The sequence below is a fragment of the Antechinus flavipes genome, chromosome 2, assembly GCF_016432865.1.
Source record: "Antechinus flavipes isolate AdamAnt ecotype Samford, QLD, Australia chromosome 2, AdamAnt_v2, whole genome shotgun sequence".
Taxonomy (NCBI): domain Eukaryota; kingdom Metazoa; phylum Chordata; class Mammalia; order Dasyuromorphia; family Dasyuridae; genus Antechinus; species Antechinus flavipes.
The window spans coordinates 120,597,020-120,741,198 of record NC_067399.1 but is presented as its reverse complement, the minus strand read 5'-3'; the positions used below and the strand labels follow the sequence as shown (position 1 = coordinate 120,741,198).

Below are 144,179 nucleotides of genomic sequence, written 5' to 3'. Positions count from 1 at the left end.
ATGCATACACACATATACACACTTTCTCTCATATACACACATATATACACAAATACACACATACACACATTCTCACAACACATATATACACAAATACATACATGCACACATAAACACACCCTCTCTCTTACACACACCTACACACACATATATTATACAAATACATACATACACACATATACACACTCTCTCATACATGCACATACACACACATATATACACAAATACATACACACATATACACATACTCTCTCACACATACATATATACACACATACACACATACACACACTCTCACACACACACATATACACAGATACATACATGCACACATATACACACTCTCTTAACCACACATACACACATATATATACACAAATACATACATGCACACATATACACATACTCTCTCACACATGCACATACACACATATATACACAAATATATAAATACACACATACACACACTCACACACATATATACACAAATACATACATGCACACATATACACACACTCTCTCTCACACATACACACACATATATACACAAATACACACATACACACACTCTCACACACACATACACATATATACACACATATATATACATACATACACACATATACACACACTCTCTCTTACACCACACATACACATACACATATATACACAAATACATACATACACACATATACACACTCTCTCACACATATATACATAAATACATGCATACATACACACATATAAACACTCTCTCACACACATACACACACTCTCTCTCACACATATACACACAAATACATACATACATACACATATATACACAAATACATACATACACACATACACACACTCTCTCTCATACATACACATATATACACAAATACATACACACACTCTCTCTTACACACACATATACACACATACACACACATATATACACATGCACACTCTCTTTTACACACATACACACACACACACACACACACACACACACACACACACACACACACACCCCTCCCCTCCTTCCTGCTCTGGGAACTGTAACCAGTTCCATACAATTATGATGTGCCTTCCAGTCTTTCCAATTAATATCTCATTTGATCCCCACAGCAACTCCGGGAGAGGTAGGTGTTACTTTTATCTCTATTTTACAGACCAGAAACAAAGACAGACTTCAGTTAAGTGACTTGCTCAGAGTCACCCAGCAAGTGAGTGCCTGAGACTGGATGTAATTCAGCTCTTCTCGATTCCAAGCCCAGTGCTCTGTGCACTATGGCGCCACCTACCTGCCACAAGTTTGAAGATCACAATAGCATCTATCTCAGAATTGTGAGATTAGATGCGATATTTGTTAAAAGGTGCTTAACATAGTGCCTGGTATATTGTAGACACGACACAAATGTTTATTTCCTTCCTTTTCTCTCACCTTCTCTCATCTTTCCTGATCTTCCTTAAATATAGAATAACCTTTGCTTTCTCAAACCACATTTTCTTCAAATTTCTCTAATGCAATGAAATATTGTGCATCCTCCATTCACAGGTCTTTTCTCTTGACTGTGCCATGGTCATAATTCTTTTAAACTTTGAATTCAAGCACATGGCAACCCATATCTATTCACAGGAAGGAAGCCAAAAAAAATTTTTATCAAGTGCCTACTACGTGCCAGGCATTGCACTAAGGTTTATTTTTTTACATATTTTATCTTATTTGATTCTCATGACCACCCTTTGAGATGGATGCTATTACTTTTCCCATTTTGTAGTTGAGGAAACAGAAGCAGGCGGAGATTAAATAATCACATTGTAAGTGATGAGGTTGGGGGAGCAATACTTAGTTCAACATAAACATGTGACAAATTCACAATGACCATTCTCTTTGCCAAAAGGAAGGTTTATTTAGGAGAAGTTTACAGAAAAATAAAAAAAAAAAAATAATAGGAGTGGCAAAGATGAAATAGAGTTGGGAGAGCATATAATTAGCAAGAAAAAAAGACAAGTTTCCCAGAAGAACTCACAATTAACCAGGAGAAAGGAAATATTCCATGAAGTGGGAGTAAACTATTGACTGGCAGTTTAGACTGGCCAGAGTTAGCTAGAATAAGGAGAAAGGCGCCATCAAAGAGAAAGCACTATAACAGAGAGTACCTCATAGAGGACTTAGTTCCTGAGAAGAATTTAGCAAAACTCTTCATCATAAGCAGATCTTTTTATAGGGGAACTATAGCCTTGTAGTTTCTCAGGGAGAGCAGAGAAATAAAGCTCAGAGGGAGGGTCAAAAAAAAAGGAAGAAAGGTGGAGGAATCAAGGAGCCAGATGGAATGCACTTGGCAGACCAGGTCCCAGATCTATCTAAAGATATGCTAATCAATATCTCAAAGGTTATTTAAAGATGCACAAAGGTTTGAGAGAGAGACGATAGACAAGAGTTCCAACTTCACAATCACTCCATACCAACAGGATAATCTGGGAACTGATTATATCTGATAATTGCCAGATGAGCAATTCCCCTGTCTTCCTGACAAGGGAAGGTGGTTCACCTCAGTAAGTGTCGTAGGCTGGATTTGAACTCAACACTTCCTGAATCCAAGTTCACTACTCTATTTGCTTCTATCCTCGTGTCTGGATGACTTCTTTCTGCTCTTCATTTCTCAGAATCTTTGACTTCTTTCAAAGCACAACTTAAAACCTCATATATTAGTTCTTTTCTGATCCCCATTTGTTAATATCTCCTTGAAAATTGTTGTTCTTCTTCATAACCCATTTGAGATTTTCTGGCAAAGGTACTGAAGTAGTTTGCCATTTCCTTCTCCAGCATATTTTACACATGAGGAAATTGAGGTAAACATGATAACATGTAACAGAGTCTCACAACTAGTGTCTGAAATCAGACTCTAGGCCTAAAGCTCTATCCATTGCATTGCTTAGCGATGAATTACATTGAATTTATTCTGTGTATTCTGTGTGTAAATTCTGTGAATTTATTCTTTTGTATATACTCATTTATATCCACATTGTTTCTTCAGATAGAACGTGAGCTTCTTAAGAGTAAGCTCCATTTCATTTTTGACTTTGTATTCCCAATATTTAGCATAGTCCTAGCATATAAAAAGTGCTCAATAAATGTTTTTTTGACTGTGATTGATCCTTAGAACTATGCACAATGTTCTGTGCACAGTAAGTAACTGACAAATTTCTTGCATTGAAAAGTTTTACTTAGACTAAAACCAAATCAATAAAGAACACCCACTTCTATTTTCTTTTATTTTAGAACCTGTTTAATATCTAGGAGGCTCTTAATAGTAATCATTATCTTATTCATATAATTCTTATTTCTCTCATTTCCTGCTGTCCAAAAGTTAGACTAGAGAAAGAGCTGTGTTATAGCTATCCATTTTATATAGGAAAATGGCTTCATTCTCTGTGGGATGCATATTTGATTAGTAAACAGAAAACCTGAATTTGAATGTAAGTTCTGCCACTGGCTTACTTCATATCTCAACTACAATTCTAACCTTTCTAGGAAACCTTTCCCAATCCTCCTTAATGCTAGTGCCTTCCTTCTCCAATTTATACTATTTATAATTTGATTCATATATAGTTATTTGCATGTTATCACTGCCATTAGTCAGAGCTCCTTGAGAGTGGGAATTGTCTTTTGCCTTTCTTTGTATTCCCAGAACTTAACAGAGTCCTTAACTCATAGGTACTTTAAAATGCTTATTGACAGACTATTAGCTGTTATGAATGATTTGGCTTCCTTTCTCTGAGTCCCAGTTTTCTGATCTGTAAAAAAAGGAGAAATTGATTCAAATAACTTATTCATTCCCTTCCAACTCTGAGGATCTAATATTCTATAAAATATCTTTAAATAGCTACAGTCCCTGCTAAATCTCTTTTTCATTCCAAATCTTTCCTGTATCTTTCTAGGGCACGGTCTCCAGTTTCTTTATTAATATCCTAAGGAGATCTGGCCTTCTTAAATCTCATTTAGAACTAACTGAACAAGACACTCCAGATGTGATCTAAGCAGGAAAGGACACAGTGGACTGATCATTTCCCTCAATCTGAATATCGTGCTTCTCGATGCAGTCTTAACACTATTGAGCTTTTTGGCTATATTGTATATACACCATTAATTTCTATCGAATTTGGAGTCCACTAAAATTCTCAGGTTGTTTTCACAGGAATTGCTATCTAAACAGAACTTCTGAATCTTATACTTGTGAAAGTGACATTTTTACTCCAAGGGTAGAGGTTTACATTTGTTCCAATCAAATTTCACTTTCTTTGATCAGGTCTATCATTCTTGCCTGTCAGGGTCTTTTTTGGGTTCTGATGCTTTCACCCATCATCTGAACTACCTTCTCCCAGTTCACTGTCATATACAAATTGACAAGAATACCACTTTTGCTTTCTTCCAAATAATTGATAAAAATGTTGCACAACACAGATCCAAAGTCAAACCCTCACAAGCCATCCATTTAATAACAAATTCTATAATTTTTGCCAAAAGTTGAAGTCAATCTCTTTGGCATATAATCTGCAGAATCCACCCTTTTCTCTGTTTTGAAAACATTTTCTCTTCTCCCATTCTGTGGCACCTTTCCAGTCCCCTAGAATTTCCAAATATCTCTGTCAGAGGCTCAGCAATCATATCTATTCATTCTTTCTATATCCTAGGATACAGATTCTTTGGGTCCAATGACTACTCTCACTAAGGTCAACTGGGAGCTTCCTTCTTATTGAAAATGCAAGAAGAAAACATGTCTGTCTATCATTATTTTAAAAGACAATGTTTTGTGCTAGAAAGTGAAAGGGAATTGGAGTCAGGAGACCAGGGGGTTTTCCTCCAGCTTCCTATACTTACAAGTTGTGTGACTAAAAACTAATCCACCATTTAATGTCTCTGAGTCTGAGTCTCAATTTCATCATTTCCTGCTAAAAATTTCCTAAGACCTCAGCTCTTTTCATATCAACTTTGATCTATTTAAATGACATGACCTGCTCTGTCCTCCTTTTCCATTGTTCCTTTTAGAAGTTTCTTTGTGTGTTTCTTTTATCATTATCAATTTTATCATTAACAAGTTTTGCTTTGTCTTAGAACTCTTAAACTACTTCAGTCTCAGATATGTACCTTGATTCTTTCTTACCCAAATGCAAAAATAGTCATAATTTTGATCATCTCTTCACAATACAGAATTCTGAAATTGTTTTGTTGGACCATCATACTTTAACCTTGTATCCTTTCCTCTTCATTTTTCATAAACATATTCTTCATCTTCCCTATGACTTTCAGGCTCTTCATCCCTCCCTCTACTCCTAATCTATGCTCTTTTTCTTTCCTCCAAAATATTGATCTACAATAAATCAGTAAAATTTTACCCTGTCAATTCACCTTAAATTTCCTTTCCCCTTTGTCTAGACTGTAGCCTTACCAAATTGAGTTACCTTCACCATTAAAAAGTAACAAAATTATCCTATTCTTAATTGCCACATTACAATCCTTTTCTGACCTATTATATTTCCCACATTACTTATTCTAAAACTTATCTCAACAAACCAGCTACATCACCTATTCCTTTCACCCAACAGTTCAACTTGCTCTATGATGTATACAATAAAAATCACCTGTCAGGTCCTGGCCCTTCTCTAGTTCTCCAGCTTAAAATCCCTCACCAGTCCCTCTCTCTCATTCTCTCTTCCTTTGTTCTAGTCTGATAAAGAAACATCTTTGCCATTTCACTTGTACCAACTTTCTTCTGAGTGTTAAATCCAATAGCTTATTCTCAATCATATCTTCAGTGTTTCACATGGCCAACCATCTCTCTCCCCTCCACCTTCTCTTCATCCTCCTGATCTTTTATAACACTACTGCTTTGTTGTCTGATTGTTTTCATTAGTGTCAGAACACTAGGAGATTTGCCATTTCTTTCCCCAACTCGTTTTACAGGGAGGAAACTGAGGCAAACAGGATTAAGTCAGTTGTCCAGGGTCACACAGCTAGGAAGTATCTGAGGCCAGATTTGAACTTGAGAAGATGAGTCTTCCTGACTCTAGGCCTGGGCTATCCACTGTACCACATAGCTGCCAAAAGACTATTAGTGTTTGTGACCTAACATTGCTAGTTCCTGGTTTTTCTCTTATCTGTCTGAACATTCTTTTGCAGAATCATTATCAGGGCACCATCTTCTATGCATTGTTGTAAATTAAGTCTCTGTCCTAGCCCTTGTACTCTTATTCATCTAGAGTCTATCTCAGTGATCCACTCAGCTTCTCTGAGGTCAATTATCATAATTATGCATATGAATAATAAATCTAGATATCTAACCTAATCTTTCTCTTACACTCCATCCTGCAACCAAACAAACAAAGCTTTATAAGTTTCTGTAATGGGAAGAGAATGGAAAAGAGTTTTCTGGTAAATATTTAATCACCAGATATTTATTTTGGGGGGGAAGGGGGTGGGTGTCCACAAAACAAACACACTTTTAAGCTTAATTTTCATTATTAATACTTTCTCTTTCATTTTCTTAAGGAAAGACAATCAACAAAATAATAACTCAAACCCTTATGTGTAGCAGTTGCCAATTTTCTGAAGTATAAATGTTCACAGTGAAAATTTAATAATTGGCTCTCAAGATGCAGTACAGACTGCTAGGTACTAGTGATATAAAGGGGGGAAATTAAATAGTCTTCAAGAAGCTTATATTCTATCAAGAAAAATGTATCTGTATGGGTAAGGACAATATATAGTAAGAATAAATATAATAAATACAATATCTGCATTTGGATTTCTCACAAGCATCTAAAATTTAACATGTCCTGATCAGAATATTAATTACTTTCAAAAGAAAGTGATACCTTTTCTTAATTCCCCATTCCTATTAAGGGTACTCCCATCTTCAGACACTCAGGTTCAAAATCTCAGAATCACCTTTGACTCTTTCCTTTTTCTCACAGTCACCACCTCAGCCTCCATCCCTATTTCTAATCAGTTGCCCAATCTATCAATTACCTTTTCACAGTCTACATGATATCTATCCCTTTCTCTTTACTCATACTATAACCTTCTGGGCAATGCAAGTCCTTTTTATCTTTACTTGGACAATTGTAATAGATTCCCAATGGGCCTCCTTGCTTCTAGTCACTCATCCACCATACAACTGACAAAATAGTCTTCATTATCACCTTGGTCTAGTTTTCATTGCTGCAGTATTCATATAGTCTGTGAATGTCTTCCACCAATCTTGAGTCGACTGAAAGATTTCTGTTGTGGCTTATCCCTAGTCCAAGAGGCTTCAGAACAATCAAACCTATTTCAGGGGCAATCTGAAAAAAAATAGAAGACTTAGAACAAGTTACCTTTTTCAAGTATCAAGGAGAGAGATTCACCATGTTCTGTTTGTCAATAGGGTAGCACTCAGAAAAATGGGTTGCACAGAGACAGATTTAACCTTAGAGGGGACTGGGTTACCATGGGTCATAGTGGATACTCCCTCATTGAGGTGACCACTGATCACAGCTGTTCTCAACTTCTTGTTTGTTTGTTTTTTTCTTCATAGCAGTAGTCAGCAACTAGTGATTCTGTAATTGGTATTCTCACTATTCTTCCAACTGTAAACTAAGCAATCAAAAACTACCCTTCCAGAAGTCAGGCTCAGCTGAAGGTCTCTGCTTATTTTCTGAGGATGAATTAAGCTGTTATACCACAAAAGCTTGTCAGCTCTTGGCATTGATCTTCATTTTCAACCATGCTCTCTTTTGTGCCTTTAGTATAAGTGATACTATTTCATCATGATTTTAAAAGATCCTTGAAACATTTGGCTTCACTACAGCAACAGCTACTGCAATATCTCAAACAATACTTGTATAGGGCTTTTTAAAGAGCTACAAATTTTGTATGTATTCATTCTTTAAATTTATTTTTTTAAATACATGGTACCAAATCCAGCTAATAGAAAAAAACCAGCTCAATTTGGTTTTATTGGAGCAAGATTAATTTTCAAAGTCAGTTGAATATTAGTATAAGCATTCACATTTAACCATTGCTGTCACAAAATTAAAGAAATTTCATAAAAAAAAATTTCTTGTCCCAAGTAATTTGTATGTAGGGAGCTACAGGATCTAGAACTAGAAGAGCTCTTAGATAAACTCTGGGAAGAGCAATCAAGATAGCAGAGTATAGGTAGCAACTTTGTTGAATCCCCCCAATATTCCTCTCCAAATAACTTTAAAATAACTCTTCAAATTAAATTTTGAGTGTTAGAGCCAACAAAAGGCCAAAGTGAGATTTTTTTTTCCAGCCTAAGATAACTTATGAGACTAGCAAGACAAAAAAAGAAAGAAATTCCAGTGTAGGAATCATACTGAAGCACTGAAGCAATACCAACAACAGGCTTTGGAGACAGTCAGGAGCAGCTTCATGAGCTCTCAACTCAGAGATGGTAAAGGGGTTGGACAAATGGTCACAAAGAGATTATGGGGAATATTTTGCTAACACTGACCGGCTTTGACCGGCTACTCTATTGTCCATAATCAGCACTGGATTTCATTTTCAGCATGAAGAAGAGCACTTGTGGTTAGTCACAAGGGAGCAGGAGTCATGATCACAGTTCCAGAGCAGAAGGGAACACTCCCAGAGTTCATGACTGAGGAGAGCAGGGGATTTGATCAAAATTCAAGAGCCAAGAAGAGGACTAGAACTTCCAGGTACAGAAGAGCAGAAGCCTTTAGGATCATCAAAAACTTGCAGATCCCAGAAGTAGCTCTAAAAATGGAAGTATGAAAATGTCTGAAGCTGGGGATTATAAATATATCAAATAATAATGCATAATTATATAACATTTATCATATACATTATAGTATATTTTATTACATATATATTCTTCCCTCTTTGAACCAATTACAATGTAAGTGAACTTCAAAAATTGCTTGCCACGTTACCACAATAAATCCATACATACTCTTTGACCCAGAAATACTACTACTAGCTCTGTATTCCAAAGAGATTAAGGAAAAAGGGAAAGGATAAAAATATTTATGGCAACTCCTTGTGTTGTCAAAGAATTGGAACTTGAGGTGATATTCATCATTTGGAGAATAGTGTTGTACATACAATCATAATAGGTATTATTATGCTATAAGAAATGATGAACAGAAGCAGCTACACCCAAAGAAAGAACACTGGGAGATGAATATAAACTGCTTGCATTTTTGTTTTTCTTCCCGGATTATTTATACCTTCTGAATTCAATTCTCCCTGTGCAACAAGAAAACTGTTCGGTTCTGCACACGTATATTGTATCCAGGATATACTGTAACCTATTCAACATGTAAAGGATTGCTTGCCATCTCGGGGAGGGGATGGAAGGAGGGAGGGGAAAAATCGGAACAGAAGTGAATGCAAGGGATAATGTTGTAAAAAATTACCCTGGCATGAATTCTATCAATAAAAAGTTATTTAAAAAAATAAAATAAATGTATGTGTATATTATACACATACATTTTTTATAAAACACACAAATATCTACACACATGTGTGTATGTTTACATATATACAAAAAAACACATATGTATATAAAAAAAGAAATGATGAAAGCTGTGGTTTTAGAAAAACGTGGTGGGATTTATATAAACTGATGCAAAATGAAGTGAGCAGAATTGTAATTATGATAATTAGCTGTGAAAGATTGGGCTGCTCTGATCAATACAATGATAATTGTATGATAATAAAAAAAATGATCTCCTCCAAAGAGAGAACTTATGAACTATGTACAAAATATAATTTTCTCCTTTTTTGCTTTATTTTTGAAAATATGGAAATATATTTTGTGTGATTTCACATGTCCAATTGCCATAGTTTTGCTTGCCTTCTCCATAGGTGAGGGAGAGAATTTGGAACTCAAAATATAAGATAAATAAGTTAATAAATAAAAAGAAATCCTATAGGTCAAATTCCTTTTTTAACAAATGAGGAAACTGAGACTGAGAGGGATAAAGTTGTTTGATCATATTTGAACCAGGGTCTTTTGGCTCAGGGCTTTTCCCACTAGACTGCATAGCTACTCTCCTCCTTTATACTCAGCTACTTATGGTTTTCCTCTGTTCCTCCTCTACCCATCCCCATCCGTACCCTCCACCCACTCCTCAGTATAGTCTCTAAGAAAGAGAGAAGAAAGCATTATCTGGTAACCAACGTTACAAGGTTACCTCGTCACAAAAGAATTTGGAATTGTTTTGAAGAACCAGACCCAGATTTCAAAATGAAACAAATATCTCATGAATCTTCTCTCTGGCTCTGGAAACATGACAAATCTATTCTGAAAAGCCCCTATTTCCAAGCCCTGAACAAGGAGATGGACAACTTATATCTTGTCTATGGAAGAAAAATATCTTGTCTATGGAAGAAAACTAGAATTTATGAAAAATCAAAGCTACTCTGATCCTGTACCACTGAACGCCTTTGTTTGCTTTCAATATGTTATTGACTGGACAATATCCCAGCTTCCCTGACCTCAGCTACATTTCTGGGCCAAAAAAGGGAGGGAGAGATGAAAATTTGAAGGAGCAAACTTGAATGGAAAGAAATGAGTTAGGGAAGCCACCACACCCAAACTATAGAAAGCAGGTTTTCCAATTGGGCTTGATATATCCAGGCGGCTCCAGGCTGGTGAACAACTGATGAATTGTAATTGCATAGGATCATAGGAGTTAGAATGGGAAAAGACCATGTAAATCATCTAGTGCATGTTGCATTCGGGTTATATAAGGAGGAAACTGAGGCCCAGGTATAAATGTCTTACCATAAGTAACTCAACTAGCAAGTAGTGAAGTCAGAATTGGAACCTACATTTCCAGACTCCTAATTAAATGTTCTTTCCATTACTCTGAGCTTACATTTAGTTCAGCATTCAGCATTTATATAGCATTTTAATATTTGCAAAACACTTTATATATATATATATATATATATAATCTTATTGTATATACATATATAATCTCATTTTATAAATATATATACATATACATGTATATATGTATAAAATCTCATTTTATCTTCACAATACTTCAGAGAAGTAGGTACTATTATTATTCCCATGTTACAGTTGAGGAAAATGAGAGTGATAGAAATTAGGTGGCTTGCTTGGGACAATACAGCTAGAAAGTGATTAAAGCTGGATTTTATTCAGGTCTTCTTCACTCCAGACCTAGTGCTCTATCTATGGTGGGCACTACCACCTTTGTTTTTAGTAAAGGACTAGCTAGATTATTCTTACTAGGAAATTACCATTTTCTAAGCAAAGTAGCCAGAAAAAAACAAACAGAAAAAACAATAACAAAAACAAAAACAAACAATAATGTTTAATAAACCCCAAGGAAGGGGGATACATTATTCTGAAGATGAAGGAGCCATTTAAAAATCAATAATGAATGCAATTCAACCTAATGAACATTTCTTAAGGATTTCATTTATTAAAATTCAGGAAACTCTTCTAGGTCGTTGAGACATAAAGACAATAAGCGGAACTTTCTCTCAAGAAGCTTACAATCTACTAGAAAGAAACGACAGTAGGCAAACTTAAAGTAATGCAAAATAAAAATGTCCTTGGATGAGAAACAGAAAGAAAGAAAAAAAGATTGAGAGAGAAAAAAGAGAGATGCAAAGGGAGGGAGATAAACAAAGAGAGAAGTGAGCAAGGGATCAAGAAGAGGAGGAGGAGGAGAGTCAAGAGAAAGAGAAAAAGTGGAGAGAGAAACTGATAATTGAAGGAAGAGGAGATCTTATATGTGAGATGATACCTGAACTGTACTTTGCAGGAATGTAGAAATTTCATGAAATGGTTATGAAAAGGGGGTACATGGCAACCAAAGCAGACTATTTCTGCAAAAACACAGAGGTCATAGGTGGAATAGCACACTTAGGGATAAGTTTAAGCAATATACAATATGCCAGGCATTTTGCTGGACTTGTCAATACAAAGACAAGAAAGGGCTCCTTCTCTCAAGGAGTCTGCAATCTGACAAAGAAAATGTAGCATGCACTGGTAATGTAATAATAGAGAAGGGTCATAGGACATAAAGGTTTTTTTTTTCAGAGAGTCAGTTATTAAACACTTGCTAGAACATCATTGGTTCCATACCCTCTATCCAATATCCCTAATAAAGAGACTAGAAAATGGCCCCATTGATTAATGAAAAGTAAAAACATTTTGTATAGAAAAGGCACTAAATCTTACAAAGTTAAATCTGCAGTTGAATCACTATAATTCTGTCAACTTTCAAACAAGAGTATCCTGGCATTATAGCTAAAGTACTGGACTTGAAAACAAAACCTGGATTCAAATCCTGCCTTTCACACTTATAAAGCTATGTGACCATGAATAAATTCCATCAGTCATCTGCAAAATTGGAGGTAATAAAAACTATAGAATTTACCTCACAGGATTGTGGTGATGGAGCTAATACACACAGAGTGATTTTCAACCTTCAAGCACAAGGTAAATGTTATTATTGTGTGTGTTGGGGATCCAGGAGGTTAGATAGGAGGTCTGTGAGAAGCTGAAAGTGGTGGTAAAGGTTGATGAAGCTCAAGGCTCTGAGAGAGAGGTTCAGAATGTGAAAAACTCTCAAAAGCCTTATCATCACCACAAGGAGCTTTTTATTTTGTCAAAGGGCACACAGGTAGATCAAGGTATCTACTGGTAGTTTTGAGTCAAGGAACATTACTTAGAGGTCAGAGGCAGGGGAAGAAAGAGGAAGGGAGAGTAGGTCTAGAGAGTCAGGAAAGAGTAAGGGAAGATCCTAGCCAAGAACAAACTCACAGGAGCATTATGTCTACATCTGCAGTTGTATGATGGGGATACAGAGAGAGATGCTAATACAGGACAATGAGGGTTTGACTGCTGTAATTCAAGAGTATGCTCGCAGGGGTCCTCAAGCTTTTTAAACAGGGGGCCGGTTCACTGTCCCTCAGACTGTTGGAGGGCCAGACTATAGTAAAAACAAAAACTTTGTTTTGTGGGCCTTTAAATAAAGAAACTTCATAGCCCTGGGTGAGGGGGATAATCGTCCTCAGCTGCCGCATCTGGCCCGCAGGCCATAGTTTGAGGGCCCTTGATCCAGTGCTTCTGCTCCAGAGAAGGAAGGATCCTCACTGATTTGGTGAGTGGGGGGAGCCTTGGTCACTCTGACCAAATAACTATACCAGGAATATAGTCTCCCTTTGTGTGGGATGAGGCTGACAATGGGGACAGGGTGGGAGCCTCAGACTTTACATCAAAGATGAGCAGAGAAGCGAGCTCACTCTGGTCCCTCCCTGTGGATACTAGGTTAGTTCTAGTACAAGTTCAGACCTGACGGGCAGGTGTAGACGGCACCGATTTGGAATGAGGGGGTGTCCATCCCCAGTCTAAGAAGCTTTTAGAATGCCTTCAATCTCAGGACATCTAAGGCACGCCACCTTAGACCACAAAGGAAAGAACTGAAAGCACATATAGGCAGGAACAGGTAAAGTTGCACAAAAACAGACCTAGCCTGACTTCAGGAACATTTCCAAACCATCAGAGTTGGCCCAAAATGGACTGACCTACTTTCCCTGAACCCTGTCTCACTGGAAAGCTCCAAGCAAAAACTGAGCTATTGTCTAGCAGATTGCTGCTGAGCCACAAGATAAGCCTGATAATCTCGGACATCCCTTTCACCTGAGCTCTGAGCTGCACATGGATGGCCTTCAAGGTCTGCATCCCAGCTCCCTTCCTTGCTGGACCTACCCTAACAGTTATCTCTGGTTAATCTGACCCAGGGCACGGATGCAATCTCTCCCTGGGCTGTGCTTTTTCAGATTTTTATTCCTGGCATTTCCAGCTCCCTAGAATTAAAGGATGCAGGTTAAATAGATTCATATCATGCTATGGTATCTCCCTGGCCTTCTGAACTGGTTCTTTTTCCAGAGATGGCTTAAATTTGCAAGAAAACAGAATGATGAAACGCTGCCCTCTTGTGGTCCTTGCTCATCCCTGTTAGACATTTTAGACCTGGTCTCTATTCATAGGACGATAATTCATTTAAAAATACCAATTCAGGCTAGAAGAGTGTGTTTAAGTTTACTAAGCATTGCCCCCATAAAACTCCATAAAGTAGTTAGCGTAAGCTCTCTCATTTCCTTTTTGCATTCAAAGTAACAGAACTGGTAAATTGTAGAGTTGGAATTCAGCTCTAGCTTCTGACTTTGAATCCATTGTTCTTTGCACAATACTACAGTGCTTCTCATTTGAAGAAGGAATTAAAAGACTGGTGGATTTGGAGTTAGACGACCTGAATTTAATCTGAGGTCTACAATTTAGTACCCTGAAGAAGTCATTTCCCTTCTGTGACCTCAATAAATAAGATTGGACTAAATATCTTTCCATTTCTCTTTTAGCTCTAAACAATGAGCTTTTGATTTCATCCTGCTTTCTAGAACTGTTATTTAGGAAGTAGGTAAATAAATAAAATGTATTTATTGAATAAATCAACAAATGGGGTTCACAACCCAACTTTGCTTTGGGACAAATTATTTGATTTTTGGATCACTAGGTTTCTCATATTTCAAAAAGAAGAGAATAATTGTTGTATGTTTGTGTTGTGGGCTTAAATATGTAACTCAATTATCTCTTTGTACCATTTTGTTTTCTTGTATGTGTATCCTCGGCACTTAGCATAGTAATCACTTAACAAATGTTTCATCTATTTATTCTTATTATAATTTTATAAGTGTATTAATAACCCCCCTTTATCTTAATTATTTAAGAAGTTAAAAGAACTTGAAAACTATCATTTTATGTTCTCTTATATAAATTTGTAATAAACTCATTTGAGATCACTTATTTTATTCAGTAAGTTTAACTAGGTGTCTGAGTAGAAAGATATAAAGGCAAAGCAACAACAAAATAGGCTTTTCCTGAAGGAGTTTGCATTCTAATGGATTAGATTGTTGATGTGGAAGATGAGTGGAAGGATGGTGAATTATGTATTGTGCTGTAGTTGATAAGGATCACAAAGAACTAGGTCAGATCTCAACTCTCTACCCCTCTTCTATTTCAGCTATAAATATAAGAATTAAATTCAAAGGCTTCTAAGGTTCCTGCCAGGCCTAAATCTATGATCCTGTGATTTCTGTAGTCGTAATCTTATTGCCACTTTAGGACTTAGAGACCCACAAAGCTAAGGAGAGTGGTGGCAGCTCAAAGTCTGGATAGAATCCCATGAATTAAAGACTTGGACTTCCTAGTGGAGAAAAAAAAATCAGATCTTCATGGTCTTTAGGAAGCCTGTAGCTTCCATGGCAGTTCAGAAGGTCTGGGTCTTAATTCCTCCTCTGTGAAATAAGAGGATTACATTGGATGATATTTAGGTTGACATCCCGCTCTATCATTCTGTGATTCTAAGATGATGGACACATGAAAAATACATAGCCCTCACTCCCAAGAAATACATAAATTAGTTGGAAAATGACAAATATGTAAATATGTTTTATTTAAATTTAAATTTGGCAAGATTTTAGATCCCTTGCAGTATTGAAATATTATAAATGAGAAAACTAAAGTTTATCAAAGTTAAATCACTTGCCTACAGTCTACCTAGGTTCCCATGACCTCAGTAATTTTTCTTTTATTCCAAACTACTCTTCATTTATTCCAAAGCTGCTTTCATAAATATTTATGAGAAATTAAGATTCATAACCTTGTTCTTATATGTATATGGATAGTTAGGATATTTTAGTTGTTTGAATGTTTATGGATAGTTAGGATATCTTAGTTTAAATTTAAATAACAAAGCAATAACAAATTCTTCGTAAAACAGTACTGAATCCTGTGAATTGCAATTGTCTCAAAAGAGGTGCATATTTGCCCCAAAAGAAATACATAGCATATGATCTTGTGAGCTTTCAAAGCTCTATGAATTGGAGTCATTCCAGAATGGAATGGAATTTGAGCTGAGCTTTGAAGGATGGCTAATATTAGAATTGGTGGAAAAAAAGAAAAAGAAAGGCATAGAAGACAGATTAGCAAAAATGGGTTGGAGGACTATTTCTTACCTTTTAGAAATAGATATCATTTAATTAGGGCTGACTGCTAATATATTTATTAAAAAGTGAGAAAGAAGTTACCCCAAACCCTTTCTATTCAATCTTTTCAAAATCCTCATCATTCTACAAAGTGAAATAAACAGAATGAGAAGAATATTGTATATTGTAACAGCAATTTTGTACAATGAACAACTATGCGTGACTTGGTCATTTTAAGCAATACAATGATCCAAGAAATTTCTGAAGAACTCATGATAAAAAACGATGTCTGCCTTCATAGGAAAAAAAAATGATTTTGTCTGAATACAAATGAAAGCATAGTATTTTTCACTTTTTCTTTTTTGTTCAAATTTTCTTGCACAAAATGACTAATATGGAAACATTTTACAAGTTTGCATACTTATACTCTATACCAAATCGTTTACCAACTCAGGGAGGGTGAAGAGGATGGAGGAAAGTATAGAATTTGGAACTCAAAACTTAAAAAGAATGTTAAAATTTGCTTTTATGTGTAATTGAAGGAAAATGAAATATTATTTCATTAAAAAATCTTTATCCAGGAAAAGATAATAATAAATATTGGAGAACATATGGGAAAACTGGGACACCAATTCATTGTTGATGTAGTGAAACCATCCAACCATTCTGGAGAGCAATTTGAGACTATGGGCTATATCAAACTGTGTATACGCTTTGATCCAGCAGTGTCTCTACTGAGTCTGTATCTTTCAAAGAGACCATAAAAGAGGGGAAAGGACCCACATGTGCAAAAATGTTTGTGGCAGCTCTTTTTGTAGTGGCAAGGAATTGGAAATGGAGTGGACACCCATTAAATGGAGAATGACTGAATAAGTTATGATATATGGATGTAATGGAATATTATTGTTCTATAAAAAATGATGAGCAGGTGAATTTCAGAAAGACCTGGAGAGACTTACATGAACTGATGCTGAATGAAATGAGAAGAACCAGGAAAACATTGTACTCAGTAACAGCAAAATTACGTGGTGTTTAATCAGTTTAATCAACTGTGATGGACTTGAATCTTATCAGCAATGCAGTGATTTAAGAAATTCCAATAAATTTGAGAAGGAAAATGCCATCCATATTCAGAGGGAGAACTATAAAGACTGAATGTGGATGGAAGCATAGTATTTTTACTGTTTTTGCTTGCTTTTTTGCTTGATTTTTCTTTCTCATTTTTTTTTCCCATTCTGGTCTGATTTTTCTTGTAGAACATGACAAATATGGAAATATGTTTAAAAGTATTGTACATGTATTGTCTTGGGGAAAGGGAAAGTAAGGGAGGAGAGAAAAGTTTGAAACAAAATCTTTAAAAAATGAATGATGAAAACTACCTTTACATGTATTTGGAAAAATAAGATACTATTAAGAAAAAAATAAAAAAACTCTCATCATCCTTTCTCAATCAATCAGTGAGACACAAGGAATTAACTGAATCCCATAAAACAAATACTTAAAACCCTTTAAACAACAGGAGTACTCAATAAGTCCCAGAAGCAAAAAGCCCTTGGATTGATGTAGGGAAATTACAGTTTAGTTAGAAGCAAATAAATCCATCCAAAAAGATCACATATAAAAATTGAGGATATAGCCTAACATACCCCTTAAGTATTCATACACAAATATCCAATGAAAGAACAAGGTTATAAATCTTAATTTCGCTTACATATATTTTAGAAGCAACTTTAGAATATGTAAAAATTAGTTTGCAATAAAAGAAAAAGTACAGAATCCAGGGAATCCTAGTGGTACAAAGGCAAGTGATATAACCTAGATAAACATGAGTTTTTCATCTGTAATATTTCAATATGCAAGGGATCTATGATGTCATCAATGTATTTCCTCTAACAGTGAAGATTATGACTCATCCATGCATTCTTAACCAATGTAATTTTTATGTCCTCTCCAATGTCTCCCATTTCATTGGAGACCCTCCTCTTTAACATTGCACATCAGTATGTCCTTATCCTATACCTCACTCTCAAAATATATCTGATCCACCTTTTTCCATTCACATATGTCTTTGATAATATCTTTTATTGCAAATCTTATTTACAAATCAACATTTATGATATGTTGTAGCCTACAGCAGAGATATCACATTGGTAGGTAACACATGGGATTGAGTGCTGTACTTAGAATAAGGAAGAAGAGTTCAAACTTTGTCTCAGTCATGTACCAACAACGTGATCCTGAATAAGTCAATGAATTTCTGACTGCCTCAGTTTTTTCATCTATAAAATGAGACTAATAATAGCATTTTTCTCCCAGGCTCATTCTGAGAATCAAATTAAATTGTATTTACAAATCACTTTGTCAATCTTAAAGTGCCAAATACATGCTAGTGAATATTATTGTTGCTTAGAGTTACCTAACTTTTCTTACTTTTATTGGATCAAATATGATGTTAATTGCAAACTTTAATGTTCTGGGATATATTTACATAGTATCGCAAAAAGAATATTGATGTTAAAGAGATGGATTTGTGTGTTAGGAGCAGCTTGGAATTGTTGAAAACATTGGGATATTTCACAAAGAAAATCTAGCCCATTTTTTCTCATATTTAATTCTGGGCCCAGCTCATATGTACTGATGGATTAAGTCAATGGACTTCCTATCCAAGTGCATGTCAGAGTTTGTATAAAAGATATTCTTCATATTCTTTGTCTTTCTTGTGTGGATGATTGGATTTATGATGGCCATGAATATCATTGAGAAAAAGCTCTGTAACATTCTGAAATTTATCAGCAAGAACAACTTCATTATCGTTATGAAATATGTATCCCACTTAGATTTTTCATAGGACATCTTCCTTAAACGTTTTATATTTAGGTCATATATCCATTTGGAATTTATCTTTATATATGGTGTGAGATGTTAACCTAAACCTAATTTCTATCAGATAACTCTCCAATTTTCCTAAAAGTTTTTGACAAATAGTGTTTCCCTACCCCAGTAATCGGGTCATTGTGTTTATCAAAAACTATATTGCTATTTTTGCAAAGTTTCTGTATGTTATGCACCTATTCTGTCCCAATGATTAACTTCTTTTTTTAAAAAAAACATTATCAAATAATTTTAATGATTACTACTTTGTAGTATAGTTTGAGATCTGGAAATGATAGACCACTCTTTTTCCTTCCCACTCTTTTTATTTATAATTTCCCTTGAGATTCTTGAACTTTTATTTCTACATATGAATCTAGTTATTTTTCTAGCTATATAAAATATTCTTCTGGAAATTTGGTACAACCTGAATAAGTAAGCTAATTTAAGTAATATTCTAATTATATCACATTACCTTGATATGCTTCCAATTATTTTATTTTATTTGTTTTTACAAAGAATGTTTTGTAGTTAGATTCATAAAGTCTAAATAAATTTTGGTAAATATAATTCCAAATATTTTTTAACTTCTGTAGTTATTTTGAATACAATTTCTCCTTCTAGATTTTCTTGTTGAGTTTGATTGGTTATAAAGAGGAGTACTGATGATCTATGTGCTTTTCTCATATCATTTAACTTTGCTGAACTTATTAGTTATGTTAATTAATTTTAATTAACACTATAAGACTCTTTAAGTATACCTTTATATTATCTGTAAAAGATTTGTTGTTGTTGCCTATGTTTATTCCCTCAATTTATTTTTATTATCTCTTTACTGTAGCTAGCTAGCATTTCTAGTATCAACACTAGAAAATGCTAGTTATTAGTGATTTGGAAATTAGTAGTCAAGATAATAAGCATCCCTGCATTACCCATGATTCAGTTTGAAAGATCTTTAACTTTTCTCCATTTGTTCTTAAATTTAGATAAATACTACTTACTATTTTAATAAAAGGCCTATATATTCCTATGTTTTCTAGAGTTTTTAATAAAAATACTAGATTTTACCAAAAAACATTTACAGTATTTTTTAAAATAATCATTTTTATTTATATAATTAATGTTTTATTATATATATTCCTCATGTTGAACTAATCTGATATAAATCCAATCTGTTCAGAGAGCATAACATATCTAATAAAAGTTATTATAATCTACTTGCTAATATTTTATTTAAATTTTTTGCATGCATTCATTATATTCATTCATAGTTCATTATAAAGATTGTTCTATCATTTTTTCTCTCTGCTTTGTCTTTCCTTGGGTTAAGTATGAAGACCATATTTTTACCATTAACAGTGATTAGATGGATAACTACTTTTCTCGTGTATTGAAAAGTTATAATGTAACATTAGAATTATTATTAGCATTAACATTAGAATGATTATATTAATTATTAGAATTAGCATTAGATTATGCAGTATTCATTTTCTTTGAATGTTTAATAGATTTTACTTGTGAATTCATCTGGTCCTGGAATAGCCATTATGGCTTATTCAGTTTTTTTTTTCTGACATTGAATTATTTAAATATTATATTTCTTCTTTTGTTAACCTAGGTATTTTATATTTTCTAAAGAACTAATCTCCTTTTCCTCAGTTATTGGTTTTGTTAGTACATAATTGGGAAAAAATAATGACTAATAATTCTCTTCACTTTTCCTTCAATTGTTGTAAATTCTCCTTTTTCAGTTTTGACATGGACAATTGGTTTTCCTCTCTGTTTTTATTTATTAACTTATGGATCTTTTGCTTTCAGTTGTACTAATCTCTTCTTTAATTTTCAAAATTTTTACTTATGAAAATTTTAAAAAAGATTAATACAACTGAAAGCAAAAGACCCATGAATAAATAAATAAAAATTGATGATATTTTCTTATTGAAAAAAAAAAAGATAAAGGTTAGCTAATATGATTAAAAACAAAGGAAGAGTTTTTTTTTATTTGTGGTTTAAGACTTCTTAACTGATGTCTAATTCAGTGATTTGTTCATTGTCTCTTTTGTTGATAAAAGTGTTTAGAAATATAAAATTTCTCCCTCAAAACTACTTATCCTGCATCTCAGAGATTTTAGTGTATTTTCTCTTTATTTTTATTTTTTTGATGGAATTTCTACTGTTTCTATAATTTGTTCTTTTAGCTACCAGTTTTTCAGAATTATGTTATTTTCCAATTACTCTTTCATTTTCTTTAAAGGTGCTTTCTTGAGTATGATTTTATTACATTATGATCAGTAAATAATGCATTTACTATTTTTACTTTTCTCATCTCTCGGTGAGATCTATATTATCCAAAGCATGATCATTTTTTTGGTAAAAGTGCCATGTATAACTGATAGGCATGTAAATACTTTTCCATTCTCATTCAGTAATTCAGTAATTGTCAGAAATCAATCATCTCTAAAATTTCTCAAGTTTTTTTTAGGTCTTTAACTTCTTTATTTGTCTTTTTGTCAGGTCTGAAAGGATTTTATAAAGGTCCCAAATTACTATAGTTTTACTATAGTTTTCTTCAATTATATTAACTGTTCTTTAACTATTCGGATATTATTAAGTGCATGTGTAGTAAGTGTGTATATTTGTTATCCATAGTACTTTTAAGTTTAATATAATCTCCTTATTTATCTATCTTTATTTTACCTATACATACTGTAATAGTACTAATAATGATAATAAGAGCTAGAATTTATATCGCATTTTAAGGTTTACAAAGAACTATACAAATATTATCTCTTTTTATCTTGATAACAACCCTGAGAAAAGGGATTATTTTTACGGATGAGGAAACTAAAGTGGAAAAAGTTCTGCATTTTTATATTTACATGATTTATATTTTACTGTTGCGGAAAATGAGGCAGAAAGAGGTCACATAAAGAGTAAATGTTTGAGACTGGACATGAACTCAGATTTTTCTCACTACCACATCCAGTGATTTATTTCACTGTGTCACTCAGCTGTCCTAATCTTACCTGAATCCAATGCCTTATTTGATTTTATGATTGCTACCACTATTTTATTAAGTTCAACTAAAGCATAACAGATTTTTTTCTTTAGCCCTTTATTTTAACTCTATATGAATTTTTGTGTTCCTTATAAATAAGAGATTCCTGAATTCTACTTACTAATACATTCTGCTATCCTACTTTGATTTTTTTATTTCTCTCCATCCTGTCCTTTTGTAGTTTTTCTTCTCTTTGCTCTCTCTATTTACACATAATAATCTGGTATAAGAGAGAAAGTTTGCTAGATACTTATAATCTTATAAGTAAAAGTGCCTGTTTTCTCTTTATTACAGTCTTCCTAAGTTTTTATTTTTCTTTTTAATCCTCCCTTCCTGGTCTCCCTCAAATATTTAAGTTAATTTTGCTTATGATTATTTCCTTGCTTATATTTTCTCTTAACTTAGACAACTTTTCTAAATTTTCCTTTGTCCTAGTTATGTTCCATTTTCTTATTGAGTTTCATGAATTTCTATACCAAGATCTCCTATATGTGTGAAGGCGTGAGGGTGAGGTGTGAATATGGCTGTGTGTCATTCTGATCAGTCTTCTTTCATCCAGTTTTCCTGAGATGCCAGTTCCCCACCCCATATCTTCCTTTATGGTTATATTATCTTCATTTTATGCACATCTGTTATACAATAGAATTTTTTGTTCTTCTTCCCCCTTTCTTGTCCAGAATAGTTCCTTCTTTTTTTTTTTTTGTCTTCACCAGAGATCATTAAAATAAATAGACAATTTAAACCACAAAAATCCTTTGTCATTTTCATTTTTCTCTGTGATATTAGAGTTCTAAGAAGATATTGGTTTTTTATCTCCCTAAGAATACAAAACATTTCATTCTCACATATTCCCTTTTAATTAAACAAATATATGTATCCCTTTTTGTTTTTCTTGGTGCCTGCATTTCCATTTCCAAATGTCTACTTCCAGATGTTCTAAGGTATTTATCAATATTATTTATAAAGCTTCTATTCCTTTAAAGATATATTTTTCCTTATAGAAATATACTTAGCTTTGCCAGATTAGCTATTATTGGTTGTAAACTCTCATCATTTGCTTTGTTGGAATATTATATTCCAAGTTCTCCTCTCTAAAACATAGAAGCTGCTAAGTCTTGTGTAATCCTTATTGTAACTCCTTAATAGTGAACTCATTTTTTTTTTTTTGCATTCTCATTCTAAGAGTTCTAGAGATTTTTTTTTTCATTTTTCATTTGTTATTTCCTGAAGTGGTATTCAGACTTCTTTCTGATCACATTTTTCAGATAATCCAACAATCCTTAGTTTCTCTTTGACCTATTTTCTAGGTCAGTTGTTTTTTGACATATTTCTTAGATTTTTTTTATTTATCTTTTTATTTTGTTTTGATGTTTCTACTGTCTTGTTAAATCATTGTGTTCTGCCTGATTTATCCTAATTTCCATACCATTCAGTTCTTGAGTTAGGTTTCCACTGTTTCTTCAAAGGTGTCAACTTTGCTTGCCATTTTTCATTCCTTATCTTATATTTCATTTCTTGTGGATACTCCTAAAAATCTTTGTGGTAGTCTCATTTGATATTTCTAATAAGATCACCTATCTCTCCATAGTTACATCTAGCTAGGAATCTTGCATGATTTTAATAGGGGACAATTTAACAAAAGAGAGCCTTTACGTTGGATTGTACTCTGTTTATTAATTTTTTAAAAAATAACAAATAGAGTAAAACCTCTTATTCTCTACATCACCCAAGTGATTTAAAAGATGGACAGGTTGTAGAAAATTATGAAAGTGTTTCTGCTTTCTTGATTTTTATTAAAGATTTATTAATGATCTCACAATTAATGATTAATTATTTTAATTACATATAATTAATACTTACCCAATTGAGGATTTCATTAAGAATATTTTGAAACATGTATATTAAAATTGAAGAAATATGTACAGAAGAATCACACATGTTTAACATATATTAGATTACTTGCCATTAAGGGGAGAAGGGAGGGTAAAAATTTGAAACCACAAGACTTTGCAAGAGTGAATGTTGAATGAGAGGATCCAAATCAGTTCCAATTGATCTGTAATGAACAGAACCAGCTACATCCAGAGAAAGAACACTGGGAAATGAGTATGGACCACAACATAACATTTCCACTTTTTCTGTTACTGTTTGCTTGCGTTTTTGTTTTTTTCTTCTCAGGTTATTTTTACCTTCTTTCTAAATCCGATCTTTCCTGTGCAACAAGATAACTGTATAAATATGTATACATATATTGTATTCAATGTATACTTTAACATATTTAACATTCCCTGCCGTCTAGGGAAGGGGGTAGGGGGAAGGTGGGGGAAAAATTACCCATGCATATGTTTTGTATTATATACAAAGCTATATAACATATAGCTTTATATATATATTATATTTATATAATATATTATATAAGATTATATTATATTATGCATTATATAATATAATATATGATAAAAAGCTATGATAAAAAATGAAATTAAAAACATAAAAAATATAATAAAAATAATAAAAAAGAATGAATGTTGAAAATTGTCCATTCATATGTTTTGAAAATAAAAAGCTTTAATAAAAAAGACCAAAAAAGAAATGTGTATCATTTTCTTCGCTTCGCATAGATATGGTAAAGAAGGCATGAGAATTAGCTATTGATTTTTTCTAATATCTGACATCAATGATAATTACTTATAAAGTAAATAGCAGAATATTTGCACTAACTGCCTAGAATTATAGAGTCTCAGGATTGAAAGGGACCTCAATAAACTATACCTGAATAGACACCTCTTATATGGTAACTTCAACAACTTTACAATATTTTTAAAGGGGAAATACTTTGTACATCTTATAGTTTTGCATCTTATATTATGCCTTATCTTTCTTTATCAGGCCACGTGTCTATGTTTATTTTTAGTCCCCTGAACTGTCCCTAGTGCAATGCTATCATTTACTAGCTGTGTGACTATGAGCAAGTCACTTACCTCTTTGGTCTGCTTTTCCCTCATCTGCTAATAGGAATAATTGATCGCTACCTTGCATCATTACTCTGAAAAGGGGCTATGTAAATTTGAAGCTCCAAGGAAGATAAGCTATAGGAAGGGCTCAAGAACTTTCCTTTGAAAGAATGACTGTAATGGATGAGCCATTTTGCTGCTGATGTCAAAGTCCAAAGTTTCTGTGCCTACTAGAACCATTCTTAGTTTCAAGTCAATGTGAGGCACAAGTTGGGCTTGGGCCCAGATTCAGCAGATTGGAAACTTAAGGAGAAGCTGGAAAGTTTCAAACGCACTGTTTGAAATTACTGAAATGGATTTATAAGTCCTTTAGCCCCGAGGAGCAATCAATGTTTCTGAAGCAGTTTTGATTTATGTATCCATGAGGGAAATATTCCTGTATAATTTCTTTTCCAGTTGTTCCCTTTTACAAATAGTACCAAGAAAATCTTAAAATGGGGAGTTTTGCAGAAGCTCCTGTCAGGGCCCTTTTCATGTTCTGTGGCTAACAAAGCTCAGAGGGTAGAATCAAGGACTCAGGTGTCACTGGTCTAGGTCTCACTGGTCTTGTTAGAGACACTGGAATCAGAGTCTTAGGTGTTCTCATTGGTACCACAGGCACAATCCACCAAGCGAAGGAGAAAATACCCAGGAACACAGAAAACATTCCCAGCTGCCCAGCTGGCTCCTCTTAAAGTTCTTCCTGCTGAGCAGCTGCAAGTCTGCCCCAGCCTACTAAACCCTAGAAGCTCCACTCCAAGCACAGCACTGATCTAGATCCAAGAGTTATAGGACATTTTTAAAATACAAATAAAGTTTTGTGGAAAAAAAAAAGATTTTTTATTTGAAGAATTAAATCCTGTACAGATAAAGTTACCTAATATCTAGTTGATTATTTGTTCTTAGGTTACTTTACAGGAAACTTTATTGTTACTTACCCTCCTTTCCTTTATTAATGGTAGAATGCTTAAAAATAGAGACAGCATGATATAGTACATAGGAAGCTGGTCACAGAGCCAGAAAGAACTGCATTCACATCCCATCTCTAATACACACTGGGTGTAATCCTTAGTAAGTGAGCCTGGGTTACTGATATAACACAGTCCAGAAAGCCATGTGTCCTGTCGGGGGGAAGCATAGTCTGAATCAGAAAGATTTGGATTCATGTAGGACATGTACCTTTGAGTTGGTCTGTAATTCCTCCCTACAGCTTCCATTCATGCAGGCAAAGAATAGCCCTTTGGAGTCTCCACTCACCACCTGAAAATGCAAACATTTTGGAGGCACTCTGAGACTCCGCAGCACAAGGAAAGGCTACAGGTGAACTGCCTTGGGCTCCTCTCTGCAATTCAGGAGGGTGACTGTTTTGGCACTCCACAGTCTAGTCGAATGGGAACCCACCACCTGTTTCTGGAGTGAGCCAGCCATCCCAGGGAAAGCATGAACTCAACCCTCGCAAGGAGTCAGACACCCTTTTTCTTCTCACCTTGATCCCCCAAACTCCTGAATCAATGACTCTCTCCTCACTTTCTGTCATAACTGCCAGCTAAATCCTTGTCACTCCTCACAAGATGAACAAGCAGCAGACAGTCCATAAGGAAAATCACAACAGCCTATACACAAGTAACCCTGAGTATGTTTCATTTCTCTGATTACAGGAATCTTTCATCAAATTAAGACATCCTGGTTTCTATATCTCCATGAAAATTTAAAGAGCCAATAAGCCATAAAGTCTGTGACTCGACATCATCCTCTCTCATCATTGTGATCCCTGAGAGTTCAAGGACTGAGTTTGGCAGGGAAAGAGTAACCTAAAGCTTTCACAAACCCAGGAGCATGAGAGTCATCACTAATTCCTGCGACCATTTCTCTAAACCACACTTTTCGTAATCCATTAGACGGTTGAGACAAAAAGCTCAGACAAAATGATTCAGACCACAAACCCTTTTTCCTGCTCAATTGGCACAGTTGGTTCAGGATATTGTAGGGTGAATAAATGGTTGACCTAGATCCCACAGCATATTAATGGATGATGGAGTGGATTAAAAGTAATGGGAAGGTTGATTGGGATGTGAGACCCCTGAATTTATTACTTTGATTAAGAGAATTGACTCTGTCCATGGCTCCTTCATTTTATATATATTTTATATATATTATTATATATTTTATATATAATGCTTATATATATACATATGTTGGTATATACATGTATATATGTATGTAAGTGAATGTATATGTGTGTTTATATACATATGTCTGCGTATATGTAAAGATATAGGTATATATCTGTATGTTTTTCTATGTGTGTGTATGAAATTTGGTTATTTTGAAGGTTGTCTAAAGATATTCTAGGTAGGGTCTCTTTTATGAATACTTGGCATTTTCACTCTTCAAGATGGCACCACTAGAACCTTCAGTTATACCACATTGTATTGTCCATCCAAGGTGAACTAAAGAAAAATGGAGGAAGGAAGGAGGGGTCTAACACATTGGCTCATTTAGGAGATAACTTTCTCAGGAAGTAAACAAATAGTTAATCCAGAAGTATTGAAGCAACAATCAAACCACAGGAAGGTAAGGTTGGCAATTCAAAGTCATGGGCCATGCTGGAGAAGGGGTCAGACTTCTAGCTATAAAATATCAAAGGGCAAAGTCAGAAGCCCATCACAAACAAAACCAATTTCTGTTAAGACAATGGGAAACCTTCTGAATCCAATTCTCCCTGTGCAACAAGAGAACTGTTCAGTTCTGCACACATATATTGTATCTAGGATATACTGTAACCTATTTAACATATAAAGGACTGCTTGCCATCTGGGGGAAGAGGTAGGGAAAGGGGGGGGAAAAATCGGAACAGAAGTGAGTGCAAGGGATAATGCTGTAAAAAATTACCCTGGCATGGATTCTGTCAATAAAAAGTTATTTTAAAAAATAAAATTAAAAAAAAAAAAGACAATGGGAAGCACAGTAGATCAAGGTGAAATAGGGGCAGAGCACAGGGCAGACAGACTTTCATAGTACTTAGATCTAGTGCCAGAAGATGGCTCCAGAGGCCATCTAGTCCAATCCTCCCATTTTACAGAGAAGAAAACTTAACCCTGGAGAAGTTATGATTTGCCTGGTGTTACGTACATAATAAGTGGTAAAGGCAGAATTTCACATTTTGTTTTCTGAATACAAATCCAGTATCCATTCCACTGATCAATGTGAGCCTGGAACCAGAACTCCTCATGGGTGAAGGTTTCCTAGGAGCCGTTGGGGATGGGTTCATCACATTGTCTTCCTTGAATAAATGGAAGCTTCCTGAGGACAGAAACTTTTATTTTTTGTCTCTGTATCCCCAGAACTTAGCACAGCATCTGATGCATAGAAGGTTTTTAAAAAATGCTTTGGGCAGCTAGGTGCCATAGTGGATAGAGTGCCAGGCCAAGAATCAGGAAGATGCATCTTTGCTGAATTCACATACATTCTCAGACACTTGCTAGCTGTGCAACCCTGGGCAAGTCATTTAACTCTGCCTCAGTTCCCTCATCTGTAAAATAAGATGGAGAAGAGCAAAACACTCCAGTATTTTTGCCGAGAAAACTCCAAATTAGGTCATGAAAAATGTTTGCTTTCATCCCTTCTGAGGTGCTAATGATTCTTTCCTCTCTTCCAAAAAAAGTTATTCTGAATTTACTTGGTAAATATTATATACAAATTCTCAAATGCATATATGTTTTTCCCAATAGAATATGTTCCCTGAGGGCAGGCATTTGTGTCTGTGTATTTCCAGTACTCAGAACGGTGCCTTAGCCCACAGTGGGCACATAATGAATATTTGCTCAGATGGAGTTGGATTAGAAGATTGTTTCCATTCTAAAAAGATATCCCCCTTTCCTTATGTTCCTATTTTCCCCTTTCCTTATGTTTCTAACTTTTTATTGGATTGTTTTGTTGGCATTTGGGGTTTGGAGGTTTTTTGTTTTGTTTTGTTTATTTGTTTGTTTTCAACATGGCTAATATGGACATCTATTTTGTATATTCAATTGATGTCACATTGCTTGTCTTCTCACTGTTGGGGGAAAGAAGAAATTTAAAACTCAAAAATCTTTTTTAAAAGAATGTCAAAAGGAAAAATAAATATTTGTGGCCTGAAAAAATAAAAATAAAAAGCTACAATCCAAGGATTTTGCATATTTCCTCTGTTCTAGGTTACTAAGGAGCATAGTAAATAGAATTCTCTATGTAGAGTCAGAAAGATTTGAGTTCAAATTTAGCCTTCGACATTTACAAGCTATGTAATCCTGAGTACTGTCTCATTTTGCAAAACAAGAAAATTGGATGTGGCTTCTAAGGTCCTTTCCCATTCTAATTCAATGAGGCTATCTATGATCCTTTTTAATTTCCCTTTTTGATTTGATTTTTCATGGGCAGCATGATAAATCTACCCATCCCATACCTCTCCTGGATAATTGAGATAATGGACTTGTTTATAGCCTCAGAGGCAGCTTATTCCATAGTTGGCCCACCCCAAGACCCAAACAAGCTACACAAGAATAGGGGCTAAAGTTGCCCAAGGATCACATTGCTAAAAATACTTTCTCAGCCTCTAGAACCCAAAGGAAGAAAACCTATTATTTGTTTCTTCAGGAAATCCACAAAGAAGACTGCTGTTGAATAGAGCATCCTTAGATAAAGGCCAGCCAGAAATTACTGATATTCTCCCTGCTCCCCACCTTTATCATTGACCTTTACAGAAGAATTTCAGGTTAATGATTATAGTTAACAGCTATTCAGAAAAATGTTTTAAAAAAAAACTTTGTTTTTTCTTGTCTGGTCATTCTCTATCCCAATAGATTGTCTCTTCCTTCATCAGGTCACTTTCTCCTATCTGGTACCTCTCCCTTCTGCCCTGCCCTGTCTCTATAAACTCCCCACCATCTAGAAATCAGTGTACTTAAAAAAATCACAAAACTGTGCATAAGCTTTGATCCAGCAGTATCTTTACTGAACCTGTGCCCCAAAGAGATCTTAAAGAAGAGGAAAGGGACCCACATGTGCAAAAATATTTGTGGCAGCCCTTGGTATAGTGGCTAGAAATGGAAACTGAGTAGATGCCCATCAATTGGAGAATAGTTAAAATAATGGCATTATGGTATATGAATGGTTTGAAATATTATTGTTCTATAAAAAATGATGAGCAGGCTGCCTGGAGAGACTTACAAGAACTGATGCTAAGTGAAATGAGTAGACCAAGAGAACATTGTATACAGTAAACACAAGGTTATGTGATGATCAATTCTTTTTTTTTTCTTTTTTTTTTATTACAGCTTTTTATTTACAAGTTATATGCATGGGTAATTTTACAGCATTGACAATTGCCAATCTTTTGTCCCAATTTTTCCCCTCCTTATCCCCCATCCCCTCCCCCAGATGGCAGATTGACCAATAATGTTAAATATGTTAAAGTATAAATTAAATACAATATTAGTATACATGTCCAAACAGATATTTTTCTGTACAAAAAGTGTGATGATTAATTCTGAGGGCCATGACTCTTTTCAACAACTAGGTGATTTCAATAGATGTGGGGGAGAGAGCCATTTGCATATAGAGAGAGGACTATGGGGACTAAATGTTGAGCACAAAATAGTATTTTCACCTTTTTTGTTGTTGTTTGCTTGCTTTTTTTCTGATTTTTCTCCCTTTTTGATTTGATTTTCCATGTGCAACATGATAAATGTGGAAACATGTTTAGAAGAACTGTACATGTTTAATTTATATTAGATTACTTGCTGTCTGGAGGAGAGGAGTAGGAAAGGAAGGAGAAAAATATGGAATACAAAGTTTTGCAAGGGTGAATGCTGAAAACTATCTTTGCATGTATTTTGAAAAATAAAAAGCTATTATTATTTTTTAAAATTTATGACCATAAAAAATGACAAGCTTAGAATTTCCACTTTCCAGATATTCTCCAGAAAGTTCTTCCTGCCTGTGATTTCAGGGGCCAGAAGCCAATCAGATGCTTTGGAATTTAACCCTTGCTTTCTCTATAACACACCTGAGAAGCTTTGATGCACGAACTACAACTAACTCCCATTCTGAACCTGATCTGTAACAACTTGCTCTACCCTGAACATCAATCCAGGAATCCTAGACTTGACTCTCTCCAGAATCTTTCTCCTTCCTTCTTGTCATCAGTGCTGTCCTGAGAAACCTCTGCCCTGGGCTCTCTGATTTTCATTGCTGATTTACTTCCCAATTTGCGATGAGATGTTAGTCATGTTTCATCTCCCTCAGGCCTAGACTTTCTCCAGGTTCCCCTTCCTTCTTCTCAACAGCTTTGCTACCTCCTAATTCCCCACTCACCTCCTTTCCAGCTCATCTTTAATTGACATTTTGTGCTTTTGGAATATAAACTCTTTGAGGTAGGGGGGTTGTCTTTCTTTTTTGTGTTTGGATCTCCAGTGCCTCATACAATTCATGGCACACAGTGACCACTTAATAAATGCCTTAGTTATCTAAAAAATGTTTTCTCTGACACACCTTCCTCTGCTTAGCCTGAGATAGGGATCACTGATGTGACATTCAGGCAGAATTGGAGTGTCCCTTGGATTTGTTTCAGTGTTTTCTAAAGTAGGGCAAGGGTTCTAAATTGTTGTGTTACTGTTCCCTTGGAAGTTTAAAGAAGGACACCTTTGCAAAATAATAGTTCCTTTCATGAGTTTCCTCAACCTCACAAGACTCGAACCTCAGGCTCAAGATTTCCTGATGACAGCCCCAGTTGTATTCCATCCTGGCCCCAATGTGACAAAAGTCAGTGGACTACCCTAATTTGGAGTATCAGTCCCAGCCCCAAGATGAAAGGGTTAAGGGAAAAGACTAATTTGGAGGCCTCAGTGTGAGGTTCATTGAGCTGCCTTTATTGTCCCTGATTCCTGCTATCTTGGGAAGACCAAAAATATTCTTTTTTTTTTTTTTTTTTTTTTTTTTTTTTTTTTTTTTTTTTGCTTTTCCTTTTAAATGCTAGCTTAAAGAGGCTATTGATTTCAACATTGGCTACCTACCTAGTCTAGTTCTTCTGAAAGACCTCTTTAGTCCCAGCAATGGACTCTTAACATTAATTCAAGACCTGGAATGAGAGCTGAGTTCAGATCCCAACTGTAAAAAAGGTTGTGAGACCTTGAGTAAAGTCTTTACCCATAGACCTTAGCATCTTTTTCTATAAAATAGGAATAACAAGAGTTGCCCTATTACAAGGAAAATCCTCTGTCCTCGGTAAGTATTAGACAAATACGAGACACCACTAAATTACTGGGCCACATTGCCTTTATCCAAACCTACTCCTTCCCTCCATTTTATCAGCACAGTTGAAATCCTCCCAATCAATCATCTGACAAACATTTTTTAAGCACATACTATGTGGCAGTTACGGTCCCCTGTACTGAGGAAACAGAGACAAAAAACAAATGATTTCCTCTGTCTCCATAGAACTTCAGAGTTTCCAAAGCATTTTCAAAATGTGTTCTTTGATACTCCCACCAGCCCTGAGAAGGAGGCAGGGCAGGGCAGGGTTGGGTGGGACAGGACATAGGGATCTCGTCCCTTTTGGCCCACTGCTCTTTTCACTACTCCCCACTATCTTTCCCAGTGACCCAAAGTCTCCTCCACAAACAACTAGTACTGTGTGCAGATGCACCTTTCTTCCCACAGATAAAGTATTATTTTTTACCTAATATAGACAGGCAATGCTCAGAATTCGGTACTTTGGGCTGGAGGGGGGTAAAAAAAAAAATAGAAGGAGAAATAAAAATCCATCCATCTTCATGAAACCAACTGGAATTTCTTGACATTCACATAATAATAATGATTCCAATTATGACTAATAATTATGTAGCAATATATGATTTGCAAACAATCTTACAAATATTATCTCATTTGATCCTCACAACAATTCTGAGAGATACTGTCCCGGCTTTACAGAAGGGGAAGCTGATTCTGAAAGCAGTTAAGTGATTTATTTACCCAGGCTCACAAAGCTAATGTCTGAAGAAGCATTTGAATTGAAGGTTTCTGCATCCAAGTACAGCCCTCTACTAAGCAACCCAGCTGCCTTCACCAAGCTGCTTCCCAAAGTCTCCAATAAGGACTGAGAGTCTCTATCATGATTTCACTCCAGCATTTACCTACTCTAATTAAAAATATCTGTTATGTATGTTATTATTTTTTCTTCTTTAAGATTATAACACCCTAATGTTATAGTGAAAGGAAAGGATATGGGAGAAGAGGGAATAGCAATGACCTTGCTTATATTTCAATATATAAAGCATCTGTGATGTTTTAGAATATACGTAATAGCAACATAGACAATGACATTTATGACAGCACAAAAACTATAATACTAAAAAACTGTATTGACTACAATTTTGATGAATTATAATGAATAATCTTGGGCAGTTAGGTGATACAATGACTAGCGCACTGGACTTAGAATCAGGAAGAGTCATCTTCATGAATTTAAATCTGACCTCAAACACTAAAGTTTAGTTGTATGAGCCTGGGCAAGTCACTTACCTCTGTTTGATCACTTTTCCCATCTGCAAAATGAGCTGGAGAAGGAAATAAATAAATAAAACTAATCTACTATCTATGCCATGAAATCTCTGTGAGGGGTCACTAAGAGGCAGATATAACTGAACAACAACAAATAAATAACCTTATCCCTTGGGGAACCAATAAGGAAACCCATCTTCTTCCTCTTAATCCTCAGGTAGAATGTGGGTACAAGTGGGAAATTCATTGGTTTTGCTTATGTGTTTTTCAGTATACGGAAGAGATTTTTAACCTTTGTTGTGTCTTGACTCCCTTTAGCACTTTGATGAAGACTATATATATACCTCAAATTAATATTTTAAGAACACAATAAAATGTAAAGGATTACAAAGGAAACCAATTATATAGAAATATAATTACAATCTTTCTTAAATCCAGAGACCTCAAATTAAGAATCCCTGGTGTAGGATGGGAATCTACAAGGTTGTATGGCTCAGAAAGCTCATTATTGGGAAAACCTTATCATCCTTCAAGATCCCATCAGCCTTCAGACTCTAGTCACTATCCTCTGTCTTCTGATAGAGTTGTAAACTCCAAAATCTCTGTTTACGGAGGAAGCTTAGCTCCGAACATTACTCCACCATACCTCTGCCTGCCCAACCCACCCCCAAATTTTCAGTTTTCTTTATTGTGCTATTTCCCCATATTAGATTGTAAGCTCCTTGAGGACAGGGACTAATTTTTATTAGTATTTATATCCCCAGTACTTTGCACAATGCCTAGCATTTAGTGGGCTTATTCTTGTGCTATGGCATAAACAATAAATGTGTACTGACCAAAGCAGAAGAGGTAGGGAAGATTTCCCATTTGAGTAATGGGAAATCACCTATGCAAAAACAGAGACGGGAAACAGGATATTGTGGACATGGTATGGCTGGCAAGCCAGAGAATGAGATAAGAAGAATAATATAAAATAATATTTTAAAAGGTAAGTAAAAGACTGGTTATGGAGAGCTTTCAATGCTAGCCTAAAGATTTTGTATATTGCCACCTGAAACAATATGAAATCACTGAAGACCGAGATCTATGACAGCTTTATAGGACTTTCATAAAGAGAACTCCTGAGCAAATTATTGTAATAGTCTTTTGGTTGAATTGCCCCTGATTCAAGCTTCTGTCCATTCTAATCCATCTTCCACTCAGTTATCAAAGTAATTTTCCTAAAATGAAGATGATCATGTCACATACATCTTCTCCCCACATCCAGTAAATGCCAGTGGCTCCCCATTGCCTCCAGGACCAAATACAAATGCCTCAGTTAGGTTTTTAAAGGGCTTCCTACTTTTCCAGTCTTACTCTTTACTGTCATTCATGGATTACAATCCAACTTCACTTCTCTACATTCTGTTCCTTCAATGGCAATGCTATCTCCCAAATTTCTGTCTTTTCCTTGTTTCTCCATACTTCCACCTCCTGGTCTCTCTGACTTTTTTTAAGACTCAGCTCAAATTCCACTATTTCCAGTAGACTCTCCCTCTGAGATTCCTTTCTATTTATATCTTGTGTGTACATAATTATTTCCATGTTATCTTCTCCTGTAGAATACACAGGGCAAAGTACTCTGTTTTTGCCTTTCTCTGTAACCCTAGTTCTTAGTATAGTGTCTGGCATAGATAAAGTTTGTTAACTTGATTGTGATTGACAGGTGTTATAATAAAGAACATTGATTTATGCTTGAGTTCTTCCACTATCTGTGCTACCTAAGGTAAGTCACATCATTTCTCTGAGCCTCATTTTTACTCTCTGTAAAATGGAGCTGCAGAGGGAAACAGACATTAGATTTGGAATCAAGGGGCAGCTAGATGGCACAGTGGATAGAGCATTAGCTCTGAAGTCAGGAGGGCCTAAGTTCTTTTTTTTTCATAATTATGACTTTTTATTGACAGAACCCATGGCTGGGTAATTTTTTACATTATCCCTTGCACTCACTTCTATTCCGACTTTTTCCCTCCCTCCCTCTACCCCTTCCCCCAGATGGCAAGCAGTCTTTACATGTTAAATAGGAGACAGTATATCCTAGATACAATATATGTGTGCAGAACCAAACAGATCTCTTGTTGCACAAGAAGAATTGGATTCAGAAGGTAGAAATAACCCGGGAAAAAAAACAAAAATGCAAACAGTACATTCATTTCCCAGTGTTCTTTCTTTGGGTGTAGCTGCTTCTGTCCATCATTGATCAATTGAAACTGAATTAGATCTCTGTTGAACAAATCCACTTCCATCAGAATACATAGGAGGGCCCAAGTTCAAATCTGGTCTCAAATACTTAACACTTCCTAGTTGTGTGACCCTGGGCAAGTCACTTAACCCCAAATGCCTCAGCAAAAAAGAAAAAAGGAAAAAAATATTTGGAATTAGAGAATTTCTGTTCAAATTCTGGTTCTCCTAGAGTGACCCTAAAGAAATAACTCTCTCTTTCTAAGCCTCATTATCATTATCTATAAAGTAAGTTAAACTACAAGAGTTCTAAGGTCTCTTACAGCTTTAACATTCTACAATTTGCAACATAATTTATTACTGCAAATTATTGTAAAGGCTGTGGTTATAGCTCTGATTTTAAAACATGTATTCTTTATCCTATCTCTGACTTATTTCAAACCAAATCATCTATCAGGAATGCAACCCCTAATTATAGCATAGCTCCTATAGGAAATTGTGATTCCATTTAAGACAATCTGCATTACAGTATGGTTTTCAGCAATGCCTTGTGGTGAAAAGTGGAGTCTGTGTGTATTTCAAATAAAAGAGAATTATTGCTCCCAATTCCCCCAATGAATCCAAGAGTTGCAAAAGCCAATGTTTTCATTTATTAAGGACTCTAATCAAGACAACAGATCTTTCATCAAACTAATAATCAGGTTCAAGAATAGCAAGCTAAACAAAAATAACTAATTGATCTTTTGGTGTTTTTCTTTCCTTGCATTCAATCTTAGCTAACATTCATTCAGTCTTTCTTCATGACAATTTTTTAAGGCATAGGCCCATGCACCTGCCTTCTCTACTCTAGACTGAAAACTTGATTGAGGACCTAAGAGGGTGTTCAGTTAAGTACACTGTCACTATTTGTTTTTTGTTTTTTTAAATCTAATGAAATCAATTAAGATGACGGCTATGAGCAAGAAGACTGGGAAAGAAAGGATGAATTAACACATCATGAATGAATTAAAACATACATGTACTGGTGTTGCCCCAGTTACTTTGATGCAACTGCCATTAAAACTTCTTCAATCCCAGAATATTTCTATTGTTTTTTATGCAGTTAGCAATTATGATTCTTCTGAGTGGTAAAGATAACTAGGTACCACAGTGTGTAGAATACAGGAAGTCATGAATTCACACTTAGTTTCAGACATTTAAAAAACCGAGTGACCCTGAGCAATCATTTAAACTCAGTTTGTCCCAGTTTTCTCAACTGTAAAATAGTATAACAGTACCTAACTGATAATGTTGTTGTAAGTCCAAATAAGATAATATTCATCAAAGCATTTAGCATTGTTCCTGGCACATTGACACTGTATAAATGCTTATTCCCTTTAACTCCCCTCTCCTTCCTTGATTCGTGACTCTAGAGCATTGCTGGAGGAATATGAATGCTAAATAAACGGGCTTTGGCAAGAAAAAGAAGCTTGAGATCATAAGATCATAGATTAAGAGATGAAAGAGACCTGAAGAGCTGTCAATTTTACAGATAAGGAACTCACTGATTTTACAGATGAGGAATTTCATAAAGCCAAGAGAAATTCAGTGTTTTGGCCAGAGTTAGTCAGGTAGTAAATGTCAGTTCCTTTCACTTCAAATCTAAACACTGCTACCTTCATTGATCACTCATCTCATCAAAAATATGGAGAGAGGCAATATAGAAAGAGCTCTGGCTTTAATGTTAGTCAGTTAAGTGGTTTTCAATGACATCTGACTCTTCATGACTCTAAAAAGAAGTTTTCTTGGCAAAGATACTGAAATGGTTTGCTATTTCCTTTTGCAACTCATTTTATGGATGAGGAAACTAAGGCAAACAGGATTAAGTGACTTGGCCAGGGTCACACAGCTAATAAGTGTTTGAGGCTGAATTTGTTTTGGTTTGGGGTTTAAGTGCTTTTTTTTCTCCATAAATTTATTTTATTTGAAGAAACAGAATAAGAAAAGAAGAAAAATAGAAAATCAATACAAAACACAATGAAACAAAACAAAAGAGAACATCAGGGAGGATTCAAAATATATAACAACAAATACCAATTTTAAAAGTATATATATATATATCCCTCCCTTGTCTTCTTCCCTCACCCTTTGCTTCCCCTTCCTCCTATCCGTCCCCCCTTATTTCTTTATAGATTTTGGCAGGTTCTGTATCCCTCATGGTATATATATAGTGTTGCCTACTTAACCCATCCCCGATGTGAGTTTCAGAACTATGAACCCTCCTGCCCCCTCTAATGCCTCTGTCTCTACTCTTCCTCTGCACCTCATTTGTATAACGCCACTACTATTTTTGCCTTTGCTTGATGATGAATTTGAACTCAGGAAGATAATCTGACTCCTGGCACTCTCTCCACCATGCCAGCTACCTGCCCCATAACAATAGAACACTGGAGTTCAAATTTTGTCTCAGTCACTTATTTACAATCATTATGATCTTGGGCAAACTACTCAATTTCTCTGAGCCTCATTTTCCTCACTGGTGAAATATAAATAAGAAGTTGGGTTAGATGACTTCTATGATGTCTTGAAGCAGGAAACTAAATCTAGTTTCCTATGACACAGATAGTCACAATATAATGAAGAATTAAATTATTTTTAGGAAAGAGATGCAAAATACCATGGGATGTTAGAAATTTCTCTTGGCAACATTGAATCAATGGATTCTTCCTGGTGGCAATGGTCTTTGAGTTGCCTTAAAAGTGCATAAACTGTAAACTCAATGAGTAGAAATGAGAATGTAGATGGACAAAGAAGGAAACTGAATCAAGAGTCAGAGCCCATAGGTTTAAATCCCAGCTGCATGTGTGACTTTGATTAAATCACATCCTTTTGGGAGCCTCAGTTTCCTCATTTATAAAAGCAGCATGGGTTTTGAACAAGATGAATTGTGAGATCTCTCCCAGATTGTGTTTCCAAAATCAATGAAGCTGTACTTATTCTTCATTTCAAGGAATTGGTAACCTGATTTTTATCGTTGGATTTTGGAGTGCTTTGGCTGAAAAGCATTCAGGAATAGAAAATTAGCTTTCTGCCATATGATGTGAATTACCAAGAAGCAAAGAGGGGGAGAAGAGGCCCCTGTGAGTTGATGATTATTAAATATGAAGCCCTTTTGTCAGAAAACCTCTGTTGTTGTAAACAGAAACGAAGACACCATGGAAACCCTTGCTCCATTTCCTTTTCCATAGCTGTCCAGCCAGAATATCACCTCCTGTTTCATTGCTGGTCTGAATTTTCTTTTTTCATTCTTCAGCCAAAATTCCACAATATGATAGTTCAGTTCTTAAGCTCAGGAGAATAAATGTCACAGAAAAGGAGGAGTGAGGAAAATGAGTGGAGAATACTGCTGCCAGACCTTCACACACTCATGTGCGCACACACACACACACACACACACAGAGCTCATATTTGGTTTTTGTCTAGCTACTGTATTCTTTAGTGAAGGCCTTTCTTTTTTCAGCAAGATTGATCATCCTGAGAAGAGCCTTCTGAAAGCAGCTTCCCTGTTGTCTCGCCCTCTGCAAACAGCCAAATAAGTTGGCTTCTTGGGCAGATTGCTCCGAGACAGCTGAGCTGGAGCACTTGGGGGAAACTGCTCCACTCCAAGAGAAAAATAAACTCACTTCGGGCTATTTTCCTAGAGCTGTTCCCACTGGTTAATACTTGCTGCACGCCATTCTAGAGTTTATTTTCAAAAGGGCTAGAATACCTACAACACTTTCTTCAGGCAGTTTGGTGAATGGACTTGGAGTCTCTGAGTTCAGACATTTGGTAACTGGCTAATTCGGGGCAATCACTTAACCTCTGTCAGCCTCAATTTCCTTTCCTTCATGGTCAGGTGAGAATAATAACAGCACCTACTTTCTAGGGTCTTGAGAATGAAATGAGAGATTTGTAAAGCACTCTACAAATACTAGCTGTTATTATTGTTTTTGTTGTTTTTACCATTTCAGCACCTCAAGAATCTAAGATTTCATTGACCCCAAAGACAGGAAGGTGTAACTCACATGGACCTTGGAATATCGTCCTCTGTAATGACAGTGGCCAGAGGATTTATCCTCTGTTGGCCATGTTCTTGTTGATGAGTCTTTCCACACTCCATTAGGCAAATTTCAGGTGAAAGAGATGTACCATCCATTGCAAAGTTCTCCTGCAGGGAGGAGGCTGATCCCATAGAGAGGGGATTCATGTTTTTTGGATCAGTCTCTGGTTCATTGTGTCCCCCACTTGAGTCCTGGAGAAAATATCTTAAGCATCATTCTTATCTAGAGTTAACCCAAAATAGATTCAGAGATGTCTCTTTAAGAATAGTTGCTCAATATACAAACCAGTATATGTCAAATATTGAACAATTAATTATTTCTTCAGTCACAAAAGAAATGTTTCAAACAAAAAAGTCTCACCATAATTTAATGGCAAATACCTAAAATATAATGAAATAACTCATAATTATTATTATACTTTTCCAATAGAAACGAGAGACACTCAGGAGTCTTGAAGATACAAAGAACTCATAAGAGTTTTAAAAAAAAAGAGCACTCTTGTCTTCTATTATACTATCCCAAAATGTCAAGATTTCTGCGAGTTTTATGGGACTGCTAAACAATCTAGCATCTATGTTTCCACTCATCCCTCAGGAACTCCCTTTTCAAACTCACAAGGTAGCCACCAATATTAGGAACATATATCTCAGGAGCACTGCTGAGACATCTATGATCAGAGGGAAAAAAACAGAAAACAGAAAAAAGAAATCATACTCAAGGTCTAGTCTGAGGTTCAAAGAGGTAAGCACATGGATTCTTTGCCATGTACATGTAGCCACCAGAGTTGCTACTGGGGAGTCCAAGAGAGAATTGCTAAAATCCCAAGCCATATATTTAAAGGAGAGGAAGAGAGAGAAATGTAAAGATGATTCCTTCTCTTTTTAACAGGCTATTGAGTGGATAGTTCTTCCTATTTCAGTTAACTTTGGATCCATTTTTATTGTTTGGAACTTTTTCCTTACATACAACTAAAATCTATCCCCTTGAAAATGTCTACCTTGGTCCTAGCTTTATCATTTTGAGTCAAACAAAAGAAAGTGAATCCCTGCCTTTATGTGCCTTTCAAATATCTGAAGTTAATGACCTAGCTCTCTTCCAGACCCTTACCCTAAAATATCTTCTTTTCTCAGCAATAAACATACCCAGATCCTTACACCAATCAAGCTTTCCAGGCACACATTTCTAATCCCTTTACCATCCTGCTGGTCCTTCTCTGCATATGTCAGCTTGTCAAGGTCCTTCTCTAAAAAATGTGAGATCTAAAATTGAAATTAATGTTCTAAATATGGTTTGAGAAAGGCAGAAAACTTCACTTTATTCATTGTAATGGTATGCCATTTTTAACTTTAAGGTTGCATCAGCTTTTTGAATCACAATGTTGCACTGGTTACTGTAAAGTTCTTGATTTGGTTTTCTTGGGGTCTCTGGATGCAGCCTTCATTTCAGTTCAGTAATCACAACCAGGACAGCCAGGTGTTAAAAGTCCAAAAGTTTTTATTGTCTCCTTGCCTGATGCTGGGCAGCTTTCTGGAGAGCCTTTCAGTCTGGCCTTGGTCTCAGTGAAGGAAGTGCAGGAGGCCAGGCTAGCCATCAGGAGCCTGACTGAAGGTAAAATAAATTTCTGCCTCCTTGGCTCTGAGAGCTTCTAGTGCATTTGTCTTCTGTGGCTCTCAGTCCCTGCTTATATGCTCCACACTGAGAATAAACCAATCATTATATCTCTAGGAAACCATTATTTGTTGTAAGATTAAATCAATCATACTGAACTTAGAGAACTAATAATCACCACACTAAACTAAATAACCATTGTCTCATCAATTCCACTTAGTATCTTGTAAGCATCCTTGTTTCAAGTTCAGAGTTCTGGCCCATAACATCTCCTGCTTTCTTTTGTTTTAGAACATAGTTGGTCATGCCCTCCCTGACTTCTCAAGGAGGTGAGAACCCCAAAAAAGGAGGTGATCATGCCTTCCCTGACTCCTCAAAAAAGGAGGTGATCACTCCCTCCCTGACATCTCATGAAGGGAGATGAAAACACCAAAGGAAATGAGGAATCAAATCAGATTAGTGGGTTTTTGAAGGGTCTCACTTGAAACAGGTACATATAAATCCATCAACATGGGAGGTATTACATATAATTACATAAATTACATAAGCACATAGCAATATAACAAGGCTAGTAATGATGTAACAAATAACATGAATCAACATGAGGAATTATACATGTCCATAAGTCCTAGAAATAGTCCAAAGCCAATCTGTTGTCCATTACGTCATGTGCCAGGAATCCAATGATTCCTGCAAATTTTGAAGTCCTGCATCAGTCTTATCAACAATTTTTTATCTCAGGAAATCCAGTGATTCCTGCTGGTTTTGAAGTTCTGTGACAGTTTCATTATCAGCCATGCTCTTTCAATGTCAGATGTTTCTTAGGTCTTTTCCTTTTTTTTCAAGGTTTTTTACTGTTTTCTGTCTCTCTCTGATGGACAAGGTGAATATGGCTTGTTGGCAGCCATCCGATTCCTTCTCCATCTGTAGATACAAGCAAATTCTTTCCCCCAAGCAGTTAACCTATCTAGTCCCTTCCATTTTACCACTTTCTTAATCTCTCCTCATTACCTGATAATTACATTGGAGTTGCTTGCACCCGAGCCTACCCTTCTGTTGGGTTAAAGAGTCTGTATTCTCCCCAGTTGTAATCCCTTTCTTGTAATGGGCTGAGGCTTGAGTTGATGCACTGAGGTCCCAAGCACGTGAGGCTGAATAGTAATTGGACTATACTCTATTAATATATATGCTTGAAGAAAGAATGGCCCCCGCCCACTCTTTGTGCAAGTCCTGATGTGTTGTATAGGAAATGACAATTTTGGTGGGTGGAGGCAGGGGAGTAGAGAGGGAAGCAGAAAGAGAGACTGCTGGCTGGCATCTTGACACAGCTGCTCGCATTGCTATCGAGATGCCCCTTCACCTCCGATCCCCTTTTCACCTGCAATCCCCCTTCACCTCTGCTAGCTGGCTTCCCGTCGCAGCTGCCCATATTGCTATTACAATCCTTCTTCACCTCTACTGAGAATAAAGATTGAAGATTTTTCCCTTAACCTGAATTCCTGGCTCCAGCTGATTTTAAATACTCGATCATCACACTCTCTGCTATCTGATTGCTTTTTGACTGATTGATCATATAAACCCTTTCTCCCATCTGATTGCTTTTTGGCTGATTGTTCTTGTAATCCCTTTCTTCTATCCTATTGGTTCTCTGCTGATTGATCATATCAGAGTCCTGAACTTCTAAAGACTGTCTGGATGTAACCTCGGCTGTCATCATGCCCTACCTTTTTTTGTTTGATGGTGGAGCTGGGCCCTGCCTCTCATTTCTCTGAGTCAATCTACATTCTAAGGCCCAGTGGAAGCCTTGGGTGCATTTTAGACGTAGGGTTTTAGGTCTTCTCTCACCTTGTCTTCTCACTCTATCTCTATACCTACATTGGGCACTTAGATGTCCTATTTTTCCACACTGAAAGCATCGATGAGTCTCTCTAGAAGTCCCTTGCCAAGAGGGACCCTGTCTTCCCCTGTTCATCATAGTCTGGGTATAATAAGCATTTGTGCCCACTGTGACACGACATCTTATGATCTCCTCTAAAGGAACATCTTTGTCTAGTCCCCATATAATTCTTTTGCAAACCTCATTGGCATTTTCCTTAGCCAAATGTCTAGTCATTATTTCTGTAGCTGCATTTTCTCCAATGGTTCTTGTGACAGCTGTTCGCAGACATCCCACAAAATCAGCAAAAGGTTCATTGGGACCTTGCTCTATTTTTGTGAAGGCTTCCCCTCGATCTTTTTGTGCTGGGAGGGAATCCCAAGCTTTTATAGCAGCAGTAGCAATTTGCTCATATGCTGCTATGGGGTAATTAATCTGTGCTGAAGTGTCTGCATACTGACCTTTATCTGATAGTTGGTCAAAGGTGATTTGTATATTAACTCCAGTTTGCCTATTGTGTTGGGCTTGTATCCTGCGTAGTTCACTATACTCCAAAAGCCACAACAAATTTTGTCCAGGTTCTAAATATGTCCTTGCTATGGATTTCCAATCACTAGGGATTAAGATTTCATAAGCCAAATTCTCTAGTAACATCTTAACATAAGACAATGTAGCCCCATAAAGAGTGCAACCCTTTTTCAAATCCTTGATTTTTTCCAGATCAAAAGGAGTATATCTTCTCCTTTGTTGACCTGAAGAGTCAAAAATCTTCAATAATAGGGTATGGTTTATTTTTTTAATTAGATATATCCTGTCCTTTTTTAGCTTTAACTAATGCCTTTTGTAATCTTGTCATAGGCTGCTTCATAGGAGGTGCTGATTGTGTCACTGCCCCTCCCCCTCCTTCTCCCTCCACCCATGAAGGGTTAATTGAGGGGGGGGTAGGTCAGTGGATGGGGAATGCCCTAATGGTTCCTGCTGTGAAGCACCACACTCCTTAATTTCATCAGAATTGTACTTAACTCCATTCTTGTCTGATTCTCCATCCTTTTCACCTAGTTTATCAATTTCCTCCCCTTCCTGCACTTTCTTCTTTTTCCTTATTCTATAAGTTATATAATTTCCTAAAGCCAGTTGTATTAAGTTATATATATAAAGTATTTCTTTAAAAATTGAGTCAGGTCCATTATCACTGTAGTATTCACATAGTTGCTCTCCTACTAATTTCCACTTGTCTGGATTCAATTCTTTTTCCTTAGAGAACCAAGGAGATGTATACTGTACTGTTTCTAAAAATTCAATGATCTGCTCCCAAGTTACAATCAAACCTTGGTTTTTAGTAAGTCTGACTGAAGTGCCCAGGCAAGAGAAAAACAGGGCAGTCAAAGTAATGAAGTTTTAAGAGTGTTTATTGCTAGCTAGCGACTGAATCCCAACACCAACACTGGTGGGGTCAGTAGAAAGAAGAGAGAGACATCAAAATGTTTCTTGATATATTTGTCATAATAAAGGAATTTCTATTCTAAACAGGAGGCAAAAAAAGTTATCACTCTAAGAGGGTCATTCTCAGGCAGCAGCAAGCAGCATTTCTTAGCAGGTTGTCAAGGTCTCAGGACTCTCAGGACAGTACATCTGGGTTGTTAAAAATACCATCTGCATTAGGGAGTGAAAAACTAGTAATAAACTTCTAACTACAAAAATTCAAGATTATGTTTCTCGTGGTCCCATTTGGGGTGCTTTTCCACTCCATGACAATGTTCTCTATACATTTTCCTTGAATTGGAAAAGGCTCCTTTCTAAACATTTGTCTCGTTTCAGCTGCAATACTAGCTTAGCCCTTAATAAAGTTTCCTTGTCTATTTTTGTACTCACCCTAATTTTCAGGTCACAGATGAAGGTCCTTCGTCCCATGTTCAGGCACCAAAATGTAGTGTTCTTTGTTTCAGTTTTCTTGGGGTCTCCTGGGCAGCCTTGGTTTCAGTTCAATAATCACCACAAGAACAACCAGGTGTTAAAAGCCAAATCCTTTATTATCTCTTTCAAAGTCCTATCTCTTTCGTTTGGGGCTCAGATAGTTTTCTTAAAGGTTTCAGTAGAAAAAATGAAGAAGAGCCTGCCACCAAAGTGGTGTTAGATGGAGTAAATGAATCTGTCTCTGAGTTCCCAGGCTTGTGCTTCAGCCTCCAGTTCTCTTGTCTTCTCTGCCTCTGAATCTCTTTCAACCTGGTTGAGGCTCCTAGCTTATATGCTCTACACTGAGTATAAACCAATCATTATATCACTAGGAAACCATTATTTGTTGTAAAATTAAGTCAATCTTACTGAACCATGCTAAACTAGATAACCATTGTCTCCTCAATTCCACTTAGTACCTTGTAAGCATCCTTGTTTCAAGTTCAGAGTTCTGGCCCATAACAGGTTATTAATATTGAGCTTGAAATCCAATAAGCACAAGCCCTTCTCATGTCATTTTTTTTATCTACATATTCTCCATCCTGAACTTAAACAACTGAAGTATTTATTTTATTTATGTTTGAAGTGCTTTAGATATATTATCTCATTTTATTCTCCCTACCATACTTTCAGGTAAATAACAAAAGTCCTATTATTATTCCCATTTTATATTTGGGCAAGCCAAATAGCAGTGGTGAAGTAACTCACCTTGCGATCATGGAACTAATAAGTATCTTATCTGGATTCAAATCAGTGTCTCTGACACCAAATCCAGCCCTCTTTCCATTATGTCATGCTTCTAGGAAGCAATGGGCCTATAGCTAGGAAGAACTGAATCCAAATCTGGTCTCAGATATTTATAAACTGTGTGATCCTGGGCAAGTCACTTCATCCTGTTTGTCTCAGTTTCCTCATCTGAAAAATAAACTGGAGAAGGAAATGGTAAAACATTCTAGCCTCTTTGCCAAGAAAATCCCAAGTAAGATCACAAAGAATTGGATGACTGAAATAACTGAATAAAATTTAAAAAAAAAAAGAAAGTAAAAGAAAATATATAGCAATATATATGGAGACCTCTCCTCACACATTTTTCATATGGCAGAGATTCAGGATGACTTTCATTCTCTAAAAAGAAGCTGAAGCTTCTTCACCTGAATAGTAGTAGAAAGGAGACAGGTCAAAAAATGTGGAGACCCAATAAAAGATTTAAGGAATGGAAGAAAGAGAACAAAATAACAGAGATCAAGAAAGAAAAGTTGAAAATACACCCAGCCCTCAAAAAAGATAAAACTGTTTGTATATAACACTAAGACTCAAAAGACTGAAGGAAAAATGAACAAGAAACCTAGAAAAGGTTGGCACACAATAAATATTATGCTATTAAAAAAAAAAAAGCCAAAATGCAGCCAATGCTAAAGGCAAGCATGACAATTTATTCTTCAGAAATCTGTGAAATAACATGAACAATGGTCAGAAATTCTAGAATATCTAAAAAGATAAATAAAGGGGGCAACTACATGGCACAGAAGGTAGAGCACCACCCCTGGAGTCAGGAGGACCTGAGTTGAAATCCAGCTTCAGACCCTTAACATTTACTAGCTGCATGACCCTGAACAAGTCAATTTCAATTGCCTTACAAACAAACAAACAAACAAACAAACAAATAAATAAATAAAGCAAAACTATCAAAAGTAGGAAAGAATTTAATCCTATTTTTAGAATTCACAGCAGAAAAATCAAAGTAATAAACAAGCAACTTGGAACATATGACAGAGAATCTTTCCAAAATAATAGAAGCTTTGAAAGAGAAAATTACACTCATATAAAAATAATATATGAATTAGTTTTACTTGATTATATTTGACATTAAAAAAATTTCTACTTGGATAGAAAGACAATTGGAAAAAAAGTTGATAAGTAGTAATAGTAATGTTAAAAAAAAAAAAAAAGAAGAAGAAGAAGAAATAAAAGAAGCAGGAAACCATAAAAGAAAATTAAAGTAAATTGAAAAAAGTAGAGGAGTTTTAAAGGGACAGAGACAAACAGAACATTTTGTTACTATCAGAATAAATTTTATATAATTTTAAAGTGAAACATAATTTCTAATTCTGTTACTACAAAAAAAATCTGCCATACATATTTTTATATAAATGGGCCCTTTCCTTCTTTTTAAAAAATTTTCTTTGGGATATAGACCTAATAGTGGTATGGCTACATCAAAAGGCATGCAGAATTTCAAAACCTTTTGAGTATAGATCCAAATTGCTGCCCAGAATGGTTGGATCAATTCACAACTCCACCAGCTGTGCAATTTTCCCATGTCCCCCACCCCCCAATAGTTACTATTTTCCTTTTTTGTCATATTAGCCAATTTGATAGGGGTGGGATGGTACCTTAGAGTTCTTTGAATTTACATTTCTCTAATTAATTGTGATTTAGAACTTTTTTTTTTCATATGAATATAGAAGGCTTTGATTTCTCCTTCTGAAAACTGCTTCTTTCTGTCCTCTGATCATTTATCAGTTTGGGGAGAACTTGTATTCTTATAAATTAGATTCAGTTCTCTATATATTTTAGACACAAGAACTTTATCACAGACACTTGTAAAAATTACTTTCCAGTTTTCTGCTTTTCTTCTAATCTTGGTTGCATTTGTGTAAAAACATTTTAATTTAATGTAATTAAAATTATCCATTTTTTTGTATGTAGGAATGTTCTCTAACTTATTTGGTAATAAATTTTTCCCTTCTCTATAGACCTAACCAGCAAACTATTCCTTCTTCTTCTAATATGTTTGTGGTATCACCTTGCATATGTAAATATGCATCCATTTTATCTTGTTGTATGATATTAGATGCTGGTCTGTATCTAATTTCTGTGATACTGTTTCCAGTTTTCCCAGCAGTTTTTATCAAATAGTGAGTTCTTATCCCAAAAGCTGGGGTCTTTGAATTTATCAACACTATATTTATTTTTGATAAACCCAAAGACCCTAGCTTTTTAAGTGTCATGTATACCTAATCTATTCCACTAATCCACCACTCTACTTCTTAACCAACACCAGATAGTTTTGATGATTACTATTTTACAATAATACAATTTGAGATCAGTTACTGCTAGGCCATCTTCAATTTTTTCTTGATTAATCCCTTTAATATTCTTGATCTTTTGTTCTTCCAGATAAATTGTATTATGAATTTTATCTGGCTTTATAAAATATGTTTGGTAGTTTGATCGGTATGCCACTGAATAAATAATTATTAAATTTTATTACATTTGTTCAGCCCACCCATGAGCATTTGATATTTTTCCAATTGTTTAGCTCTGACTAATTGTGTGAAAGGTGCTTTGTAATTGTATTCATATTGCTTCTGAGTTTGTCTTGGCAAGTAGAATCCTAAGTAATTTATATTGTCTAGAGTAATTTTTAAATAGAATTTCTCATTCTGTCTCTTGCTGCTGGGCTTTGTTGGTAATATATTAAAATATGCTAATAATTTATGTGAGTTTATTTTGTATCCTGAAAATTTGTCTAAATTTGTTATTATTTCAAATAGTTTTTTCAATTGATTTTCTAGGATTCTGTAAGAATACTATCATATCATCTGCAAAGAGTGATAGTTTTGTTTCCTCATTGCCTATTCTAACTCCTTCTATTTATTTTTCTTTTCAATTTCTATTTCTTTTTCTTCTTTTATTGTGAAAGCTAAGAATTCTAGTACTATTTTGAACAATCGTGATAATAATGGTCATTCTTGCTTTGCCCCAATCATACTGGGAAGGCCTCTAGCTTATGCCCATTACAGATAATTTAGATAAATGCTACTTATTATTTTAAAGAAAGCTCTATTTATTCCTATGTTTACTATGTGTTTTTAATAAAAATAGGTGTATTTTGTTTTTTAAAAAAAGCTTTTCTTCTGCATCTATTGATGATTTCTGTTGTTTTTATTATGGATATGATCAATTATTCTGATAGGCTAATTTGAACCAGCCCTGAATTTTTATATAAATCTCACCTGATCATACTGTATGAGCCTTGATATAAATACACACACACACACACACACACACACACACACACCCCTTCATCTTGGCATAATCTCCTGGCTAATGTTTTATTTAAAATTTTTGAATCAGGAGGTGGGACCAAGATGGCAGAGAGGAGACAGGTCTTTATCTAAGCTCTTCCTGATGTCCCTTACATCAGCACCATGTCAAACCTCTGAACTAGTTTTGGAGTGACAAACCCACAAATATTTGGAGCAGAAGATATTTTCAGCAGAAGATATTTTGGAGGAACTTCAGAAAAGTCTCTTTCAAATCAAGCATGGGTTAGGGGGAGGCAGAGATGGGCATGGTGGCCCAGCACAGACGCAGCATAGGAACCCAGAGTGGCATCTGAGCTCTGGGGAATCTACTGGGAGGTTCTTAGCCAAAATACAGCAGTCTTTGCTACTCTGCCCTAGTTACAAGCCAGATCAGCAGATTAGCTGTGAAATATCCAACATAAATACAAAAGTCAAATAGTGAGCCTCTGAATCCCAGAATAATATGAAAGTTGGCCATGCCCCTCAGCCCTGGAAATCAGCAGCACCAACCCAGAGCAGTCACTGTTGCCTGTAGAAGAAATTTGGACAATCTCCTCTTTGCCTTAAGAGCACACTTAAAAAAAAAAAAAAAAAAAAAAAAGCAAAAAGAACTTGGACCATAGATAGTTTTTGTGGAGAAAGAGAAGAACAGATTTCAAACCCTGAGGACACTAAAAGCAAATCATCATCTCCAATTGAAGCCCCAAAAGGTGATATGAGTTCATTCCCATCTCACAAGGCTCTCTTAAACGAATTCGGAAAGGATCTTAAGAGTTAGAAGAAAAATGGGGAAAGGAAATAAGAACATTGCAGGAGAGTTTGGAAAAAAGAAACACAGAAATTATCTGAAGAAAACTTACAAAATAGATTTAGTGAAATGGAAAAAGAATATAATTCCTTACAAAAGAGATTTGACAAAATAGAAAAAGAAAACAACTCATGGAAAAACAGAATTTGTGAAGTGGAAAAAAAAAATCCATTGAACAAATCAACTCATTTAAAAATTCAATTAGCCAAATGCAAAAGAAGCTAAAAAAAGCAAACTAAATAAAATAATTCACTAAAAATTAGAATGAATGACTCAATGAGACATCAAAACATCAAGAATCCATCAAACAAACAAAAAAAATGAAAAATAGAAGAAAATGTGAAATACCTCATTGGAAAAACAACTGACTTGGAAAATAGATTTAGGATAGACAATCTAAGAATTATTGAACTTCCTGAAAGCCATGATGAAAAAAAAAAAAAAAAGCCTAGACATCATCTTTCAGGAAATCATCTAGGAAAATTTCCCTGATGTCCTAGAATCATTGAATCATGAAATAATTCTCCAGTCCTTTACTGAAAGAGACCCCAAAATGAAAATGAAAACTCCAATAAATATCATAGCTAAATTTCAGAATTATCACATCAAGATGAAAATATTGCAAGCAGCCAGAAGGAAACAATTCAAATATCAAGGAATCACAATCAGGATTACCCAGGCCTGGAATCTGGTATTCCAAAAGGCAAAGGAATTTCGGTTGCAGCCAAGAATCAACTATTCAGCAAAGTTGAGCCTTATCTTTCAGGAAAGAAGATGGACATTCAATGATACAGGTGAATTTCATTTTTTTTTTTTATGAAAAGACCAGAGCTGAACAGAAATCTGATCTCCAAATACAGAGCTCAAAAGAAACATAAAAAGGTAAAAGGAAAGAACTCTTGAGAACAGTATCTCTGTAATGGGTATATTTAGAGGTGCAGATATAATTGTGATAATATAAAAGAGAAATTAGAGGTGGAAAGGGGATTGTATTGGAAGAAGAGGAAAATAGAGGTAAAATGGGGTAAATTACATCTCATGAAGAGGCAAAAAAGACCTATGGTAATTGAGGGAAAGAAAGAAAGAGGATGAACATTATGTGAATCTTAATCTCATTAGATTTGGCTCACAGAGAGACTTTCAGACATATTAAGCCTCCCATAGAAACTTGTCTGATCCTATAGGGAAGCAGGAGAAGAAAGAGCAAAAGAAAGGGGGAGACTAATAGAAGGGAAAACAAAAGTAGTAGGGGGAAGGTATAACAATAGGGAAGAGACTGTAAAAGGGGAGGGCTGTTTGAGGGAGATAGTGGTCAGAAGTAAAATACCGGGAAGGAGAGAAAGGGGGAAAGGAAAGAGAAAACTGTAACTTGGGGGAAACAAGATAGCAGGAAATAAAGAATTAATAATTTTAACTGGGAATGGGAATGGGAAGAATGAACTCTACCATACAACAGAAGTGTATAGCAGACTGAATTAAAAGTCAGAATCATAAAATATGTTGTCTTAAAGAAACATATTTAAAGCAAGTAATACATAAAGAGTGAAGGTAAAAGGCTGGAGCAGAATCTATTATGTATCAGCTGAAGGTAAATATAATTTTAGAAAAGTTAGGTATGATAGAACTTTGGAGAAAATTGAATGGAAGCAGAAAAGAGTATACTTTTTTCTTGGCAGTTCATGGAATCTACACAAAAACTGACCATATATTAGGACACAAAATCTCAAAATCAAATACAGAAAGGCAGAAATAGTAAATGCGTCTTTCATCATGATTCAATAAAAAAAATTATATGCAATAAAAGGACAAGGAAAAACAAATCAAAAATTAATTGGAAACTAAATAATCTGATCCTAAAAAATGAATGGATGAAACAAATAAGGAAACATTAGTATAGGAAGAGTGTAAATCAACATTTTTGGAGTATGGACCTGATTGCTTATATAGCTGACTTTACTAGGATGTGGTATAAAGGTAACAAATCATAGACAGAATAGATAATTTCATTCATGAGAATGACTATAATGAGACGACTTACTCCATACAAATGGAGTTTTACTTAAGATGATTAGTAACATCTATTTAAAGCCATCAATAAACATCATATATAGTGAGGATAAACTAGAACCATTCCAATAAGATCAGGGATGAAACAAGGTTGCCCACTAATACCATTACTATTCAATATTGCATTAAAAATATTAGCTTTGGCAATAAAAGAAGAAAAAGAAATTAAAGTAGATTAAAAAAGAAGATAAGTAAAGTGTAGGTAATGATAAAATCAAATTATCACTTTTTGCAGATGATATGATGGTATTCTTAAAGAATCCTAGAAAATAACCAAAAAACTATTAGAAATAATTCACAACTTTTGCGAAATTGCAGGACACAAAATAAATCTGCATAAATCATAAGCATGTTAATATATTTCCAAAAAATCCAGCAACAAGAGATACAAAGAGAAATTCCATTTAAAATAAATGTAGATAATATAAACTATTTTGGAGTCTACCTGCCAAGAAAAAGTAAGGAACTACATGAATACAATTACAAAACACTTTCCACACAAATAAAGTCAGATCTAGTCAACTGGAAAAATATCAAGTGCTCATGGTTGATCAGTGGAATAGGTTAGATTTACAGAACAAAATAGCTAATGACTATACTAATTTAGTGTTGACAAACCCAAAGATTTCAGCTTTTGGGATAAGAACTCATTATTTGACAAAAACTGCTGGGAAAAGTGGAAATTAGTATGGCAGAATCTAGGCATTGAGCTATACCTAACACCATGTACCAAGACATGGTTGAAATGGGTTCATGATTTAGACATAAAGAGTGATATTAATAAGCAAATTAGAACAAAGGATAGTTTACTTCTCAGATCTGTGGAGAAGAAAGGAATTTGAGCCCAAAGAATAGATTATTGAAAACAAAATAGATTATTTTGAGTATAGTAAGTTAAAAAGATTTTGTACAAACAAAACCAATACCGACAAGATTAGAAGGGAAGCAATAAACTGGGGGAAAAAATTAATATTCAAGGATTCTGATAAAGGTCTCATTTCTTTCTCTTTCTTTCCCACATTTTTGTATGTTTATTTATATATCTGCTTGGAAAAAATATTTTTTTACATTTTTTATTATAGCTTTTTATATACAAAACATATGTGTGGGTAATTTTTCAACATTGACCTTTGAAAAAACTTTTCCCCTCCTTCCCTCCACCCCCTCCCCTAGATGGCAGATAGTCCCATATATGTTAAATATGTTAAAGTATATGCTAAATACAAAATATGTATACATATTTATACAGTTATCTTGTTGTACAAGAAAGACTGGATTTAGAAAGAAGGTAAAAATAACCTGGGAAGAAAAACAAAACTGCACACAAATAATAACAGAAAGAGTGTAAATGCTATGTTGTGGTCCACACTCATTTCCCAGTGTTCTTTCTCTGGTTGTAGCTGGTTCTTTTCATTACAGATCAATTGGAACTGATTTGGATCCTCTCATTGTTGAAGAGAACCACGTCCATCAGAATTGATCATCATATAGTACTGTTGTTGAAGTATAATGATTTCCTGGTTCTGCTCATTTCACTTAGCATGAGTTCACATAAGTCTCTCCAGGCCTTTCTGAAATCATCCTCTTGGTCATTTCTTACAGAACAATAATATTTCATAACATTCATATACCATACTCAGCCATTTTCCAATCAATAGGCATCCATTCATTTTCCAGTTTCTAGCCATTCCAAAGAGGGCTGCCACAAACATTTTTGTACATACAGGTCCCTTTCCCTTCTTTAAGATCTCTTTGGGATATAAATCCAGGAACATTTGAAAGTGCCCTATTTCACTGAATGTCTATTTGTTCCCCTGAAGAATTACGTTCAGTTGCACTAGTGGGTGACTCTTGGTTGTAATCCTAGTTTCTTTTGCTTTGGTAAAGCCTGCTGTAAATCTGACTGGCTCTATGTGAAGTTTCTTTTTAGTTGCTTTTACAGTATTTTCTCCATGACCTGAGAGTGCCATGATTTTGCTGAAATATTCCTGAGAGTTTTCATTTTAGATCTCTTTCATGAGATGATCAGTAGATTCTTTCAATTATTTTACATACTGGTTCTAGGAAATTATAGGTTTTCCTTGATAATTTTTTCATGACTTTTAAGTAATCCAGTAATGTAATGTTCTGGTTAGCTCTCCAGAGGTCCTCTGAATAGGCCTTGATTTAGGCAGAATAATCACCACAAGAATAGTTAGGAATAAAGTCCAAAGTCTTTGTTATCTCCTTCACCTGAGGCCAGGCTGGCTTTCTGGAGGTCCTCTGGAATGGGTCTTGTTTCAGTGGAGGAATGCAGGAGGTAGGAGAGCCACCAGAGGCTGGTCAAAGATGGAATCTCTCTGGCTGACTTTGTCCTCAGTTTAAATACAAACACAAGTCCATCATAGGTGTCAATCTTGTAGAATAGATGTCAACTTGTAGAACTGTACTAAGTAAATGTAAAGTAAAGAATCATTATCTTAATTCCACTGAGTTAACACCTTGTTTTAGGATTAATTCAATCATACTGAACTAATCACCAACCAGATAATCATTGTCTTATCAATTCTACTGAGTTGTTTCAAGGTAGTTGAAACTACCTTGTTTCAAGTATACTTCTCTAGAGTTTGGCTCTCTACACAGTAATTTTAAAATTATCTCTCCTAGATCTATTTTCCAAGTCAGCCATTTTTTAAATAAGAGATTTCACATTTTTTTCTTTCCTTCTTTTGATTTTGTTGACTTATTCTTAGTGTCTCATGGAATCATTACCTTCCACTTACCTAATTTTTAAGAAATTATGTTCTTCATTTTTGCTTCCTTTTCAACTTGGCCAATTCTACATTTTTTCCTAATTAGTTTTTATTAAATAATTGCATTACATAAAATCCATTCATTGTTTATATTATATTCTCCCCATGCACACACCAAATATGATAGTCACTAGCTTTTATGCATGCCTTCTGAGAAAAGCATTACAGTTTCACTGGAGGTTAGATATAAAGGAAGTTGTGGTCTAGGCAACAACAAGAGCTCATAATGATGTAGGTGAATCAGGACAAGCATATTATATATATGTATGTATGTATGTATATATATATTTTAGTATTTTATTATTTTTTATTATAGCTTTTTATTGACAGAACATTCATGGGTAATTTTTCAACATTGTCCCCTGCAATCACTTTTGTTCCAACTTTTCCCTTCCTTCCCTCCACCTTCTCCCCTAGTTGGCAGGCAGTCTCATACAGATTAAACATGTTAAAGTATATCTTAAATACAATATGTGTACATATTTGTACAGTTCTCTTGTTGCACAAGAAAAATTGGATATAGAAAGGTAAAAATAACCTGGGAAGAAAAACAAAAATGCAAGTAGACCACATTCATTTCCCAGTGTTCTTTCTCTGGGAGTAGCTGGTTCTGTTCATCATTGATCAATTGGAACTGACAATTCTACTTTTTAAGGATGTTTTCTTCAGTGGATTTTTGTACTTTTTTCTTTCATTTTTCGTGCTTCTTATTGTCTTTCATCATTCTCATATCTTCTCCCAATTTTTATTCTCCCTCTTATATCAAAAGGGATTTTAAAAATAAAACTCTTTTGGGGGCCCCATACTAATTCACATTTTTCTCTGAGGCTTTCCTTGTAGGTGTTTTGACATTGTTGTTCTCTTCAATTTAGTGTTTTCGTTTTCTTTGTCACCATAGTACCTTTATGGTCAGCTTCTATTTTTTGTTATTTCCTCATTTTTCCTACCTATTTAATGAATTTGCTCCTGGGGTATAAAATGCAAAATGGATAATTTTGATTATATTAAATTAAAAAGGGTTTGCACAAATGAACCCACTGCAATAATATCAAAAGGAAAACAGAAAGATAGGCAACAGTTTTTTTACAGCTAGTGTTTCTGATAAAGGCCTCATTTCTCAAATATATAGAGAATGGAGTCAAATTTATAATAAAATTATATATAAAATACAATAAGAACAGGCAGTTCTCAGATGAATAAATTAAAGCTATCTATAGAGCATTTGACAAAATGCTCTAAATCACTATAGTTTAGAAAAATCTAAATTTAAAAAATTTTGAGCTAATACCTCACACCTATCTCATTGGCTATTATGACAGAAAAAGAAAATGCTAAATGTTGGAGGTGTGGGGAAATTGGGACACTAATGTGTTGGTCCCTAGTTGTTGGTGAAGTTGCAAATGGATTCAACCATTTGTAAAAAATTTGAAAGTATGCCCAAAGGATAATTAAACTATACAAACTTTCTGGTCTAGCTATAACACTAATAGGTCGATCTCAGAATTCATTAAAAAGGGGAAAAGAACTATATGTAAAAAATATTTATAGCTGATCTTTTTGTGGTGGCAAAAACTCAGAAATTGAGGGGATGCCTATAATTCCCATTGGGGAATGGCTGATCAAGTAATAGAACACTTTTGTGCTATAAGAAATGTTGAGAAGACTGATTTCAGAAAAAAACTGGAAAGACTTTATGAAGTTAATCAAATAATGTTTATTAAGCATTTACTTTACTATCCTTAGTGCTAGAAATACAAATACAAGCACAAAGAAAGATAGTTCCTGCTCATAAGCTTACATTCTTATAAGGTAAGATAACAATAAAAGGAAACCTGAGAGGGCATGGTGATTGGACAAATTAGCCAGGGCAGCAGTATAGTTCCCGACTAGTAAGAAGTAGGGAAGAGGGAACTAATGATCACCGTTTTTAGTATATGTATAATCTTTAATTACTATTATTAGACTAAATGTGAGTTCATTGTCCAGTGACTAGTGAGTGAACATTTTTTTTGTAAGTAGCATCTTATTTTTTTCCAGTTACATGTAAACATAATTTTCAACATTCATGTTTATAAAATTTTGAGTTCCAACTTTTTTCCCCCTCCTCTTCTTTTTTCCCAAGACAATAAGCAAACCGATATGTTATATATTGCAATTATGTCATATATTGCAATATGAAACAGTTTCATATTACTCATGTTGTGAAAGAAGAAATAGAACAAAAGGGGAAAATCACAAAAAAGTAAATATAGTATACTTAGATCTGCATTCAGACTCCATAATTCTTTCTCTGCATATAAGTAACATTTTCTATCATAAGTCTTTTGATCTTGTCTTGGATCATGGTATTGCTGACAAGAGCTTAGTATCATAGTTGATCATCATCACAGAATCTTGCTGTTACTGTGGACAGTGTTTTGGTTCTGCTCACTTCACTCAGCATTAGTTCATGTAAGTCCAGTTTTTTTCTGAAATCAGTCTTCTCAACATTTCTTATAGCACAAAAGTATTCTATTAAATTCATGTAACATAACTTGATCAGTTATTAATCTACTACCTATTCATCTCATTCTCTGACATTCCCTTTTTAACATTCTACCAATGTTGCTGCATGGCAAAGAACATGGAATACAAGTCACTAATTTTTTTAAAAATTATCAAATGGAAAGCAATGGAAAAGCATGTGGGGTGGACAGATGGATATGAGTAATCTACAACATATAACCAAGGAACTTCACCAAACAATATTTAAAATGTCATCAAGAAAATAAAACAATCATTTATTAAGTGCCATCTCCAGGAAGTATGTTAAGTTCTTTTACAATTTATATCTGATTTGTTGAATTCACTGTGTGGCAAACTTATGAGAGAACATGGATGAAATTAGACAGGATAGGCAGGTTGCAATCTGAAATGCTGGAATAACAAAAGCTTTTAAATCACAGTTTCATTTTAGTATCAGAGTATCTCTCATGCCTAACATAGCGTCTACTTGACGAATTGACAAGAGTTAGTGTGCTGGTCTCTACTCTCTCCCAGCTCTATTAGCAATTAGGAAGTACAATGGATTGATCACTGGGCCTGGAGTTAAACCTAAATTCAAATCCAACGTCAAACACTTACTACCCTGGAAAAGTCATTTAAATAGTTTGCTTCAGATTTCTCAATTGTAAAAAGGGAGTAATAACTTATCTTGTAGGATTATTGAGGATTAAATAGATGTTTTAAAAATGTTATTGTTATAGAACATTGATAATAATTTTGTTATAGTTTTATATAGTACTATAAGGTTCATTATAGGAGTTAGGTGAAGTGCTTGGAGTCAAAAAGACGTCAGATCTTGATATTTACTAGCTGGGGAACCTGCCTGGCACTTCAACCTCCCTTAGCCTCCATTTCTTCATTTGTAAAATGGAGGTAATGGTACCAACTTTCCGGGTTTATTGTGAGAATAAAATATTTATAAGGCACTTTGCAAAATTTAAATCACCATATAAATTTTAGTATGTTATCTCATTTGGCCTCCATAAACACCCTAGAAGATGAGGGCTATTATCATTGTTTTATAGATAAGGAAACTGAAGCTGAAGGTCAAAGTAGTTTACTCAAGTTATATACTCAACTAGTATCAGAAACAGTATTATTCAGGTCTTCGTGACTATAAATTCCAAAGTCTCTATTGTAAGATCTCTTTCAGAACAATACTATTCCATAACATTCTTGATCTAGAAGGAAAAAGCACTATAGTAAAAGTGAGATTTTTGTTTGTCTAAGAGACTAATGCATTTCTCAGAGGACTCTTTGCAATTCTCCTCTCAACCCTTGGCATCACTATTTTAGGGGGTCACAATCCAAGGGTGGGAATTATGCTGTCATGTATGTCATATTAAGCTAAAAACCTGGCTAAAACTGACATTAGCTCTCCAGTTTAGGAATGTAGAGAAGAGGAATTTCAGGACCTGAGAGCCAGCTTCAGCTGCCAAGCCACTGGATAATTTTCCAGCTGGTTTAGCTCTTGAGTGATGAGCTGGCCACCTAATCTGAAAGAGCAAATTAATAACTCACAAATTTAGCGATTAGGGGACATATATGCATGGGGTAGAGGAGAAGAGAGGAACAGAATGGTTCAAGTCCAATTACCTTTTTTATTTATTTATGTTGATATTCAGCTTGGCCTTCTTAAAACTTCTCATCCAGGCAGAAATAATTTTTACCAGGGAAAATGGTAGTAGGGATTCATTCTTTTTAATTTCACTACTCCATTTCAAAATGAAAATTTTATTTTTAATTCAACTTCTTATATTCTAATCATTGTACTAGACTCTCCTGGACAAAAGTAAGATATCAGTGCAATTTGGGAGGGACCAAAGACTACTGAGTAAGAAAGTTGGTGATCAGGAGAAAAGTGTGGGAAGAACAAGTAGTTGTCGAGGATGCTGAATGGATCAGAATCAGGGAAAACAGCATAGAGACAGAAAACGGATGTTAATTGGAGTAATGGAGAGGAATAAAGACCAGAGAAATTATAGAGGAAGGGGATGAGAACCCCAGAAAGTTTTATTTTCATGTTCCCCGCTCAATATAGGGACTAGGGACTCAGTGAATAGCATATAGGCATATAAATTTCTAATGTAATTACTAACTCAAAAATAGCTCAGGCCAGGAAAATAAATGTTACCATCTCAAGAGTAACTCGGTACTAGACTGGGGTATAAGAAAGCACTATCGCTCTGCATAAAAAGTTAAAAGGTCAATTGCTTCTCAAAAAATAAAAATCGGTACAAACTCTCATTATTGGTTTTCCAAAGAAAACTATTTTTTTCTTTTGTATCTGGCAAATTATAGTGAAAAGTATATTAGTGAGATTTTACGTTGGAGTTTTAATTCTGAATAAAGTTTCTTAACTGTTTCAACACTCTTCAGTTACCAAGCATCTGTGGACAGTTGGCTTTAGTTCTTAATGAAACCAAAGTTGTTAAAATGATATATCCTCATAAGTGCACTGGCTTTCTTCACTTCTGATCACAAACCGAAAACCACTTTTTAATCTGTGGCCTTCACAAGAAACTCAGAGTATGCACATAACATCACAGATACTCTGAGTTCATTACTCTGAGCAGCCCAAGATGAGAAACTTCAGAAACTGAGTGCAATTTGCATATGAACAGGAATATCCTAACATTCTTTAGGATATTCCTCAAAAGTGGTCATCCAGCTGCTACATATATCACACCCAGTGAAAAACTCACTACTAATTCACTACTTGAAACAGAATCTGATTCTCAGCAATTTCTACACATTTCTCTAACTCAGTCACACCTGCTCTTCCTAAGATGCTTCAACTCACCTTAAGTCTTTGGCTCTTGTCTGTTCTAAATGCAATGGTTTTTGCTTCCATCCCAACAGTTGGTCTAGGTCAAAGACCAAGGTTTCTGTGCAGCTCTATCCTGGGATGGGGCTGCTAACTATTAGCTCCTAGTCTCTCTCCGTTTAGGCCTCCAACAATGTTAAGGGATCAGCACCTTCTGTAAGCTCCCTTTCCATGGGAACCCTAACTTTTCATCAGTACACAGCTTCCCTTAAGGCCTTGAAGATTTGGGTATTCAACAGTTAAAGCTTTTTATAACCTGATTCCTTCCTAACTTTCTAGTCTTCTCAACTTTTACTCCCCTCCACACTCTGCAAGGCAGTTACACTTAACTATCTGCTGGTTTTGTGCAAGACACAAGACTTATCTACCATCTCTATGCCTTTGTATTGGTCATCTACCTCACCTGGAATGCTCTCCATCATTACCCCAGCACAACAGTCTGTCTTTTTCTAATGAGGATACCTTTCCTGTTACTCCCAGCTACTACTGCCTTCCCCTCTAAGGTTGCCCAGTACTTAATTTGTATGAACATTGTATATGTATTTATTTTCTCTCCCAGTAGAATATAAGCTTCCTAAGGCCAAGAGCTGTTGGTGTTTATTTTTTGAATCTCACAGTGAAGCTTAGCACAGTGTCTGACACAGCATCTTTATGATTTCCCACTGACACTCTTTATCTCTTGGCTTTTCTGAACTATTTTTGTTTTTTACTTCTCTCCTCTTTTTTTCCTTCCTTTTCTCAGTGACTTTTCTGCATCTCTATCATCATTTTCAAATCCCAGTTTACTAATGATAAATCAGCAAGGTCACTTTTTCTCAGGCCAGCATCACTGGATCAAAGAGCATTGCTAGGATGCTATTACTGGGTCTATAATCATTTAAAAAAAAAAAAAGGAAAAGCATCCATTTATGAAAAATATTGCAGTAGCTCTTTTTCTGATGGCAAAAAAATTGGAAAATTGAGGGGATGTCCATCAATTTGGAATGTCTGAATAAGTTATAGTATATAAATGTAATGCAATACTATAGTTTTCTAAGAAATGATGAGCAGGGATTTCAGAACAGCCTGGAAAGACCGATGCTGAATGAAGTAACCAGAATCAAGAGACCATTGTACATAGTAACAGTAAGGTTGTGTGATGATCAACAATGATAGATTTAACTCTTCTCAGCAGTACATTGATTTAAGACAATCCCAATAGACTTGAGATGGAAAATGTCACTTGCATCCAGGGAAACAACTATGGAAACTGAAAGCAGATCAAAGTACACCATTTTCACTTTTGTTTTTTTCTTTCTCATAGTTTTTCCCTTTTGATCCGATTTTTTCTTTCACAATACGATCAACATCAAAGTACATTTAAAATGATTGTACATGTAAAACCTTACAAAAATGAATGTTGAAAACTATCTTTCCATATAACTGGGGAGAAATACTATTAAGTGGTAAGGAAAGAAGTGCTTGTAAGTAAGGTATGAGAAAACTGGAAAATGGGAGTGGAGGGAAAAGTAGGACAAAGGAGATCTACGATGGATTTTGTATTTGATTTTGAAGGGAAGAGGGAGCCAATGGAGTTTATCAAATAGGAGAGGGAAGCTGTTACATGAATAGGTTTGTGCTTTAGTATAATCATTTTGGTGGCTGAATGATAAGAGACTTGAGGCAGACAAGCAAATCCACCAACAATCAGTCACAAATAGTCCAAGCATGAGGACTTGCAATAGAATGGTGGCAATATCAGAAAGAAGAGGGTGTATTGAAGAGATATTGCAAAGGGGAAATGGCAGGTCTTGGCAATAGATTGGATGGAGAATAGGGATGAGAGTGAAAAGTGACTACTAGGTTACAAGCTTGAGGGACTGAGAGGATAATGTTGCCCTCTATAGTAATAAAGGGAAGAAAATCTAAAAAAGATGAATTTCTTTTGGCGATAGGTTTAAGATGTCTACTGAACAGCCAGTTCAATGTCTATAAGGCAACTAAAGATATGAGACTGGAGATCAGCAGAAGTTAGGAAGAGTAAAGAGTATATTTGGAGAAGGCACAGGAAAGTAGTCTGTGCAACAGCTCTGTTTAGGGGACATAATCTAAATCAAGATCCAGCAGTCATAGGAGGAATGGTATGATAGAAAGGGGAAGCCAATGTCTCAAAAAACTAGAAAGATTATATCAAGAAGAGAGGTTGAACACCACTACCCAAGGCTGCAGAGAAGTCAAAGAAAACAGTTGGTAAAAGGCCATTGGATTGAGCAGTTACGAGACCACTTATGTATACAAAAACATCCATGCGAAACTATAGCCTGCTTGGGAGAAGTGGGAAGGAATGAAAGGGGAAAAAAATAAAGAAAAACGCATAGCAGAGAACAAAAGAACAACCTACAAGGAAGCAAAGATGGACATTTATGAAAATAATTCCTATTATTATATATCCTTTCTTGAACTGGTAATTTGTTGTTATATATTCTGAATTCTCCCTGATGTTCTGCTGGGCACATGACAATGTTCTGTTTGGTTTTGTTTTCCTTTTCTGCTTTTCTCTTTTTATTGTTTTAATAAACAAACTAAATTTAAATTTAATTTTTTTAAAAAAGAGACCATTAGTAACTTTGGAGAGAGTAGTTTCAGTGGAATGATGAAGACAGAAGCTGGGTTGTAAAGAGTTAAGAGAATAAAAAAGAATGTTCCAAGACCTATGTTCTTTTAAAGTTGAAGCTACTAGGTCTTGTGAAATTGTTTTCCACAGTATTTACTCCTTAACCTGGGAGTTTTGAAATTTGGCTGTTACATTCCTATAAGTTTTCCTCCTGGGATTTATTTCAGGTGGTGAATATTTTTTTTTCTGTTTATATTTTACCCTCTTGTTATAGAACCACAATAATTTTCCTTAATAATTTCTTGTAATATTGTATCCAAATTTTTTAATCATAACTTTCAAGGAGTCCAACAAATATTAGATTGTCTCTCCTCAATCTAAACTCCAGATTTTTCAGATGCTCTTTTATTTTTCCTAATTTTATTATTTCTTGGTATCTTATAATTTCTCTTGCTTATTTTTTTCCCTCAATCTCTATAGATTTTTTAAAATCTTTTTAAAATTCTTCCAAAAACTTTTTGCATTCATACCCTCCCTACCCCCCTCTACCCCCTCTTCTGCCCTTCCCCCTCCTCCCGCCCCCCCAGCCACAGCACATATACACATCTATCATTTCATATCTATTGGTAGCCATCTTTAGACTAGGAAGAAGGGAGGGAAAAAAGGGGGGGGATAAACTTACATAACCTTGTTATGTATGTGGAGGGAATGGCAAATTGTACATGATAAATTTATACTTTTATGTGCCATCATCTTTTAAATTATACCAAATTGTGGAAATATTTGGTTTCCTAAACTAAAAACAAAATAAATATGGGGGGGGGGGAGAGAAATAGCCTTTTCAAAAAGTCTAACCACACAGAGCAGAAAAGATATAAGTTGATAGCGAGAATAAAAGAACCAAGTAAGCGTTTTTGTTTTTTTTTCCCAGAATGGGGGAGTCATGGGGGAGAGAACACATCCATAGGCAATGGAGAATGAATCAGTAAAAGGGACAAAAAATGATAACCTTATGATTACCACCTAACAAATAATAGTGCAGTAGCTATAGTCCAATTTTGATTCTATTGAGTATTAAATTTTACAAAGTCCTTTCCTCACAATAGCCCTATGGGGTAATTAAGATATGAAATTTAAAGTTACTGTCAGATACAACTGTTACTTGAATTTGGTTCTTCTAAGAGAAATATGAGTCATATTCTAAATCATTCTTTCCCTATTTATAATTTAATGGTATTTAGGGCAAACACTGAATTCTTTTCTTTTGTTTTATAGTAAGTCAATTTTATAATGAAAAGTACATTTAAATACAGATAGCTATGACAACTTATTAACTCTCTATTTCTCACTTGCATATTCACATATATAACAATATTGAACACAGCTGCAAAGTCTATACAATACTCAGTTCTGCTTTTTTCATTTTGCAATATTGTATGGGAATTTTGTATTTCTTGATATTCTCTATATTTAAAATAGTATTAATCTTTAAAATGGCTAAAGCAACCTGTTAATTCAGTCATTATTGGGCATTTTTTATTGTATATTAGTATACATCCAATTGTCTATTGTTATATATTTCTTAGATTTCTATGGTCAAAGCTAAAATAGCTAATTCACACAGAAACTAATATTTCTTCTGAAGATTTTTCAATAAGGAAAAGATATCTCAATTTCATGGGATGCAAAGCTGAAGAACAAAGAGATATATTGCTCCTAGAGGTTGCAAAGGAGACAACAGAGCTATACTAGAAGAGTCAATGACAGGTTTCAGTTTACATTAACAATTCTCTCTAGATTAGATTCTTTTCCTCCTTAGACTCAAGTGGTCATACATCTGGAATGAGCAAAGTTGAAAGAACTAACTTTTAAATCAGAGATTTTAACCTTTTTTGTCAGGGCTCCCTTAAGTATTTGCCCATGAATCCCTTTTCAGAACAGTGGTTTTTTAAGTGCATAAAATAAAATACATAGGATTTAAAAAAATTATATTGAAATGGTTATCAAAATATCTTTTCAAAGTAACATATCTCAAGTTAAAATTTCCCTATTTTTAACTTTTCTAAAAATGTAGATGTCTATATCACATCCCATCACAAACTAGGTCCCCCATTTTTCCATAGCAATTAAGTGCACTAACCTTTCTCTTGCTTCCACCTTTCTGCGCTATCATTTTCCTCTTCTCTCACAAGTCTTTCAAAACATTTTTTTCAAATAAACAAGTTGTTGGCTACATAAAAATCATTATAAAACAATTATACCATTCATTTAAAGACTAGGATTTAACAAGGAAATTAAAGAAGTGACATTCTGTTGACCATATTTAGCTGTGACATGATCCTATACAGTATTACTGTTTCTATTATCTTTTCAATCTCTTTTAATTCAAGGTAAAGTAGCAGTATTATAGTTCAAAGAATATGCCTACAAAATCATATTACCCAATTCCTTTATCAATTAAAGCATTTCTGTCATCTAAGAACTAGGAAGAATTATAATTGTCATTTTAAAGAGAGAGAAATCCAATGCCTACTTCCCCACCTTCACCCCCTATTCTCTTCAAAGACAATTGCAAAAATAAAATTTCAAAATTTCCATTGTAATTATCCTTATTTTAAGGGACTTAGTTTTAAGCTTTAAAAAAAAAAAAAAAAAAAAACTACGCGAATGATCCTTTTTCAAGGAGCTGAAACAAAAGGATAATGCTTTAAAAATATCCAATGTGAGAAGAAATAGTTAATGGAATTATGGATAAAGTATGATGTTCTGAATGCTATAAACAGGAAATTGTTAAATTCAGGGGAGAAAAGTTTAACTACTTAGTAGCATATAGATAGGAAGATATAGTATTCTTCAATCAGATTAGAGTTAGTATTCTATTAAAACATGAGTCACTTAAATTTTTAAGCCTCAGCAAAAACCTACTTTTAAGATTATAGGATTTTAAAGCTGAAAAGGACTTAGAGAAGTGTTGGAATCCTTACTAACTGCTAAGTAATTAGAGTTGATCTAATCTTACAAGAAGTTGTTTTGGCCAGAACCTGAAACAAGGTACTAAGTAGAACTAATCAAGACAAGGCTTGTGTTCCCACCTTTACTCAAAGTCCACACCTTAAAGCTCTCTGAACCTTCTGAGAGAATGGGATTATGGGTTTTCTCCCATAGTGCTCTCTGGCCCAAAGAGCTTTAAGGGAGGTGTGAACTCATTGAACTTCAATGAGTAAAGGTGTGAACACAAGCCTTGTATTAATTAGTTCTACTTAGTACCTTGTTTCAGGTTCTGCCCAAAACATCTTCTTGTAAGATTAGATCAACTCTAATTAGTTAGCAGTTAGTAAGGATTCCAACATCTCCCCAGAGAACACTTTTGACGGACTTCAGTGGAGCTACGCCAGAAGCCCTCTCTCCGCGGCAAAAGTGTGGCTGGGCTCCCCAAAAGGAGATAAGAGAGATCTTCCATCTCTGTTGGAGGCAGAAGAAGGCAGAGGCAGAGGCTGAAGGCAGAACCTTTGGATTTGGAGACATCCGAAGGGCTCTAAGCCTCTAAACCGGCTGTCCTCTGAGAACAAACTCCAACATTTGAACTCTAACAATGCTAGATTTAGATAAGTGATCTGAAGGCCACTTTTGAGAACAGTGTCTTTGTGGCAGAGTCGTTTCTCTCGAGTCTAGCGCGATCAGCCAGCCAAGAGGAAAAAATGTGTATTCTGCCATAGATCCTTCATCGCTGGCTTTTTATCTGCCTCTTCTGAGAGAATGGGATTATGGGTTTTCTCCCATAGTGCTCTCTGGCCCAATGACTTTAAGGGAGGTGTGAACTCTCTTGAAGTTAGAAAGTGTACTTTGTGAAGCTAGCATACTTGTGGAGTCCAATGAGTAAAGGTGGGAACACAAGCCTTGTCTTGATTAGTTCTACTTAGTACCTTGTTTCAGGTTCTGGCCAAAACAACTTCTTGTAAGATTAGATCAACTCTAATTACTTAGCAGTTAGTAAGGATTCCAACAGAGAAGCTCTTCATTTCATAAATGAAACTTAAGATCTAGAGAAAGAAAATTATGTACCCAGTCACACTGATAGAACCAGTTTGCAAATCTGTCTTTTCAGATTCTAAATCCAGTGATCTTTCTGTTACACCATCTTGTTAATAAAAATGGTGTTTAAAAAAACAAGCAGCAATATTTTAATAGTAGCCCAAAAATTTTATTTTGTCAATTTTTAAAAATGTTTTATTACTAACAAATTTAATGCTCTGCTATAAGCAGATAATTGCCAAGAAAAGAATGCTGACCACACAGAATCCACAGATTAATCGTTCTGCTCATCTTTAAGCCATGCAAATAAATCAATTCAACAAACATGGCAAGAGCACTTTTCCATCACTGCTATAATAATCATTCACTATAGCAAATAATCAAGATGTTATTTAATGGGGCAAAAGGTATATTGTGGAAGAATTGTAGAACATTTACATGTTCTGTAAATGAACCTCTCTCCCCTTTGTTTTTCAGTTCCTCAAATGAAAGTTTCCAGTAAGTTTTGATTATGTTGTTTAGTCAAATATAAGTTCTTTTAAAACACCATCAGTAGAGTGCTTCGGATGAGCACTCAGAATTGGAGGTCTATACTGGAAGACAACACAAGCAACATTCTTAAAACACTATACAACTTGTAATACAATTGCAGAAGCATGCAGTCATTGACTACCAAATGCAATTATCAGTGAGTTTTGGGTTATCCCAACATATTCCTAACAATTTAACATAAAGAAGGCATAACCAAATGGTTCTAAAAGTGAAACATTCATGTCAAAGAACAGGAAACAAGGAGGTCATTAATAAATACACCAAGACAAGTCAGAAATTAAAATATCCATGAAGTACACAAGAGCCAAAAGAATAGTCTGGTTAAGCAACTATATGTCTCGTCATTGCAAGATAGAGACCCTAATAGAATCAGCCCTTGATATGACCCCGATACAACAAAATGGCAAGATCCTTCAGGAGTCAAAGATTTCCTAACTTGTTCTTTGAGACAAGATATTTTTTGCTATCAAGATCATGTTCATAAGAGTTAACACAATATCACTGATATCTTTATTATTTCATTGTAATTTTTTAACTACTGAACTATTGTGGTTTTAAGTTTATATAATTCTTATAATTACCTAGATGATGACCTAGAAAGTCATTCTATTCTCCTGCTCCCAACATTCTTTTTCCCCAAGCCACTTCCCTGGTAGGAAGAAAACCTAAAGCTAAAGAAGAAATCAATAAAGGTGGTATAAAGTTAAAATGCTAATTAAATATAAGAAAGGCTAGCAAGTATTTAAATATGCTTATTCCATAATTTATTTAAATCAAGGAGAATCTTTTAATTAAAACAAAGTAAATTAGTCTAGCATATTTATAAAACTTGTACACAAGAAAATGGATTAATTCCTAAATTTCTGGAAACCAAAGGAGTGGTTTTCTATCTCTTTTCCCTTATCCCAACCATTAAAGATACACACGAACCACTATCTTTTCCATAAAATTATATAATTTGTATATTTAAAATGGCTACCATCAAGGTAATTCTAATTTCTAGAACCAAATAAATACCTGAGCAAAATGAATGCAAATTCAGGATTTTCTACTATAAGAAAAAAGATTGTCTTTAAAAAAAACAGTACTTATGTTAGATGTACCACCAAAACGATTCCATTTCATATCAAAATTATATGAAGGCTTTTTTTTTTAGTAGGACTTCTACCTGAAACTATATTGAATTAGTGAATATTAGTAGATAGCTGATGTTCTGAGTTATCTTATAACATACATGAATTCATAATCTTTGACAATTTTCCAATCCCATTTTTTGGTGTGAATGTTCATTTCACCATAAATTCCACCCTACTTCCAAAAGCTGTAACAATATTTTAAATTAATAAATCTTTTTCTTAAAAAAATTTTTTTATAATTCTTTATAGCTTTTACTTTCACTCTATTAGGAATTCTTGTTGCGTTTGTGCCCAATCTATATTTTCTTTGAGGCTTTGATTGTAAATGTTTTCAAGTTGCTGTCTTCTAAGTTTATATCTTGACCTTCCCATCACCTTAAAAACTTTTTATGGTCAAGTTCCTTTTTTTTGTTTGCTCCTTTTTCCAATCTCTTCCTTGACTTTGAGCTTTAAGTTACTTGTTGAATTCTCCTCACTTTTTTGAGGAAATGACTGGTTTAAGCTAATTTAACAGCTCGATCTGGGGGCCTGTAGATTTTTAGTTTTTCCAGTGTCATGTGATCTAGAGTATTGTGGTCACTCCTCTTCCTGTCAAGGTCTTTACACTGACAAAAGCCCCTGTTCCCTCATTCTCTGTCCTTTTATTGCAACCCAGAATGGAGTAATGGGCAACAGAGATGGCAAATTGCCTCATCTTGTGCGAATAATAAATAGTACAAGAGTTTCCTGGAACCTTTTTCTGATCAGGAGTTCAGTCAATGTTGCTCTTTACCATCCCTGGATACTGTTGAAGCCCCATCTCATTGCTACTTCCATGCTCCTCTTCTGTCTATGTTGTATTTCTGTCCAACTTCCACCCCATTGTCCACAGACCTCTCAATGTCCTCCAGAGCTGTCCTAGAATGGAATAGACTCACTATGACAATGTCAGCTTTCCTACTCACAATTCTGCTTAGTGCTTTCAGTGGTCATTTTGGAAGTAATGTTTTGGGGAAAATTTAATCACTGTGATTTTTCTAACCCTAGAATAAATCTTTTTCACAATTAATTCTATTTTATTACCTCTCCTCTCTTATCTAAAAACTCCCAAGTGCTTGATTCTTATTCAAATAAGCTTATAAAATAACTACATGTATAAAGTCAAAAGTCATATTAGAGAGGATTTCCATATCAACTTATACTATCTTGGACGAATTGATTTGAACTATAGTATGTCCATAAGCCATGGTGATTTACTTGCTTTGATTATCTTAATACCCATAAAATGAATATAACATTTCTATGCTGGTGAGATTCACTTTGTAAACTTTAAAGTACTATATAAATATGTTATTATCATACATCATAGTGTAAGCCAATGAAACCAATTAATTTCTTAGTAAATAAAACTATAGTGAGTAGGAAGAATTCACTTTTCTAGCTTTAGAGTAGTTTCAAGAACAATCTTTTTTCCACTATCTTTTTTGCCATCTAACTTATAAGTAAGCCTATTTTGAATTGTGTGTGTGTGTGTGTGTGTGTGTGTGTGTATATATATATATATGTGTATATATATATACATATAATATGTATGTGTATATATATATATACACATATACACACACATGTATATATCTCATTTCTATAAATTGATGACTTTATGTTTATTAACTTATCAAGACTCTCTAGAAAAATTAAATATATTAGGAATGCTGCAAGCCCACATATGAAATCACTTATTCAAAACATCAAGCCATCAAAACAAATTACATGTAAAATTCTTAATGCAATTAAACATATTTATTGATTGGGATGAAGCCTGAACCCTCTTAATAAGAATTTCTCCAAATCTCAATCCATAATAGAATTACCTAGTTATTTCTATTCATATTAACCAATATCATAAACACTGGCTAAATTTCTTGCTCTTATTGAAGACACCAGAACTGCTAATAGTATCAATTTTTAGACCAATCCCTGATAACACAAAAGCCAACACACAATTTCAACTTTGTAAAACATGACATTCTTAAATTTCCTAATTTTTTCCACTATAAACATTAATAAAAGGGCAACAGATATTCTAGAAGTAGACTTAATTTCCTAAATTTTTCTGAATTTTTAAAAAAGTTAAACATTTTAACAGGTTAAATATGACAAAACACTGAGAGAAAAGGAATTAACCAAACAATATAAGAGATATTCTCCTTTTTTTTCCCACCCCTTAATCAAAAATTTACTCCTATAACAATCAATCAACAAGAATCCATTAAGCATATCCTTTGTTCTAAGCACTGTAGTAAACTTGGGTATACAATTGTGGAACACAGTTCCTGTTGTTAAGGAATTTACTTTCAAATCTACAACAAGTGCGATACTATGCTCAATTTATATATTAACATTAGATGTAAAAATGTATATACACATCTCATATTGTATACTCATTAGTTCAGGCTTTCCTTATCTCCCACATAGACTTTGTTGGCTTCAGTGTCAGATCCTTTCAAATATCTTCTTAGATACAGCTGCCAAAGTAAAATTCCTAATGTATAAGTCTAATCACATTTCTTCATGTCCCAAAGCCTTCAAGTCCTCATTGCCTACAAAATAAACCACAATCTCCTTAGCTTAGCCCTATACAATTTAGCTCCATTTTATTCTTGGCCAAACTTTATTCCATACATGTCCCCTTAAAACACTATATATTCCAGCCGACTTAAACTTTCTACTCAATTTCATTTTGCCTTCTTTCACCTATTTGCCATATATAATTCCTCGATACTTTGGCTGAAAGGATATTCCCAATTCCAAGTTTTCACTTCCACTTTGTATAAATTAGAATCCAACTTGAGAGTTTCCATTTTAAAAAGCACAGTCTCTACAGTGCAGAGAAAAGTGCCAATACAGATAGACAGGATGAGCATCCTCTTTGAGAGGTTTCAGATACCACTAGTCCATCCTTTAATCCTATCCAATTTTAAGGTATATACCTTTCACCCAACCTACTAGATTTTAAGTTCCCTTGAATAAAGGCTTTCGTTTTGATCTGTGCCCCTCATTATCTAGTACAATTTTTTTTTTCTTGTGAAAAATGGTTGCTAAAAATGTTTGCTAAAATTGAAATTAACTTCTCAACAATTTCCATTTCTGGCATTAAACCAGCTGAAGATATTGCAAAAGTATTTATATTTTCCTTCATTACAAATTTATCTACCAGGAAACAAATACAGAAAACACAAAAAATCCAAAAAACATTGAATATGATGCAATGTAAACAAATCCTTTACATATATAAATATAAATGTGTATAGCTTTGTTCAGTCAAGCTTCTTAGTGAACTTCCAGATAAAGTCAAATTATAACTAAAAAGGAACTGCAGTCTCTCCAAATTCTCTTCATCGACAAGTTGCCAAACTGGCACCAAGGAACTCTAAGTTTGATATATAACTAAGCATTCAAATGTAGTTACTTCATTGCATGAAACTTTTCAAGGAGTTAAGAGAAGACATTAGTATTGGTAGTAGTTTCATGCTTCTGTGGTTAAAAGGTTTCCAGTTATACACACCAATACTGGTAAAATTTTGTAAGCATTTGATTACATCCCTGGTCTGTGTTTTAAAAAGCAAGTTAAATAAGTAATTCAGTTAGCATGAATACAGAACATCGGTATCATAAAAATTTTAAACTATATTTAACCAGAGACACAAAGGAAGAATATCCTTAATATGTGTGTATTGAATTTCAACAAAAAAAAACCACTGTATTCTGGATTTTCATTAAGCTAACCAAAAGCAGGTAAGATATTAGAGCTGCACTATGAAAAACTTACAAGTTATCTGACATTACTGAAATGTGTTCAGTTTAGATTAGAAAAAACCTGATGTCTCAATATATAATTCTCTCCTATATTCTTACAATCTGTAGATTCCAACAGGCAACATCTTTGGGAAGTTAACATGTTAAATACTAATAAAATTTAGTCAACAAAATTTTCAATTTACAAGTTTTACAAACTGAAAACAAAATAAGTTTAAAATAAATCAAAGCTACACATTTTTTTGTATCTCATTTAGTAAAGTCTGAATGCAGTTTCCAGATATTGGCACATATCAACATTGGCTTTGGATAATTCAATAAAATGCACTCTCTCATTGGTTTAAATGAATAAAGCATGGCACAGGAAACACTTACTATTTAATAAAATAAAACCCTCTTCATAGGCCCAAAATTTAAGCTTTAACAATCTTTTAAAGAAAATGGTAGTTTAAGACCTCTTTCTGACAGATTTCATTATTCAAAACAACAACAAAAAGTCAACAACACATGTTGGAAAAATGTAAGAAATCATTTTTGCCAAAGAAACCCCACTAATTTAAGTGGAAAAATAATAATAGTTGATAAATCTGGATTTAATGAAATAAGGCCAGAAGGGGATGATTTTTAAAATCAAGTTATTTGATACAAAAAAGCTTCTTTCACTGTTATCTTCTCCAGTATCTCAGATATATTTTATTCCACAGTAACAGATTTGGCCAGATTTCTTGGGAAGTCAACCTATAAAGAAAAGTTAAAAATAAAACAAAAAATTAAAAATATTTTCCAAAACAGAAGTTATACATTGGATTTTTTCCTTGTTATCAAAAATCCACCCAAAAAATCTTTTCAGTGAAGGCCTAGAAACTGTTCTATTTTTATAAATAAGCTTCCCCTTACATTAAAAGAAAAATTCTATCTATATACAATCAGAAAATATGAATTTAATTTAAATCTCACATGTCCAATCAAGGCAAGACAAATTTAAACATTAATATAATTCATGTGGGGAAAAAAGAAAAAAGTAGCTTCTAAAGTATTTTGATAATTAGCAATAACATATCTATTTTCTTCTCATGAAAAGAGACCATTTCTGTATCTGTTAAATAAATGTGATAACACAACACCATTATGAATACATCAGTAAACACCTAAGAAATAACAGATGATCAACTTTAAAAATCCATGTCAAAAATCAAATGTGTTATTTGATGTTTTTCTACCAAAATATGTTTTGAGGAAATAGATTTGTGATCTTATCTATCTAGGTGAACCTTTCAGGGATGCTGTTTATAATCCATCCATTCTCACTAAATCCTATGCTAATCAAATCCAAATCACATGGGGCATTCTGGTAATAGCCTGGCTGCCTCCCCTGCTTTCTTTCAACATTATCTTGAAAATACCAATTTTAAACAAAGCATTCTACTCCACTGATTTTGTGGCAACCTGCTTATATCCACTAGATACTCTCTCCATTGTCCTCTTTGAGATATTTACTTTCAGTCCTTCAGAAGTGGCTATGTTCCATATTTCCCAGCTATCTAACAGTATTAGTAGAATAATGCTATTTTTAAAAAATGGGCTGCTTTTGTTTCTGGGAAAAACTTTGAGTCATTAAATGAATTCTACAATTTCCTGAAGACAATCGGCCTATTTTTCCCCAATTTAATTTTGGACAATCTGTCCCTTAGTTCCATCTGTCCCAGATACACATACTGATAAACTTCACAAGCTGTTTATCTCAATTACTGTTATAATCTGGGCATCATCCACTTGGTCTTTGTTCCATGGATGGTCAGGACAGACTCTTTAAGTAGTTACAGATCTCCTCTAGGAAATACTATGAGGTTTTGAAATTTGATGCTCATCAGACACAAGGAATCTTTCTTCAACTCAGATTATGCGCTAGATCTCCTATGTCACCTTTGGCAAGCAAACATCTCCCTGTTTTATAAAGACTCAACTAATATTTGTGATCAAAGAGCTGATTCAGGGATGATTTCAACATTGGTTACCAGTTTTCATGTTTATAAGCTTTTCTCTATCTATTCAAATTTAAACATTTGTATTTTTTGCAATGATACTTAAGTATGCAAAATCCAGTAACTCCAAAATTTTTCTCAGAAAAAAAAAAAAATTCAAGATGCAGTAAGAGTAAAGATTGACGACGATTGAATTCCTCCAATACTGTGTCTACTGCAAAGGTCACTGGGAAGGATCTCACATTTAAAATAAGTTACAAAAACCAAGGTAAAGCTTACAAATAGTCTAAAAATTGTGTGATTCTTTGAATCTTCTACCCTCTTTTCTGCCACTCTTGTCACCATCACTGCAGAAGTGACAAAAGATAGCAGAGGACTAAAGTCTAGTTTGTTTTTTCTTTGCTTCATGAGTTGCCATGGGTAAAAAAACTAATCATCAGCTACAGTCTCCTGAGGATAGGAAGAGTAGAATATCAATTGATAAATGCTTTTACTAAATTTTAGGTTTTTGAAAAGCTTATAAACATTTATAAAGAAAACCTGGTGTCATCTCTGAAACAAACTGGCTCCATGTGGCCTTAGGTAGGACCCCAGTCCTCTCAGTATCCCAAACAACTCTCTAAGTCTATAAGTGGATGAAAAAAGAGGTACAATTGAAAATTTAAAACACAATCAAATAAACAAAGAAATAAAATCTACAAATATCTTATAGTACTTACATCATATCCCCTCAGAACAGCAAGATGGAAAGCCAATAATTGCAAAGGGATAACACTGAGGATGCCCTGCAGGCAGTCCACTGAATGGGGAACCTTGATTGTCCTTTTAGTGTTCTTGATGGTCTCAGTATCTTCTTTGTCACAAATAACTACAGGTCTTCCCTAAAAAATTAAAAAAAAAAAAAGATTTAACCAAAAAGATAATAATAATGACATTGGAAAACAGGACTTCTCTCTTCTATCCCCATTCTCCTTATTTAACATGAGATTCTTTTAACTAGTAATTTTATTATTGTGTCTAACTCTTTGTAACCATGTGGACCGTATTGTCCATGAGGTGTTCTGATACCAAAGTGTTTTGTCATTTCTTTAGTCTCCAGTGGACTAAGGAAAACAGAGATTAAATGACTTGCCCAGGGTCACACAGCTAGTAAGTGTCTGAGGCTGGCTTTGAACTCAAGTTTTTCTGGCTCCACTCCATCACTCTGCCCACTGAACCATCCTGCTGCCCAATTAGTAGCCAATAATGAATTTTTATATTATTTTATCATAATATATTTGGGTAAATATACTGACTTTCAAAAACTAAAATAAAATTAAATGAAATCTCTGAAAAAATATATTTATACATATATCTTCTTGTACATATAAACATTATATAGATATAGATATTTAAAACACATACAATGGAAGATAAATTACAAAAAATTAAGTATTTAAAAAACTGTCCTATTTGGAAGAAACTGCCTCTTGACAAGTCCATCCTTGGCATATTCAAGAATGGATGGTTTTACCAGTTCTTCCTTTCCTTAGATGGCAATGCCTTGCCCTCTGACTTTCACCTATCTCTTATTGTACCGCAGCATTCTCCCCACCATCTCCAACAAAAAATTGACAGGCATCTTTGAACTATGAACAAAGGCAAAACTTCCTTTCTCCTTGCCCCCCAATTCCCTTACTGTTTCTCCAAACCTACATGCCTCTTCCATCTGAGGCCAGGATTCAGGCTTTCTGAGGACTTGAAGTTAAGAGTGCCAAGTATTCTCTAAGAAGAAAGCTCTCCATCACTATGAAGTTTTGTAGGCAGGGAGTACTTGGTCTACAGAACTTCAACAGACTCTTTGTGGCCAAGCTAGCCAAGAAGGCTTTTTAACAAAGACAGAATACTTTCAATTTTCTTCTTTCCTTCCTCAAACCTTTTTTCTCATATCACTGATATAGCATCCCTATATTCAGTTGAAAAGCATGGAAATTATCCATAAGAACTAACATCTTTGCCTCCCTTTTCATTTGTGACATATCCACACCAAGCCGCCTCTGCAATTCTAAATAAGAATATCAACAATACAAGCTTCAGTACAAGATATAAACTCTTTAAAAGGGGGAAAGAAGTTCAGAATAGCTTCTAGGAAAATGCAATTATATAATGCAAAAAGTTTTATACAAACTAGATTCATGAGGAAAGTGCAGCTTATATTTAGACCAATGTAGTATTATCTGAGTACTTACATGGAACAGTAACTGATCCAAAAAAAAAAATTGTTATTTATTCCTTTAGGAAAACAAGTCAAATAGATTAAGCCATGTACACTACCCTGATGATATTTTTAAAGTTTAAACGGCTTTCTTTCATCATAAGGAACAACTGAAAAATTAGGCATTAAATCCTTCTACTTAAACCCTCCTTCAAAGATTTATCACAGTGTGATAACTTGCTTTTTAAAAATTATGCCTATTAGCATAGTACCCCCAAAAGACCTTAATAAAGCCCAGCAAGAGAAGAACAAGTTAGCCCAAATCTAGAGAAATCATTCATAACAACAGCACAAAGAATTTTTACTTCAGCCATTCAAAGGATTTGGGACGATCAACACAGGTGAAAGTCCATACACAAACCAAAAATCATAAATCAGTAAATTCTAACAAGATTTTATTACCCAAAACCTTCTATCTCCAAAATGAATGAAAAAAAATATATCCATGCAGGACAAGAGCATCTTACCTGTCGAGCAACAACTTGTTGTAGAGCATTCTGACACTTAGCGTACGTATTATCTCTCATGATGATCATGATGACAGGCATCAATTTATCTACCAAAGCCAATGGGCCATGCTTCAGTTCACCAGCTAAGATACCTTCTGAATGCATATATGTGATTTCTTTGATTTTCTAAGGAAAAATAACCAGATACATTGGTCTCTCATTCAATCTTTCCTCTTTCTAATTCTAAATAAAAAGAAATCTCACAGCATCTGCTAATTAATAGATACTCATCCTGGTATGGAGGTGACTTTAAGTAGCCAAAGGCAATATGCTAATAGGATTTGAATTGGGGGTAAGTAAAACAAATTTGGAAACATTTCAAGTACAGGCTCAATCAACTGAGGTACACACTCCTGGGGTCAGAGGATAATGTGTGTTAAGGTCCAAAAAGTTTCATAAGCAAAAAGACACTATCTAAAACACCTAAGTACTAGGAATACAAAATAAGGCAATTAATAGTCTCTGCTCTCGAGGAACTCAGGTAATGAAGAAAAAAACATGCAAATAACGAATTATAGAAATATGTTGAAGATAACCTCAATGAAAGGCATAAGATTAATGGTAATGGGAAAGAATTCTTGGAAAATGGTACTTGAGCTTGAAAGAAGCTAAGGAGGCAAGGAAGTGGAAGTGAGGAGGGAGAGTTCTAAATACAGAAGATAACAAGTGAAAATGAGTTGAGCAATAAGAGGAACAGCACAAGAAATTTCATCTACCTCAACAAATCCTACCTAATTTTAATTTCACTATTACTCCACATTTTCAAGGCTTGATACATCCATTTATTCCATAAAAGTATATTCCCATTCATTTTTAAACTTGGATAACTTAGATTACAGATATGATAAAAATAATCCAGAAACTGCATTCAAAACAAAACACATTCAAGTCCAAGACAAATAAATTACATAATTGTATGCAATATGTAATGTCAAATCAAATATAGTTTACTAAGAGATGCCACACCCCAGAGGAATCTTTTTTTGTTGAAAAAAATAAGAGGGGTAGGTGGGAGGGTAGATGTTTCCAGACTTAAAAATCATATAGATTATAAGCTCAAGATCATACAAGTGAGCTTTTGGAGGGGAGAAGAAAGTGCAATACATATGAACAAATAGATTCTATTATTCTATATTATTCTAGATGCTATGGGAAAAAAAGCTTGTATAGATGAGTAATTGGGTTCCAAGACAAAAAGAATGAAGTCTACATTAGCAATAAGAATACAATTCAACACTCATAAAAATTATTCATTATTTCTAAGACTACATCTTCAATTACTGAAAAGTTATAAAGTTTTTAAAACTTTTAAACCACAAGATTGAAAAACACCCTGTTTTGGCTTGTAATTTTCCTTTAATTGTTTCATTTTGTATTTTTCCAACTGGATTTTAAATTGTTTGGGCCCACAGTGAAACAATGAGAACTAAAAGACAAACTTCAAATCTCTCATTTACTAGTTAGAGATGCTTTTTTTTCTGTAAATGGGAATTACATAAATGACTGAATCCTGATTCAAAACAAAGTACTTTGCAAACTAGAAGATGCCATAAAATGAATTATCTTCAGGTCTTCTAATTCAATATATTTTAGAGAAAAAGTACACTATATGCAAGTTCACATTTTCCTTTTTTTAAAAGTCCAATCTAATGACAATGTATTCTTGTTCAAAATATATTTCTGGATTAAACACTTGTTAATGTACTTGAGAGAAACCAAGAGATATATAAGAACTGACAAATTTTCAACATCAATATTTATTGTCATATTGACTTCAAAATAAATAAGCAGACTACTTACTAGGGCTCCTTCAAGGCATGTAGCATAATGATATCCACGTCCCATTATCAATACTGATTTTTGATGATAAAGTTCTATGGCGAGTTTCTGAATTTCATCATCCATGCTCAGCACTTCCTTTATCAAATCTATTAAAGAAAGAAAAAAACATCCAATTATAAGAAAAAAAGAACAACACACAAATGCATGGGAAATTCACAAGGAAGAATTAGAAAGTCACATAAAATATCAGTTCTTGTTCATTTAATTAATGGTTGGGCTGGGGAGGAAGTGATTTTTTTCACTATGCAGCAAAATTTTATGTATTGTTTTAAAAGTTAACTCTCCAAATTGTATAAGAGCATTTCTCAGAAACAAACTACATTTCACTGTACTCACATCCTAGAAAACAAAATATGGAAGGATTAAAAAAAAATTATTTTACATTAACCTACCAGGCAATCCCTTTAAACCAAGCACTATTTCTTTACGTCTTTCTTGCATTGAAATTCTATCATCACACATCATGAGGGCAAACATCACCAAAGATACAAATTGGCTTGTGTAAGCCTAAAATAGAGGAAAAAAATTAAAAGGTTATTTGCTATCACATTTTAACAATTTGGAAAAGATTTTTTTTTTTTTCAGTTGGGAGGAAGGAGAAATAGCTATTTAACCTGATCATAAGATCATTCATGTTTTAGTAAATAATGAACTCAGAAATGGAAAGGAGTTTGGTTGTTACTTCCTACTCAAGATATTTATCTTTCTATATTTCAATTTCCCCACCTTAACAGCATTATATTCATATGCATTTGATGCATGCTTTTTCTTTGCTGAGCCCTACCTTCTAACACTCCCTCCAATCCTACATCTAAAACCTGTTTTAAAAAATAAAAAAGCTAATTTCATCACTTTACCCAATAAAGTATTCCTTCTTCACTAAATTTAATAGCCTTCTCTACCTTCATAATAAGTCATGTTTACAACATTCACAAAAAATAGTTTTGTTATTATATTATGATTTGTTTAAAAAAGAAAAAGGGCTAGGTAGACAAGGAGCCTAGAGTCAAGGCTCAAGTTCAAATCTGATCTCAGTTACTTACTAGCTGTGTAACCCTGGAAAGGTAGTCACTCAAACTCTATATGCCACAGTTTAGTCATTTGTAAAATGGGGATAATAACAGCATCTATATCCCAGAGTTGTTAAGATCAAATGAGATAATATTTGTAAAAGCAATTGGGCACAGTGACTGTCATATAGTAAGCACTATATAAATTTTAATTATTATCATCATTATTATTAAGTACTTAATGTTTTTCATTCATTTCTTTATCTTCCACCAAAAAAAAAAAATATCATGATTCTCTTCTCAGATAAGTGTATTTCCACAAAAGAATCTTTATTGTCACACAGTTGTATTCTATTCTAATTTATTAATCATCTACTGCATGCAAGACTCTATGCTGTAGTTTGGAAATATAAAGATAAAATCATAATTTAAACTTAAAACATGATAGAAACTATTAGGAAAGATAGATAAATTAGGATAAGGAACTGCAAAAAAAAAAGTTTTCAAAGTTTCAAATATCTCAAAAAGAGAAATTCAAGAAGAAATCGCTCACAGCTGAAATAATCTGAACATGGTCTTCAATGACAGAAAAAATTTCAAGAGAGAGAGGCAGTTTCTAATCCAGACATGAAATATACCATTTTTTTTAAGTGATGGAAATCAGCAGGGCAGAATTATGATTCAATGAATGTAGGATTAGATAAAAGTTTGAAAAAGTTATCTATGAATCAAGTACATCAGGCTCAAGACTCTGCACTTTATTTGGGTAACTATGAGGAGTCACTTTTTGATCAAAATACATGATTCAGTTGCTATATATTTCAGTCATGTGTCCATTCCACTTAGCCTGGTAATAATCTTGAGTATGTATTTATGTCTTTGTGTTTACTATACTCTACACACTGTTGTATAGACTCCTACAATCCTAAGTATCAATTATGTTTTGTTCCTTGGTTATCTTCTCCTGAAAATGAATGGAAACATCCCAAATATTATTCTTTTTTTGTCACACTCCATGGCATCTGATTCAACAGTTCCGTGTCTAGATACCATTATCCTTATAATATTTTCTATTTTAAACTGCCTTTATCATAGAAGTAGGACTCTGGAAAGATATATTCTATAGAATTCATCAGATGTTATTCATAATGGACTAAAAGTCCATGATCCCTCTATCTTAAATTATGATCATCAGGAGAAAAAAAAGCCAATTGTTTTTTCTTTGACATCATCTTTATAAATCATTTTTTTCACTTTCTATAATCTCTTTTTTCTAATAACTCAACCTTCAACTGGAAATTATAAAGCACTTAACATATAGTATATGGCACATAATATATATTAATAAATTTTTTAAGTGATAAAAGTACCACTTATGCCCACAAGGTATTTGGTTTCTAGCCTAGGACTTCATTACCTTGCCAGAGAGATTCTTTTCCAGGATTTTTGTGGTATTATCATTCAACCTCTTATGAATAACAATAAGTAGATGCAGTTGGTAAGTTTAATAAAGCTCAGTCAATGCTTAACTCTATCACAGAGAGATACATACTACAAGATGAATAATAGAATTCCTTTTATATCAATACATATATTATCTGTATTCTCATTCTGTGGAATATGGAATATCATCTGTCTCAGAAACCTAAATTTATCAAGGAAAAAGTCTCATATCTACTAGAAAAATTGTCCTTGTCTTTTTATTTTTATTTGGCACAGTACTGAAAGTACAATGTCCAGAGTGCTAAGATTCAGAAGAAGCAGAGGCTAGTGAGAAAAACGTAGCTATGCTGGGGAAAAGAGGAGAATAAAAGAAGGGAAAAACTGCTCCTTGTGGTGGCTAAAATGATAATAATTGGGGAGAAATGAGACAAGAGATGCTCAATATTTATTTTGTTTCTGTTTTGTCTGACAAGGTGAATAACTTCAGATTGGAAAGGAACATACATAAAGAAGGGAAAGGGACCTGTATATGCAAAAATGTTTGTGGCAGTCCTTTTCATAGTGGCTAGAAACTGGAAATTGAATGGATGCCCATTAATTGGAGAATGGCTGAATAAATTGTGGTATATGAATGTTATGGAATATTACTATTCTATAAGAAATGGCAAGCAGGATGAATACAGAAAGGTTTGGAGAGACATACATGAACTGATGCTGAGTGAAATGAGCAGAAACAGGAGATCATTATACCCTTCAACAATATTACATGATGATCAATTCTGATGGACGTGGCTCTCTTCAACAATGAGAGGATCAATAAGAGGAACATCAGTTCCAACTGATTTATAATGAACAGAACCAGCTACACCCAGAGAAAGAACACTGGGAAATAACTATCAACCACAACATAACATTTCTACTATTTGATATTGTTTGCTTGCATTTTTGTTTTTTCTTCTTATGCTATTTTTACCTTCTTTCTAAATCCCCAATCTTCCTTGTGCAACAAGATAACTGTATAAATATGTATACATATACTATATTTAACATATACTTTAACATATTTAACATGAAGGGACTACCTGCCATCTAGGGGAGGAGGTGGAGGGAAGGAAGGGAAAAGTTGAAACAGAAGTTTTTCCAAGAGTCAATGGTGAAAAATTACCCATGCATATGCTTTGTATATAAAAAGCTATAATAAAAAAAAATGTTACCATGGAAAAAAAAAGGACAATACAAATAAATGTGCCTTGTAGGAAATTGATACACAGGAAAAGAACATAGACAGTAAAGAAAATCTCTAACAGTTCTTATTGACTTCAAAACTATCTTTTTGTTAAAACTTTAAGGATGTGTCCTTGTGGTCTCTCTGAATCTTATTACACATTCCTAACATTCTAATATTGCTTATTTATTGTTACCAAATATACTATACTTTGTTTTGTAAAATCTGAGAGATTAGATATGGTTTTATAACTAAGATCATGAATCCCTAATTACATATACCACAACCCCATCAAAAACATTAATTAATGCCAAGTATATCAAAGGAATAGATTCTTCTAAGAGTGCTATTCATTTTTCTCATCCTTAATTCCCTAGTGTCAAAAAAGAAAACCTATTCATCTTTTTAAAAAATAAGACTATGATCCATGCATTGACTGCACTGACAAAGGAAGGGAAAATGTTCAAGGCCAACAAGTAATGGTCACTAGAATGGGTAAAAAAAATTGAACAGCATTAATGAAGAGAGATTGTTGATTGATGGTAACAAAGGAAAAGCCTGAAAATAGCAATTTGAAGTAACAAATACTATAACTTCCTTTTTGGAACCAGTGAATTGGAGTGTGTGAGAGAAAATACTAAAAAGAATATGGAGAACATGAGAGAAAGTACCAGTACTGCAAAAATAGACTAGTGAGGGATGCAATGTCATCCAGGAAGAACCTACTCTCCAAGTAGCAAAGATAAGACCATGAGATCAATCTGACAACTTAAAAAAGCACAGTATGGGTCACCAATTCTGAAATTAAATAAGAAAAGGTAACAACATACATTATTTTTAAACTACACTTAGTCTAGGAATTTATATTCCAGAATGAAAAAAATAAATGTAAAGGCAATAAAGAGGCATGTGAAGAACCACTTTAAGAAATGCTTCTAAATGTAATCAAGAGTGAAAAGAGTAGGAAGAAGAATTAGAAAGAAGTACAAAATTTGAATTCTGAGTTTCTTTATTCAAATTTAATTTAGATGCTTACTACTTATGTTGTTAGGACAAGGAAGAAATCTCACAAAAATTCAGTGATCTCATCTATAAAATATGGAGCTTACACTAAAAGACTTCTGAAAGTTCCTTTTAGCTTTAAATATTATGACCCAGATTGTGCCTCAAAGTTCCAAAGCCCATGAGTAAAATATTATTCTAAGTAAACTATCCACTACTTGATGAACAGTGGTATTTCTACTTAACACTGGATCTTAATTATAAATACATGGTGAACTCAGTAACTTTATCTAACAACATTCCATTCTAATCAGGGCCTGAATTCTGTATCTTCTCATTAATTAAAAATGTATGACGGGGATCAACTATTGAATTTTATTGTCAGCTCAAAGTTCAGGAGGGTTTTATGAGATAAGAATTCTACTCTGGTGCCACTTTATCAATCTAGATTTGATAGAGCTCCCTAGATTTTATGATTAGGCAGCTGGGGCACAATGGAAAGAGCACTGGGCCTGGGGTCATGTAGACAAATTCAGATCTGGCCTCAGACACTCATTAACTCAGCAACTGCATATCATCTATTTAATTCACTTTCCTCATTTGTAAAATGAAAGCACCAACCTTACAGAATTATTGTGAGGATCAAATGAGAAAACATTATATTAGTGATTAGCACAGGGCTTGGCACTTAAAAATGTTTGCTCCTTTATATTATGAATCAAGATAAATATGAGATCTAATCCCTTAAACAAAGTTTTCTTTGCAACAGTTTTCCAAGTCTTAAGGTTAGGACATGAAAGTCATAACTTACTGACACCCCACACACTAACAACTTTTAATTATCACTAAGAAAATATACGAGGGATTGGGGGGGGTTGTCATCAGTAGAAAGTTCAACTCAATCTTTTTTTCCTCATCTATAAAATGGGGATAATAATGATTACACTACCCAGTTCATAGAATGTTAATAAGGCAAGTACTTTTGTAAACAATCAAGATCCATATAACCAACATAAGTTAATATTAGCAAAATGCATTGCATATTTCTCTCTTCTTGGCTATTATTGACAAGGTTAGGTAGAAGTCAGGGTTTTGGATCAGAGGGTTGAATGTTTGTTTTCAGGACACCAAAATGCCACAGTAGCAGTTCCCTTAATTTCTCCTTGACAATATAAGCAAAAATTTATTAGACACTGTATTTTTAACTAATGAAGAATCTTAAATATTAATCTGCTAAGCCCCTATCTATACTATATCTGGCAGTGGTTTCCATGCCAGATTTGCAACTTGTGTCAAAAACTCATCATCCATTTCTTTGATCTGGCTAGACATTTGTGACATATATCATTGCTTCTATTTCTCTTTCCCTTAATCCTTACTTATGTTCCCCATCATGCCTCCTCAGTTATATTCATCAATTTTGGTTCAAGTGAATGAATCTTTTCTTGATATTTCATTACTCTGCCATTCTTCCTTTCTGATCAGTTCCCTCTGAACAACATCTACCCATTCATTACAATGTTTCAGTATTAAATCTATACTGCCAAATTTTAAAGATAAAATAACATCATACATTCCTAACATAGTTTCTTTTGTAACTCATAATCTTTCCACTTGTGTTTGGCCTGAGAACCTTAAGTACCATTTTCTCTCCTTTATGCAAGCTATTTTTTCCAACAAATTACTAGATCTTATTTTTGCTCTTCCTGGATTATAATTTTTCTTCGTATCTCACTCAGCTTGATTTATCTAGGAACTATTCTCCTGAACCCTTTCCCCCCCCAATTTATAACTTTCTTGATCAGATTATCTTCAAAAAAAGTCATGTTCCAGAATCCAAAATCTGCATCTTGAACAAAACAATTAGTTAATTAAAAAAAATTATTAAGTGACATATACAAAGTAGTCTACTAAGTAATGGAAATACAAACAGAAAAGTCAATCTTTGCTCTCAAGAAGCTCACATTGTAATGGGGGAGGAGAGCTGATATAGCAGGCTTCAGCTGGTCGTAAGGGGTAAAATGGCAAAAAAAAGATTATAATACTTCTTCTTTAATGTTAATCCTAGTGATAAAACCCGATTAGCTTATGATACTGAACTATTTGACAGTACCAAGGACTTCAATGGCAAGAATGTTCTTTGCAAAGTTTTCAGTAACTGGGCTTACTATACCCACAGAGAAGTGGCCAGACCACATCTCCACAGAGGTGACTTGTCTGGAATTTAAAGGGCCCAGCTTGAAAGCCGTAGTCTGAAAAGGCTCTTGAGTTTTGGGTTCTTAATCACCTTCTATTCCCTCTACAGATCCCTTGTTGCCTGAGGTCTGCTGGTCCCCTGTTCTACAGGCAGCAGCTGGTCAGCAATCTGTGGGGATGATGAGAACCTCCTGTAAAGGTTGCTTCTCTGGACCACAGCTTTGGCAACAGACTGAACATAGAATCAGGGGTCTGACAGGTGGTCCCAGAACTCTTTTTCTTAATTAATTGTTTTTAACATCTTCTCTCACACCCACACACACACACATATCCCTCCCATATTCTCCTTAATATTTCTATCACCAAATATTAAGTAGCAATGCTCCTAAAGGCCTTCCATTATCTTTTAATTCTAGAACTCCATAATCCCTAGATCAATATTGTTCATTCCATAAATCACCAGACTCAGGGAGTTATAATTAAGTTTAACAATTCTCTCCCTCCTTAAATAATCAATGCCACTCTATATGACCACTCCTCTATTTATTTTTCATATACTAACCTTGCAATACAGGAACTTATGTACCCCTAATCTATATGCTCCTACACACATAATTAAATTAAGAAGCTCTTTTACTATATGGACTATGCTATTTTTTCAGTTTTATTCATAGTCCAAAAAATAGTGTATATATAGAGTAGCTGTTCAATAAATGTGGTAGGTATGTGAATTATTCTTTGAAACAGACATTAATTATTGTTTTTAACATAACTTTCTATACACAATTTTTCAACATTCCATTGATAAAACATTTATCCTATAGTTTACCTCTCAGATCTGTGGAAGAGAAAGGAATTTATGACCAAAGAAGAACTAGAGATCATTACTGATCACAAAATAGAAAATTTTGATTATATCAAATTGAAAAGTTTTTGTACAAACAAAAGTAATGCAGACAAGATTAGAAGGGAAGCAATAAACTGGGAAAACATTTTTACAGTCAAAGGTTCTGATAAAGGCCTCATTTCCAAAATATATAGAAAAATGACTCTAATTTATAAGAAATCAAACCATTCTCCAATTGATAAATGGTCAAAGGATACAAACAGACAATTCTCAGACGAAGAAATTGAAACTATTTCTAGCCATATGAAAAGATGCTCCAAGTCATTATTGATCAGAGAAATGCAAATGAAGACAACTCTGAGATACCACTACATACATGTCAGACAGACAGGGAATGTCTGGGAAATGACAGGGAAAGATAATGCAGAATGTTAGAAGGGATGTGGGAAAACAGGGACACTAATACATTGTTGGTGGAATTGTGAATACATCCAACCATTCTGGAGAGCAATTTGGAACTATGCTCAAAAAGTTATCAAACTGTGCATATCTTTTGATCCAGCAGTGTTACTACTGGGCTTATATCCCAAAGAGATTTTAAAGGAGGGAAAGGAACCTGTATGTGCAAGAATGTTTGTAGCAGCCCTTCTTGTAGTGGCCAGAAACTGAAAACTGAGTGGATGCCCATCAATTGGAGAATGGCTGAATAAACTGTGGTATATGAATATTATGGAATATTATTGTTCGGTAAGAATGACCAACAGGATGATTTCAGAAAGACCTGGAGACACTTACACGAACTGATGCTGAGTGAAATGATCAGGACCAGGAGATCATTATATACTTCAACAATAATATTATATGATGATCAATTCTGATGGACCTGGCCATCTTCAGCAATGAGATGAACCAAATCAATTCCAATGGAGCAGTAATGAACTGAACCAGCTACACCCAGCGAAAGAACTCTGGGAGATGACTAAGAACCATTAAACTGAATTCCCAATCTCTATATTTTTGCCTGCCTGCATTTTTTATTTCCTTTACAGGCTAATTGTAGAATATTTCAGAGTCCAATTCTTTTTTGTACAGCAAAATTAACGGTTTCATCATATATACTTATTTTGTATTTAATTTGTACTTTAATATATTAAAAAAAAACTTTAAAATTTTTTTTTAAAAACCCTTATCCTACACATTCTTTTCTATCATGACACTTCTCTCTCTTGCTTTTCCTATTTATCTAAGCAATTTCTTCTAAGTCTCTTTTTTTCCATTCATTTTCTGATCACTAAACTATCTTGGTCCTTCTTCTCCTCTCCCAAAACTTTGATCTATCTATTCCAATAGAGTCATCTCTATACAAATGACTAAAACACACACATATACACACACACAAACACACACACACATACAAATATATATGTACATATATACACATGTGTATGTATATATTATGTATTTATTTATGGGTGTGTTGTGCATATGTACATACACACACATAGACACACACACACACCTCCATAAATACATAATATAATCCAGAAGTAAAATCTTTCAAACTCTGGTCCTACTTCTCCCATTGCCAACTGTATATCTCCATGTACCACTAGCACTTCAAAGTCAAAAAGTACAAAATATAATTTATCCTTTGTTCCCTATAAACCAATCACTCTTTCCTTTATCTATTTCTGTTGATAAGAACATCACCATTACAGTAACCTAATTTTTCCCTCACTCCTTAATACTGATTAACTGCCATGTCCTGTTAATTCTAATCTTGAAACAAATTTCCCATTCACTCCCTTCTCTCAACTTCTAAGGCCACTGCTCTAGTTCAGTTCATTATTATACTGTAAAAACTTAATTGGCTTCAACACCTATAGTCTCTTTCCCAACCAATTCAACCTTCACAAAGCTGCAAAAGCAATCTTAGTAAGACACAGATCTAGCCATATAATTTTCCAACTGCAAAACCTCCAGAGGCTCTCTACTGCAACTAAAATACAAATTCCTAGATCTGACATTTATGGCCTTCCATAATCTAGCTTCAATCTACATTATTAGCCTTGTTTCCTGTTACCTTTCTTCCTACCTTCAGCACTTTTAAATTCCAGTTCAATAGGCCTGCTAATGGTTTCACGAATTCAGTATGTCATCTCCTACATCTCTGTACATTTGCAGATTAGTCCCTTCTGAAACAGATTGTAAGAATCCTCATTTTTCTTCAAGATTCAACTCAGTTAGAATTGTACATGTTTAACTTATATTGGATTACTTGCTGTCTAAGAAAAAGGGAGGTAGGGAGAAAGGAAGGGAGAAAAATGTGGAACACAGGGTTTTGTAAAGGTGAATGTTGAAAACTATCTTTATATGTACTTTGAAAAAAAAAAAGCTACTAAAAAAATTTCAACCTCAGTTGCCACCTCTCCTGTTCTGCCTTCTCTTATCCACTCAACTGAAAACATTTTCTCTTTTAAATATTCCTAAAGCAATTTGTCTGGATCTCTCCTTTAATCTTCTATATTAGCTCTATGTCCATATCTTACCTCCTCCTTGATTCCTAAATGAATGTAAACTACTTCAGGACAAGTATTATATTGTATCTCCAGGACAAAGAACAGTACAAACAATATTTACTAAAATGAATTCGAAAATTAAATTTATGTTCTGTAAGAAATGATCAGTAGGATGAATACAGAAAGGCTTGGAGAGATTTACATGAACTGAAGCTAAGTGAAATGAACAGAACCAGGAGATCATTATATACCTCAACAACGATACTGTATGAGGATGTATTGTGATGGAAATGGATATATACGAGGATCAATTCTGACGGAAGTGGCTATCTTTGACAATGAGAGGATCCAATTCAGTTCCAATTGATCAGTGATGAACAGAACCAGCTACACCCAACGAAAGAACACTGGGAAATGAGTGTGGACTATTTGCATTTTTTGCGTTTCTTCCTAGTGTATTTTTACCTTTCTAAATCTGATTTTTCTTGTTCAACAAGAGAACTATATAAATATGTACATATATATTATATTTAAGATATACTTTAACATGTTTAACATGTATGAGACTGCCTGCCATCTAGGGGAGAGGGTGGAGAGAAAGTTGGAACAGAAGTGATTGCAAGGGTCAATGATTAAAAATTACTTATGCATATGTTCTGTCAATAAAAAACTAGAATAATAATAATAATAATAATAATAAAAGAAACTTACTAGTTATGAGCAAAAAAAAGAAAGAAAATTAGATTTAAACTCTGTACATGTTTGAGTTCCAAACATTTAAATTGTTCTTTCTTGTTCTTGTCTATTTTCTTAAGATTATATTACATGCCATGACATATATGCTGCCCAAATATTATGTACTAATTACATTACAAGTCTAAAAAAAAAATCAAAATCCTAAATGTGGTGTAATGGGCTGAAACTGAGTTAATGCACTGAGGTCCAAGCATTTAAGGCTAATTACCAATTGGACAATAGTCTATTAGCATATGCTTGGAGAAAGAATGGCCCTGCCCACTACTCTGTGCAGGCTTTATCTGTTGGCATATAGAGAGATTGGGTGGAGGATTTAGAGGGTGAGTAAGAAAACCGGAGTTACTCCCGGCTAACTCCTGTAGCAATTCCTCTCACGTCATGTGGCCATTCTGTTCACATCCACAAAGAATAAAGATCAAGGACTTTTGCTGATCCTGACTCTGGCTGATTCTAAAGTATCCAGGGTGCTAACCCGGTCATCACAATGTGGTATTCCTAAAATATTCTGATCATATGAGAAAGAGTCAATTCAATTTACCTTTGTGCTGGCCACACCAATCTCTGGACCGGCATTAATATGAACTCCACAATCTGTCTCTCTTGAGATGGAGCTGCCAACAGTATTTGTAATTCCAACTGTTAAGGCTCCTCTCTCTTTACAATATCTAAGACCCATTAATGTATCTGCTGTCTCTCCTGTTTAAAAAGGAAAGTGCAATAAATATACCTTTATATATTATTTTGTGATATTGAAAAATAATTACAGAAGGTTTACATGCATTAATTCATAAGTTTTAACTAAATTCCTTAAATTCATAGTTTAAAATAAATTGTTCCTATAGAGTAAATAATATTCATATAAATCATGTTTTCATTTTCCTTCCGTCATCTTAAATTTATATTTCCATCTGAATCATCTTAAATTTAGCTCTTTTTTTATGCTATTTCCTTTTGTAATTTTTAAAAATCAATCAGGTGTTATACAAAATATCATTAGAAATAACCATTGTACTTTTTACTATCTTCTGCCATCTAAATATGCTAGAATCATTATAAATGACACTAAGATATTAAAGTATTCCAATATGTGTAAAATAAAAATTCAAATATATAATTAAAACTCTAAATGAACATACCTGACTGACTGATAAAAAAGCAAACATCATCTCGAAAAACTGGAGTATTTCTATCCAGAAAATCACTGGCAAGTTCCACCATAACAGGCAATTCTGTCAACTCCTCAAGAACTTGACGAGTCTATAAGAGAGATATCATATAGCCTTCAATGTTTTAAATATCTTTCTTTCCACTTAAATATTTAGAATTTATTAATTTATGAATCTTCTCTTTACTCTTCAAAGTCCAAACTTATACCTTTCCCACTAAATCTCAGCAGATTTATTATTTTCTAATTTATTGACAATAGGTCTAAAGCTGATAGAAAATCTCTTAACTCCTGTCCTCCTTCTTCCTTGTCTTCTGTCCTTGACTTCTGCCTATAAAAATGGTTATCTCGCTATCCTTAAAAAACAATTCTCTTAATTCTGCTACTCTCTCAAAAGATCACCCTTTTTTTTTGTAATTTACCACCAAACGTTTCAAAAGTACTATTTTCTTTGCATTCCCTTACTCCTCAGTCCCGTGCAATTCAGATTCCACACTCCAATGAAAATCTATTAAAAATCTTATTAATAATCAGGCTTTTTCTTGAGTCTTCACCTTCCTTGATCTTTTTCTTCCTTTAGTTTCTGTGATCACTCATTTATCAAACAGTTATTTGTTACTGCATACAAAGGAAGCAAGATAAAATGTTCATAAATTATATAGTAATGCAGTAGTGTGTATACATATATACACTACATGCAGAAATTTTTAATGAGCTTTTCATTTTATCAGTATTACAAAAAAACTTCTCTGTTCACTAAAAATTAATATCAGTATTATTTTTCACAGAATGATATGTTTGAATAGTTCTCATAAGTGATTCAAAAACTGAATTAATTATAATGAAATTTCAAAGGCTGCAAAATCTGGGGGGAAAAAACACCTAACAATGATAAGTAAATCCAAACAGAACTGCATAATTAACTGCACTTATTAAATCATGATGTTCATTTTCTAATACCATCCACCAATTGTAAAAAGGCTTTTACTGAAATTCATTTAGTAAATTTTAATCTATGGTGGTGTCAGTTATTCTTGAAAAACTAAGTGGAAAGTATTACATTTTTTATCTTTATAACAAATAGGTTCTAATCTGACTAAAATTCTTCATTTGGAAAAAAATAAAACGGATTAGAACAATGTACCTCCAAATTGTGTCTTTTTAAGTGTAAAATTATAAGTGATATATGTATATTGTTTTTCCATTTGAAAATTCATATTATCATTACCTAATATTTTAAGGCACAATATATACACTTTAGAGTGAGGTTTATTAACAAGCAATGAATCACAATTTCATATCATAATTTCACATTTCAAATAATTATCTTTGAAATTTTGAAATATTTTAACTAACTTCTTGTCTGATCTAATAAATCCCTGTTTTATTAGAAGTGTCAATTCAGCTACATTCTTGCTTCTTCTGCTCCATAACTATTAGTGTTATATACTCAATCTAAAGATCTTTTGCAGGAATTTTTTAAAGCTTCTTGTCAATTTCATAAGGATCTGTTATATTATAACCAGATAATATAATCTATAAATCTATCAAATTTCTTCTATGGAAAAATATTTTATAGTTCTGATATGTAAATCAGGTGCCACATAGTGCAAACAAAAATTAAAATATGCCAAAATAGAATGAAAGCAAACAAGTGAGTTTTCCACTTCCTGCAAATCCCTTACACTTGTAGAACACTCACTTCTTCCCTCAGGCATAGCATTTGTGATATGTTATTATAATACATAGAGGATTCTAATGTCCATCCATAGAATAATTAGAAGAGGAAAAGAAAACGGGATCTGGGACTGTGATTTGACATAGTGATATGCCAGTGAGGGAAATTGAATTCAGCATCTTCACTTTCTTTAATGGATTAACATTATTACAATTAATCCTATTATAATAGGATAAGATTATTATAATTTTTTTTAAAAACCCTTCATTATCCTACAATTAAAAATAGAAATTCTATATTCTGGCATTCAAGATTCTCCACAATCTAAAATTTAGAAAAGAAAGCTAGTTTAGCTTCATCATATTTTTATCCCATTTTTCAATGTTCTGTTTTATTACAAAAAAGCTATGCATATTCAAAATACATAAAACAAACCTCCCCTTCTATGCCTCATCATTCACATCTAAGGTTTTGCTGCCTTCTTGAAATACTTGTATGATTTTATACTACCTGTGTATAAAATAAGAATTTTCTAATAAGGCAGAAAACCTTAATAAAAATAATACAGGATTTTCCTTCTGAGAAAATTACCATAAAGTTCTTAAATATTTCATCTAAAAATAATGCTCTGATCATTCCTATTTTTAACATGCATCAATGTTATTTTGTGATTTATAAATAAGGTATCCATATGCAAAATATAGCAAAAGTAATGCTTTCCTTTCAAATATCTAAAGCTTAATAACTGATGCTAATTCTTTGGAATACATACTAATCTAGAGACATTTTTCAGATAAGAGGAAAAAATCCATGATTGGTTAATTAATTTTAACATTTTTAAAAAATAGCTTTACCAAAACAAAAATCTATATTAATGGATGAGTTGTTCTTTTAACAGAAAACTATTATGTTACAAATGGAATATTATGTTTTTTCCCCCCCAAAGCAATAAAATCATAGGCAGCATTAGAGCAGCTGCTCCTTCTGGAATGGTCTGAATACAATCTTATCTCCAGCCAGAAGGAAAAACTAGATCACACCTTCTCAGACTTTTTTTTTTTGTTTGTTTTCTTTTTTTTAGTTTTCATATCATTTTGATAGGGGAGAAAAAAAAATCTATGAACCATCTACTTGATCAACTCTTATCAAAACAATCTTTTAAAAAATTCACAAGAATGAACAGGATTACTTTTGAAAAAACACTAATGAGCTCATATACGATTTTCATCAACTACCATAAGCCAATCATTTAATAGAAACATTAATAAAAATATTAACACTGTAAGACACTAGTTAAAATCTAATTTCTACTTTTGGACCAAAAATATCCTTTTAATTTAGTGACTCCACGATAAAAATAAACTCACATTGTTGTGAGACTAGTATTAATATAAACATGGCAAAAAAAGGTCTTAGTAAAATCAGGATATTTTTTAGACATAAAAAGCTTTTTCATGAAGCAAATTGGCTGGAGTTTCTTTGATTCTCAAAAGAAAGCAAGGGATAAAGAAAAAATTAAGGATTTTTTTCCTACAGCAACAGGGATTTTACTTTTCTGCACTTAATGAAACCAACATTACAGATTCTACTACTCTGTAAGTGCTTTTAAAGTTAGTTTTTTTCTGGACTAAATTATTTATCTATACCATTGCAATATCTTGAAGCAGCTTTTAAATTTTTGAGTCAAATTTTATTTTTGTAACAAAAATGAGGAAAACATTTTTTAAAAGTTTTAATTTTTTTAAAAAAATGAGAAAAATAACATTACTTTTTGCAAAGTTAAATTAATGGTTAATATCAGAGAAATTCAGAATATATAATAAAGTTAAATGCAACTGAAATTCTAAGAAACCACTTACTGCAACTCCAGCATGATAACTTGTTCCACATGCAATAAGAATCAAACGTCGACATCTCTGGATTTCTTTTATGTGATCTTTCAAACCTCCCAAATTCACTGAAATAAAGATTGAGTTACATTTTTTAAAGTGTCACATTTGATAGCATTTCAAGAATTTATATTGCCAATAACAATGAAGACTTTTTTAAAAGTCTTTTTCTAAAGCACTTTTCTAAATCAAAATGATTTTTCTATCAAGATTTTTCATATAAATATAAAATACTCTTTCTGCTGAAATAAAAATTTTAATTATATAACATATCAAGGAAACATTTTCAGAATTCCTGAGAATTACAAACCAAATTTTAGGAAGTATCAAAAACATGCAGTTCATTATCCTCAAGAGAAACCAGCTCATAGGCACTTTACTTCTTCAGGTCATGACACAGCTATTTTCCCAATTATGCTCAAACAGTATTACTAGTATTAAATATTATTAATTTCACTTCTACAAAATCTATCATTCCATTCTCATTCCTACCTTTCCTTCACCCCCAGTATTACAGGGCTTACTAACTAAACTAACTAAAAGGATCAAATCCTAATCCAAATCTCTCCTTCATCCAATATACCCTCAATACTGCTGCCATATAAACTGCATAAATCTGATCATGTTATACCAACATCCAAAAACCTTTAAATACAGGCCTGTGATCAAACCCAATGATGTTCCTTTGTCTTTAGCCTACAAAAAATAGGTTCAAAAATCTAAATAATTTGACTACAGCATAACTTTTCAGATTTACTCTATACTGTTCCCCTTCATGCTAAATCACAGTCAGACAAAACCAGTAACCATTCTATCAGCCCAATCCCTGCCCCATGCCTTTGCATATGTCTTTATCTCTATAGTGCCATCTTTTAAGGTTATGATCAGATTCTCCTACTCCAAAGTATCACTGATTCCCTTTCCACCTCAAGAATAATAGCACTTAGTTGAACCAGGACAAGAACTGATATAACAACATTTTAAAGAAAAATATTCTGAAAAATGTAAGAACTCTGATCAGTTCAATGATAAACCACAATTCCAGAGCACTGATGAAATCTGCTAGATACCTCATGACAGAGTAATAATAAAAGACTCAAGATGAAAGGAATCAAATTTTCTAACACAACAAAATAGGGATTTGTTATGTTACATTTTCCTTTTGCAGAGGAGGGTAAAAGAGAAAGGAATATAGCATTTAAAGTTGCCCTAATATATGAAAGGTCACTGAAGCATTTTTTAAATGCAGAGAATACAACTGGAAGCAAGAAACACAGACAAGCAAGAAGGGAATAACTGAAAGTTACATGCTAAATCTATGAAATATGCACACAGAGAAATTCAGTTTCAGCTATAAGATATAAAATCCTAATTTTTCATATGATCCTTAAAAATTTTTAAATTTAAGAATATCCCAACTCTTTTTTTTTTCCCCTGAGGCAATTAGGATTAAATGCCTTCCCCAGAGTCACAACTAGGAAGTGTTAAGTCCCTGAGACCAGATTTGAACTTGGGTCCTCCTGACTTCAGAGCTGGTGCTTTGTCCACTGTGCCATCTAGCTGCCCTATATCCCAACTCTTAATAATCATTTATGGTGCTATCAAATTTCCCAAAATCTTTTTTATATGTATTCATATCATGCGATGATTCAAAGCAGTTCCAATTGTTCAGTAATTAAGAGAATCAGATACACCCAGAGAGAGAATTATGGGAAATGAGGGTAGACCACAACATAGCATTTCCACTCTTTCTGTTATTGATTGTGTCCATTTTTTGTTTTCCTTTTCAGATTTTTTTTCTTTCTTTCTAGATCCGATTTTCTTATATAGCAAGATAACTGTATACATATATTGGATTTAACATATAACATATATTGGACTACCTGGACGGGGTGGAGGGAAGGAGGGGAAAAGTTGGAACAGAAGGTTTTGCAAGGGTCAATGTTGAAAAATTACCCATGCATATGTTTTGTAAATAAAAAGCTATAATAATAATAAAAAATATATATTTATTTGTATCTCCTACTATATCCGTCCACTCCTTTAAGGAACTTCATGAGCTAGATACATATTCTGGAATTATATTTCTTTTTATTTGCCTTAAAATTGCCTTAATCAAGTTTCAAAAAGTTCTACCCTAATAGTTCAAGAAGTGAATAAAGACATGTTTAAATTCTGATCATAAGTTCCTTGTGAGTAGAGGAGTTTTTTAACAATTTTTTCCAAAAAATATGTTTGTACTTCATTGTATACCTATTATAAAAATAAACAAAGTCCACTGGAGTTTATAATACCTATTTGCAACTTCACAATAACTAAGGTCCCTTTAAATTAATAAAGAAATATATACTTAATTACCAGTAAAATCATCAAAGTTGACTCTTCCTCTCATTGTGTTAACAACAGATTCAGGCTGCTCAAATATTTCCTTCTGCATAAATGAACTGAAGTTGCCTGTAAGCAAAGCAAATTATAACATCATAGGACGATCTGGAAATCAATACATTAAGTAAAGAAAAAATTAGAAAGTTTCAAACAATATTTCATTATTACATTAAAGGAACTAGATTTTGGTTGCATTTTTGAAAATCATTTCCAAAATTTAAAGTCTCTAAGTATAGGAAGTAAGCAAGAGAGTAACAATGGAGCAAAATATTCAATTGTAAGGATCTAAAGAATTAGCACAATTTTCATGTAAAAATTCTGGAAGAAAAAAGAACAAATGAGGCACAGGATAAATTATTTTTATTAAAAGATATAATAAAGAGTAAAGTTATTTGTCATTTCAAAAAAATGCATGTCTCTGCAAATAAGCAATATGAAAATCCAATTATTTTCACATGTATTAAAGAGGGGAAGTATAACTATATAGAGTTGTTATGGTGAGGATCTGAAGATTATAATGGACTGTAATTTCAAAGCAAATCAGCAGTGTAATGCAACAGTGAAAAAAAGAAATGATCTTGGACTTCTTTAAAAACAGCATAATTCTTTTAAGCAGCAAAGCAATAGTCCCACTGTATTTTTTGCCCTTTTCAGACCTATTTCTGGAGTACTGTGTTCATTTCTGGGTACCATAGTTTAAGTGACTTGACAAACTAGATATTCCAAGAATAAGGAACCAAGATGGTGAAGGGACTTCAGACCATGATATATCAAACTGAAGAAGCTGGGTATTTTTAGACTGGAGGAAAAAATATTCTCTTCAAGAATCTGAAAAGTTATCATCATTGTGGAAAAGGAAATAGAATTATTCTGCTCATCTGCAGAGAACCAAAGTAGAGTAATGGGAGGAAGTTGCACATTTGCAAATAAGTTTCATGTCAAGAAAAACTTATTAACAAAGGAACTATCCAAAAGTGGAAAAGATCTAAAAGTACTTCAAGAGGTGGCAGATGGAGGTCCTCAAATATAAGTGGAGTTTTTTTGTGTATGGCCTAAACTAGATAACTGCTGAAATCTCTTCCAACACACACAAAAAATGTAATTCTGTGATTTCTGTCATCAAAACAGGAACACACTTTCCCACAGAAAGAACACTATAAATAGTTGTTGGTTTCTAATGCAATGAAGCACAAATATGAAGATAAAATTAATCCTAAATAAACATATATGACATAATACATCAAGTTAAATAAATATTTCAATTCCCAGTAAGTCTTTGAAATCTAACTATAATGTAAAACATTGTTTCAATGCCAAAATGAATTTCCACCCATATCAAATGATTTATAAATGTGCTCATGCAATATAACCCACTGATAAACTGGGGACTGACTATAGGCACTTAGGAAATGTCTCCACCTTTCCCTAAGGAAAAAATGAAACTAACCAGCTTACCCTTCATGATCTGCTGTAGTTCCATCTGTAATGTCTGTACAGCTCGGCCAGGGTGATCACCTGCAGTACGTTTAATTCGATGAATAGAAAGACGACCATCCACCACAGCTGCCACATCATCATCTTCAAGAAAGATCACACGGTTGGTATGTTCTATGACAGCACTGGAAAAATGTAAGGAATTGGAATAGAAAGATTAACTATACAGTCAGTGAGCCTTCCATCAGGAAACAAAAAACCTCCACCAGACCTCACCATGCTTTCTATCTGAAGAAGCTAGTTATTCACTCAATAAATATAAACTGAGCATCAATAACATATAAAATGCTGTCAGGATCTAATAGAAAATCCCATTTCCTTTTAAATTCTTTAAATTTTGAGATTATGTCTTATTTCTCAAAGTGATACTACAAATAATAAAAAATATATATATAAATTTCTGGTTCAAATCCAGATTATCCTAGAAGTTTTCGGTTTCTTTCAATTTTTATATTGGTATTTGTAAGTAATCTCATGCTCTTTATATTATAAATATGAAACAGAAAGGTCTTCTGCTACTTTTCTAGTTACATAGTCTAATAGTAAAACCATCAAATTTAGCCTTTACCATTTTGTACCAATGTACTATGTGAGAAATGGTAATGGCACTTATAATGAAGTTGAGAAAATCAACTGCCCATCCAGAAGAAAGTTATATTACAGGAGATCCAATTTTAAAGATATTAAGGGAACAATTCTCAAGAAATCTCCTAAAGGAATGATTCCAAAGAAAAGGGGAAAAAAAATCATAGTGCCCCCCCAATCAAAAAGAAATCAGAAATTACTGACCAATATGCTTCTTTTTCATCTCTATAAAATCTTCCTAAAAATTAAAGCAGTAAGGCTTTCACAATTTTTTATAGTATACCACATCTTCACAATTCCAGAAATAGTAGAAAAAGTGGTAGGACAAATGTAAGATCCTACTCTATTAAATATTATTGATTTTGAGAAAGTATTTGATTCAGCCGGAAAAAATGTTACTGAGAAGGAAAAACAAACTGTTTTACACATACACATTGAAATCACATGAATATGACAGATGAGATCACAGAGGATAATATAAACAATCCATGAGAAAATAACATTAAAATGCTAAACAGAGAAATATATTCACCTAAATTTTTTATATTTTTTTTCAATATCCTGAGTTCAAAAAATGTATAAATAAAAAATTTCCTAGAGGTAAAATTCTCTAATACTTCTTATTCAAAAAAGATACTGTACCAATTACATCAAACTTCAAAGATAACTAGATCTTCTCTATAACAGTCACAGCAATGCGAAAGAGATTGGTGAAACCATTCATGACAAACAACCAGGCTGGACAACTAAACAAACTGGTCCATTAATAAAACCATCTTAGACAAACACCAAAGATAAACAATGTAGTATGCCCCAAACTGAATGTAAGGAGGAAGAGGAGCATATGCTGGATTATATTTATATAATTATGCAGTGTTTTAAATATTTCAAATTGCTTGTTGTTATAAAAGCTCCTTCTTTCAATTTTAATAATCTCCTGGATGTTATATGCCTACAAATTAGAGAAAAAAGAGAAATCTTTTTAAAATTATTATAAACAGCCCAATAAACAAGTAGGATGGTAAGTGTATGCAAACTATATTGTGACACATTACCAACAAAAACCTGTATGTGAGAAATGGTATAAAAGTCATTACCAAGATATCTATAATTAGAAAAGGAGATAAACTAGTTATTGCTTCCAAGTGACCAGGAAAATGGTTGTGCTATTAACCCAATAAAAGTACTTAGGAGGAAACCCACATTTAGGAGTGTTCATTATCTCTTTGCATATGTTATGAGATGAAACTAAATATCCAGTAAGCATTTAGAGATTTGGAACTAAAATCTCATCAAGAATATGGATGTTGGCTTATCAATAAAAATGTGATGATTAAACATAGAAGTACAAGATGAGATTACCAAAAGGAAAAAAAAAAAACGGAAAGAAAAAAGAGGATCAAGATCAGAGTAAATGTACGACAAAGGATATGACTTTGCTAAGACATTAAACCATTAAAAAAAAATTTTTTTTTGAAACAATAGTGGAAGCTCACCTTGCATCAGAAGCAAAGTAATATTCAACAGCTTTTTCTTCAACAGGAAAAAGGCAAGTAGTGCTGTCCACCCGAGAGAGACTACAACTTCCTTTCTTGTCTTTGCCTGGGATATTACGAATAGACATCATCTCATATACTTAAAGAAACACAACTAAATATAATCTTCAAGCACAATCCTTATTTATCTACCAACATGAAGCAATTTCAGCATTGTCTCAGCAGATTTTGCTCAACAGGCAATAAAAGAAGACCTCCAGACTGTAGTGCTAACCACCTTTTTTCTATGTCACTGGGTTATCAAAATAAAAAGGAGGAGAGCATGCAAAGTACAATAAAATTTATTGAATTGTAAATAATTCTCAATAATTGTGTCACCCTTTTAACATTTTAGGTAGTTCAAGTGCAAATTCAGCATCATGAAGGTGCTGTTTTATTTTTATTTTTAGCCAAAAGCATATATATGTTTTCACTTCCATTTTTCACTTAACAAAAATTTTAAATATTATATTTAATAAATCAAAATGTTTCCATGGAAAGACAAAAACAACCAATAATATTTTCTTTTCAATTATGTTAAAAAACCTAATTTGTGGAAAGTTTAACAGAAAACCATCATTAAAAGGCAAATCTTATGCTATGGCCATTGTACACAAAAATCTCAAAAATAATAAGCAAAAAAATGAAACAAAAGGGTTTTTCCCTACTATCTGTAAAGAGAAAAAAGATAAAAGAAATTAAGAAAACACCAATTATTTTAGTGTTAATTATTAACAGCAAGCCAAATCGAAATACTGACATTCTTTGGCAAAATAATCTTCTTCAACCATTTGCAGAAAAACCAAAAGAGTAATAATTATTTACATGAAAATGTAATACACCTGTTATATATATTTATAAAGAAGTATATGTATATAGGTATATGAGACATGCAATTTTAAATATGTAAATTCCCAACATCAAATAATTATGGTTTAAGGTCAAAATTGACTTCATGTTGGTTTTTTTTGAGAGGAAACGGTGGTTCTGTTTGTTTTAAGAAAGAGTTAAGGAAGATCAAACAACTAAGCCACCAATGTATATCCCACATTCATTATTTATTTTGACATTGTAATTATGAAATTTGGGGATAAAGGAGAAACGACCAGAAGAGGTTGAGAGTTAATTTTTCAAACAAGTACCCAACTCTTGATTAAAGCATGCATGGAGATTTCTTTTCCAGTTCTTAAGCCTGCATACCACATCTTTAGTGTGTAAATATGGCTTTCTATCAATTCAATTTACTTTTAAAGTTTGTATAAGTTAATACATCTGATGCTTTGTTCATTCATTCAACAATCATTTATTGCATAGCTTCTGTGAACAAACTAACAAGCTCGCTCTTTATTCTTTAAGCTCTCTGTTTTTCAAGATAATTTGGTGATTTAGATTTTTAGCACCACTAGTGCTGATATTATAAATCTGGTATATATTTTTTAAAAACTTATACAACTTTGAACATTGGGAATTTCTTTTTATGACAGAACTTTTTAAAATCCAATTATATTTTTATAGAACAGTAACGGACAGAACAAGGACTAGGATTATCTTTAAACCCAAAGTCTTCCCTCCTTTCATTTACTTTAGTCACTACAAAAACCTCTCCTTTGGTTATGAAAGATGTCTGAATTGTCTTTTTAAAAGCAAAACCAGTAACATAGGTAAGCCACATTTTTACTCAAATGGTGCCCAAAAACTCCCTGGTGACTGACAGCCAACACTCAGCAGAGCAAGAACCACCGAAAAACCAGGAAGCTACCTAAGATCTCCCCAGTTTCCTTTGAGAACAATGTTAATTCAAGCCTCTTAAAGAATTCTAGAGCAAAAGAATCCACAAAAAGAATAAGTGAAACAATTGTCCAGCCCAATACAACTAAAAAGTTTCTTAGTAAGGGGGGAAAAGAGGTCTTTAGGAAAGGTCTGTCTCATTTGGGTAAAAGGGGAGTATAGCCCAGCTCAGCACAAATGGTACTCAAGCAACCGAGGCCCCATGGTCTGGACTCAGCAAGTTATGGCATAGGCAGTCAGCTATGAGACCTCCAGCCCCAGCATAAGAGGCAAACCGCCAGTCTCAGAACCTAGAGCACAACAGGCATGTCTAAGCCAGGCCATCCCAGACAAGTGAGAAAGCTGCCAGCTCCAAAAGCACTGGCCCAGAAAGCCAGTGACCAGATCTCTAGTACCTAGTATAAAACCCTAGGACTGTGCCTCTAGCACTCCCAAAAGCAAAAATGAGCAAAAAACCCTGATCACAGAAAGCTAACAGGGAAAATAAAAATAAGCAGAATAAGATGACAATGTGAAAGTATCTACACTTCAAAGAGGAATAGGAATTGGTCTTAGGCCCCAAAAATCCCCTTGAAAGAGCTCAAAATATATTTTTTTAAAATCTTGTAAGAAAGGTAAGGGAAAAAAAAGAAATGAGAGTGATGCAAGAGAATAATGAACAAGAGTCAACAACTTAGATAAGGAAGCACAGAAATTTCCTGACTAAAAAACAGAATTTCCCAAATGCAAATAATAATAATAATAAAGCTACTGAAAAAAAAAAAAAAACTTTTTTAAAAGTAGAATTGCCCAATTGGAAAAGGAGATACAAAAGATAACTGAAGAAAATATTTCCTTAACAATTAAAATTGGGCAAGGGGAAGTTCATGATTATGAGACATCAAGAATTAGTCACACAAAATCAAAAGAATTTTTAAAATGTAAAATTCCTCACTGGAAATAACTGACCTGCAAAATAGATATGGAAGGGATAATTTAAGAATTATTGAAGTGGCAGAAAGCCATGATCAAACAAGAGCCTGGACACCATCTTTTAATAAATTATCAAGGAAAACTTACTGATATCCTAGAACCAGAAAGTAAAATAGTCATTGAAAAAAATCACTTCTTGGAAGAGATACCAAAATGAAAATTTCAAGGATTGTTGTAGTCAACTTCCAGAACTATCAGGTTAAGGAGAAAATGCTATAAACAGCCAAAAAGAAATAATTCAAATATAAAATAGCCACAGTCAAGATTACACAAGACATAGCAGCTATTATATTAAAAGATTAAAAGGCTGGAAATATGACACACCAGAAAGCAAAGAAGCTTAAAAAAAAAAAAAAAGAAAGAAAGCGAAGAAACTTGGATTACAAATAAGAATCCACAATCCAGAAAAACCGATATGGACATTCAATGAAAGGGGGACTTTTAAATTTTCCCGATGAAAAGACAAGAGCCGAACAGAAAATCTGGTCTTCAAATACAAGACTGAACATAAGCATAACAGGATACACAGGAAAGGAAAAAAAAATGGTATTCAATAAGGCTGAACTATTTATATTCCTACTTCTTAAGATGATACTTTTAATTCTTAAGAACTGTATCTCTATTAGAGCTATTAGAAGGACTATATTTGGAAGTTGTGGGTATAAATTGACTTTGATATGATTACAGCAATTTATCAATAGAATAATACACTTTGACCAGTTAGGATTTATGCCAGTAATGTGAGCTTAGTTCAGTATTAGCAAAATTATCAAAATAACTAACCATATCAATAACCAACAGAAATCATGTTTACCTCAGTAGATGTAGAAAAAGCTTTTGAAAAAAAAATAGCATCCATTCCTATTAAAAATACTAGTGAACATAAGAATAAAGGGAGCTTTCCTTAAAATTATATCTATCTAGAGGCAGCTAGTTGCTATAGTGGATAGAGCACCAGTCCTGAAGTTAGGAGGACCTGAATTCAAATCTGGCCTCAGACACTTAACACTTCCCGACCGTGTGACCCTAGGCAAGTCACTTAACCCAATTGCCTCAGGCCAAAAAAAAATTATACCTATCTAAAACCATAAACAAGCATTATATATAATGGGAATAAGCTAAAAGCATTCCCAATAAGATCATTATTACAAGGAGACCCATTATTACAACTATTATTCAACACAGTACTAGAAATGTTAACTTTAGCAATAACAGAAGAAAAAGAAATTGAAGGACTTAGAATAATTATCACTCTTTGCAGATGACATGATGATATACTACAGATTCCTACAGAATCAACTAAAAACAACTTGAAATAATTAACAATCTTAGTAAAATTGCAGGATATAAAATAAACTCATAAATAATCATCAGGACTTTTAGATATTACCGACAAAGCAGAACAAGAAATTCCATTGGAAATAACAGTAAACAATATAAAATATTCGGGAGTCTATTTGCTAAGACAAACCCAGGAACTATATGAACACAATTACAAAACACTTTTCACACAAATAAAGTTAGATCTAAACAATTGGAAAAATATCAATTGCTCATGTGTAAGCTGAGCTAATAATCGACAATTCTACCTAGATTAATTTAATTATTCATCACTATACCAATCAAACTACCAAAAAAATTTATTTTACATAGCTAGAAAAAATAACAAAATTCATCTAGAAGAACAAAAGGACAAAACTATCAAGGGAATAAATGAAAAGGAAGATGGCCTAGCAATACTAGATCTAAACTTATATTATTAAAGCAGCAATCATCAAAACCATTTGGTACTGGCTAAAAAAATACAGTGGCAGATCAGTAGAATAGATAAGCTACGAAGACACAGAAATATATATACACAGTAATCTGTAATGATTGAGAAACCCAAGGACTCAAGCTTCTGGGATAAGAACTCATCATTTCACAAAAAACTGTTGAGAAAACTGGAAAATAGTATGGCAGAAACTAGGCATAGATCAACATCTCACACCATATACCACAATAAGGTCAAAATGAGTATATAATAAAGAGTGATACCATAAGTAAATTAGGAGAGCAAGGAACAGTTTATTTGCCAGATCTATGGAGAAGGGATGAATTTATGACCAAACAAGAGACAAAAAACAATATGGAATAAAAAAATGGATGATTTTTATTATATAAATTTTAAAAGTTTTTTGCACAAACAAAACTAATGTAACCAAGATGAGAAGGAAAATGGAAAGATGGGAAATAATTTTTAGAGCCAATGTTTCAGATAAAGGCCTCATTTCTCAAATATATAGGGAACTGAGTCAAATTTATAAGAATTCAAGTCATTCCCCAATTGATAAATGGTCAAAGCATATGAACAGGCAATTTTCAAGTGAAGAAATTAAAGGTATCTATAAGAATATGAAAAAATAATCTAAATCATTACTAATTAGAGAAATGCAAATTAAAATACCTCTCAGGCATCACCTCACACCTATCAGACTGGCTAATATGACAGAAAAGGAAAATGATAAGTGTTGAAGAAGATGTAGGAAAACTGGGACATTAATGCATTGTTGGTAGAATTGTGAACTAATCTAACCATTTTAGAGAGCAATTAGGAACCATCCCCAAAGGACAAAGATATAAATTGTGCATACCCTTTGATTTAGCAGTATCTCTACTTACTAGGTCTGTATCCCAAAGAGATAACAAAAGAGAAGAAAAGACCTACATGTGCAAAAATGTATATAGCAGCCCTTTTTGTAGTGGCAATTGAGTGGATGCCCCTCAGTTGGGGAATGGCTGAGTAAGTTATAGTATATGAATGTAATTGAATTTTATTGTGCTATAAGAAATGATGAGTAGGCAAACTTCAGAAAAACTTGGAAAGACTTATATGAATTGATGCAGAGTCAAGTGAACAGAACCAGGAAAACACTGTACCCAATAACACTGTGTTATAATCAACTATGACTGATTCTCTATTTTCAGCAATAAATGATCTAAGATAAGTCCAAAAGACTCATGATGGAAAATAATATCTGCAAACAGAAAAACTATGAAGTCTGAATGTAGATCAAAGCACATTATTTTCACTTTTTTGTTGTTTTGGGGGTTTTTTGTGACTTTTCCCTTTTGCTTTTTTCTTCTTTCATAATATGACTAATGTAGAAATGTTTCTGGCATCATCAGGACATAGTCACATAACTTTCTTACAAAAACTATATACATATATGCTATATGTAAATTTTAATTAAAAAGTAGACCAACGTTAACAATTACTTAAAAAATAAAACAGTCTTTCCACCAAAGATGAAGGTAACATTTAAGAAATCATGCAAAGGTTGTTTCTAATCTCAATAACCAGATTTTTAAAACTATAATCTGATTTGTTAATCAGAAATATTTTTCTGCATCTTATTATATTTCCTCTTCAAGTTTTAAATTTTTTCAAAAAGCTAACTGTACTTCAGTATTTAAAAGAATCTTCAAAATGCACTGCTAACGCATTTATTTAATGAAGACAATACATTCCTTTTTTTCCAAATTTTCTTGAGCCTTACTAACATTTTTTCATTATTTCTAAAAATTCTATTTAAAAAAGTACATAAAGTATTACATTATACCACTAGAACAACTGGTTAGCAGATCTAGAAGCTCTAGGTTCAAGTTCTCTTTACTAACTAAAAGATCCATGACTAAAAGGGACAAAAGCGATATTGTCACACAAAAGTTCTGATCTAGAAGAGTCACGTGTGCAAAAATGTTTGTAGCAACCCTTTTGTAGTAGCAAGGTACTGTAAATTGAGTGGTTGCCCCTCAGTTAGGGAATGACTGAATAAGTTATAGCATATGAATGTAATGGAATATTATTGCTGTATTTGAAATGATAAGCAGGCTGGTTTCAGAAAAGCCTGAAAACATTTACACGAACAGATGTGAGTGAAATGAGAACACTGTACACAATAACAAGATCATATAATGATCAATTGTGATGGAATTGGCTCTTTTCAACAATGAGGTGATTCAAGGCAATTTCAATAGACTTGTGATACAAAGTGCCATCCACATCCAGAGAGAGAAATATGGAGACTGAATGTGGATTAAAGCACAGTAGGTTCACCTTCTGATATTGGTTTGATTTGTTTTTTGTTTTTGTTTTTTTTGCTTTTTTTTTCTTTTCTTGTGTTTTTTTCCCTTTTGATCTGATTTATTTTTTGCACAGTATGACAAATGTGGAAATATGTTTAACTTATAATTTGATATCTTGGAAAGGGGAGAGGGTGGAAAGGGGGAAGAGGATAGTGAGAAAAACTTGGAACACAACATTTTGCAAAAATGAACATTGAAAACTATCTTTGCATGTATATGGGGAGGAAATGCCATTGAAATTTTTTTTTTAAGGCAGTCTTAGAAGACCAAGGTTCAAGTCACTTAGTAGCTATGTGACTGTTTATAAATCAATCAACTAGTATTTGTTAAGCATCTACTACGTATAGGAACTGTACTAAGCACCGGATATGTTAAGCCAGCTTCTATGAGTTTCCTCATCTATAAAATAAAAATTATAACATCCATACTAGTTAACTTAAGTGGCTCTTGTAAGAGCACTTGTAAATCAGTATTCTAAGAAAAATTCAAATGAAGTTACTGATTGAAGTCAATGTGCTATTTTTTTTTAAAGTTAAGTAAAAGAAACTATTATCTATAAGACTGAATTGGATATTAAATTTTAGATTACTTCATGTCTTTCCTTGTGACAGATTTGCATTTTTTTTAAGAAAGCAATAATTACACATTAATGATGTGGTTCTCAGTTTAGTTCTTCTAAGTCCCCCTTCCTTTGCTCTTTGATAACAATTTTTAATATTAAGGTAAATACACTATAAATATATATATATATATATACACATATCAAGAAGGCACCTTTTTCCTGTTTTATGGATATTTCATCAATAGAATGATCCATAGTTTGTACAGCTGAAAGTACAATGTGAAAAAGACACTTAAGTGAATAGTAAAAAACTAAAATAGAAATAAAACTATCAAAAATATCAGCTATTAATCTAAGAAGAAATTAACATGCAGAATAAAAATATTTATCAATCAAGCTAATATATTCTAGAACAGCCATACTATTAACCCCCATTGAGGATGTATTTTTCCAAATAATGCATAGCTTATATTAAAACAAATTATTTAAAATAATAAAATCCAGTGCATATTAACAGAGAAAAATAAAATGGAATGCTTTATGACTGCAATTTCAGAAATTTTCTAAAATCTCATGTATTTCCATTTTTGTTAATAAACAAATTAAAAGTAGTCACCTAAAAGTCAAATTCAAGCAAGCCAAATGCAAATTGCAAATTAGAAAAGATAAAAACAAAGCATCCTAAAAAAAGTAAGAGCACATTTAGAGGCCCAGGGCATTCACTCCAAGAGCAGGGAATTAATGGGAAATCAACAAAAGAGAGGTTTCACGATCCCTCTCTGTCCATGCAATCAAAGGGCACGCTTCCCACCTCTTTTTCCCTGAGATCCCCATTGTGTGAGGGTTGATCCAATCTGAACCCTAGCTAAAAGAGTACACAACAGGAAAAAAACAACTACTAGTCATCAAAATCATAAAAAAACAAAAGTTCTTTCAAAATGTTACCTAAACAGAATTATTAACAAATACAGTTAAAGAAATGTTTCTTTATACAAGAAAAAAAAAGTCCCACATCTCCTACACTGTTGTACAAGTTTTCTTTCACAACAGCTGGTTGCAGAAAGAATTCATACCTGTTCTGTACAGTATTGGGATATGGTCCGTGGAGAGTTTATGCTCACTTCGTACTCCAATCAGGAGGGGGCTCCCTCGTCTGCAAGTACAAAAGTGCTAAGAATAAGACTTTGTGTATTATAGAACAATGGAGTTGGAATTTAAGAATTCAACATACTTAATGGAAGAGTCATTCTTCCTCCCACGTCCATATCAACACTAATAAATGAACACTTCAACAAAGAATCAACTGGATACAATGTGGTTTTACTACTACTCTGGAAAGAAATCTACACATTTGTAGAGAAACAGAAAAAGGACTCCACTATTATCAGAAACTTAGAGCTGTCTAACCAGCCAATTTGAAATAGCAGAGTGATAAGTACTATTTCTAGCTAAATGAATACAATTTAGCCATGATCTAAACTATCCCTCAATTTTAATTATGAATTTTCTGATGAATTACCACTTTAATTTGTTTTAGGAAAATCCAATAAGGAAATCTGGGCCTATAAAAATAATGGGATAATGATATGCTTCACAAAAAGTATCCCTTACCAAGAGCTATCATTTTAAAAATAATTTGGCATAGATAAAATGCATTAAGAATGCTTATCATGCACAAAAGGTTTCAAGTCTTTAAAAATATGCAGAACAATTTCAGTACTTTCCTTTAACACACAAAAGAACTATTTCAAATTCTAAATAATCAAATGAAAAAAATTCTAAACTTTCAACATTCTCAAGGAGGCATTCCTACATATCTACACTATAAAAAAGAAAAGAGACCTGAAAACTTTTTTTTTGTACTAAGCACACGGATATCTGTTTTTTCTATTACTAAAATCCTACCTCTGCCAAAGAACAGCTAAAAGGCTCAAACACAGTCTCTTTTTTTTCTTGGTGTGAAATTCTGTTTTAAATTCAGCATTTTGGACTTCCAGATTTTTGAAAACAGGTGAAAACACTTGCCTGTCTTTCCTCATAAAGGCAAGTGATGATGGGTGTAAAATATAATATATTCTCAAATGTGCTAGTTAGTTTTACTGAAATGCTTTCCTCTCTGCACTATTTTTGATCATAAAAAAGGACTCTCTAAATAGGGGGAGAATATATGTAAGTTGAAGATGAAGCAAAAAACATAGAAATAGCCATTTAAAAATATATAAAAGTGAAAGCTCTTCTTTGGCTCCAATGCCATCAGGAGTCAAAGTTTAGATAATGATAAATAAGGTAGCTCACATTCAAAATTATTTTCTCAAATTAAAAAAAAAATCTTATATTGAGAGGAATCATAATGGTACAAAACTAAAATTTTCAAGAATTAATAAAATTATTAAATAGCAAATGTATCGATACCTTGTACCTACTGCTTGTCCAGGATAATGTACACTCTTAAACACAAGTGCAAAGGCACCTTCCTAAAAAAAAAAAAAAAAAAAAGTTTGCTCATCATATTTTCTGTAATCATATACTGAATTTGAAACTATCAATCAAGCAATAAGTATTTACTGAATGTTTTTCTAGGTGCCAAACACGGCACAAGTATTGGGAATACAAAATAAAAACAAAGTCATTACTGTCCTCAAGGAGTTTACATCCTAAAAGGGGAGACAGCATAAGCTAGGTAAGTTGTAAAGTAAATATAGAGTAAAAAGAATGTAACTTTGAAGGAGGTCTTAGTAGCTGGAAGCCCTTGAAATGGCCTTCTATAGGAGATGGAACTTGAGATGAATCTTAAAGGAAGTTAAAATTGCTAAGTGATGACAAGAGCACTCTAGGCTTTGGGATCAGCCAGGACAAAGGAATGGAAGAAAGAAATGGAGCACTTTGGGAAAGAACAGCAAGTAGGATAGTATGGTTGTATGCAAGACACATATAAGAGATTAATGTGTTAAAAGATCAGAAAGAAATTGAGAATCATTCAAATTTATGCACTAGGAGATGACATGTACAGAAGATTTTAGTAAAATCATTTTGGCAACTAAATGGAGGATGAAGTGGGGAGGCTTAAGACAAGGAGTTTAATTTAGAAGGCCACTGCAGTAATCTAAGTAAAAGTGATGAGGGACTGAAATAAGGAGGTAACTTTGTAAAAGTAAGTGATCACTGATTTCAAATATTTAAAAGGTCATGTAAATTCAGCATAGTTTCCCAAGGGAAACCAAAAACCAATGGGTAACAAGGTAAATTCCACTTCAATATAAGAAAGAACTAACAATGAACTTCGCCCCAAAATGGAATGGACTACATTGGGGGAGTTAAATTCCCAATGCAAGATGTTTTCAGGAAGAAGCTGATCACTTGGCAGGGATATTTTAGGAAGGACTCATGTTTCAGGCAGAAACTTCCTGAATTAGATAACGTCCAATGTTCCTTCCAAACCTAAGCTTCTATGGTTCTACAGTGTCATTTGTATGTTATGGGTATTACATATAAAACACAAGAGAAGCAGAAAATACACAAGGAAAAATCATTTCTTTTTAACACAAATTTTAAAAAGCAGAACTTGCATATCACCAACTAATTCCATTACATTAAGTTCTGACAAAATATTCTTTTTAAAATTTAATATTATTTTAAATACCAGTTGCTGGATTACTCTCTCCACCAGTGTTGTGAAACTGATATCATCACTTTCTCGGTTGTCATACATGTATTTAACAAGTTTAGCAATTGACTCTGTATCTGTTTCAGATTCAAAATCATAACCTTTGCTTTCCTGTTAAGAGAAAAAAATACTTAAGACACAATGTTCCATTTCTAATTTTCCTCTATATTTTCCAAAATTTCATTGTCTTCTCTTAACATTTTTTCTGACATCTATCATCCTATTCTACAAATTAATGAAAATGAGTACAGATACTAATTCCACATTATCAGTATCTAAAGTAGTCTGATTAATATTTTAGATGAAAACTTTTCTCAAATGTTTACATATACATAGTTCTAGATTACCAAGTTTCAACAACTATACTATAATAAATTCTACTTAACAACTAGCTAACAAAAGTTAGAATTTATATAGTAATTTGAGGTTTTGAAAGAATTATACATTATTTCATTTGATCCTCAAAATTATCCTTGGAAGCAGATGCTATTATTAGGCCAATTTTATTAATAAGAATACTGAACAGACAGAAATTGTTTAGGGTTCTATAATCTAGAATTAAAAAACTGGTACACATTTATGGCTGAATCTGAACTTAGGTCTCCCTATCTCCAAGTCTAGCACCCTACTCACTATGCACTCAAATGTCTCTAACAGTGTTAAAGTAGCTATCTACTTTAATCTATATTGAACATAATCTATATTTATATTTCCTTGATGACTTGGAAGTCTTTCAAAGTTGTGCAGTGCTTGGAGGGTCCTCTTAATATTATCATTAAATAGAGCATCATAAGGTAAAAGGTTTTCCTGAAGTTATACTGATCAGAAGATATCTAAAAAGAATATTTCCTGATCCATACTATATTTTGGGAGTTGGAAAACAGAAAGAAGGAGGTGGAGGGAGGACACAGGAAAAGTTATCAATTTTTTTTTAAATGTACAGGTTTAAATAAGAAACTTGGGGAATAAAAGTTGTCAGGAAAAAATCTGCTACTTTTATCAGTCCATAAACTGATAACTGAGAAATAATATTCTAGAAGTTTCTTTTTTGAATAATATTAGAAACAAATAAGAGATAAAGCAATTTACATATTTTCTGAATTATGCTTTGGTTGCTTTACAAAACAGATGTTATTTCTATAACAAACAAGAAATAGAAATTTGCTTTCCCTTTATTTAAAAATATCAAATCACAGTGATCTATAATACATTTGACATGTTATATTAAGGTTCACTGTGCTACTTCTAGATAATATATGAAATATTTCAAGGTGGTTTCAGAAATGTGGAAACAACAAAGGTGACAAAGGTGCCTTATTTCAGAGTACCTAAGCTCAAAAAATTCTTCTCAGATGTGGCTCTTTTCAATAATGAGGGGATCCATTTCCAATAGATTTGTGATAGAGAAAGCTATCTGCACCCAAAAAAAGGACTGTAGGGACTTAAAATGGATCACAACATAATATTTTCACTTTTTTGTTGTTTGCTTGGTTTTTTTTCCTTTTTGTTTCAATTTTTCTGGTTCAGCCTATGTGTGGAAATATGTATAGCAGAATTGCACATGCTTAACATATATTGGATTACTTGCTGTCTAGAAGGGGGGTTAGGAGGGAGAAAAAATTGGAACAAAAGGTTTTGCAAAGATAAACGTTAAAAACTACCTTTGCATGTATTTTGAAAATAAAAGGCTATTATTTTAAGAAGTTTTTTCAAATAAATAAATTCTCATTAAGTGACCATCCATCTGATACCTTTCCAAATTTATCCAGACCAGTTCTCAATGAGAGATAGGCAACCTACCACGTAGCCTAACATACAACTTCTCACTCTTCTTTATATCATATACATATTCTCATATAATTGAAGATCTGAGGACTTATTTCCTTTTGCTTACCAGAAACTTTCGCAAATCTTTGTAGTTGGTGATAATCCCATTGTGAATTACAATAAATTCTTAAAAAAAAAAAAAAAAGAAAAAGATATATTGAAAATACATTGTAGATGACATCCTAATGAACGCAAGCATATAACAATTCAAGCAAAAGTTTTATAAACAGATTATTGCTTATATGTAGAACATCTTGTTTTTCAGTTTATTTATACACTTTCTTTATTCTTGTTTCTGCAATTACAACGTAGACAGAAAAGATCTTTGAAATGAAAACACTTAAAATTCTTCATTTCCAGGGATGATGTTACTCAAATATAAAAACATTTTTTAAAAAATAAGGCAATCTGATTTAGACTTATATTTTGCATGCTTGCCAAATTTGTAGAATGGAACTAAGAAATGAAGTGACAGCACAGATAAGATTATCATGGTTCAATTAATTCATCTTAAGCAATGACTTTAGAACATCAGAAAATCTGCCTTTAAATATAACCACAAAAGTATAATACAAAAACAAAAATGAAATATATGATAACTTCTTTTTAAACGTATTTTAAACTAATTTCAAAGAGCTGATAATCAAGCCAATTGAAAAATTATTTTTGTCCATACACACACAAACACACACACACAGAAACACACACATATAAAAATACAAACTATTTCCAATGCTAATTTTTAAGTGATATACAATCTTGGAAGAAAAAGATATTTGAGTTGAATTTCTTAGATGATTAAAATTTACTACGAACATATACAGATCAATATTTTGTTAACTTTTTGCTCCCTCAAAAGTAGCTTAACTACATTAAATTCTCCCCAAAACAAATCAAAAATATTTTTGTTGGTTTAAAAAAGGAAAGAAGTATAACATCCATTAATATACATTCCAAAGTGAAGCAAAAATAAAAAAACTACTTTAGAAAAACTGTATAATCATAATGTATTTTAAAATGTTTTTGAAGGTGGGGAGAATATGTCTCAGTAATAGGGTTTCTGGAAAGTCTTTGTACAGTTTTCAGTTTTGGTAACTTCAGAAATAAAAATACTTGCATTTGAATGTTTATATATATCCTTTCAAAAAGAAAAAACATCTGAAATTTTAATTAAAATTTTTCGTACTTATTGAGTTTTGTGAATTATAAATAAATATTTAATTCTATTTTTGTTTCAGTCCCTTTCACTGAAGATGGCAAATACTTATTTTTTTCAAGGCAACTGAGGTTAAGTGACTTGTCCAGGGACACATAGCTACTGAGTGTTAAGTGTCTGAGGCTGTATATGAATTCCTGACTCCAGGACCTGTATTCTATCCTTTGCGCCATCTAGCATCCCCACTAAAGATAACAAATACTGAAGAAGAAAAAAATCAGTTGCATTCTCATTATAAGTAGGCTCTCTACAGAAATATAATTGACAACTGTTTAACAAGAGATTATGGCTGAAATTCAGAATGAATTTGAACATTCCCAAAAGTCAGTGAGCCAAAAGTCAACTGAAATGAACACACAATGCACAGAATCCTAACAGTATAACTTCATTAAGTGTGCTTACGATGTTATAATTGTTCAAATGGTACAAGAAGATTATTATGTTAAGTCAGACTCCTGTCGACTGATGAAGTCAAAAACTGAAAATTCTAATGTCCTTGACAAGTTGACCTTTTCTGATAAGCAATTTTTTGCAAAGTTAACCATCACAATTGCCCCATATAGCATATAGAAAGGCCTCACAAGTCAAGCAATATAAAAGATTCTCCATAAGTTAATGTCTGCTACACCACTAAAAAATAATGCATTCCAGGGGCCTTTCTTTTTTGAAGAAAATAGTCAATGGCAAATCTTCAATGTCACAGAATTGATTTATTCCCAAACTTCAGGGGTTACATCTATTAAATAAAACCATTTTTCAGTAAGACAGGGCACCCAGTCTCACAGGCTTACAACTGTTCCTGTACAATAAATACTTTCTTAAAGTATGGATTGGTAAAAGAGGTCTGAGGTCCTCCCACTTGACTATTTCAGTTATCTGATCTATCTTCACTAGGTTTTTTCTTAAAGAGCCTGATCAAAACTTCCTTGCTTGAATCATAACCTTGTTCTTGGATAATTTTAAGGCCAGAATTTATTATCCTTTTAATCACTAAGCATCATGAGCTGATCCAAGTTTTTACAAAATTCAAAAATCTACTAGGAAAATGTATAACACAAAGATGGTAATTATGTTCAATTTTTATAAGAAATGTTAATATTTTTAAATTTGAATAATTGATCTTTCAAATCTTAATTTTATAAGTTGGTACTTATGAAGCAATAAGAGCTTAAAACTGGATTAAGACTTTTGGAATACGATAAATAGATCCAATTATATGTAGTGAACTTTTAAAATCAAAAAAACTGGTATGATAGCATAATTCTAAGCCAATTCAATATTCTCTGAAATATAATTTCTAAACAGATTTTGAATGTCTCAGCACCATACCAAAAACAAAAAACAAAAAAACTATGTTTCACATCTTCTAACATCTGTCCTGTTGCATCTGAATCTGTCCATACCATTGTTTTTATCAGAGCGCTGTGGATGGCTATTAACTGGATTAGGCTCCCCATGGGTGGCCCAACGAGTATGAGCTATTCCAAGATGAACATCAAATTCTATATCCAAGTCCATATCCTGTTGTTCTGAAAAAAAAAAAAATAACGGAAAATTGTAATCTTAAATCATGCAATGTAGAACCTGTCAAAAAATAATAAACACAAGTACTAAAATATTATTCAGCTGTAATGAACAAGTTATCTTGAACAAAATATCTCATTCAAAAATACTTAAATCATTAAGAGTTAATATGAGTCTTCCCAATTGATAAATAATCAACAGATAGGAACAGTTCTGAAGAGAAGAAATCCAAAGTTTCTATAGTTATTAAAAAAAAGTTCCAAATAACAAAAAGTAAAAGAAATGCAAGTTAAAGCAACTCAGGTTCCAAGTCACACCCATAAGATTGGTAAAGTTGACCAAAAAAGGGAATGAATAATTGCTAGAGGAGCTGAAGGGAAACAAGTTCATTGAGGCACTGATCGGAGAGCAGTGAACTCATTTAATCATTTTGGAAAGCAATTGGTGAATGGGCCAAAAAAGTTATTAAACTATTAGTATCCAGAAAATTCCTTCTTTCTACTTATAACATAATTACTACTCCTAATTGGTCTTCCTACCTCACATTTCTCCCAGCATCTCTACCTGCTAGATCTATTTCTTTCACTGCTACCAAAGGAATTTTCTGAAGTATAAATCTGACTATGGTACTTCTTACACTCAATAAACTCCAATGGCTTCCTACTATCTGCAGTTTGAAATATAAACTCTTGTTAAGCTTTAAAAGCCCTCCACGATCCAACTTCTCTTTCTAGCCTCATTGGATATAACCTTCCTTCCAACTCTCTGCAATATAGTCAAATTGGCCTTCTTACATATAGTTCCTTATATGCTTTCTTACATATTGTTCTTTTTATATGAAATACTCCTTAAAACATTTCCTCATATATGATATTCCATCTCCCATCCCTGTGCCTTTGTACTAGCTATTCCATATGCCTGGAAGGAACTCCTCCTCTGAAAACATTTCTCTTTCTTCAAAATGCAACTCATGTACCATCTTCTAAATGAAGCATTTCCAGAAGCTTTGCCCTTCCCTCTCAAACTACTTCCTATTTAATTAACTACTTTGTACTTGATTCTCTCTATAGTCATTCTGTATATGCTTAAATGCACAGATACATATATCTACATTTTTAGACATAAAAATATGCTTGTTGTTTTCCCATCAGAACATTAATAATAGCTTCTCAAGAACTGTTTCTTCATTAGATTCATGGTCCCCAATGCCTAGCTTATCGATTAAATGACCCATTTAATCCAGTCCAAGCTGGATATTCCTCCATACTTTGTTAATGCCAAATCTTTTCCCAAATATCTCAGTTCTAACAACCTATGTGAAAACAGAAGATACCCTATAAGTCAGGTGGCTCCAATAAAATCTTTGATTCTTCTCAGTCACCAAATCCTTCACTCTATCTATATGATTTCTCTTCCATTCATCTCTTCTTTTGCATTCATACTGTCACTATCCTAGTCCCATTAACTCTCACTGAGACTATTATCTCATCCTCCTATGAGATTTCTTTGCCTGTTTTTCTAGTTTTATTTCATATTACTTAATATTATCTTTACTCAATCCTACATACTTGCTGCCATCTCTCTGAAACATAGATGTTATTTCCAGTAACTTGCTCAAAACCTTTAATGGCTTAGAGAAATTCTAAGGTTAACTTTTCTAACTTGAACTCTAATTATTTACCTACATTTAGAATCACAAAAATATAACTGGAAAGAACCTCAGAGATTAGCTAGTCTAGTACATACCTGACTGAAATTTGACTCTATAATATCCTCAATAGATAGTCATTCAACTTCTATTAGATGACCACCAAAGAGAGGGAACCCATTACCCTCTTGAGATGATCTGGTTCGTTTTTGTAAAGCTTCAACAATTATTATGCTTATTATAAGAAAAAACTTTCTAGTTTTTCTATATCTTTAATAAATTGTTCCCTCTTATTAATAGAAAAGCTGATAAAAATTCCAGATAAATATGAAAAGTAGTTTGAGGGAGTACAGAATGAAACTTAGTACATTACTGTTAACTTCTTCATCCAGTGCCTTAACTTTCCCTTTCTTCTTAATAAGCTGGATTTTGCAGGCATTGGCTTCCCAATCTTTGTCATTGCCTCCATCAACTCCCACTCCTACATAATCAACAAAAAAAAAAAAAAAAAAAAAAGAAGGGAAAAAAAGGCTTACATAACATGTTAGATTTGAAGGAAAAAAACAGGAAAATAAGTTCCTGTAAAATTAAAGTTTGTTTTGTTTTTAGTTGCAATTATTTTATAGTAAAATTAAAACTACATAAATATCCCTTAAAAGATTACTTTTTGCACAATTATTTAGAACTATTAAAATTTTGTAAATAAATCTTTCTCAGCACTGTAAAAAAAAAAATCCTCAATTAAAAACTAATGATTGGAAACATATCACTTTACTTAATTCAAAGTTTATATTTTATGCACATTTTATAAACTGCTAAAAAGAAATATTAAATACCAGCAGAATCATATCCTCTATATTCCAGTCTCTGAAGTCCTTTGATGAGAGTCTCTAAGATTTCTCTCCTTGTCCGTGGAACATGGTAGTTCAGGTATGCAAATATACCTGAAAAGAAGGAAAATCAACAAATATACTTAAACAGCAGAAGCTAAATATTTATATGCATAATCAACTGTACAGTTTAAATTTCAATTAAACAGATGCTAGACTCCTTTAAAAAATAAACTGAAATTTTCATAAAACTACTTTCTGGCTTTCAGAAAATCACTTTGGTGGCTAAATGAAAAAAAAGCATTATGAAGCACTTACAAGAGACAAAGCACTGAACTAAGTATTTGGGGTTCAAACAGAAGGCTAAAATGGTTCTCAAACTGAGGAAGACAATATATATAAGCCACAGAGTGGAGGAAGGAAAGATTAGAAAAATACTAAAAGTACTGCCTCAAAAAGATAATGATATATATTGGATTTAACATATACTTTAACATATTTAACATGTATTGGACTACCTGCCATCTTGGGCAGGAAGTAGGGAGAAGGAGAGGAAAAGCTGGAACAGAAGGTTTTGCAAGGGTCAATGTTGAAAAATTACCCATGCATATATCTTGTAAATAAAAAGCTATAATAATAATAATAATAATAATAAAAAGATGATAAATGTTGGGGGGGATATGGGAAAACTGGGACGCTAATGCATTGTTGGTAGAGTTCTGAAACCATTCTGGAGAACAATCTGGAACTATATTCAAAAGGCTATCAAACTGTACATACCCTTTGATGCAGCAGTGCTGTTACTGGGTCTGTATCCCAAGGAAATCATAAAGGAAGGAAAAGAAGCCACATATCGTAGCAGCTCTTTTTGTGGTTGCAAAGAATTAGAAAATCAGTAGATGTCCATCAAATGGGGAATGGCTAAACAAGTTGTAGTATATGAAGATAATGGAATATTACTGTTTTATAAAAAAAATTATTATCAAGCTGATTTTAGAAAGGCCTGGAAGATTTACATGAACTGATGCTGAACAAAACAAGCAGAACCAGGAATACACCATTCACAATAGCAGCAGGGATGTGCAATGATCAGTTATGAATGGCTTAGTTCTTTTCAGTGATTCAGTGATCCCAATAGACTGGACAGAAAATGCCATCTGCATCCAGAAAAAGAACTAAGGAGACTGAATGTAAATCAGCACAAGCTATATTCACTTCTTTTTTCTGTATTTTTTTAATCTCTCCTATGTTTTTTCCCTTTTGCTCTGATTTTTCTTCCCCCAAAATCCATAAAGCAATACACGTTAAAAATAAATAAATAAATGAATGAATGAAAAAATACTGTCTCAGAGTAAAAGGCAGGGCCCAAAAGTTTTTATAGTAAAGCAGCAAGGTAAACAACAGGGCCCAGATGTTTGGGAAGGTTTTCTTTTTGGGGAGGGAGAACCAGGAGACAGCAACAGAGCAAATGGGATGGTTCAAAAGACATCAGGACTTCGTGGCCAAGTGGATGAAAATGCTTCCATTTTGCCAGAGGATTACACCCTGCTCATTTAATTGGTGTGAACAGCCATTTTTGCTCCAAAATTGGGGCTTCTCTCCCCAATTTTCCAATTCCTAAGAGTAGGAATGGAAGGCTCCCCTCCCACAAGAATAAGAATAAGAAGAGAGGGTTATTACTGAACAGAAATAAAGGATAACTAGAAAAGGCACACTGACAGGAAGTTTGAGGAAAAAGGTCATAAGTAGAGTACTTATTCCATGAAGCTTTCTAGCACCTAGTTGTGTTCTAGATAACCTAGAACAAGGAGAATCTGAAAGGGGTGCTCCCATTGATGGAGGCTGTATGGAGATTGGAGTGGAGTGAGGAGAGATGAGGCAAGAAAAGTAAATTAAAGAGGATATGATAATAATTCAGGCAACAAATGGTAAGGGCTTAGACTAGGGTAGAGGCTAGGTGAGTGAAGAGAAAGCAGACATACACAAGGGGTGTGTGTAATAGAAATAGAAATAGAAATTGATTGAAAATTTAAAAGTCAGAATATATTTTAAACACAAATTAAGAATATCTATAATTTAAAGAATTTCACATTGTGCTTAGAAAAACATCTGATCATGGGCTGCCTTGAAAAAGTAGTTTCATGCCCCTTGAGGATCACTAAGGAAAGGCTGAATCACCTTCTATCCATTAGGTATCCCTTTGTAAAAGGGATTTATATTTAAGGTTTGGATTCGATTCAATGACCAATGAGGATCTTTCCAATCCTGAGAGTAAAGTCAAGTTTCTCCATCAAAGTCAAGTACAATGTTTATACAAAGTGTTAACATAACGACTACCTGATTGTGGGGAGGGGAGGGGGATGGAGAAGGAGAAAGGAAGGGGGGGAACCTGACTGAAAACTGATTTCCAAGAAGTGCCTTAATAATTGGCCATTAATATTGAAACTGTATTGGAAATAAAATATCCTACAACTCTGATCCTCCCCACTACGAGATCAACAATACAGAAGAGATCCTTACAAATTTCATAACTCGAAAGATCCATGGAAAAGCCAAACTAGAATTCAAAATGTTGAATCTTTAATGGGAGGCTTTTAAGATCAATATGTAAACTATACTAGGAAACAGGTAGTGGAGGACTCCTGGACAATTATATCTGCCTGAATAAAGATTTTTATACAGGCACTTCAGTAAAAAACTAAAAATAACACTAGATCAAATAATAAATCAAGAAATCTAATAAGAAACTAGAGTAAGTGATTCTTTATCTAAAAAACTGAAGAAATGTAAGTAAACCAGAAGCCCAAGGGCAATAGGAAGAAAGTTCTGCCAACAAAGCCAATGCTAGCATAGCCAAACAAGACAGAAGCCTCCCCTGAGTAAATGGAAACCAGCCAGAGACAGATGAAACTGGTAAGGATCTGTATTCAGAGGCGGCAAGAATGAAGGGTTCCCATAAGAAAGCCCCAGGATGTTTAGAAATCCACACCAGGTACCTTGGAAATAAAAAGGAATTAACAGAAACCAGTCCAAGGACAGTAGCATTCAAATTAGGGCATCCTAGCACCTAAGAATCCCAGAACTCTGTCTTGAGACATCATGGGATCCTAAAGATTCCCTCCTACCCCCTGTTTTTTAGCTCTCAAAGACTGGGGGTGGGAAGGGAAAGGGGGTTGGAGAGGAAAAGCACAAGAACACATACCACTCAAATGTTGACCAAGAAAGGCTAATCATCACACTCATACACAAAGCAAGACAAGGAGTCCAGTTAAACTGAGACTGCTGAGATTAATAAACACAAGAAAATATAGAGCATTGTAAAAAAATATAACAGATCCACAGATAACCAAAAATCCAACCTAGCTAGAGTACTATTTAACTGCAAGCACTCAAAGGGGAAAAAAAAAAAAGACATTCCACAAAGACTACATGAATAACTAGAAGAAATGAAGAGATTAAAAAATAATAATAAAATATCTGAAGAAAAGAACTTTTAAGGAAAATAAAGAGTTTAAAACAGAAAATGATAAATTTTACTCAAGTAACTGACTACAAAAATTAACACAGATCAAACAAATCAAATATTAAAACAAAATCAGAAAGCTAAGAAAAAAAGAAAAAACATAAGATATCTAATGAGGAGAGGGGGAAGAAGAGAAGAAAACAGGTCAAGGAAAGACACTAAGAAATTACTAAACTCTCTGAAAATCATGATCTCCTCATGCCTTCCCCCTTCCCCCCCAAAAAAAGGCTTAGGCTATATTTTAAGAAATCATAAATGAGAACAGCCCAAATCTAAAACTAGAGAAGGCAAACCAAAAAGACACCTAAAACTTGGGGGGAATGTGCAGATTAGGGAAGCAAGGTCCAGGAAAAGCTCCAGAGAGTTCAGAAAGGAGCTGGACTCAGTTCTACAAACAAGGAGACAGGAATTTGCAGCACTCTGACCCAAGATGATCCTCTGGGCCCTTAAGAAAGGAGCATTATGAAATTGAATAGAGAAGGACAAGGATGGGCACAACATATCTGAAGGGCCTGTTTCTGTAGAATCCTAAGAGATAAGAATTTTTAAAAATTTTTAAATACAATAAAGCTTTATTTAATAATGCAAACTATTCTTATCTTAGGGATCTTACAAAAACAATACTTAGTTTGACCTAGTAATCCAGTAATGTGTGTACAGACACATAAGGAAAAGCAGAAAACACCAAACACTGTTTTTTTCTTCTTCATATCCCCTACAATGCCTATAAGAGAGCCTTACAAATAGTGTGTTTTGGGATGAAAATTATGAAATGTAAATATGCACAACTATAGTAACAGACATAATGTACAAATGCAATAATAGCTTTTTAAAACTGGAAGTATTGCTATATGGCACAGAGATAGAGTGCTACCCTGGAGTTAGGAAAACTAATTTCAAATCTAGCCTCATAAAATTTACTAGCTATGTGACCTTGGCCAAGTCACTTAATCCTGTTTGCCTGTTTTCTCATCTGTAAAATAAGATAAAGGAAATGGCAAACTACTCCAATATCTTTGCCATGAAAACTCCAAACGGGATCAAAAATAGACATAATTGGAAAAGCACTGAACAACTTCTATGTAAAAAGAATTAAAGAACTTGGGTTTACAAGAAAAGATTTTAATCTTCTGCATTACTTTCTTTGACTTATAAAATAAAAGAAGTCAATATGTCTTACTGTTATAAATTACAGAAAAATATCTAATTTACAGACCATGCAGAGGAAATTTTTAAAAAATACAAAAAAGATTAAGAAAAACATTTTATTTTTCTCTATTCTTAACTTTTAAAAATATTTCCTGTCTGTCCTAAAAGTTCCAACCACTTTACAAGGTAACCTTTGATCAAGAAATTTTATATAATGTTATGTAAATTTTAAATTTTTTATGATAAATATATATGTAATACTTTTAGGTTCACAAAGTTTTATTGTTGTTCAGTCATTTCACTTCAATCCAACCCTTCATGGCCCCACTTGGGGTTTTCTTAGCATTTTCTTCCTCAATGGATCCAGTGTCAGGCAATCAGAGGTTAAATGCTTTGCCCAGGTCATACACCAAAGACATGTTTAGGCTGGATTTGAACTCAAGCCTTCCTGACTCAATCCCAGTGTTCTACCCAGAGCCACCAGAAGCTTCTTATTTGGTCTTCATAATGTTGGAAAATGAGTATTTATTATAATCTTCACGTTACAAATAAGGAAATAGTTGAAATTCAGCTAAGTAACTTGTACAGGATCACATACAACCGGTGTTTGAATAGGAGTTTGAAATAAGATCTCTAAATACAGCACTCTACCAAAACAGCTTCTGGACAAATAAGAGGAATATACCATGTAAAAATGAATATAAAAATAGGAAGAAAGGACTAAAAAAAGCTATCAGAAATTTTCTACATGTTGCCACAGTAGAATGCTTGGCAATATACCAAAGCTGAATAATTAGGTGCCAAGTAAACTAAACAAAATTATAACCTGAAGTTATAGAGAAATGAGTCATTAACTAAGGACAAATTAAATTTCACAACCCACAATAGCAGAATGCAAATAAAACTTTTGTGATGCATGTTATACAGCTATGTAATGGGAAAAACACCTTACATAAAGAGGTTCTTTAGGTGTTTTAATAATTAAATCCCCTAAGACAGTAGAAGAGAAAAAAAAAGTGTGAAATCTCTTCAAGACAAAATACTGTTATAATTATATTCCAGTGTATTTGTTCTTTATTCTGATTGATAAATCAAGAGTTCACACTTCCTCCCTGCTAATTACAGGCTTCATTCACCATAGAAAAATAGTCAGGGAAAGAGTAAATTTGTCAGAAAGAACAACAAATGAATGTGAATGCTATGTAATTATTCTGACCGATTTTGGCCCTGACGGAGAGCTGAGAAAATGTAGCTCCCTCATTTCAGGGAAGAGAAGAGAGATTTCATGCCCTGTCAGATAAGAGTGTGTTAGTAACACTGAGCAAGTCACTTAATCTCTTCCTAAATTCAGGTTCCTTATCTATTAAAAATGAGGGAGTTATACTAAATTGTTTCTAAGAATCTTTACAAGTTAACTCTATACTCCCATGGGTTTATTAAATAATCCCCAAAAAAGAAAAATATCTGGAAAAGAATTGGAAACCAAGAAAGTTCCTTTGTAGTATTGGGGAATGGCTAAAGAAGTTATAGTAGATGAAAGCAATGAAATACTATTGTGCTATAAGAAATGATGAAGGAGATAGTTTCAGAAAAACCTAAAATAATTTAACTGCACTGACATAGAGGGAAGTAAACAAAATCAGGAGATGGGAGGGGAGAAAATAATTTTTATTAATTTTAAAAACTAAAGAGAAAAACATTATAGTTTTCTAATAGTATGTCTGCTATATATATTATACTACTAATAAAATAATTATTATTATATATAATGTTGTAATAACATTACAAGAATACTAGAATAAGAATAAGAACCCCTAGATTCATTATGTGAATATAACTAGACTTCCATATTCTGAAATGTTATATAAAGGACTTGGCCTGTATTAATATCTTTTCGAAATTTAAAATATAATTCTATAATATTTTAACATGCATAATTTATGATAACATGATGAAAGAAGTTTTTCATCTGCAATTACAAATAAAAAATTCACACCAAAGTTAAAAAAAGTGTTTTGTTTAAAGTGAGAAATAAAAGAAAATGTGCCTAATTTTTTAAAGTAAAAAAAAATGGATCAAAATTATTTGCTTTATTTAATCTAAATGAGTAAAATTTATTTATTAAATAAAATTTCTTATTTGCTCTAGATTATTTTACAGCTTCATTTAATGGCCAACTTAATGGATCAGAATCTCCATTCTTCATTCTAGCCATTGCTATAGGGCACTGAAAAGAGATGGGAACAAAACAACAACAACAACAAAAAAAAAAAAAAAAAAAAAAGACACATATACAAAAAATACTGACAGCAGCTTTTTTTTGGAGGGGATAGCAAGAACTGGAAAAGGGGGGATACCCACCACTTGGGAAACAGTTTAAGTTATGGTAAATAAATGTTATCAGAATATACTAGTGTGCTGTAAGAAATGAAGGGAATGGTTTCAGAAAAACTTGAGAAGTATGTATAAACTCAGGCAAAGTAAAGTGAACAGAACCAGAAAAAAATGTTTTAATTTAATCAAGGAATATAGTAAATATAATCAACTTGATCAATACAGTTGAATCAATACAATAACCCACCACAATTCCAAGGATGTGAAAATACCATCCACCTCCAAATAGCAAACATCAACTAAAAGGGCAACTGAAGCACTTTTTCCCCCAGAATATGCTAATGTGGACATTTCTTTTACATGTCTTTCTATTTGTAATGGTTTTGTTTTTCTTTACTTCTTAATGGATGGGGGAGGCACCTGGAGACAGAGAAAATCTGGAACTGAAAATAAAAAATATTTAAAAACAGAAGCAAAATAAATAACAGATAGGAACATAGAGGGGAAGATTCAATAAGCTCAAATTTAGTAAAGAAAATATTTTAACTCCTCTCTTCCAACTCCATGGCTTTTCACCGGCTGTCTCCCATGAAAGCAATGATCTCCCTCTTTACCTTTACTTGCTGGCCTCCCTCTAAAACCAGCTCAAATGCTATCTTCTGCAGAGTATCTTTCCTAATCCCACTCCCACGTCAAGGGCTTTTCCTCTGAATTTACCTCTTATTTTTATACTGTATATCTATTGAACTTACATAGGTTTTGGTTTTGGTTTGTTTTATGTAAGCTTCTTGAGGACAGGGGCATTGTTTCTACCTTTCTTTGTATCCCCAGCACTCGGCACAGTCAGTTTGTGACTAATTGCCTGATATTCGCTTTAAAATGTGGTTATTTAAGTAAAATATAATCCTCACAACCTAGCATTCTACAGTAAAAAAAAAGAGGGAAACTGAGGTCAGGACAAATGCACCTGTGTTCAAGTCTTAAGTCTAAATCACTAACTATATAATTCTAGGCAAGAGGAATCTGTGCCTTAAATTCCTCATAACTGCATCACTACAGGATATTTGTAGGAAAATATTTTATAAACCACTGTGATATATAATGTAAATATGAATATCTATTTATAAATGTCCTTTAGAATATTCCAGAAATTTAGAACAGTCCTTTCTGCAACAGAAAATTAACTGCCTTTTTTTTTTTCAAATATCAAAGCTTTTTTTTTTAAAGTAGTATATTATTTTACCAGAGAATTCTTAAGATTTGGTTTGCATGTGAAAAAAATTGATTTAGGTTAAGCCATTAGAAAGTCACAGTGATATAAAAAAAGTATCAATAAAACATTTTTAAGAGCTGATAAAAAAATGATAGATTTGAAATATTTACTACAAGTTACTTAGACATTCAAAACCTAAGAGACTTTTTTCTTTTCTCCTAAAGACTCTACAAGAATAGAATATTAGCATGGAATCAGGAAGGCCTGAGATGAAATCCTACTTCTGATATTTACTACCTACATGACTTGGGCAAATCAGTTCATCTCTCTGGATATGTATAATGAGGATATTGATAGGGTCCTTGTGACGTTCAAAAGAGATTTTACATACACATACACACACACACACACACACACACACACACACACACATACACACACACACACACACAGTTTTTCAAATGGTGACTCCAAAATTTGGGAGCCATTTAGGCATTTGCCTTTATCTCCCTATCACACCATTTCCTTTTAAATCTCACACTCCATCTCTCATATCCATTTTCTAGTCTCTCTTTACAGTAATACCACTGCAAGGTATACATTTCTCCTCCCTTATCTAAACTAATGAAATTGCCTTCTAGGAACTCTAATCTCTTCCCTATCACATAGTTCCTAAAATTTTCTAAAGGCACCAATCTGACCACATCACTCAAAAGCCTTCAATAATTCCCTTTTGCCTATAAAACACAAAAGCCCTTGGCCAGATATTTCAAGACTGATATAACATGGCTCCAACATTTTTCTAACTTTCTTTGACATCTCCCCTACATGTACTCAATTTTCCAATCAAACTAGAGCAAATTATTTTTTGTTCTCATTCTGATATTTACATGAAAGCCATCCTTCAAGCCTAAATTTGCTCAGTTATCAATATCACTTCCAATTGAAATTCAACTTAATTTAATAAACATTAATGAAGTATCACAGGCAAAGCAAAATGGTGGATGTTAGGGACAGAAAGACAAGTGGTTCCCTGTCCTCAGAGCTTTCAGCTCATTTATTAGAACAGAACATGTATCCATACAAGACAGGGAATAGAAAGAGTGAAGAAGAGTTCTAGACACAAGGCTCTAAGAATTTAGGTGAGGACATCAAGCTTTCAGCTAGGGAAGAAAGGAAGCCTACACAAATGAGGTAGGTCATAAGATGAGCTCTGAAGGAAAATAAGGAAGATGAGGAAGAGCACATCTCAGTCAAGACAAAAGGAATCGTGCACAAGCACAGAAAATGCAGGAAAGAGACAAGAATGCTCCCAGGACAGAGCAGTTCTGTTTCTCTGAAATTACAGAAAAGGCAGTATGAAATGAGGAGGGCTCAGACAATGGAAGACCCTGCCATGAAAGAACATTTGAACTTTGTGTAGGGGAAAAGCTGCTATCAAAGATGATGGTTTCGATTTGGAAGAGAAAACAGGAATCACTTAGTCTAACCTCCTCATAACTTAATGCAGTCCCCCCCAAGAGGATGATGGGCTCAAGATCACAGAAGAACTGCTACCAGAAGTGGTGAAGCTCAGATCCACACATTTTTAGCACAAGTATGACAAAGGCATTCGTGGAATCTAAGCATTACAAAATAAAAGGCAGCACGAGTGTCAAAGAGAACAGTAGTAGATATGTCTGGAAAGGTAGATCAGATCAAAATCAAAGAAAGTCTTTAAAGTCTAACTTAGGGCTTTTATTTTATTGGTAGAAGAAAAGTAACTCTGAATTATATTCAGAGTCAGTACTACCTACTCCTTCCTTCTTGAAGCTCTCCTCCCTTGGTTTTCCTGACATTACATTATCCTGGCTCTTCTATCCCTCCAACTTCTTTTTATGTCTTCTTGGAAGACATTTCAGTCAAAGTAATTTTCCTTAAGTGAAAATCTTATCTTGTTATTCCCCTACTCATTTCATTCCAGCAGCTTTCTATGGTTTCCAAAAATATAAACTCATTTTGCTTAGGTTTTAAAGCCGTACACATGATGACCCCAACCCATCTTTCCCACTCCACTGGATATTATTCTCCCTATTACACTCTTTGATCCAGCCCAAATGACCCACTTTTTGCTTCGCACATAGGAGACTCCCTCTCCTGGTTCCATGCTTTTGCAAAAGCCTTTATGCCTGAAATGTACAACCTCCTTATGTCTACCCAGTCCCTCTCTTAACTTTCTAATGCAGCACAAGCACCAACTTCCTTATGAAGCTTTTCTAATTTTCCCAATTGCTAGTATCAAACTACCTTCTATTTAACTACTTTGTATATATTTAATAACTTTATATTTATTCTGTATGCTTTTATATGACAGATAAATAGTTAAATCACAATTGATCTAAAAAGATCTAGGGTTCTAATAGAGTACAAGGTCCATGAACATTCACAATGTGATACAGGAGCCAAAAAAACTAATTTAATCCTGGGTTGCATCACGACAGTCAGCTTCCAAGCATAAAAAAGTAATAGTCTGTCTCTAACCTACCCTATTCAGAACTCTTTTTGGGTATCACATTCAATCCCTGGGCACCACAGCTAAGGAAGGATATTGTTAAGCTGATGAAGATAGAGAACAGGCCAATTAAGATTGTGAAGGACGGTCAGTACAAATCATATAAAGATCTGATAAAAGAATTGGGAGTGTTTGGTCTGCAGAAGACAAGGCTCAAGATCAGATGTGGTGGCGCACACCTACAATGCCCTGTAACTGGGAACATTGATGTCAGGGGATATCTTCTCAAAGTTCTGAACTGCAGAAGAATTAAAGCCAACTAAATCAAATACCAATACGGTTAGACCCTGACATGGGGAGGGAGGACCACCACTCTGACAGAGTAGAGACAAACAGCCCAAGGTCAGAAAACATCAAAGCTTCCAAGTCAATCACTATTGGGATTAGGCCCATAAGTGGCTTCTGCACTTCCAAATGGGGTGAAGTAGTTAGGTGGAGGAAAGAGAGAGGGAGAGATGAAAGGAAAAGTCAAGTGGCCTTCAAGTCTTTTGTAGTCTAGTAGGAAGACTATAACATGTATACAAATAAATAAATTCACATGCTACCTTTTCTATGGACCAAAAAGAGATCTAGACAAAGTGCTTGCGCTATGAAAACTTGAGGAGAACAAGATCATTACAATCTAGAAGAACAGAGACTTCTTGAAGGAGGTAGCATCAGAGCTGGGCCTCGGGAGAATATTTCACAGATGTAGAAACAAAGAAAATACCTCCAACATACGATTCAATAAAGAAGCAAAGAACGAAAGATGTTTTGATAGCTGACAACTGCAATATTTCTATGCTGTACACTAGAGTATGAATATATATGATCCCTTAACAGATGTTAAGTATGTTTTAACACATACTTCAAGATAAACACTAAAAGAGACAAGCATAAACATAATAGCCTTAATTTTTAAACATTCTTGGAATGCTTCTTTAAACACATTCTCCATGGATTACTATAGATTTAAAAAAAATCTTCAATATTCACCTGGTGATGATCTTTTCAAACCTGGTCCTTGAAATAATCCTGGTTTTTGAAAGCATTATTGTATAGGGCAAGCTCTTGCGGATCAATAGAGCATTAAAGACTGCTCCTGCAGTGTTTGGTTCAAAAATAAAAAAAATTCTAGCTGAGTTTATTAACTTTAGTTTTTAGCTTTAATTTGGAAACTACAGGGCTATCAAATACTTTATGTTTTCATCCAGGAACTAATGAAGTCTGTCTATTAAGATTAGAGCCTAAAACAAGCCCAACATTGGGAACCCCAGACAACCACTTCTGTTTACAGCCGTCACAACAAGCAAGCTGAAGAGATCCAGAATAACTTGTTCAGAGGAGCAAAATTTGTGGAAATGAGGCATGGAAGATGTTGCAGATTCTGCCTCCTCAAAAGCCAAAACTCTCATGAAGATGCAGAAAAAGAAATTTTTAGCACCAAAGTCTTTGGCACTATCAATAATTCAGCTTCAAAAAAGTGAATATGATTTTACCAATGGAAATGACATTAAAGAAAAAGCATTAGTGTCTCCTTTACCCCTAGGCTTTCCACCTAACTGCAGCTGAAATTTCGTAGGCATATTGTCTCTTCCTGTTACATGAGTTCCTTCAGAGCAAGAACTATCTTGCTTTTTCCATTGGTATCCCCAGTACTTAATGGTGCACTGCACATACCCAGCCTAAAATACTTCATTCATTTTCAGAGATGCTACACTATACATGCGTGAAGATCCACATGATTAAAGTCACAGTTTCTTGAAGAAGTACAGGAAATGAATCACATGCACAGCTACGTAAGTAAAATAAGAGACTCTGGCCAGACACAGTAGTCTTGTTAGCTCTGATGAACTGGGTATCTTATTTGCAACAGGCGCCTAATCTCCGCTCAATGGGGGCGTGGAGGTAGGAGGGATGTGTCCAAGTACACAAGGCCTTGCACTTACAGTTATTTATTAAGCCTACTGATATGGAAATAAGTTCAGCAGTGAGAAAGAACAGCATAAACTGAGATGATTTTTAAGCATGGTCAGACCCCTGATTATTTAAATAAAACAGACACAATAACTTCTACATCTTAAAGAAAAAAAAAAAAAAAAGGCTAGAAAGGACTAATTAAAACTGAGACCTCACTCAGTGGTAGCCCCCTCAGTCTAGCTCGATTTTTACCATGATTTATAATGAATAATAATAGCTAGCACTCATATAGCATTTGCTAACATGCAAAGCAGGATGCAAAGCAATTTGGCAATATTTTCCCATCAGAATCACACCTGGGACATCCTAGTTGGCTTCACAGGGGATTACAAGTCCCTTGCACTGAAAGCATCCCGTCAGCAGTCCAATGGTCATCATATGAAGACCTCCATTTAAAGAGAAACTCAAGGCTTGGGAGAACTCTTCTCTACTTTGGGGCAGTTCTCATTATTAGCCAATTTTTTTCCTCACGTCAAGCCTACACCGGCCTCTCAACCACTTCCACCCTCAGGAGCCAAGGCACATACAAAAGGCTTTTCAGATACTTGGGGCGGACTACACAGGTGCTCCGGCCCCAGCCTCCTTCCCTCCGGTCCGGGCTTGCATAAACACCCCCAGGGCATTCCACAGGGGCAAGGTGTCCCCCAGGCCTCCTGTTACTCCCCTCCCACGCACCAGAAGCAGGGGCCACCAGGGAAGGCTCAGGACTCGCCTGATGACCACGCCCCCTCCCCGGCCAGCCCCAGAGAACACGGCTCGGACTTCCCGCGTCCCTTCCCCGCACCCAAGGGCCCAGTCTCGCTCCCCTCCCTCCCCTATCTAGCCTCCTGAAGACACCTGGGCCCTTTCCCCCTCTTCAGCACCAGGAGGGGAGATAAATTCTTTCCTACGCTTTCCCCAAACTCTAGGAAGGGATGGGGAGGAGGGAGGAGGCGGGGACCGACCTTCCCTCGCTTTCAGACTCCCCTGGATTCGGAGCCGGGCTGGAGGTGCCCTACCTAGCTCACCTCAGGGATGAATCAGACCAAAACTCAGGTCCCCATCCCCTCCATCTATACCTGCTCCACCAGCCACCCCTTCTTCCCTCGGGGAAACGCCCCCTCCTCCCAACGGTATCGAGCCTCTCTTCCTCGCAGTCCTTCTCTGAGCCCTCACCCTGGCACCCTACCCCCACCCGCACCCCAATCTTACCGCACATGGTGAGAGGTGGGTGCGCGCGAGCTCGAGGCCGGGGGCGCGGAGAGCGCAGCAAGAGGCGGAGGGGCGGGAGGAGAGCGGAAGATGCCCAGGGGACTGTGACGCGTGCGCGAGAAAAGCTCCGAGGGAGGGGGAAGAGGAGGCCGAAAGATGCGGCGACCTGCTTGCCTGCCCGTCCGCCCGCCTGCCTAGCCTGCTAACTGACTGCGCTGCCACTACCCTAGTCTGTACTGCGGCGGCGGAGGCGGGCCGGGCTTCCTGCCGACGCTCCCAAGCTCGGCCGCTAGCAACGGCCTCGGCTCCGCCCCTCTCTCTTCCACGCCCCTCCCCGCGCGCTGGCGTGCCGTATTCCTATTGGTCCCTTCGCCTGCCCCTCAAGTCTAGGCTCCGCCTCCTCACCTCCAGGTCTGCAGCAGCCTCTAGCCTCTAGCCTCGCCCCCTCCTTTCCCCGCTCTCCCCCCATTCCCTCTCTCCCTCCCTCCATGCCTCGCGCGGCTACTGCGCTGCTGGCATGATAGACGTGGCACCCGGAGCTTGTCTGCCCGCCCGCAGCATCCGTTTAGAGATCCTGGAGACCGGGCGAGTCTTCTTTGGACAGCCCCGAGGGTGTTGGCGAGGAAAATGCTGCAAGGAGCTGCGGGAATAAAGGCGATCCCCAGCTGATCACCCCACGGGGCACACGCCCCTCTGCCTTTCCTGGGCTTGAGCCCCAAACTGACGTGTTTTCACGTAGAACAGGAAAGAGATGTGAATTAACTCGGCCGAAAGAGCGAGAAATATAAACGAGATATGTAATAGAAGAGGGAAAGGAAGTAGGATAATAATAGCTGACATTTACGAGGCAGGGTCGCATTTAAAAGGCCCTTAAAATTATCTCCCTAGAGCCAAAACTAGGGATTTTACAGAGTGATTTCCTTACAAATAACCACCCACATAAAGTTGAATTATATTGAAAGCAAACTGAGTCCCTGGGGTTGAGAGTGACCAGGCACCATAGTTGCCTCCAAAATTAAAAAGGAAAAAACGGGTAAAAAAAAAAAAAAAGTATAAGGATGGGTTAGAGATTAGAAGGAAAAAATCAAAGATGGGGGAAAGAAGGAAAGAAACATTGTGGCCCAAACTTTCTGATTTCAAACAGCTACTCAGGTTGGGCCAGTCTTTCTAGTAACAGCAAATTCTTTTCCACATTTTTGCCTAAGGCCTAAAAGCCGTTCCTTGGAACTGTTTCATTTCTCAACCCATCACTTTAGTTCAAGTAAAAAAAAATAACAATAATAACCAAAAAAGTCCCCTAATCATAGGGTTTATGAGATATGCCTGCACTTTAAAGAAAATGATCTCCATCATTCACTTTTTTCCCTCCCTAATCTTTTTCATGAAGATCATTATAGTATAAACAATGCCTCAATGTGACCTTTTGGTAAACTAGTTTCTCAATATGTTCTTCTATCCAATACCATAGTCTAAGGTAACCCCTAAATGATGTGTATTCTCCAGGGATAGCCTTTTGCACGGGACATGCCCTCTTTCTGAGCTGATTTGATCACCCCAAACTGCCTCACATTAGTAGATTAGTAGGAAGTGGAGTTTAAGTGGGCTTTGGTTGCAGTGGGCTCTAGTTGTGTTCCCACTTAAATTGAACAAAAACCTTTTTCTGGAAATATCTCTCGCTATGGTCCACTAGCTACTGGGGGTCATTTTGTTGGAAAATAGTATGGCAGAAACTAGGTATTGACCAATATCTAACAACTCAGATAAGGCTAAAATGTAAACAAATTAGAAGAACAAGGACTAGTCTCCTCAAATCTGTGTAGAAGGGAGGAATTTATGGCCAAAAAAAAATTTAGAGAACATTATGAAATGCAAGATGGATAATTTTGATTGTATTAAATTAGAAAGGTTTTGCACAAATGAAACCAATGCAGCCAAGATTATAAGGGAAGCAGAAAGCTGACCAAAAAAAATTTTACAATCAGTCTTTCTGAAAAAGGCCTCATTTCTAAAATATATAGAGAATTGATTCAAATTTATAATACAAGCCATTCCCAGACAATTTTCAGATGAAGAAATCAAAGCCATTTCTATTCATGTGAAAAAAATGCTCTAAATCACTATTGATTAGAGAGAAGCAAGTTAAGACAACTCTGAGGTACTACTTCATACTTCTCAGATTGACTAAAATAACAGGAAAAAACTAAGTATTTGGAAGGAATATGGGAAAACTGGAGCACTGATGTGTTTTTGATTGAGTTGTAAACTTATCCAACTATTCTGAAAACAATTTGGAAATGCCCAAAGAGCTATCAAAATATTCATGCCCCTCCATCCAACAGAGTCTCTAGTGGGCCTGTATCCCAAAGAAATCATAAAAAAGGAAAAATATCCATGTGCAAAAAAAAAATGTTTGTAGCAGCCCCTTTTGTCCTGGCAAGGAATGGAAATTAAGTGGATGCCCATCATTCTGAGAATGGTTGAATAAGATATGTATTTGAATGTCATCGAATATTATTGTTCTATAAGAAATGATGAGCAGGTTGATTTCAGAAAAGTCTAAAAAAAAATTTACACGAATTGATGCTAAGTGAAGTAAGCAGAACCAAGAAAACATTGCACACAGTAACAAAATTATATGATATTATATAATTATATAATTATATGATGATAGGGGGACTTAACTCTTTTCAACAAGAAGATGATGCAAGACTTGTGACAGAGAGTACCATCTGCATTCAGAGAGAGAATTATGGAGACTGAATATGAATCAAAGCATAGTATTTTCACCTTTTGTTGTTGTTTGTTTATTTGGTTTTTTTCTTTCTTGTGTTTTTTCCCCTTTTGATCAGATTTTTCTTGTGCAAGATGACAAATATGAAAATATGTTTAGAAGAATTGCACATGTTTTACCTATATCAATTGGGGACAGGAAAGGAGGGAGAGAAGGGAAAAAATTTGGAACACAGTTTTGCAAAGGCAAATGTTGAAAACTAACTTTGCATGTATTCAGAAAAATAAATACTATTTAAAAAAAAAGAAACTAAAAAAATAAAAATAAAGTATATGTAGAAATTATCAATACATCATGATCCATAAACAGGAATCACAATCTCCCACCAATATATACAGTAATTATAGGCAAATAGGTATAGAAAACTAAAAAGAGAAACATCAATAAGGACAATTCACATACTCAGGAAATGGATCTTGAAATCCTTGATCTTTTCAGGAATAATATATAAAACAAAAAGCAGCTTTTCTGACAATTCCTTTCTGTTCTTTAGGCAAACCTGTTTCTCTTCTACCCTCAGACTGATGAAGCAGAGACAAACTCTTTTAGCTCACAATCACCTTTAAAAGGAAACTGAGCAAATATTACATTATTATAGTAATAAACAGTTCTCTTAAGCAAAAAACTGCAAATCTCTTTAGATTGGCTGTCTAGACAATACAGACAAGCCCAGCCATCTCAACAAATGCTCTATCAACCAACTTTCCTTTATTTTCACAACAAAAAAGCTGTACAGGTTAACTTTTTCTTCTCTTTAATTACAGATGATTCTAAATGGGAATAGGCAAGATTCAGCTGTTTTCTGAGCTTTGTGACTTTCTCCTGCCATCTCCCAACATAGCAGTTAAACTCTTCCTCTTAGTTGACTCTTGCTAACATCTTCTCTTTCATCTCTCTTACATTAACTGCTCTTATTATCTTTATAATTTGTAATTAATGGGCTCTTCAGTACTATGTTATCATACACATTCAGTCCCTCCCCCTCCAGTCCTCTTTCTAGATGCAGATGGTTCTCTCCATCACAATTTTATTGGAATTTGCCTGAATCACTTCATTGTTAAAAGAGTCACGTTCATCAGAATTGATCATCATATAATCTTGTTGTTGCTGTGCACAATGTTCTCTTGGTTCTATTCACTTCACTTAGCATCAGTTCATGTAAATCTCTCTAGGTCTTTCTGAAATCATCCTGCTGATCATTTTTTACAGAATAATAATATTCCATAACATTTATATACCATAACTTATTCAAGCATTCCCCAATTGATGGGCATCCACTCAGTTTCCAGTTTCTTGACATTACAAAAGGACTGATACAAACATTTTGCACATATATATAATATAGGAATACAACTCAAACATTTACTGATAATAAATCATAAAGAATTTAATTTAAAACAATTTTGGCATACATAAAATTTTACTATTTTTTAAAGATGAAAACAAATTTACATCCTAATGAGATGGATATACTTGTTTATTTTTACATAAAGAACTAAAACTTGTAATATCTTGTTAAGGACCATGCCTAGGTCAATTCTCTGAGAGCCTCCACAGCTGTGAATTATAACATCTGAAGAAGTTGCAAGGCAGCCTTTGCTGACACAGGTGTTGCTTGTAGACTGAGAATGAAATAAATTGGAAGCAAGACAGAAGAGGAGAGAAGTCAGAGAATGCAACTGCCTCTTAGTCTTCTCGTATCTTCCTCCTCCTCCTCCTCTTTCTCCTCCTCTTTCTCCTCCTCTTCCTCCTCCTCCTCCTCCTCCTTCTTCTCCTCCTCCTCTTCTTCCTCGTCCTCCTCCTCCTCCTCTTTCTCATCTTCCTCTTCCTCCTCTCACATGAAGAGATCCATTCTACAGGTCTGAGTTAGACCTCCAGCAATCACTGGCAGGTGGCTCCCATATCACAATAATATCTGATACCTTTTACTGTTGCCAAATTTTTCAGGACTCCCATATTCAGTTACTCTAGACCTGCAGTTTAAGAAACTGCTCCAGACAACAAACACACTTAGATCTGAGCTAATGTCAAGGAAAAAACAAGATTTTTTTTTTTTCTATTTAAGGAAAGGGCTAAGAAAAATAGGTCTACTGCTTGCAGGTGGTTCTTAGGATCAGAATTAAAACTCAAGATGTTTGTAATGTCTAATCCTTGCTCATTTCCATTCTCATAGTGCACTTATTTTTGTTTTCCTTTATGGTATTTTATAATAAGTCCTTATTTTAAACATCTAAGAAATCAGTATACTAGAATCATAGGCTCATACAATCCCAAGCTGGAAAGGCTATTAGAGATCACATATAAATTCCATCCCTTCATTTTACAGAAAAGTAAAGTAAGGCTGAAGAAGGACAAGTAACTTTCCTAAAGTTCCATAGTTTGTGAATAGCAGGACGGGAATTCAGTCACCTGACCCTAAGTCATTGAAATTCCCCCATCACCACACTTTTCAGAGAGCAGAGGAAAGAAGTATTAAGAAAGGAAGATACTATATAATTTCTTCAGACAGCTGGGAATGAATGTACACAGGAAATAATGTAAAAATAAAGAAGATGGAATTTATCAGCTAGAACCTGAGATGACTACAATAATAAAAGGAGTATCTTGAGGCATGGAATAGTTGTGGTGGACCACTTTGGTCCTCAGTTTGCCATCTATAAAATAAAGGCATTGGATGAGTTGATCTCTGAAATCTCTTCCAATAAGAACTGGGGGAAATTGTAATTGTTCCCCCATGGGCATCATGATGAGCTATTTTCTTTAACCTTCTTTCTTCTAGGTCTCCTAAAAAAAGCTTTAAATCAATACTCTCAAGATCTCAGACATATTGTTAGATTTTTTTTTTCACTTAATGGGGAAAAAAGCTAGCCTGTGATATATAATAAGCAGATGAGGAGTTATTAAATTGGACTCCTTAGCCTCTGTCCAATCTATCTAAGCCAAATTTACCTAGTCTAAGATTTAAATTCTTAATCTCAAGTTGGTGAATTTGTTTTGTTTTGTTTTTTTAATATTTTCATAGAATCACCTCTATAATTCTACACATTTTATTTTCTTCATTTTAAAAACATTCTGGAAAAGGGCTCATAGATTTCATCAGAGTGCAAAAAGTCTATAACACAATAAGGTTAGGAACCCCTGAGCTAGGGAAAGAGTTAATATCCCAAAAGCTTTCTAATATATGATTCCTTCAGGGAAACTGGGTCATGTTCAACACATACAATACAATTCAAACTATAATATATTTGAGTACGCTGAAAACAGAGGGATAAGATATGCTTGAGGGGGATAAGATATCCTTGAAAAGATTTGAACAATGTTACCAAGGAATCCAGCGAGGTTCCTTGGTTTCGGGCACACTCTACTGCTACACAAAATGGAGATCTCCACTTTCATTACTTCTTTCAAGGTCACTTTGTAATTGTGAATCAGTCTTATCCCATGCTTTCTTTGACTTGTACTTGCAATATCATCAAGATTAATGGTCCTTATGAGTTTTTGATGCCTTTTATGTGAAACTGCAATTAAAATTTATTTGACCAATGATGAATAGAGAGAAAAAGCTAAAGGCTTATTTTTCCACAAAAATTATAATTGAACAAAATTCCACAAGAAATTCCTTAGAACTCTGTCAATTCAGATATTTCTCCAGAACCTTGTTTATCTAACTCACCTAATCAGACAGCTTCTGGGACATTCAAAGGAAGAGTTAAATTAGAGATTCTAAACCTTATTCCAGGCCAATTCTCAGTTCTCCATCTTGTCTGGGTACCCTATCTTGTTGAAGTAATCATCAACTCTACTCACTACTCCCCAGCAGCCCCATTCTATTATGTTTTAGCAACCACCACAAATCACTTATACTATTGAAATTATAAATACAATAATGATAATAGTTAACATTTCTAAAGTACTTTACAGTTTACAGAATTTTTCTTTTGTATTATACAGTGTGTTCCAAAAGTACCAATATAGTTTTAAGCCTTAATAATTTAAGACTCAATAGCTGAGATTATAGATTCACCCTATCTAATATAGATTGATTGACCCATACAAGTTATAAATAGATGTCTAATCTGAAATCTGATTCAACCCATCTTCTAAAGAGACTGAGATTTCTGCCCTTGATTAGGCCATTAAGTAAGCATTCACTCCTTTACTGTCCTACTTCAGAGATAAGGTTTTAGCTAGAACCATATTTATATACCACACTTCAAATAATCATAATCCAAGGATATGGAGCTCTCTTTTAGGGGTCCAGAATAGAAGCCTCTTTCTCTGGTAACTCTAAAGAGGTATTTTCATTCCCACTTTATGAATAAGGCTATTGATATGTAGACATCTTAAGGGAGTTGGAGGTTCTTGATTTTCCATGAACACTATGGAGAAATAGAGGAGCCAGTAGATGACGTTTGGGAATGAGATATGTTTTGTGCAGCAATTATCAATAAAAGATAAGATGAGTTCATAAAGAGTTGGAGAACTAAAGACATCATTTTCTGATGGAAAAAGGATAATAATTTTTTGGAATGACAGATGAAGAAGTCTGAATGAACTGCCAAACTTGGCCTCAAGGAACTCCCTTAGGATGAGGTGGCAGTTAACTACCCGTTTGCAAACTAATTTAAATGCCTCCAAAGTATCTATGGGTTGGCTGGGTGGAGGGTACAGGAAATAAACAGAGGTTGAATAAATAATCTACAAAGAAAGGTGTGTTCTTGGTGGAGCAGTGAATAGAGTTATTATAGCAAAACTTCATAGTGGTGAGTAATATCATCCAATCAGGCTGGTGATCTGAGGGGTGTAGCAATGGAGGGACTGTAACAGGATCCCTCTGCAGTTTCTGCCAAATAACACCAATGTTAAGGCTGAACAACATGGCAAAGAATATATAGAAGTTACTCCTTCTCAAAATCTCTCCAAATTATGGTTTTTGTAATAGAAAATTCTTATCGCTAGAGAATTATTCAACCTTAAAAATCAAAGCAGCTAAAGAATAGGGCACATTCAACTTGGCACTGGCTTAATTGTGCATATTATTTAGCTGCTACATGTTTCAAAAAGCAGTGTATTTAATGATCAAGTATCAAATTGTTTTAAAGTGGCATTTATATACTTTGAAGGCTAATTAATTATCTGATTGTTAATGGTTGTCTCCACCTCTACTAAATCATATTTTCACTTAGCTCTGAAGAATGGTATATATAAGGTCATAGTCAGCTAGCAGGTAGTTTCCTTGGTTAAAAAAAAAAAAAAGTTGTTAACCTCTGATATACTTGTGTGAATCCTAAACTAGCTTATTCTCAGGAATGGCTAAAAATAAATAAACAAGCAAATAAATAAAAACAAAAAACTGAGCCCATCCAGTTCTTTTATTAGTCATAATCAGGTCAGTTCTCTCAGACAGTTCTCTTAGGATAGAATAATATAAGTCAGAATCTATTGTTAATCCATCCATCCTATCTTTAACCTTTTAAATCAGTCTGTCTGAGATAAATCCCAGACTGTGTAGTTAGCATCTTTAAAGAGAGTCAACATATTTCAATATACATTGTTTCTGCCTAGATCCTGTCCCCTTCCCCCTTCTCTCTCTGAGGTACCAAAATCCTTCCTGGTTCTTCTCCTTACTCCTTAGATCCTGCCCCCAACTCTATCATCTCTCCTGAGTTATAAAAGTCACATTCCCCCAAAAGTAAATTGCTTATTCAAGATGATTCTGCCTTGCCTAATTATATTTGTTTGAGCCTATGTGCTATTCTTCACATAATGAGTAGCATATTTCTGAAGTACTAATTGAGTGACAGACTATAATATCTCCCAAAAGCCTAAAAGGATCTTTATATTCTTGGTAGACCTCCATAATAGCACAATATCCACTTTGGGGAGAATCCATCTCTATGTACCATTTACCTATTAGATGCCTGAGAAATTATACTTCTCCCTCATCGAATAGAATTTTCTTGAGCTCACTTAGAAAAAAAGGAGGAAAAGGAAAAGGAAGATGACGAAAAAAGAGAAGAAGGAGGAAGAGAAGGAGAAGGATTAGGAGGAAAACAAAGAAATGGCATTAGGATGGATACCATTTCTTTGTTGTAGTGGTATTGGGAGTCCCCAAATCAGAACACAATTATATCTCATCACTTCTAAAATAAATAAACAAATAAAAGTAAGCAATTTGAGTAAATAACTGGAGAATCATTTATTTTAAATTCATAAATTCCTGAAGGACTTATGTATTTAGGTCTGAAAGAGGAGTAATATAGTATGCAGAAATGGAGCCCTTGAGCTAGACATATTGTGTAACTGTTGTCTCTCACTTGATGATGTTAAATATATCTTTGTACTCATGTCTGGGAGGGCAGAGTCATGATTGGTAGCTTGGGGTGTCTGTGAGCTTTGCGGATTAGTAAGAAGCACTATTGGAGACAACAAAATGAATAAACTAAAATGGTCTTTGCTAAGATACAAATAAACTTTTGCTAATTTATATTGTATTCCAAAGTTGCTAGATGTTTCTGGAGGATGTAGATTTTGTGTAGTTGCACCTCACAAGTCCAATTCACTCAAAAGTCACTCTCCTGGTATCACTGATCCTCTTTTGAGAACAAAGGAGAAACAAGAAGTACTAGTTCTCCCTGACCTAGTTCCAAATTCAGTATCCTTTCTATTTTATCATGCTATACTTTCTATAAGAGTGGCAAATGCCTTTGGCAAACATAATGCCTTTATTTCTTATGACTTAGCTAATATTAATAATGAATGCCATAGAACAGTCATCTGGGAAAGAATTGTTTAAGAATGTTTAAAAGAGAATTGAAACCCAAAAGAAATTAATATATAATAAGACTTTACACTAAAAGAGTTCAAAACACCTGTTATAAGTGAATTACATTCTCTGACATCGATGTACTATAATGCCGGAGAAACTGAGGCAGAAGAGAGATTAGAGAATTTTTAATATTTTATTAATGGGAGAATAAAATTAACTGGACAGGACTCTCGTCTCAAATTATCCAGTCAGACAGAGATAAAGATATACTGGGACCAAGGAATCTATGTTGGTCCCAGGGCTGGAGGAGACTGCCATCCCAAAGAATCCAACATCCAGCATACAGCTGCTAGTTGCCAGCCGCCAGCCTCCAGCAATGAATGGAGGAACCCCAACTTCTTAAATACCTTTCTCTAAACAAAGCAAGGAGTAAGAAGCACGGGGAAAACCTCTACCAGGATAGGGGAGGCCATAAATTCTAAAAACCCAGAGACAGGATGTCTGAATACAAAGAAGTAAAGATATCAGTGAGGTATCTTGGAATATTTTAGAGGATATTATAAATCCTTGAGGACAGAAAAGAGTCAGGAGGTCTACTCTCTTGTTTATTTTCCTAATTTCTAATCTTAGAGCAAATAGTCCTCAATCTTAATGGGCCAGAGGGGGATTTATAACTAAAGAGATTTAGACAGAACAGTTAAGGAAACTGAGACAAGGGAAACTCGTACAGGGAAACTGAGTCAGGACAGTTAAAGAGAACTGTGGCATAACAGTACTTAACTGAGTTACTAAAAATAATTTACATATGTGACTATTGTACTTCTGTTAATGATCTATGAGAAATCTTACTGATTAGGAGAGGAAATGTTGGGTCACACAAAAGATATTGGAGTACGGGGGTGATTTTTTTTTTTCATTTTCAAAGAATCCAGGCTTAAACTGTCTCTAAATAAAGGGCATTTATTTGGGCATTTACTTGGGGCGCCTCCTCCTTAAGAGAGAAGAGCAACCCAGAAGCTGAAGCTAGGATTAATGAGAGAGAGGAAGAAAGAATTATTGGGGTTAGAGTAGCAGTTAGATATGCATGGGAAACATAAAGAGTTCCTTTGTTCTAACTAAGAGTAAGAATGAGAGAAAATAACTGGATTCTTGGAGCTGGGGCCCCAGCTAAGACTCCACCAGTATCACAAGCCTGGAATGAGACAAAAGTTTCAGTTTTCAAAAAGAAGAAATAAGTAAAGTTTTCAGATTATAGACTGGTGAATTGAACTTTAATTTGTGATATCATTTTAGAACATATCTAGGTAGATACACTGCAAAAAATTGCCCATCTGCATTGATAAAGAATGCTTTCCCACCTGATAAATATATGCATTGCTATACAGGTCAAGCTTATGAAGGAATACAGCAAGGAATTCACTGACCAAAATATAGCACCAAAGCAACTTGCTGTGACCAAATATTCATAATCAAGGCAGAGATACAAGTTAGATGGATCATGAAAAATAAAATTTTTCTCCTTCATTTATCTTTTGTTCTAGTCCCAAATAAATATTAAGGTAGGAAGCTAACTAGAACAAAAAGTTGTAATCTTCATTCAAACATAGCTATTGAAAAGAAAAATTTATCTTTCCTAAAAGAGAACAGGTACCTTAGAGCAAGTTACCTGGTTTTTGTTACTTGGATGTAATAACAATGACTACATGGAGGGCAGCTAGGAGGTTCAGGGGATAGATAGAGAGT

The 144,179-nt window shown here is 34.2% G+C and overlaps 1 protein-coding gene across 3 annotated transcripts; it reads right to left on the bottom strand.

Annotated features, from left to right (window-relative positions):
- Positions 1–70,443: 70,443 nt before the first annotated feature.
- On the bottom strand, positions 70,444–133,171 carry GFPT1 (glutamine--fructose-6-phosphate transaminase 1). 3 transcript variants are annotated; one of them, XM_051975443.1, is made up of 21 exons: positions 132,877–133,171; positions 118,963–119,070; positions 118,500–118,607; positions 116,358–116,483; positions 113,806–113,864; positions 111,888–112,022; positions 110,660–110,721; positions 109,321–109,400; positions 109,059–109,112; positions 108,460–108,513; positions 100,759–100,864; positions 98,639–98,802; positions 97,157–97,252; positions 94,769–94,866; positions 91,203–91,323; positions 90,605–90,762; positions 79,461–79,575; positions 79,027–79,154; positions 77,185–77,352; positions 75,183–75,344; positions 70,444–73,219 (listed from the first exon to the last, which is right to left on the bottom strand). In XM_051975443.1, exons 1-21 carry the CDS (start codon positions 132,881–132,883, stop codon positions 73,175–73,177), a joined length of 2,154 nt encoding a protein of 717 aa, XP_051831403.1. In that variant the 5' UTR covers positions 132,884–133,171; the 3' UTR covers positions 70,444–73,174. The 3 variants fall into 3 exon arrangements, with proteins under 3 accessions (XP_051831403.1, XP_051831404.1, XP_051831405.1); XM_051975444.1 differs by lacking the exon at positions 109,059–109,112 and having other exon boundaries at positions 132,877–133,170; XM_051975445.1 differs by lacking the exons at positions 108,460–108,513; positions 109,059–109,112 and having other exon boundaries at positions 132,877–133,169.
- Between the last annotated feature and the right edge of the window lie 11,008 nt (positions 133,172–144,179).

What these genes read in the sequence shown, in the direction of transcription:
- GFPT1 (XM_051975443.1), bottom strand. An exon ending in TAGAGGATATGATTCTGCTG is followed by an intron (nt 118,608 to 118,962) that starts GTATTTAATATT and finishes TTGATTATGTAG; the next exon opens with GAGTGGGAGTTGATGGAGGC. An exon ending in AAGATTTGCGAAAGTTTCTG is followed by an intron (nt 112,023 to 113,805) that starts GTAAGCAAAAGG and finishes TTCTCTTAACAG; the next exon opens with GAAAGCAAAGGTTATGATTT.